This window comes from Zingiber officinale, chromosome 8B, assembly GCF_018446385.1.
Source record: "Zingiber officinale cultivar Zhangliang chromosome 8B, Zo_v1.1, whole genome shotgun sequence".
Taxonomy (NCBI): domain Eukaryota; kingdom Viridiplantae; phylum Streptophyta; class Magnoliopsida; order Zingiberales; family Zingiberaceae; genus Zingiber; species Zingiber officinale.
Window position 1 is genome coordinate 29,936,786 of NC_056001.1, and position 144,179 is coordinate 30,080,964.

General features: G+C 41.5%; 4 protein-coding genes and 1 long non-coding RNA gene across 8 annotated transcripts; 4 read left to right on the forward strand and 1 right to left on the reverse strand.

The window, feature by feature from the left end:
- The first annotated feature begins 25,167 nt into the window (after positions 1-25,167).
- On the forward strand, positions 25,168-26,859 carry LOC122016878. The gene is made up of 3 exons (XR_006121217.1): positions 25,168-25,589; positions 25,692-26,074; positions 26,464-26,859. It is a non-coding gene; the product is annotated as an uncharacterized LOC122016878 (long non-coding RNA).
- Positions 26,860-43,062: 16,203 nt separating this feature from the next.
- Positions 43,063-46,866, reverse strand: LOC122013360 (elongation factor 2-like). 4 transcript variants are annotated; one of them, XR_006120567.1, is made up of 4 exons: positions 46,583-46,866; positions 44,864-44,966; positions 43,526-43,656; positions 43,063-43,445 (listed from the first exon to the last, which is right to left on the reverse strand). XR_006120567.1 is itself a non-coding variant. In XM_042569619.1 (3 exons), exons 2-3 carry the CDS (start codon positions 43,614-43,616, stop codon positions 43,129-43,131), a joined length of 408 nt encoding a protein of 135 aa, XP_042425553.1. In that variant the 5' UTR covers positions 43,617-43,656; positions 46,583-46,866; the 3' UTR covers positions 43,063-43,128. The 4 variants fall into 4 exon arrangements, 1 of the variants encoding a protein (XP_042425553.1); XR_006120566.1 differs by having other exon boundaries at positions 44,864-44,970; XM_042569619.1 differs by lacking the exon at positions 44,864-44,966.
- An 8,044-nt stretch (positions 46,867-54,910) lies between these two features.
- On the forward strand, positions 54,911-56,947 carry LOC122014742 (L-type lectin-domain containing receptor kinase SIT2-like). The gene has a single exon (XM_042571138.1). It carries the CDS (start codon positions 54,917-54,919, stop codon positions 56,930-56,932), a length of 2,016 nt encoding a protein of 671 aa, XP_042427072.1. The 5' UTR covers positions 54,911-54,916; the 3' UTR covers positions 56,933-56,947.
- A 60-nt stretch (positions 56,948-57,007) lies between these two features.
- LOC122014741 (L-type lectin-domain containing receptor kinase SIT2-like) lies at positions 57,008-59,349 on the forward strand. Its single transcript, XM_042571137.1, has one exon. It carries the CDS (start codon positions 57,174-57,176, stop codon positions 59,208-59,210), a length of 2,037 nt encoding a protein of 678 aa, XP_042427071.1. The 5' UTR covers positions 57,008-57,173; the 3' UTR covers positions 59,211-59,349.
- Positions 59,350-88,819: 29,470 nt separating this feature from the next.
- On the forward strand, positions 88,820-90,856 carry LOC122013631 (L-type lectin-domain containing receptor kinase SIT2-like). Its single transcript, XM_042569881.1, has one exon. The coding sequence runs from the start codon at positions 88,820-88,822 to the stop codon at positions 90,824-90,826; it is 2,007 nt and encodes a 668-aa protein (XP_042425815.1). The 3' UTR covers positions 90,827-90,856.
- The last annotated feature ends 53,323 nt before the right edge of the window (positions 90,857-144,179 follow it).

The following is a 144,179-nucleotide window of genomic DNA, read 5'->3' on the forward strand; positions in this document are numbered from 1 at the left end:
GAGATGCTGCGAAAAAGTACGCGGGCGGACGAGAAGGGTGCGTGCAGTGTTTCCAAGGGACGAGAAGTCGGAGCGGAAAGTTGCTCAAGGAGACGAGCAAAAGACGTATCCAATGAGAAGGATGGCATGGGATAGAGCCAACGAACTCGGTGCGTTCGAGGGATAAAGCACTGCGAAAGAGTACGCTAGCGGACGAGAAGGAAGTACATGACGATTCCGAGGGACGAGAAGCCAAGAGCGGAAGGTTGCTCGAGAAGGCCGGAAGTTGGGTTCGGATGAGCCCTATTTCGGATGGCCGAGATCACCTAACCGAGCGGAGCCGGAGCGGAAGACCGGTACTGAAGTTAACAAAATGTTGACTTTTTGGTTTGAGGTGCCCCAACCTAGTCCGGGGCACCCTGAACCCTTCCGGCCACCCGAATCGTGATGTTTATTCAAAACACGCCAAACATGATCCGTTGCAACGGGGATAAAATTTTATCCCCCTCCAAGCGCTTTGAACCCTTCCAGGCGCCCCAACTAGAGCTATAAATACAACCCTGGTCCCAGAAGCTAGATAAAGACTTGAGAAACACTTGTAATTAATTCTACTTGATTCTGGCTTTGTTATTGTGAGTCATCAACGTTGTAAGAGACTTCTCCGCCTGAAAGAGACTTTGATAGTGAGCTTCAACTACTTTGGATTAACAACCTCCCAACCAAGTAAATCGTTTGCGCCTGTTCTTTCTTTTAGTCTCTTATTTATTATATGCAAGTGTTAGTTTAATTTATCTTGTAAAGTCGGAGAAAGGTTGTTTTAATATTGCAATGCTATTCACCCCCTCTAGTCAACCGCCCAAGCGATCCTAACAAGTGGTATCAGAGTCATGACGTCTCAAAAGGACTAACCGCCGACTCAAGCAAACAAGAAATGACTGGAGCTAGCATCTACCCACCAACGTTCAAGGTGGAGTTCGCGTTTTGGAAGCGACAAATGGAGGTATTTCTTAAAATAGTTTTTAATATTTTATTAATAATGAAATATAGTTATGAAGCACCGAAGAACATGAATGGAGAAGAAATCGAAAAATACCTTTGGACCAAAAAATATCACGATGATTTTACATCAAATGGTAAGGCTGAATTTCATCTTTTAAGCGTACTACTGGTTGAAGATCTCGACAAAATCGATGACTACCAAAGTGTAAAAGAACTTTGGGAAAAATTCTTAAAGCTCTATAAAGAACTAAAAGAAGCTGAATCTAACTCCTTGATGGGCACCAAGTCATCATCAGAAGAATCTGAAACCGAGAAAATCGCCGGAACAACTCTAATAGCCGAGTACCTACCAGAAGATGAAGCAAGCTCATCCTCAATGAACAATGAAAGCATCGATGAAGAGGGAGCATCATCAGAGGAAAGCATCACTACAAGGGGAGCATTAGAAATCGATATAGTAAGTCAGGTAAGTAAACTTTCTCCAGAGTAATTATATAAATTTGTGCAAATGCTAAGTATTGTATAAGAAGAGAATAAAGTATATCAAATCAAAGAAAGAATTTACATATCTAAAAGAATAATTTGAGAAATTAATAGATAAAAATTCAAAATTAAAAGATAAAATAGAAATATTAGAAAAGGATAACTCATGCATAAATATTTCTCTTGCTCTAGAAAGAAATTTCAAATATCATCGAAAGTTGAATTGGTATTATAAATTTCACAAGGGATAAATTATAAAATTGACTAGAAAACATGTTTCTAAAAAATTCTTGATAAATTCAATAGGAAGAAATCTATATTGGGTTACGAAATCATGGTTAAATTAAATATCTTTACATGATTTATGTTAGAAATTAATTAGAACTTAATTTTTTTTAGAAAGAAAACTTTTTAAAACTTTTTTTTGATGAATTTTCTATAAACTCTCGAAAAGTCAATTATTGAAATTTTATATTTGTGCAAAGTCACTTGCTATTATTATATATTCTCAAAAAATATCTCAAATTATTTTAACTATGCTTAAGCATTTTTTTAAATATGACTTTATGTAGAATAGAAGTTTTTTTTACTAAACATTATATTTTTTTCTGCTATACTGTTATAAAAATTTTCAAGATTTGTTTTTCAAGTCTAAAAATCCAGATTTTCAACTGCTTTAAACTTCTTGATTTTTTTTAAAAATTTTTTAAACCCTTAGACTTTTTAGACCTTCCAAATAATATATTTAACATACCCCACTTTTAATGTGATCAAAAGGTGGAGTAGTAAAGATTAAGTCTAGGGGGAGGGTAGTACAAAATTTTAATTTTTGTACTTGCAAAAAAAATTTTGTACTTGCAATTTTTTTTTTATAAACTGCTCTAACTTAACTTGAGTTTGATCACATCAAAAAGGAGGAGATTGTTGGTATACCAAGGTGGTTTTGATGTGATCGACCAAGTTAGGTTAGGTCTTGTTGGTTTTTAACCTTATGTCTAAATGTGCAGGAACTTAGGAGCACAGGAAGTCGAGCAAAAGACACAGCTAGCGAGAAGGACGACACGGGAGAGAGCCGACGAGCTCGGTACGTCCGAGGGATGAGATGCTGTGGAAGAGTATGTGGGCGGACAAGAAGGTAGCGTGTAGTGTTTTCAAGGGACGAGAAGCCAAAGCGGAAGGTTACTCGATGAGACGAGCAAAAAACGCAACAGTGAGAAGGATGGCACGGGAGAGAGCCAACAAGCTCGGTGTGTCCTACGGACGAGGCGCTGCGGAAGAGTACGCCAACGAACGAGAAGGAAGCATGTGGCGATTCTGAGGGACGCGAAGCCAGGAGTGGAAGATTGCTCGAGAAGGTCGGAAGTTGAGTTCGAGTGAGCCCTATTCCGGATGACCGAGATCACCCAAGCGAGCGGCGCCGGAGCGGAAGTCTCGGATCAAGACGAGCGGAACCAGAGTAAAAGACCAGGACCGAAAGTCAACAAAAATGTTAACTTTTCGGTCCAGGGCGCCTCAACCTAGTCCAGGGCGCCCTAAACTCCTCCGGGCGCCCGGACCATGATGTTTATCTGGAACGCGTCAAACGTGATCCATTACGAAGGGATAAAGTTTTATTCTCTTCTAGGCACCTAGAACCCTTCCAGGCGGCCCGACTAGGGCTATAAATACAGCTCTGGTCCTAGAAACTAGATAAGGACTTGAGAAACACTTGTAATTGATTCTACTTGATTCTAGCTTTGTTATTGTGAGCCATCATTCCATCAACTTTATAAGAGGTTTCTCTGTCTGAAGGAGACTTTGATAATGAGCTTCAACTGCTTTGGATTAGCAACCTTCCCGGTTGTAACCAAGTAAATCGTTTACGCTTCTTCTTTCTTTTAGTCTCTTATTTATTATATGCAAGTGTTAGTTTAATTTAGCTTGTAAAGTCCGAGAAAAGTTGTTTTAATTTTGCAGGCCTATTCATCCCCCTCTAGTCGGCCACCCAAACAATCCTAACAGAATATTCCACTATCTTGACATATGCACGCAATAGAATTTTCCTCTGAGGGTAGTCATGCCTCTTCATTTACTCGACATATTTTGACATAAGACATTTTCTGACGCCTCACATTATGGAGGTCATGAGGATCAGTACAAAAAGGGGTCCTCTCCATTCGCTCGGTATACGATATACTATGCGCGTGCACACATATCTATTTTACTATTTTACTATTCATTTTCTTCTCCATTCTTTTTGTCGCGGTTCTAAATTGAGCGTCGAAGTACCTGCATCATGGACCCCCTTCTCTAATTCTCGCTCTAATATTTCTGTTTACTCTTTTTGTAGTGTGCACAAAAAGGATCGCTCGGTGCTATCCCCCTCTGGCTCAGAGTCTTCTCACGATCAACAGCAGAGCCACCTACCCAATGCGATATTTTCTTCAATTTCAAATAAGATCATAAAGTTTAAGCTCAGTCCATATATAATTTCTAGATCCATCCTTGTACATAACCAAGATTATACGTAATAATCTCGAATCAAACGTACTCTTTTATTTGTCCCTTATCCAAATGCCATGAATCTTGATGTTTATGCTAGATGTGTCTTGATGTTTATTTTAGAGAAAATATTAATATTTTAAAATTATGTTAGAGATGAAATTGATGCACTAATTGAGTTTGATTTGTGTGTCATAAACATGAAAAATATTTCTAAACCAAGTTGGAGAGGGAGGTCGTGCTTCCGGTGGCACGACCCTTGATGGGGACGCCAACGGCTGCCGGAGAATAGTGGCTCAGTGATCGTATAAGAACACTCTATAAAGTGAAGTGTATCGAGCGATGTGGCTCATGTTCATCGCCAAATGGATCAAGTGACATGTTTTATCTTGATGGCCCAATGGACCTAATAGGCTCAATCAGCCCAATAATAGTCCCATCAAAAGGGCTGCTGCTAAAAATAGATTTATTAAAACACAATCCATCCTAAATTTTATTATGGACGAAAATAAAAAGGGAGTCCCAAATTAAGAGTAGCATCAAATGGACACTCCTGTTTCAATTGAAAAAAAACCAAACAAACAAACAAATGGCACTCCTTAGTGATTTTATTTCGAAAATACCTTTTGATCCAATGTTATTGTAGTAGCTATTGATAAAACTACCGAGTAGCTAATACAATATGTAAAAACTACCTAATATCTATTACGTGTTTAGGGAGAGTTAAGAGATTTAGGATTTATACTGTGTAAAAGTAATCAAGTAGCTACTATAATATATTTAAGATGAATTTAAAATTTATAGTTAGGGTTTAGAGTTGTAGAAGCTACCTAATAACTTCTACAATTATTTTAAAATGATTTTGTTATTTTAAAATGATTTTGATGAAACTTGGATAATTATGATCAAGTTGGTAAATAGAATTTTGATATTCAAAAATTCTAAACTCTAAACGCATCATAAACACATTATAGTAGTTATTGGGTATTTTTTTTACACATTGTAATAGCTATTGGCTAATTTCTACGTAGTGTAAATCCTAAATCTTAAACCATAAATTTATCATAAACACGTTATAGCAACTACTCGGTGACTTCTACATATTGTAGCACTTACTCAGTAATTTCTATATGATGTCAATCTTAAATCTTAATTTCTAATTTCTACACTATATGATAGTTATTAAGTAGTTTCTATGTATTATAGTAGCTATCAGTAGTTACTATAACAATACTGGATTAAGAGGTATTTTTGGAATAAAATTATTGAAGCAGTGCTTTTTGATATTTTTCTTTTTAAAAAAAAGGGTGCCTGGTGATTTATAAAATTTAAGGTGCCTTTTTTGATGTTTGCTCTTTTATTTTTAAAGTATCCTTTTTATCCTACCAGTCCAATATTATTAGAATAGTTTGAGTACAAACTACTACGAGTAATTTTAGTTAAAGTTCCTTATAGTTAAATTGCTCCATGTTGCAATTGTTTTAGACAAAATTAGTATACTATGGAGCGATTTAGGTCAAAATTGTTCTAAATAATTATCAAATTGCTCCAAATAATTAAAAATTACTCCGCTTTATGACAATTTGAGTCAGAAGGACTAATGAAAAAATATATATTTACACACATCCCATCCTATTTTTTAAAAAATTATCCAGTGCTAATTCAACATTATTATAACAGTTTTAACTTAAATTGCGCCAAGTAATTTTGATCAAAATTATCCCGAATAATTATGGTTAAGTTGCTCCATGTTATAATAATTTAGACAAAATTAATATAACATAGAGCAATTTAGAAAAAAAATATATTATAAAAGTTCAAGTAAAAATCATTTCATTTTAAACCAATCAATTATTTTGATGACTGAGTCAGTTTTATTAAAAAAAATTCACTGACAATTAAAATAAATTGAGAAATATCTATGGAGGTATATCTAGACGTCTAATATTTTAGATCCATTTTTTATTATAGTGATAAAAAGTGGAATTTATCATCCCAGTGATTTTATACATGATTTTATGACCATATATAAAAAGATAAATTAAAAAATTATAGTTGACCAGTGTGAAGAAAGACTTTTTTTTTTCCTAACTATATAGAAATTTAAATCCGTATCCTATAATATAATAATTCTGTTCCGTGCTAATTAACTCAAAAGTCCAAGTTTTTTATTAGAAGAGTACAGTGTAAGTGAGACTAAAATCTTTACCTACCCATTACCTCTCCCGCTTTATAACTGCATTTGAAGTAGTCAGGCCCGGCCCTGGAGGAGGGTCATCCTGGGTGATGGCCCTGGGCCTTGAGTTTTGGGGGGCCCAAATTTTTTTTTAAAACAATATTATGTTTAAATTTTAATAGGTGTAGTGCATCCGTGCAGGATTAGATTTAGGGCTTTTCTTCCACCGCCTACACCTGTGCTGTGCAATGAAAAACTCGCCGCGGTGCCCCTGCTGGTTGTTGCCTTCGGCTTCACCTGCGCCTACAAGAAAGAGGACTCAAAAGATAAGTCTTCTCCTCCTTTTCGATTTGAAATTTTCTATTCATATCGCATCTCTTCTTCTCCTTTCGCTCACGACTTTGTCTTCAACGACTATTTCTGTCACATCTCTTCTTCTCCAGTTCTCCTTTCAAATCTATGTCACTTCTCAAGATTTTTTTTACTGTTATTTTTGTATCCACAGAGATGATAAATACAACCCATTGAATTAGATTTTTCATTGTGAACTACTGAACTGTGAGCTCTGCTTTGGTTGTCTACTTGTTTGTTGTCGTTGTGAAAAAATTGAAGACTTGCTGTCTTGCTCTTGGTTAGTTGGTTGTATACTTGTATGCAACTAAGCTAATGATTTAATTGTAAGCTTCTTAAGGTGCTGTTTTTCTTTACTCAAGCTAATGATTTAATTGTCTTTCTTCAACTTTACATCTAAACTTTGTTTCTGGTTCAAATGATTTGCATTACTTGCTGCAGAAATAACATTAAAATCTGCAGAATTAAAATCTGCTTCAAATGATTTTTGCATTACTTGCTGGCTTGCTGCAGAAATAGCATTAAAATCTGCAACATTAAAATCTGCAGAATTAAAATATGCTTCAAACAATTTTTGCATTACTTGCTGGCTTGCTGCAGAAATGGTATTAAAATTTGCAGCATAGTGACTAGTGATTAGGAACTAGTTAATAAGGTCAAAGAGAAGTCTCACTATGATGTTGTCTAATGTACTTAACAAGCTAATTTTGAATTGCTAATTTATATTGTGTGTTTTATCTCCAGTATCCATTTTCTTGTGAGCTTCTTAAGGTACTGTTTTTCTTTACTCACTTGAAGAATTGCTCTTGGTTGTATGCAGCTAAGCTAGTGATTTAATTAGTCAACTCATATTGATCATGCATACATTGTATGCAATTACAGGAAAAACTGGTTGCATTTTGCATATTTGTTGTTTGTTAACTCAGATATCTATAGTGTAAATGACAATGTGCAATGGATATAGTTGGACTTATAGTTGAAAACCTAATATAAAAATTTAGCACAAACAGAGGTTGGACTTGATCTTAGGATGTTAGAATGATTACAAAATAACTCTCCTTTCAAATGGAAATGAAATGCTAAGTCTGTTGGTACAATGATACTCTTAAGTGGCCAAGTTTTATTTAACTGAATTACTTATTTTAATGTGTTTTACAAAGGGTGTTGTTTCTATGCGCTTGAACTTGTGTTGTTATAATTAGTATTGTTGTTTCTTTAAGTACCATAATTTTACTAATTAATTTTAATTTGATAATGATTTGATTTTCTTTTAACAGGTGTTGTCTGACGAGGTGCTTAACTTAACGACCTAGGACATTTCCATTAATATTGAAAACTATCATATTCCAGGTGCTATTATTCCTTTACTAGTGAAATAATTTGAATTATCTTTTTTTTTGTAATTGTTGTGGTTTTGTACATTATAATATGTTGCCTAAAAAACATCTTTCTGGATGTGAGAAAAGGAAAAAAAGAAAAAAATTAGAACAATTGACTGAATCACAAAGAGGTGCTATTAATAAATTCTTTATTAAAAGTTCTCATGATAATGTACAAAATTCAACTATGATTGTGAATGATGTAGATGAGTGTAATGAGATTCACGATGTTAATGAAGAAAGGGAAAATTTGAGTGAGCATGAAAATGTTATAAATAGGGTAGATAATGAGAATATTAACATTGATAAACAATTTATTTCTTCACTTGATATATATGATCCAAGAAATTGGGATAATCTTGATAACAATGCACGTGATATTTTAGTTGAAAAAAGGCCTATAAGAGAAATGAATATTATATATCCTTTGGACGATACTTCTAGGCATTTTTCTTGTGCTCATTATTCTAGACATTTAAGTAATGGAGAAATAAGAGACCGAAAGTGGTTGGTTTACAGTAAATATGTAGATAAAGTTTATTGCTTTTGTTGCAAGTTGTTTAAATCTGAAAACAATAGAAGTTCATTAGCAAAGGATGGATTTAGAGATTGGAAACATCTTAGTGAACGACTTAAAGAACATGAAAATACTATTGAACATATAACTAACATGAACACTTGGAATGAATTAAAAATGCGATTAGATAAAAATCTAACAATTGATAAAGACTTACAACGAGAAATTTCCAAAGAAAAAGAGTGTTGGAGACAAGTTATAACAAGAATAATAGCAACTGTAAAATGTCTTTCTAAACGTTGCTTGGCTTTTCGAGGATCTAATGAAAAACTTTATCAAGACAATAATGGAAATTTTTTGGGGTTGATTGAAATGATTGCTGAATTTGATTATGTGATGCAAGATCATATTAGACGTATTCAAAGTAATGAAATTCATTATCATTACCTAGGTCATAAAATTCAGAATGAGTTGATTTCTATTTTAGCTAATAATGTTAAAAGTGTTATCATTAATAAAATTAAAGAAGCAAAATATTTTTCAATAATTCTTGATTGTACCCCAGATATAAGTCATCAAGAACAAATAACTTTTATAGTACGATGTGTTAATATGTCAGGTAATAAAGTGAAAATAGAGGAGTACTTTTTAGAGTTTCTAAAAGTAGATGATACATCTGGTTTAGGACTTTTTAACGAATTACAAAATGTGTTAAAATCACTTGATCTTAGTATCGAAAATATTAGAGGTCAAAGTTATGATAATGGTTCCAATATGAAAGGAAAACACCAAGGAGTTCAAAAGAGGTTACTTGAAATAAATCCAAGAGCGTTGTATATGCCATGTGCTTGTCATAGTCTTAATCTAACTTTTAGTGATATGGCACATTCTTGTGTTAAAGCTGTTTATTTTTTTGGAGTAGTGCAACGCATATATACATTATTTTCAAGTTCTCCTAAGAGATGGAAAATTTTACTTAATAATGTGAAGGGATTAACCGTCAAATCTTTGTCGAATACTCGTTGGGAAAGTCGTATTAAAAGTGTTCAAGCTATTAGATTTCAAATTGTGGAAGTGAGAGCAGCTTTACTTGAATTACATAATATTTGTGATGATGCAAAGTCAATAAGTGAAGCTGAAAGTTTAGCTAATTCAATCGAAAAATTTGAATTTTTACTTGGTATGGTCATTTGGTATGATATCTTATTTGCTATAAACATGGTGAGTAAGAAATTACAATCAAAATCTATGTGCATGGACTCTGCCATGAAACAATTAGAAGGTGTAATCTTATTTTTTGAAAAGTATAGGAATGATGGTTATGCTGCAAGTTTGACTATTGCTAAGAGTCTTGCATTAGATATGAATATAGAGCCAATATTTACAACAAAGTGCCGTATTTTTAGGAAAAGACAATTTAATGAAAGAGAAGATGATGAAGTTTCACTATCATTAGAAGAGTCTTTTAGAATTGATTATTTTATTGTTGTTGTGGACATGACAATTGCTTCTTTAAAATGTAGATTCGAGCAAATGGAAACCTTTGAAAATATATTTGGCTTTTTATTTGATTCAAAAACATTAAGAACTTTGAATGATGATGAATTAAGAAAATATTGTGTCAATTTAAAATCTACTCTAACTCATGACAACTCATCAGATGTTGAGTTAGATGATTTATTTACTGAATTAAAAATATTACAAACGACTTTACCAAATATGATAATGTCTGCAATTGATATTCTTGAATTTGTTCAAAGTATAGATTGTTATCCAAATGTTGCAATTGCTTATAGAATTTTATTGACTATGCCTGTTACAGTAGCATCGGCTGAAAGAAGTTTTTCAAAATTAAAATTATTAAAAACATATATGAGATCGTCAATGTCTCAAGAAAGATTAAATGGATTGGTAATTTTATGTATTGAAAAAGACATCTTAGAAAATCTTGAAACTGATAATATTATAGAAGATTTTGTAAATAGAAATGCTAGAAGAAGTCATTATAAATAAATTATATATTATTAAAAATTTATTTAGGATCTCGTTTTATTATTTCGCCCAGGGCCTCCTGAGTCGAAGGACCGGGGCTGGAAGTAGTTTAATCAACTTGAGAGTAACTTTCATCAATATTAAAGCTCTACTTTCTAACAATTTTGATAAATAAAATTATTCTACGTTTAGCAATTTCAAGGTATAAAATACTATTGATGCGGTAATGATGAGGGATCCTATTTTACTGTCATAGTAGATATCAAAATCAGGACGATCAACGTATATAGGGCATCGGCCGGTCGAGTGAAGTATTTCCTGACAGGGAGAAAGAATCTGACCCGTCGTTGTCAACTTCGACACTGAGCATTCAAACACCCGATGCTCAAGGGAGAACGACGTGTAGAAGCCGAGCTGAGTGGCTACCCCGCTCGGCCAAGCAACAGACTCAGCATCAACCGAGCATGCGGACAGTGAGCTTCCGGTCGAGAGGATATCCCGCTCGGCCCAGCGACAGATCACGAGGATGGAGGATTCCCGACTGAGCGACCACCCCGCTCGGCCTAACAGCAGACAATACACGAGCAGTGTGTTGGTTGCTACTCGGAAAACCTAATGGTTCCACTGTACAAAAATTTTGTATAAAGGTCTGAACTTTTTCCTAGCTGCCATGTGTTCTTTTAAATTAAACTTGGATCGCCTGGGGAACTTAACACGTTTGATCCAAAGTTTAGTCTATTTGTTCTTTTAGGTTTAGACTTGGATCTCCTGCGAAACTTAACACGTTCGATCGAAATCACCTAGGTTATTAATTTCATTAAATAGTAGTTTCCAAAATTGGCTTCCAGGACTGCATGACGAGGCACATGGCCTTCTTGGATATGGGAACAACCACCACCGCCTAGACAAAGCCTTTTAAGGAAAGTTAATATTTAATTTCCTTAAATAACTTTAGGTCAACCGAAAAGAACAATCAAATCACAAGGAAAAGAAAAACAAAAAAAAACACAAATTCAAAAACTATTTCGAAATACTAGAATCGCAAACCTCTTGTATTTGGTATTATTTCCAAAAATAACTAGTATGATGCGGAAAGGAAAAATACTAGTTATACCTTTTAGAAAGACCTCTTGATCTTCTACAGTATTCCTCTTCTAACCTCGGACGTTGTGTGGGCAACGATCTTCCAAGATGAGGACCACCTAGCACCTTCTTCTTCTTCCTTCAAGTTTCGTCCAAGCACCAAAATCCAAGGATGAAGAACTTTTTCCACCAACTAAGCTCCAAGGGATGCAAACTTTCTCTCATTCTTCTTCTTCTTCTCCAAGTAGTATCCGGCCACCACAAAAGCTCCAAGCAAGGAAGAGTTTCGGCCACCACAAAGAGGAAGAGAAGGAGAGAGGATGGCCGGCCACAACACCAAGGAAAAAGAGGGAGAAAATAATAGAAGTTGTGTCTCATGAAGGCACCCCAACCCCCTCTTTTATAATCCTTAGCTTTGGTAATTTAGGAAATTTAATTACAATAAAATTTCCTTAACTTTCCTTGACATGAATTAATTAAGAAAAATAAAATAAAATTTCCCAATTAGACATATCATGGCCGGCCACATCAATAAGAGCAAACAAGGCAATTTCAATCAACAATTAAAATTCCTTATTTGTCTTCGGAAATTTTTAAAAAATAAAATTTCCCTTTAAAATCCCTTCATGGTTGATAAAAAGAAATTTCTATAATTTTAATTTTTCAACATGTGAATAATTTACAAAGAAGAAAAATAAAATATCTTTCCAATCTACAAATAAGGAAAGAGATCTAATCTCTTTCTTTAATCTTTTGTAGATCCTTTTAAGAGATATTTTAATTTTTAATCTCTCCAATAAATTATATCTTTCACATAAGAAAAATTTAAAATTAAAATCCTTTTTAATTTAATGGGGGCCGGCCACCTAAGCTTGGGTTCGAGCTAGGGCCGGCCACCCATGAGCCAAGGCTTGGCTGGCCCTAGCTTGATCCACAAGCTAGCTTGGCCAGCCCCTATATCATGGGTATGAAGGTGGGTATAACTGGGTATAGTACTCTATAAATAAGAGGCTACGATAGGGACCGAGAGGAGGAATTGGTTTTGGTCTCTCGATAAAATCAAGCATCCCGTGTTCGCCCCGAACACACAACTTAATTTTATCAATAATAATTCATTCCACTAGAGAACTATTATTGAACTACCGCACCAATCCCAAATTATATTTTTTGGCTCCTTCTTATTATGAGTGTGTTAGTCTCTCTGTGTTTAAGATGTCGAATGTCCACTAATTAAGTGAGTTACTGACAACTCATTTAATTAATATCTTAATCCAAGAATAGTACCACTCAACCTCATCGTCATGTCGGACTAAGTCCACCTGCAGGGTTTAACATGACAATCCTTATGAGCTCATCTTGGGGACATTATCAACCTAGATCACTATGACACAGTTTCCTTCTATAATCAACAACACACACTATAAGTGATATCATTTCCCAACTTATCGGGCTTATTGATTTATCGAACTAAATCTCACTCATTGATAAATTAAAGAAATAAATATCAAATATATGTGTTTGTTATTATATTAGGATTAAGAGCACACACTTCCATAATAACTGAGTTCTTTGTTCCTTTATAAAGTCAGTATAAAAGAAAACGACCTCTAATGGTCCTACTCAATACACTCTAAGTGTACTAGTGTAATTATATAGTTAAGATAAACTAATTCCTAATTACACTACGACTTTCCAATGGTTTGTTCCTTTTTATTTTGGTCGTGAGCTACTGTTTATAATTTATAAGGTACTGATAACATCATCTTCTATATGTGGCACCACATATTATGTTATCTACAATATAAATTAATTGAATAACTACAACTAAATATAGACAATTTGACCAAATGTGATTCTTTATTCAAAATAAATGTTTACAAAAGCTTAGACTTTCAGTATACACTCTAACAATCTCCCACTTATACTAATGACTAAGCTGCCATATCTTCTGCCATACATCTGATTCCCATTCCCTCCACATGCCGATCGAAACCTTTTGCTGGAAGGGCCTTAGTGAAAGGATTTGCCAGGTTATCTGCTGATGCAATCTTGGCGATGACAACTTCTCCTCGCTTCACAATATCTCGTATCAGGTGGTACTTGCGCTCTATATGTTTACTTGCCTTATGGGCTCGTGGTTCCTTCGAGTTTGCAACTGCACCGCTATTATCACAATAAATTGTGATGATTTTGGGCAAACCAGGAATCACATCTAAGTCCATTAGAAAGTTCCTAAGCCATACTGCTTCTTTAGCCGCCTCAGAGGCTGCTACATACTCAGCTTCCATGGTTGAGTCTGAAACGTATTTCTGCTTAACACTCCTCCATGCAATGGCTCCACCTCCCAAAGTAAAAACACATAGTCTGATGTAGACTTACTGTTGTCCCTATCTGATTGGAAATCTGAATCCGTGTAACCCACAGGGAGCAAATCATCTGCTTGGTAAACTAGCATATAATCTCTAGTCCTTCTCAGGTACTTTAATATATGCTTTACCGCAGTCCAATGTCCTTGTCCAGGGTTACTCTGATATCTGCTAACCATGCCCACGGCAAAACAGATATCAGGTCTCGTACATAGCATTGCATACATTAGGCTTCCTACAGCCGAAGCATAAGGAACTGCTCTATCTCTTTTGATGTCTTCGGAGACATCTCTTTAGATAGAGCTACTCCATGCCTAAAAGGTAAGAAACCTTTCTTGGAATCCTGCATGCTAAAACGAGCAAGGATTGTATCTATATATGAAGCTTGGGACAGACACAACATTCTTTTCTTGCGATCCCTTATAACTTTGATCCCAAGAATGTGTGCACAATCTCCTAAGTCCTTCATATCAAATTGTTTGGACAACCATACCCTTACATCCGATAATACCTTGACATTGTTGCCAATTAACAAAATATCATCTACGTATAATACAAGAAATACCACCACGTTTCCGTTACACTTCTTGTATACACAAGACTCATCCGGACACTGAATAAATCCATATGACTGGATTACTTCATTAAATCGGATGTTCCAAGACCTTAAAGCTTGCTTCAGTCCATAAATGGACCGATTTAGCTTGCACACTAGATGCTCTTTGCCTTTTTCCATGAACCCTTCTGGTTGCTTCATATGGATGTTCTCTTCAAGACTTCCATTAAGGAAAGTTGTCTTGACATCCATTTGCCAAATCTCATAATCCATATGAGCAGCAATGGATAAGAGTTATCCGGATAGACTTAAGCATGACTACCGGTGAAAAGGTCTCCTCATAGTCGATTCCCTCTTTCTGAGTGTACCCTTTCGCAACAAGCCTAGCTTTGAAGGTTTCTACCTTCCCATCTGTCCCTCTTTTCCTTTTGTAGATCCACTTGCATCCAACGACTTTTACACCATCAGGTGGTTCTACGAGCTCCCAGACCTTATTAGGTACATAGACTCTATTTCAGAATTCATTGCCTTTTGCCAAGATGCTGCATCTATATCTTGGAGTGCTTCGTCATATATTCGGGGATCAGGTTCATGTTTACCCGGGATCAAGTCCGAAGACTCTCCCAAAAACATGAATCTATCAGGCTGCCTAACAACCCTCCCACTACGACAAGGCACAGTCTGTGGTTGTGTATCATGTGTGACACGTGTTGCAGTCTCTTGTGGTACTTCATCTTGTACTGTTGGTACTAAGGTAGACATGTCCTCTCTTAGTTCTTCTAAAACAACTTTGCTACTGGGCTTGTGATTCATTATATAGTCCTCTTCTAAAAACTGGGCATTGGTGCTAACAATGACCTTCTGGTCTTTAGGACTATAAAATAAACCACCTTTCGTTCCTCTGGGATACCCCACAAACATGGGAACTTCTGTACGAGATTCTAGCTTATCAGCATCTGGTTTCAGCACATGTGCTGGACTACCCCAAATCCAAATATGTCTTAGACTGGGCTTTCGCCCATTCCATAATTCTGTGGGAGTAGAAGAAACTGATTTAGAAGGTACTAAGTTCAGAATGTACACTGCCGTTTCCAGAGCGTATCCCCAAAACGAATTTGGTAATTCTGAATAACTCATCATCGATCTAACCATCTCCATAAGAGTCCTATTTCTTCGTTCTGCCACACCATTCTGTTGGGGTGTACCAGGTGCGGACAGTTGGGATTGAATCCAGGCCTCTGATAAGTAATTCCTAAACTCTCCTAAGAGGTATTCGCCACCACGATCAGACCGTAGTGTCTTGATACTTTTACCTAGTCGTTTCTCCACATCAGCCTTGTATTCTTTGAACTTATCAAAGCACTCGGACTTGCGGCGTATTAGGTAAATGTATCCGTATCTTGAATAATCATCTATGAAAGAGACAAAATATTCAAAACTACCTCTTGCCTGGACAGACATAGGACCACACAAATCAGAATGAACCAATTCTAACACTTCTTTGGCTCTATATCCCTTGGCCTTGAAAGGCCTCTTGGTCATTTTACCTTCCAAGCAAGATTCACAAGTTGGAAAATTTTCCAACTCTAATGAACCCAAAAGTCCATCGGCTATAAGTCTCTGAATCCTACTTAAGTTAATATGGTCAAGCCTTAGATGCCAAAGATATGCTTGGTTCATTTCCGAAGGTTCTTTTCTCTTATTAGAGTTAGAAGATGAGTTATAAATTTCCATGTTTTGCTTTGTGGGAGAAATTGGATTTAAAGTATACAAATTGCCAACTAATGCACCAGAACAGATAATCACTTTATTTCTCTTAATAACTACATCGTTACTAAAGGAAACTGAATATCCATCCAAAAACAGTTTAGAAACTAAAATTAAATTCTTTCTAAAACTGGGTACATAAAGACAATTTCTTAAAACCAAATTTCTATTTCTATTAAAAGATAAGTAGACGTCTCCCACTGCAACAGTTGCCACCTTAGTAGCATTGCCCATGTAGATGGTAATCTCTCCTTCAGATAGTCGTCGGGTTTCCTGGAACCCCTGCAAGGAATTGCAGACATGATCAGTGGCTCCTGTATCTACACACCAGGTGCTGGTAGATAACACCGCTAAACATATTTCAACAACTAGAGCATGAGATATACCTTTGTTGCTTTGATTCCTACGAGGACAGTCCGCCTTCCAATGCCCTGACTGCTTGTAGATGAAGCACTTGCCCTTCGGCTTCTTCATTCCAGCTTTAGGTCCTGTACTCTGAGATTTATTCACTTTCTTTGCTGGACCAACTTGTTTCTTCTTCTTCTTTCCTTTCGGTTTAGAAGTAGAACTATTTTCAGTATAGTGAATATGAGAATTGTGACGAAACAAACCTTCTGCTGCCTGAAGTTCTGTCAGTAGTTCCGCCAATGAATATACCCTCTTGTTCATATTGTAATTCAGGCGAAATTGCTCAAAACTTCTAGGTAGTGTTTGGAGGATCATATCGATCTGGGTTTCCCCATCAATTTCTCCTCTAAGGATCTGTATTTCGTTCAGATAAGCCATCATCTTTAGGATATGATCCCTCACAGGAGTACCCTCTTGCATGGTAGCTGTCATTATCTTTCTCATGGCTTCTTGTCTAGAAGCCTGATCCTGATGACCAAAGAGTTCCTTGAGATTGTTCATAAAATCATAAGCTGTTGGTAAATCTTGATGCTGATGTTGCAATACATTTGACATTGAAGCCAAAATGTAGCACCGCGCCATCTCATCTGCCTTTACCCATTTCTTATGATATTCAATCTCCTCTTGGGTAGATTCACCAGTGGGTGCATCAGGACAAGGCTCAGTCAGTACAAACTTATAACTTTCAGCAGTAAGAACAATGTACAGGTTCCTTTTCCAATCTATGTAGTTAGGACCAGTAAGTCTATTCTGTTATAGTATGATGGACAGTGGGTTGAAAGTCATCCTAAGAATCACAAATAACTTTTGGTCAGAACTCTAAATTTAGAATAATATTGATTCCTCAAACAATACTATTTTAAATTAACCAACACCTTAAAACACCGTGAATTTTGTATGTCACGATAGTGTGGACGTATACAAATTCAACATTTGTAAAAGGAGGGTTAAACCCATTAATTTTATTATCTTGTCAACCTAACTTTTTGACAAATAAAATTAATAGTTGGTATCCTTTGGTCACACGAATAATAGCAGTGACTCCGATGGGGAGGATACTATTAGACGTGCCTAAGTGTATACCATTACTTGACACTAAGTCCATTAATAAGACTGTGCCCCTTCCGATGGGGAAGATCACACGCTCTTAATTAACTTCCTATAGTCATCCAAAATGGAAGTTTGTTCTAGTGATCCACAAACAAGCTCATCCGATATGGAGGAGGCACTCAGAGCCAACGCGCAAGCTTGTTTGCATCACTTACAAACAAGTAATGGAGACCGTGGAATTTATTTAAAATCTCTCTTCCACTTAGTTATTTAAAAATGAGGAATTTTGATTATGCTAGTCTACTTAACATGCATACTAACAAGCACACACAGTCACAGCATAAAAAAAGCAATAAATAGAAAAACTAATTTTCAACTATTATGACTTTTATCTATTGCTGTCCTCCGTGTGTCGTCAACCCTAGCTGCTGCCATCTTTGGCCACCGCCACCGGGTCTAGATGTCGCATCCATCTTGCTCCTTGTTCCGCTGCGTCTCTGGTCCTCAAAAGGTTCCACGCCTTGCAAGATTCGATCCGCGACATAAATAGAATTTTATATTTTTCGATCCTATATTCCTCGAAGGAATGTACATGTGAACTAGATCGAACATAAAATAAAATTTACATCTATCGATCCTATATTCCATAAAAGGAATGTACATGTAACTAGATCAAAAATAAAATCCTAATAAAACTAAATACAGCTCCTGCTGTATTTTATAATACAATCATGCACACACATATAAATGCCCTTGACATGTCCAAGGGTCTAATCACACACATAATAACTAAAAGCCATAATAGTTGGATCCTGCATCCACAAAGTTAGCACATCCTACTATTAACCTGCCTAAATTATGTATGACATGTGCATAATTAAACTAATACCAAATACACAGAGGCAAAACCCTAGCTCTGATACCAATTGTTGGTTGCTACTCGGAAAACCTAATGGTTCCACTGTACAAAAATTTTGTACAAAGGTCTGAACCTTTTCCTAGCTACCATGTGTTCTTTTAAATTAAACTTGGATCGCCTGTGGAACTTAACACATTTGATCCAAAGTTTAATCTATTTGTTCTTTTAGTTTAGACTTGGATCTCCTGTGAAACTTAACACGTTCGATCGAAATCACCTAGGTTATTAATTTCATTAAATATTAGTTTCCAAAATTGGCTTCCAGGACTGCATGGCGAGGCACATGGCCTTCTTGGATATGGGAACAACCACCACCGCCTAGACAAAGCCTTTTAAGGAAAGTTAATATTTAATTTCCTTAAATAACTTTAGGTTAACCGAAAAGAACAATCAAATCACAAGGAAAAGAAAAACAAAAAAAACACAAATTCAAAAACTATTTCGAAATACTAGAATCGCAAGCCTCTCGTATTTGGTATTATTTCCAAAAATAACTAGTATGATGCGGAAAGGAAAAATACTAGTTATACCTTTTAGAAAGACCTCTTGATCTTCTACCGTATTCCTCTTCTAACCTCGGACGTTGTGTGGGCAACGATCTTCCAAGATGAGGACCACCTAGCACCTTCTTCTTCTTCCTTCAAGTTTCGGCCAAGCACCAAAATCCAAGGATGAAGAACTTTTTCCACCAACTAAACTCCAAGGGATGCAAACTTTCTCTCCTTCTTCTTCTTCTTCTCCAAGTAGTATCCGGCCACCACAAAAGCTCCAAGCAAGGAAGAGTTTCGGCCACCACAAAGAGGAAGAGAAGGAGAGAGGATGGCCGGCCACAACACCAAGGAAAAAGAGGGAGAAAATAATAGAAGTTGTGTCTCATGAAGGCACCCCAACCCCCTCTTTTATAATCCTTAGCTTTGGTAATTTAGGAAATTTAATTACAATAAAATTTCCTTAACTTTCCTTGACATGAATTAATTAAGAAAAATAAAATAAAATTTCCCAATTAGACATATCATGGCCGGCCACATCAATAAGAGCAAACAAGGTAATTTCAATCAACAATTAAAATTCCTTATTTGTCTTCGGAAATTTTTAAAAAATAAAATTTCCCTTTAAAATCCCTTCATGGTTGATAAAAAGAAATTTCTATAATTTTAATTTTTCAACATGTGAATAATTTACAAAGAAGAAAAATAAAATATCTTTCCAATCTACAAATAAGGAAAGAGATCTAATCTCTTTCTTTAATCTTTTGTAGATCCTTTTAAGAGATATTTTAATTTTTAATCTCTCCAATAAATTATATCTTTCACATAAGAAAAATTTAAAATTAAAATCCTTTTTAATTTAATGGGGGCCGACCACCTAAGCTTGGGTTCAAGCTAGGGCCGGCCACCCATGAGCCAAGGCTTGGCCGGCCCTAGCTTGATCCACAAGCTAGCTTGGCCGGCCCCTATATCATGGGTATGAAGGTGGGTATAACTGGGTATAGTACTCTATAAATAAGAGGCTACGATAGGGACCGAGAGGAGGAATTGGTTTTGGTCTCTCGATAAAATTAACCATCCCGTGTTCGCCCCGAACACACAACTTAATTTTATCAATAATAATTCATTCCACTAGAGAACTATTATTGAACTACCGCACCAATCCCAAATTATATTTTTGGGCTCCTTCTTATTATGAGTGTGTTAGTCTCCCTGTGTTTAAGATGTCGAATGTCCACTAATTAAGTGAGTTACTGACAACTCATTTAATTAATATCTTAATCCAAGAATAGTACCACTCAACCTCATCGTCATGTCGGACTAAGTCCACCTGCAGGGTTTAACATAACAATCCTTATGAGCTCATCTTGGGGACATTATCAGCCTAGATCACTAGGACACAGTTTCCTTCTATAATCAACAACACACACTATAAGTGATATCATTTCCCAACTTATCGGGCTTATTGATTTATCGAACTAAATCTCACCCATTGATAATTAAATTAAAGAAATAAATATCAAATATATGTGCTTGTTATTATATTAGGATTAAGAGCACACACTTCCATAATAACTGAGGTCTTTGTTCCTTTATAAAGTCAGTATAAAAGAAACGACCTCTAATGGTCCTACTCAATACACTCTAAGTGTACTAGTGTAATTATACAGTTAAGATAAACTAATTCCTAATTACACTACGACTTTCCAATGGTTTGTTCCTTTCCATTTTGGTCGTGAGCTACTGTTTATAATTTATAAGGTATTGATAACATCATCTTCTGTATGTGACACCACATACTATGTTATCTATAATATAAATTAATTGAACAACTACAACTAAATGTAGTCAATTTGACCAAATATGATTCTTTATTCAAAATAAATGTTTACAAAAGCTTAGGCTTTCAGTATACACTCTAACACAGTAGACTTCCGATTGAGTGACCATCCCGCTCGGCCCAACAACAGACAATACACGGGCAGTGGACTTCCAATTGAGCGACCATCCCGCTCGGCCCAACAGCAGACAATACACAGGCAGTGGGCTTCCGGTCGAGTGACTATCTCGCTCGGCCCGATAGCAGACCACACATGGACAGTTGACTTCCAGCCGAGTGGCTATCCCACTCGGCCTGACAGTAGACAACACATGGACAGTGGATTTCCGGCCGAGCGGCTATTCCGCTCGGCCAAGCAACAAACACAGCATGATATCTTTCGACATCCTTTTGGGAGCTAGTGCCGCTGACAGGCGGCATGATTAGACAGAAGATCGTACGATGGAAACTTCCACTGTCACTTCAGAGATATGTTCGGCCCATTAAGGTACAGTGTCAGGGACACTTTACTGATAAGTTTTTTCAAGAAAAGCTTTGAGATGCATGCCCATCTTGGGAAGCATGCATGTGTGCTACAGGAGTTCTATATAAAGGAGTGTCTAAGCATCAGTGGAGGTACATGTTATATGCGATAGTTACTGTTGTACTACAGTCTTCTTGCTACTTCGCTTCTTCTTCACCGGAGACTGATTTGAGCGTCAGAGGGTCATCATCAAGGACCCCTTCCCTGTCTCGGCACGGACACTATTTGTGTTACAGGCGGGAGCGAAGTCTACAGGAGATCAGTAGGAGCGTCACGTCCCCAGCATCCATCTCATCGACTTTTGGATAGGATCATATTTGGCGCCGTCTGTGGGAACGTCACCTGCATCCGAGTCGAGGGGATGGAAGATGCTGGACGACTCACCACCGTGACGCTCACTCAGGAAGAGTTGGAGATGCTCGTGCAAGCCCGAATAGCAAAAATGATCGACCAACAATAGCAATAGGCGCTAGCCGATCGGCTGGCACCGCAGCCTGCGACATCAGCGGCCGACAAACGAGTGAGGTAAGAAGACCCAGGGGAGCAACTCTCCGTATGGAGACAGAACCGACGGTCGACCGTCACACAAGTGGAAGCACTGCCCGCGCCAATCCCCTTTCATTGAGCTCTGTTCCAGACCCCCTCGGAGATAGCCCAAGCGCATCAGGAGCAGGGATCTTCAGACTATGCTCCCGTTCGAGATGCAAGGAAAGGCAAAGCGCCCCGAGGCAACATTTCTCCCGAACGGATCAACAGGCAGTTCTCAGGAGAGATCTTGTAAGACACTCTGCCTCGACATTACACTCCGTTGGCGATCGGGACATACAACGGGTCGACCGACCCAGATAATCATCTAGATCAATTCGATAATGAAGTCATGCTGCACCAATACACGGACGGAGTGAAGTGTCGTGTCTTCCTCATGACTCTATCCGGATCGGTGCAGCGCTGGTTCAGAAGAATGCCGGACGACTCGATACGAAGCTTCAAAGACTTCTGAACCGCTTTCCAGCACCACTTCGCCAGCAGCCGACGCTACCAGAAGACGAGCGTCAGTCTCTTCGCCCTGAAGCAAGGGCCCAAGGAAGGACTCCGAGCGTACATTCAGCGCTTCAATCAAGTAATCATGGGCATCCCCTCAGTCTCGTCCGAGACCATGATGAATGCCTTCACCTAGGGGCTCGTCGAGGGAGATTTTTTTTAGTCACTCATCAAGAAGCCACCCAGGGATTTCACACATGCTTAAGAAGGCTAAAGAATACATCAACGTGGAAGAAGCCTAGGCGGCAAGAAGAAAGGAGGCGCCGACTGAGCATTCGGCTCGATCAAGCGCCGACCATCAAGCAGCCATTAGCCACCCAAAGGGACGAGGGTAGAAGGAGTACGACCACACCAAGAGACCAGGGCACTTGCCGTGCAGCATGTGGTGTTCGGTCGGCCGAAGGCGTCGAAGGGCAAGGTATGGACGCCTATGTTTTGTTCATTCCACCAATCGGCGACCCACAACACACGTGATTGTCGTGGCTTGACACCGATCGTCAGTCGACCGACTCCGTGAGGATATCGTCACCGATCTCCTTCTCCCGATCAGCGATAAAGGCATCGATCGACTGGGCGACAAGAGGAAGAAATAAGGAAGCCCGAACGTCATCACCAACATCAGCGAAGGGAGGACGCCAATCCCTCTCGAGTCCCAACCGAGCAAAACAGGCCATCCGCTCGGGAAGAAGAAAATAGAAACAATGCTTCCCGAGGAGAGATAGGCATGATTGCTAGAGGGCTAACCGGCGGCGACTCCAACCGAGCCAGGAAGTCAAAGGCTCGACGGTTGGAGATCCACGTCGTAGGATATAGCAAGGAGAAGGCCGAAGACCCCCATATCAGCTTCGGCCCTAGAGACTTGGAGGGATTAGAGATCCCTCGTGATGATGCTCTGATCATCCAAGCGGTGATCGCCAAATACACCATTCATCGGACCTTCGTTGACACGGGGAGTTCGGCGAACATCATTTTTAAGAAGGCGTTCGATCAGTTGCAGATCGATCGAAGCGAGCTGCTGCCCATGGCAACCCCGCTTTACGGATTCACAGACAACGAAGATTTGACGATCGACCAAGCAAGGTTGACCATCTCGCTGGGGGAAGAGACGTTGAGGAGAATTCGGACCACCAATTTCGTAGTGGTGGATGCACCGTCAGCCTATAACGTCATCTTGGGCCGACCAGCCCTCAACGAGTTTCGGACGGTGGTATCAAAGTACTGCCATAATATAAAGTTCCTAGTGGACGACCAGGTGGGCGAGGTCAGAGGCTACCAACTGGCCGCTCAGCGCTACTATGTGGAGATGATAAAGACTGAGGTAAAAGCCGCTCGGAAGGCCCTGCGACTGGAGGTAAACTCGATCACTGAAAAACTCCCTACCTTGGTATATTAAGAAAATGAGGAGGTCCAGATCCACTTCAACCGAGCGGAGGCAACAACCTTCATCGCCTACTATTTGGAGGACGAAGAGGGAAGGCAGCTCGAGAGGCCATGGATCGCGAACCATCTTTAACCCTACAGGGCTAGATGAGAGGTGCGCAAGTGAATACTATGTACTGTATTTCTTGTATGTCTCTCTTGCACAGGGCAAAATTTGAATAAAAAAATAGAAGCCTCTTGAAGTACATCTTTCTCAACGGTTAAACGCCGACCTTAAACTTGAGTATACATCAAACCGTCGAGCGATGACGTTAAACTCTTATCTCCATCAGAGGTCGAACGACGACCTTAAACTCGAGTATATATCATGTTGGTGCAATATTCCATAGGTCAAGGTTGACCTGGTTGACTGAGCTTGAATTGGTTCAAGCTCGAGTCTTGATGTTTGAGTTTCGATATTTGACAATACATATAGACAACACATGGAGATTGCAGGTGCGATTGTTCATTGGGGAAGATTGTGAAGGAGAGTCAAGTAGGTCAAGGTTGACTCGATACTTGACTGGAAAATCCTGGTGAGTGAAGCTATGTGAAAGTCCTAGTGAGTGAAGCTAGGCAAAAGGAAAGTTCCGGTGAGTGAAACCGGACAGTTGAAAATCCTGGTGAGTGAAGCTAGGTGAAAGTTCTGGTGAGTGAAGCCAGGCAGATGAGAAGTCCTAGTGAATGAAGCTAAGTAGAAGGAAAATCCTGGTGAGTGAAGCCAGGTGAAAGACCTAGTGAGTGAAGCTAGGAAGTTGGGAAATCCTAGTGAGTGAAGCTAGGTGAATGTCCTGGTGAGTGAAGCCAGGCAGATGAGAAGTCCTAGTGAGTGAAGTTAGGCAGAAGGGAAGTCCTGGTGAATGAAGCCAGACACAGGAAATCCAGATGGATCAAGGTTGATCAGACATCTGGTGTTGGATAAACCAAGTAGGTCAAAGGGATTGACCGGATACTTGGTACGAGGAGAAAAGTCCAAGTGGGTCAAAGGAATTGACTAGACACTTGGTGATGGAGTCCTGGCAGGTCAAGGGTGACCGGATGCTAGGCATGATGTCCCAACAGGTCATGGTTAACCGGATGTTGGTTTGAGGGACGTTTGGAATTGATTTGGCAAGTCTCACATGGGCTGGATCGATCAACCGATCGATTGGCTCATGCCCAATCGATCGGTTGATCGATTGGGTGTGTCCCGCGGAAGGAGAACCTCCCAATCGATCAGTGGATCGATTGGGGAGAATTCTCGATTGCACAGAAAGTCTCCCAATCGATCGGTCGATCGCCTTAGGAAATCTCGGAAAAATAAAATAAATAGGGTTATTTCGTAAATAGCCTTATAAAATTTTTCGGAATTTTTAGGAATTTTCTGGGGATTTTCGGAGCTCGTACGGAGGGTTTTGAGGGGTTGATCGGTGGGTACGGATAAAGCCTATTAGGGATACCCATTTAAGTGAGGAAAAGTGTTTAATATAAATTCTTTTCCTTTATTAATTCGTTCCCCAACCCATCGCCGATCCCGATCCTTTTTCCCTTCTTCCTCTCGTTCTCTCTCGCGGACGAACCGAAGCCGGCGAACCTTCGGCAATCGTGGTCGTCGCCTGAGGAGTACATCGCCGGAGATCGAACCAGGAGGCTTGGATCATCTAGATCTCTTCTAAACCCTTCCCGAGCCCTTCTCCCTGCGCGTGCCGACCCTTTTATTCTCCGATCGACGCCGCTGGATCAAGCCAGATCCACTGATTTGCCGGCAGGAAGAGGCGTTTAGGGCTCCGAGGGTAAGTGATCGATTCTTTCTCTATTCTGTTCTTCGGTTTGTGCCTAGCTTCGAGACTTCTTCCTTGATTCTTACCTTTCTCTTTGACTGTCGGCAATCTCAGGTAAGGTTAGGTGGTTGATTTGATCGGTGTTTGGATTGGTGATCTTTTTGCTTGATTCATTGATTGAGCCGATTGATCCAGTGAGATAGGTTCTGTGAAGGTGATCTTGGGTCTCCTCTTCCTTGTTGCTAATTTAGGTTTCGGTTGATGATGATGGGATCAATTGAGTTGTTGGGCAGAGGATTGAAGGGTTGATTGATGTCTTGGATTGCTTGATTTGAGATCAGTGATCTGCTTGTTGACCTCTTCTCTTGATCCGATCAGTGAGGTGAGTTCTGTTGCTGTGAGGCTGGGATTGTGATCTTTGAGGTATATCCAGCAGCTTTCCCTAACCGGCAGCAACCCTTTGGTTGTGATCTATTGGTGATCACCTTGGATTCGAGGTAAGGAATAGGATAATTGATCTTGTTGTAGATCATGTATTGAAATTGGATATTAGTTTGATGATCTTATTCTAGATGAATTTGATGCATGTATTGGATTAGAAATGCATTGGATTAATCCATGATTAGTTAATACATGTGTGTAGATTTAATTGTGTAGAAGAAATCTAATGAAATGGTTAGGGTTAGGGTAATTAACCCTAATCAACCGTTGGATTTCTAATCTAATTGGTGATTAGGGATTAGGTAACTAACCCTAATCGACCATTAGATTTAAATTGGTAAGTTGAGATTGTGGATTAGGGTTTTACCCTAATTTAGTGTTAGAGATTTTATTTAGCTATTCATGTGGATTTAGCTAAATAAAATATATATGTTGTTTGACGCAGGAGTCTGATTTGAGACAGGCGTCTCGACGTTGACTTCGGATTTGGATTGTACCTTCTATTTGAGGCGGGTACCCTTTGACTTATCTTGTTGATATTGTCTTGTGATATGTGCAGTTTATATATGTTTACTAGTAATTGGTAGATCTTTCTCTTCTCTGGTTATAGTTTATTCTATACCTGTAGGCGATTATTAGCGATTGGTAGTTAGCATATTCCCTGGTTTAGTTATTTGATACTTGATACATGTTGCTACGATTAGCATCTATACCTTAGTCTAGCATGTTTTTCTTTCTTGCTATGCTTATCTGTGTTCATAGAGATGCATATCTATAGTGCTCTACTCTACTGGATTAGTTGCTTTACATGTGTGATACATGCTCTTGGATTCATGATACTTACATCATTGTTATATGTGATGTCTTTGGATTTATGCTGTTTATTATCCTTGTTATATATGTGTTTATCTGTTTGGCATCTACACATATGGAGGAGGATATGTTCAGGTATGACATACTGTAGTCGCACCACCATGATTGCATGCGGGCGATTGACGACTCCATTATTGTTGAGCTCGTCGGCTAGCTACCTGCACACCACGTGACCATTGCATGGGTAGTGGCACGACACATGGTGTGTAGGTTGCTCGGTGGTGCTCCTTGGAGGCTCCACTCATGGGTAGTGTGATAGGCGTGGTAGCACACCGGGTCCCTCCCCGTCATTGTGTATCGGGAGATGAGAGCATGGCGCTCCCTCCCATAGTGAGGTTGGAGGATAGGTGTACTCCGGTGCATCCCGTCCACTCACTCTTCAGGGGTAGTGACGGCAGAGTGCACGTGTCACAACCCTACTCACGCGGTCTCACCATTGTGTGTGTGCTGACTGGCGTCGGGGTGACCATGTCATTTGCATCATATGCAGATTGCATTAATTATGATTGATGCATTTGGTGATTGCATATGATTGACATGCATCTGAGTTATATGCTTTTGCTCGACTATCTTTATCATGTATGTTTACGATCGGTTACAAGCCTCGCAGTGAGTCTGATTTATTACGATTATGCATTTTCTTATTATTCTTGCTATAGGATACTTTATGCCTATTGTTGGTTACTACAGTTTATTTCAGCTATGCATATCTGTTATTCTGTTAGGAGACTATACCATAGGTTGTATGGCTAGAGAACCGTACTCTTGATCCCATGGTTTAGGAGACTGTACCTTAGGCTATTACTGGTGGATATATATTGCTGTACATGTCTATTGGTTTACCTGCTGAGTTCTTTGAACTCAGGCCGTCAGGAGAGATTCCAGTCGCTAGGCCCTTTGTCGCGAAGATTTCTAGATATCGTTTTATGTATTCGCTTTTATACGTATACTTGTGATGTGGGTTTGTATTGTGGACTTTATGACGCACATTGGGTTTTCTACTTTTGTTTTCCGCTGCGAATATTTCATTACTTCGTGGATTTCGTTTCTTCGTTGTAGTGGAGTAGGATGTGTACGTATATCTTCGTTGATTTCTATATCATCTTTTCTTATATAACCGCGTGGATTGTTCATATTATATCTGTGTTGAAATGTTGAATATAACTGCGTGGATTGTTTACTATTTGTATGTATTGTTCCGGCCGAGTGTGGCCGAGGTATAGATATATGTATACTGAGTTTCATATTGTCCGCCGTACAGGGGAGATGCTACCGAAATTTCTTCGGACAGGGACTACCTGGGGGCGTGACAAAGGTTGATCAGACATCTGGTGTTGGATAAACCAAGTAGGTCAAAGGGATTGACCGGATACTTGGTACGAGGAGAAAAGTCCAAGTGAGTCAAAAGAATTGACCAGACACTTGGTGATGGAGTCCTGGCAGGTCAAGGGTGACCGGATGCTAGGCATGATGTCCCAACAGGTCATGGTTAACCGGATGTTGGTTTGAGGGACGTTTGGAATTGATTTGGCAAGTCTCACATGGGCTGAATCGATCAACCGATCGATTGGCTCATGCCCAATCGATCGGTTGATCGATTGGGTGTGTCCCGCGGAAGGAGAACCTCCCAATCGATTAGTGGATCGATTGGGGAGAATTCCCGATTGCACAGAAAGCCTCCCAATAGATCGGTCGATCGATTGGGAGCCTCCAATCGATCGGTTGATCAATTGGGAGTTGCGATTCTGCGCGATAAGCCCCGGATCGATTGGTCGATCGATCCAGGCAATTCCAGAGAGCACAGAAGCGCTCTGGATCGATCGGCCGATTGATCCAAAGTCTCCCCAATCGATTGGGAGCAATCCAATCGATTGGGATCCGACTGTTGGCGCAGGATATAGTCGTTGTCGAGCTTTTCCTTCAAAAGTACTTGCACTGTTCAGCTCCGATCCAGACAGCAGTTCTCCACGGCAATCTCCTTAACTCTCACGCCAGATTTTGAAGGTTTTTGGAGGCATTTCCAAGTCAAGAGGCGAATCTACAACAAGAAAAGAAGCTAGGGTTAGGGTTTCTTGTGTAAACCGTATAAGCTTTCCCTTGTATTTGCTTCTCTTTGTTTCTTGTTGTATTGAGAGTATTGTAGGGCTTCTCCGCCTTCGGTTGTTACCGTAAAGGAGTGTTTTCATAGTGGAGGGTGTGTGAGTGTGTGGATCCTTGGATTAGTCACCTCTTCTTGAGGTGGATACCAAGTAAATCCCTTGTGTTAGCGTTGTGTGTTTGTTTTCTTGTATTTCCGCTGCACATCATCGAAGAAGCAAGCAACGACGAGCATGAGATCGCGCCGAGCTATTCACCCCCTCCCCCCTCTAGCTACATTTCGGTCCTAACAAGTTGTATCAGAGCGAGACCACTCTTCACCGGAATCATCACCGGAAGGGGTAACAAGCTAGAGGGTGAAGAAGTTGAAGCAAATTCATCAAGTCAAAGACTTCATCATCAAGCTCAACTTCAAATGGAATTCAGAGATGGATTCGGATTCGACACGAGGGTGCCTCCACCATATGTATCCACGAGTTTCGATTCTTGGAAATCAAGAATCGAAAACTTTCTATGATGGAGATAGAGCAATAGTTTGCTCTAATGGAAGGCTTCGAAGCTCCAAAGAATTCAAAAGGCAAGATCTTAAAGAAGAGCAAATGGAGCCAAAAACAAACTCAAAGGTGCAAGGCGAATGACAAGGTAACCAAATTATTGGTTAATTTATTGCCAAGCACCATTCTTTGCAAAATTGGAGAATTTGAAGATGCAAAGGAGATATGGAGCAAAGTAGCAAAAATACATGAGATCCCCTCCACTGTACAAAACAATGAAGAATCCAAAGAGGACGACTCATTGGAGCAAGACCAAGAGCAAGTGGACTCTGAAGTTGAGAGATGCTCAACTTCCGAAGAAGAAGTCCAAGAAGCCTCATCTTCAAAGGAATGCAATGAAAAGAGCAAAGAGGGAGCATACTCTTTGTTCCATGTACAAGATGAAGATGATGAAGCCTCCACCTCTAGGATTGAGGGGGAGCGATTTTTGTTGACACCGGTTCAAGAATAAAAAAAAGTCTCTACATCCGGGTCAAGAGAAGAAGAGGATGAAGAAGCTTCCACCTCCACAAGTCAAGTCAAATCTATTGGAGGAGCATCATTGTCGGAACAAGAGGAAGTTTCTACCTCCGGATCAAAAGGAGAAGATGTCATCCCTACACATGAAGGTATAAATATTTCATTTAAAAATAAAAATCACATTATATGCTTTGAGTGTAGGGAACATGGGCACTACAAGAGCAAATGCCCTAAATTGGCCAAGAAGAAGGGTCAAGTGGCACCAAAGGGAAAGGAGAAGCCCAAAGAGATCGCTCCCGGGAGAAAGAAGAGCAAGGAGCACATTGTGTGCTTTTCTTGCAATCAAAGGGGACACTATCGGAGTCAATGTCCCAAGGGGAAGAAAGCAGTCAAGGCTCAAGGAGGAAACATGAGTCAAGGGGGAGCCTCCAAGGTAAAATGAAAGGTATCATTTATTGAGCCTACCCCTTTAAATAATGGCAAAAAGCATGCAAATTCAAATTTTTATCATTTTAATGCTATTTACCATAAAAATAGGGAGCATGATAGCATAAAAGAAAAACATATGACTCTCCATGCTAAGACTACCATACCTAGGGTTAGGAAGGTAGGTAAAAGCTTAGGCAATAACACTAAGGACCATAGTTATAAGCCTATAAATAAAAATGCTCAAGGATTAAATGAAAAATCAAAAACTAAAGATTTAATGAGAGAAAATCAAGTCTTGAGGTCAAGACTTGATAAATTAGAAAAGACCCTAAAAAGAATGGAAAATATCTTAAAAGGGAAAAATGAGCAAAGTCTAGGTTTAGGACAACAAGGGTCATCCAAGGGCCATAGAGGTTTGGGATACAAACCTAAAACTAAAAAGGATGTGCCTTCTTACCATATGGTTCCATATAATTATGGAACCAACCCTAAGTCAAATGGTCAAGTCAAAAATACTAGGGAAGTTATCCCTAGAAGTATTTTTGCAATACCAAACGTGACTAAGACTTCTAAGAAGTCTAAGAAAGTCACTAAGAAGGTCACAAGGGAAGCAATCCTTAGGGTTGACCTAGAAAATGTGACTAAGGCCGACCCCTAAGAAGCCTAACAAGGTCATTAGGAAGGTATCTAGGGAGGCTATTCCTAGTGAGTACCTAGAGCATTCAAGGAGCACCAATAGGTATTTGGTTCCTAGGAGTATTTTCTCTACCCCTTAGATGGGTTAGAGAGTGTCAACTCTAATTGAAAGGGTAGTTAACCCAATCATGATGAAGTTGGCACTCTAAGAGCATTTTCAAGGTTATTGTTAACCTTTGAAAATGATATGGATAGATGGTTTACTCTTGAAAAGAGTAAGATGTGCCATAGGTTGAGAAATTTGATATAATCTTGATTGGCACAAGAAATTAAGTGTAAAGAAATGCCAAGTTGGGTTTTTGGCATTTTATTGGGAAGTTAAAGGCAAATCTAAGCCTTGATTTATGTTTGTTACTCTTTAATAGAGTAATTTGTGCCAAAATTTGAGGAATATACTTAATTTAAATTGACAAAAATTAGGAAAAGTAAAAGAAATGTCAAAATTAGGTTTTGGCATTTTCTTGGGACATTTTGGGCAATGTAGGGGTTTAAACTTTAAGTTAGCTAAGGTTTAAGGATACTTAGATAGTTATTATATGTATTTTATTTATGCTAATTTGTCATGCTTTGTTTGCCCATCATATGTCATAACATCATATTTATTCTTGCACTCATGCCTTATTATGAAAAACATAAAAATACCATGTCATGTCATACATACATCATGTAGTCATAGAGATTTTTTTTTTTGTTGAAAGTTATTTATCTTTGATGTATATCATATCGCATCATGCATAATTTTTAAATTCCTTAAAATTAAGGACAAATGTCATTTATTAACAAGTAACATCCTTGGTGGATGTTCATAACCTCAAAATACCTAGATAGATATGTATGATCCCTAGATTAGGGCAAAACCAAAGTTTACATCTCACTAAGAACTATAAGGTGACTTGTATGTGATTTCATACACATTGAATACAAGTGAGATGCTAGGATGATGAACAAAACTCAAGATGTTGATTTAGTGCATTCTTTTGAGTTTTAAGTTCATCAAAACACATAGTTATGTGTTTTCCAATCATTGAGAAAGCTAATGTACAAGTCATGTGCATTGAACCCAAAGAATATGGTTGGATATTGGTTTTCAAAATGATTTTAAATATACTTTGGAAAACTTTGGTGAAGACTATCTTTTGATAGTAATCATCATTGAAAAGTTAGACACAAACTAGAAGAAAACACTAAAGTTTTTACAAGTTTTCAAGTTTGTATCAATCTTGGAAAATAAAAAATTATTTTTCCTTGATAATATATACCCTAAATAATGTCTACATGAATTCTCATGATTTTTTGGAATTTTGTAGAATTTTAGGGGAGTTTCTGAAAGTCACTGAAATAAGTTTTCAGTTTTTCAGAGCTCCAATCGATCAGTCGATCGATTGGAGTGCCTCGATCGATCGGGCGATCGATTGAGAGGAGTTTTCCGCGAGCAGAAGCTCGCTGGATCGATCAGCCGATCGATCCACCACCCTTGAATCGATCAGTGGATCGATTCACGCAGGTTCAATCGATTGGGACCTAACTCCAATCGATTGGGAATGCTGATTTTGGCTGGGAAAGCTTGATTTCAGCATTTTGAATCACCTTTAGTCTAGGTAACCATTCCTTACCCCTCAAAACACATTTGTATACATTTAGGGGAAGTTTTCATAATGAAAACAAGGACGGATTGGTTAAGGGAGACTAAGTAAAGGTTTAGGTTGAGGTTTGAGTTCAATATTGAATTTGTGAACCTCAAAACTTCAAAATTTGGGTTTCCTAAAGGTTTAGGGATTCCAAGTCATTGTTGGTGCAATGACAGAAGTTACGTGCATGTCTTTAGGGGGAGTTACTCTTTAAGGACATGAAAATCTATTTTTCTTACACCTTGGAAGGTGGTTAACCTTCTTTAGTAAAAATGCTCAAGGTTGGGCATTTGAATATAATGGAGAGTGGATATCTTCATTTTTCATGTGATGTATGCTCACGGATGAGCATTTGATGGCAATGAAGGGTATGGGACCTTCATTTGAATTGTGTGTGAATATACCAAGTGGTATATGCTCAAGGATGAGCGCTGAGAATGATGAAGGGTATGAGACCTTCGTTATTGTATTGTGAACAACGAGTGAAGGCATAAACAACGTTGGATAACTCTTCAGGGGGAGAGTTTTTGATGTGTGCCAATAGGGGGAGAATGTGTAGTTAAGTTAGACCTTCATTTCCTAAAGAGGGAGTTTGTCATCTAGGAAAGGGGAAGAATGAAGGAAACCCTCATTCATACATTGGCATGAAGGAAGTTGAGGCTATGAGATTAGCCTAACTTAAAGGTATTATTAAACATCAAAAAGGGGGAGATTGTTGGTGCAATATTCCCTAGGTCAAGGTTGACCTGGTTGACTGAGCTTGAATTGGTTCGAGCTCGAGTCTTGATGTTTGAGTTTCAATGTTTGACAATACATGTAGACAACACATGGAGATTGCAGGTGCGATTGTTCATGTGGGTGTTGGTGCAATATCCCTTAGGTCAAGGTTGACCTGGTTGACCAAGCTTGAGTCTTGGTTTGGATTTCGATGTTTGACAATGAAAGGTTGATTGCAGAAGAGTCAAGTAGGTCAAGGTTGACTGGATACTTGATTGTGAAAGTCCTAGTGAGTGAAGCTAGGCAGTATGGAAATCTTGGTGAGTGAAGCCAGGTGAAAGTCCTAGTGAGTGAAGCTAGGCAGATTGAAAACCCTAGTGAGTGAAGCCAGGTGAAAGTCCTAGTGAGTGAAGCTAGGCAGATTGAAAACCCTAGTGAGTGAAGCTAGGTGAAAGTTCAAGTAGGTCAAGCGAGTGACCGGATACTTGGCATGAAAGAAAAGTCCAAGTGGGTCAAAGGGATTGACCGGACACTTGGTGAGGGAGTCCTAGCAGGTCAAGGGAGTGACTAGATGCTAGGCATGACGTACCAACAGGTTAAGGTTGACCGGATGTTGGTTTGGGAGGTTTGGGACTTGGTTTTGGGCAAAAACCAAGTGTTGGATCGATCAGTGGATCGATCCAGGCTCTGGATCGATCAGTGGATCGATCCAGACCTTTCCCAGCGAACAAAAAGCCTCTGGATCGATCAGTGGATCGATCCAGAGGTCTCAATCGATCAGTGGATCGATTGGGACGCTGCTGCTTCGCGCGATAAGCGCTGGATCGATCCGTGGATCGATCCAGGCGTTTTTCCAGAGCACAGAGGCGCTCTGGATCGATCCGTGGATCGATCCAAAGCCTCCCCGATCGATTGGGAATAATCGAATCGATTGGGATCCGACCGTTGAGTCGTATTTGAGCCGCAGGCGAGCGTTGTCTTCGGCACTTCTTAACCGATTCATTTCAGATCTTCACCAGCTCCTCCACAGCTCTTCTCAAGCTCGAGATTGCCAATTCTTGAAGGTTCTTGGAGGCTCTTCCAAGTCAAGAGGCGGATCAAAGCAAGAAGAAGAAACTAGGGTTAGGGTTTGTGCACTCATTGTAAGCTTGTAAGCTTGTATTTCTTTACTACCCTTTCTTCTTCTTGTATTGAGTCTTGTAGGGCTTCTCCGCCCTTGGTAGTTACCATAAAGAAGAGTTTCATTAGTGGAGGGTGCGTGCGTTGTGTGGATCCTTGGATTAGTCACCTCTCTTGGAGGTGGATACCAAGTAAAATCCAAGTGTTAGCGTGTTTGTGTTTGTGTTTGTTTCTTTGTATTTCCGCTGTGCATCCTTGAAGAAACAAGCAACGCCAGGCACCGAGCACGCGACGAGCTATTCACCCCCCCCCCCCCCCTAGCTACTTTTCGGTCCCAACAAGTGGTATCAGAGCGAGGCCGCTCTTCATCGGAATCATCGCCGGAAGGGGCAAACAAAACAAGCAAAGCTAGAGGGTGAAGAAGTTGGAGCAAATTCATCAAAGTCAAAGGATTCAAGAAGCTCAACTTCAAGATGCAATTCCAAGATGGATTTGGATTTGATACAAGGGTGGCTCCACCATACACATCCACAAGCTTCGATTCTTGGAGATCAAGAATTGAAAATTTCTTGATGATGGAGATAGAGCAATGGTTTGCTCTAATGGAAGGCTTCAAGGCTCCAACAAACTCCAAGGGCAAGCTTCTCAAGAAAAGCAAATGGAGCTCGGAGCAAGTCCAAAGGTGCGAGGCCATTGACAAAGTGACCAAGCTTTTGGTAAATTTATTGCCAAGCACCATCCTTTGCAAAATTGGAGAATTTGAAGATGCAAAGGAATTATGGAGTAAATTGGCCAAGCTTCATGAAGAGATCCCCTCCACTGTACAAGAGCAAGAAGAATCCAGAGAGGGTGACTCTTTGGAGCAAGACCAAGAGGAGGACTCCGAAGTTGAGAGATGCTCAACTTCCGAAGAAGAGGAAGTCCAAGAAGAAGCTTCATCCTCAAGGGAATGCATCGAAGGGAACAAGGAGGGAGCATACTCCTTGTTTCATATTCACGATGATGAAGCCTCCACCTCTAGGATTGAGGGGGAGCGATCCTTGGTGACGCCGGATCAAGAAGAAGGAGAAGCCTCCACGTCCGAGTCAAGAGACGAAGAGGAGGAAGAAGATTCTACCTCCACAAGTCAAGAAAAATCAAATGGAGGGGAATCAAGGTCCGATCAAGAGGAAGTTTCCACCTCCGGATCCAAAGGAAAAGATGCCACCCCTACAAGCAAAGGTATAAATATTTTAATTAATAATAAAAATCATATTATATGCTTTGAATGTAGGGAACATGGGCACTACAAAAGTAAGTGCCCTAAATTAGCCAAGAAGAAGGGCCAAGTGGCACCTAAGGGCAAGGAGAAGCCAAAGGAGACCATCCCCGGAACAAAGAAGAGCAAGGAGCACATTGTGTGTTTCTCTTGCAATAAAAAGGGGCATTACCGGAGTCAATGCCCTAAGGGGAAGAAGATGGTCAAGGCTCAAGGAGGAAGCTCAAGTCAAGGGGGAGCCTCTAAGGTAAAAAGGAAGGTAACTTTTATTGAGCCTACCCCTTTACATTATGGTAAAAAGCATGGTAGTTCTAATTTTTATCATTTTAATGCAATTTACCATAAGAATAGAAAGCATGAGGGCTTTAAGGAAAAGCATGTGGCCCTACATGCCAAAACTACCCAACCTAAGGTTAGGAAGGTAGATAGACACTTGGGCGGGAACACTAAGGATAATAGATACATGCCCAAGAACAAAAATGCTCATGGACCAAAACCTAAGGATTTAATGATAGAAAATCAAGTCTTGAGGTCAAGACTTGATAAAATGGAAAAGACCCTAAAAAGGATGGAAAATATCCTACAATGGCAAAATGAGCAATACCTAGGGCTAGGAAAATCAAAGCCATCAAATGGCCATAGAGGGTTGGGATACAAACCAAAGGCTAAAAAGGATGTGCCCTCGTACCATAGAGTTCCATATAGTTATGGAACAAAACCTAGGTCCAGTGGTCAAGCCAAGAATACTAGGGAAGTCATCCCTAAGAGTATTTTTGCGACAAATGTGATTAAGACTTCTAAGAAGTCTAAGAAAGCCACTAACAAGGTCACAAGGGAGGCTATCCCTAGAGTTGACCTAGAAAATGTGACCAAGGCTTCTAGGAAGCCCAACAAGGTCACTAGGAAGGTATCTAGGGAAGTAATCCCTAGTGAGTACCTAGAGCATCCAAGGAGCACCAATAGGTGCTGGGTTCCTAGGAGCATCTTCTCTACCCCATAGATGGGTTAGAGAGTGTCAACTCCGATTAGAAGGGTAGTTAACCCAACTTTGAGGAAATTGACACTCAAAGAGCATTTTCAAGGTTTTTGCTAACCTTTGAAAATGAAATGAAATGTTTATTTACTCTTGGAAAGAGTAAAATGTGCTATAAAGGAAGAAATTTGAGATGACTTTAAATGGCACAAGAAATCAAGTGTTAAGAAATACCAAATTGAGACTTTGGTATTGTCTTAGGAATTTAAGGCAAATCTAAGCCTTAATTTAAAGTGATTACTCTTATGGGAAAATGAAATATGCCAACATTTGAGGAATGTTTTAAATTTTTAATTGGCATAATTAATTCAAGAGATTAAAGAAATGTCAAGTTGGGTTTTGGCATTTTCTTAAGGAAATTGGGCAATCTAGGGTTTATGCTTAAGGATTAGCTAAGGGTTAAGGATACTTAGATAGATAATCTAGGTATATTTTAATTATGCTAAATCTTGTCATATTTGGTTGCCCATTATATGCCATGACATCATGTTTTTATTTATGCATTCATGACTTATTATGAAAAATTCAAAAAATACCATGTCATGACATTCATACATCATGTAGTTATAGGATATTTTCTTTTGAAAAATTAGTTCCTTTTGATGTATGTCATAACATAATCATGCATTAAGTTTAATTCCTTGTAATTAAGGACAAATGGCATTTAACAACACTTATTAACAAGTGACATCCTAGGTGGATGTCTAATATCTCTAAAATGCCTAGATAGATATGCATGATCCCTAGAATAAGGCAAAACCAAAATCTCACATCTCACAAGGACTATAAGGTGACTTGTATGTGTTTTAGTGCACATTAGATACAAGTGAGATGTTAGGAAGATGAATAAAACTCAAGATGCTGATTTAGTGCATTCTTTTGAGTTTTAGAGTCATCAAAACACATAGTTATGTGTTTTCCCATCATTGGGAAAGCTAATGCACAAGTCATGTGCATTAAGCCCAAGGAACATGGTGGGATATTGGTTTAAAAATATTTTCAAAATGATTTTGGAAAACCTTGGTGAAGGCTATCTTTTGATAGTAATCACCATTGAATAGTTAGACACAAACTTGAAGAAAACACTAAAATTTTTACAAGTTTTCAAGTTTGTGTCAATCTTTGAAAATATGAAGTATTTTCATAGAAAACTATTTTTCCTTGATAGTATATGCCCTAAATAATGCCTACACGAAATTTCATGATTTTTGGATTTTTGTAGAATTTTCTAGGGGTTTCTGAAGTTGGCTGATTTTAAAATTCAGCAACTATCAGAGCTCCGATCGATCCATGGATCGATTGGAGTGCCTGAATCGATCCATGGATCGATTCAGAAGGCAAGTCTCCCGCGAGCAGAAGCTCGCTGGATCGATCAGCCGATCGATCCAGGAAGTCTAAATCGATCAGTGGATCGATTCAGAAAGGTTCAATCGATTGTAACCCAACTCCAATCGATCCAAGCTGCTGATTTTGGCTGGGAAAGCCTGATTTCAGCATCTTTAAACCTATTTTAGTCTAGGTAACCATTCCAAATCCCTCAAAATACATTTGTATACATAAAAAGGGTGTTTTCGTATTGAAAACAAGGATGGATTGGTTAAGGAAGACTATATTGAAGTCTAGGGTGAGGTTTGTTTCAAATTTTGAATATTTGAATCTCAAAGCTTCTAAATTTGGGTTTCCTAAAGGATTAGGGATTCCAAGTCATTGTTGGTGCAATGACAGAAGTTACCACCATGTCTTTAGGGGGAGGGACTCTTTAAAGGCATGAAAATTATTTTTCATGAACCTTGGAAGGTGGTTAACCTTCCGTTAAGTGGATAAGGCTCAAGGATGGGCATTTGCCTACATTGAGGAAGAATGTAGGGTTAAGGATAAATGAAGGGTATGGGACCTTCATTTGGGTCATTAGACCATGTTAATGCTCCAGAGCGAGCATTATTTGAAAATGAAGGGTCCTTCATTATCGTGTTGGTCACAACGAGTGAAGTTGTGAACAACGATGAGCAACTCTTCAGGGGGAGAGTTTTCAACAATGAGGCATTTGTTGAAGTGTGCCCAAAATTGAGGCACGGGTTGATGTGTGCTCAAAGATGGGTTGATGTGTGCCAATAGGGGGAGAATGAAAGGACTTATGAAAGGGGGTAAGTTAGGCTTTCATTACCTAGAGGGAGTTTGCCCTCTTAGGGGGAGAATGAAGAGCTTAACTTATGTGTTCATTACCTAGTGGCATGAAGAAGGAGGCTATGGGATTAACCTAACTTACATGTGGTATTGTAAATGTTATTGTTGTATTGTCAAACATCAAAAAGGGGGAGATTGTTGGTGCAATATCCCTTAGGTCAAGGTTGACCTGGTTGACCAAGCTTGAGTCTTGGTTTGGATTTCGATGTTTGACAATGAAAGGTTGATTGCAGAAGAGTCAAGTAGGTCAAGGTTAACCGGATACTTGATTGTGAAAGTCCTAGTGAGTGAAGCTAGGCAGTATGGAAATCCTGGTGAGTGAAGCCAGGTGGAAGTCCTGGTGAGTGAAGCCAGGTGAAAGTCCTAGTGAGTGAAGCTAGGCAGTATGGAAATCCTGGTGAGTGAAGCCAGGTGAAAGTCCTAGTGAGTGAAGCTAGGTGAAAGTTCAAGTAGGTCAAGCGAGTGACCGGATACTTGGCATGAAAGAAAAGTCCAAGTGGGTCAAAGGGATTGACCGGACACTTGGTGAGGGAGTCCTAGCAGGTCAAGGGAGTGACTAGATGCTAGGCATGACGTACCAACAGGTTAAGGTTGACCGGATGTTGGTTTGGGAGGTTTGGGACTTGGTTTTGGGCAAAAACCAAGTGCTGGATCGATCAGTGGATCGATCCAGACCTTTCCCAGCGAACAGAAAGCCTCTGGATCGATCAGTGGATCGATCCAGAGGTCTCAATCGATCAGTGGATCGATTGGGACGCTGTTGCTTCGCGTGATAAGCGCTGGATCGATCCGTGGATCGATCTAGGCATTTTTCCAGAGCACAGAGGCGCTCTAGATCGATCCATGGATCGATCCAAAGCCTCCCCGATCGATTGGGAATAATCGAATCGATTGGGATCCGACCGTTGAGTCGTATTTGAGCCGCAGGCGAGCGTTGTCTTCGGCACTTCTTCACCGATTCATTTCAGATATTCACCAGCTCCTCCACAGCTCTTCTCAAGCTCGAGATCGCCAGTTCTTGAAGGTTCTTGGAGGCTCTTCCAAGTCAAGAGGCGGATCAAAGCAAGAAGAAGAAACTAGGGTTAGGGTTTGTGCACTCATTGTAAGCTTGTAAGCTTGTATTTCTTTACTACCCTTTCTTCTTCTTGTATTGAGTCTTGTAGGGCTTCTCCGCCCTTGGTAGTTACCATAAAGGAGAGTTTCATTAGTGGAGGGTGTGTGCGTTGTGTGGATCCTTGGATTAGTCACCTCCCTTGAAGGTGGATACCAAGTAAAATCCAAGTGTTAGCGTGTTTGTGTTTGTTTCTTTGTATTTCCGCTGTGCATCCTTGAAGAAACAAGCAACGCCAAGCACCGAGCACGCGACGAGCTATTCACCCCCCCCCCCCCTCTAGCTACTTTTCGGTCCCAACAGTGGGAAGATTGTGAAGGAGAATCAAGTAGGTCAAGGTTGACTGGATACTTGACTGGAAAATCCTGGTGAGTGAAGCCAGGTGAAAGTCCTAGTGAGTGAAGCTAGGCAGAAGGAAAGTTCCGGTGAGTGAAGTCGGACAGTTGAAAATCCTGGTGAGTGAAGCTAGGTGAAAGTCCTGGTGAGTGAAGCCAGGCAGATGAGAAGTCCTAGTGAGTGAAGCTAGGCAGAAGGAAAATCCTGGTGAGTGAAGCCAGGTGAAAGACCTAGTGAGTGAAGCTAGGCAGTTGGGAAATCCTAGTGAGTGAAGCTAGGTAAAAGTCCTGGTGAGTGAAGTCAGGCAGGTGAGAAGTCCTAGTGAGTGAAGTTAGGCAGAAGGGAAGTCCTGGTGAGTGAAGCCAGGCACAGGAAATCCGGATGGATCAAGGTTTATGGGACATCTGGTGTTGGATAGACCAAGTAGGTCAAAGGGATTGACCGGATACTTGGTACGAGGAGAAAAGTCCAAGTGGGTCAAAGGAATTGACCAGACACTTGGTGATGGAGTCCTGGCAGGTCAAGGGTGACCGGATGCTAGGCACGATGTTCCAACAGGTCATGGTTGACCGGATGTTGGTTTGAGGGACGTTTAGACTTGATTTGGCAAGTCTCACATGGGCTAGATCGATCAATCGATTGATTGGCTCATGCCCAATCGATCGGTTGATCGATTGGGTGTGCCCCGCGAAAGGAGAACCTCCCAATCGATCAGTGGATCGATTGGGGAGAATTCTCGATCGTACAGAAAGCCTCCCAATCGATCGATCGATCGATTGGGAGCCTCCAATCGATCGGTTGATCGATTGGGAGTTGCGATTCTACGCGATAAGCCCCAGATCGATCGATCGATCCAGGCAATTCCAGAGAGCACAGAGGCATTTTGGATCGATCGGACGATCGATCCAAAGCCTCCCCAATCAATTGGGAGCAATTCAATCGATTGGGATCCGACCGTTGGCGCAGGATATAGTCGTTGTCGAGCTTTTCCTTCAAAAGGACTTGCACAGTTCAGCTCCGATCCAAACAACAGTTCTCCACAGCGATCTCCTTAACTCTCACGCTAGATCTTGAAGGTTCTTGGAGGCATTTCCAAGTCAAGAGGTGAATCTACAGCAAGAAGAAGAAGCTAGTGTTAGGGTTTCTTGTGTAAACCGTGTAAGCTTTCCCTTGTATTTGCTTCTCTTTGTTTCTTGTTGTATTGAGAGTATTGTAGGGCTTCTCCGCCTTCGGTAGTTACCGTAAAGGAGTGTTTTCATAGTGGAGGGTGTGTGGATCCTTGGATTAGTCACCTCTTCTTGAGGTGGTACCAAGTAAATCCCTTAAGTTAGCGTTGTGTGTTTGTTTTCTTGTATTTCCGCTGCACATCATCGAAGAAGCAAGCAACGATGAGCACGAGATCGCGCCGAGCTATTCACCCCCCCCCTCTAGCTACATTTCGGTCTTAACACATCAAACCATCGAGCGATGACGTTAAACTCTTGTCTCCATCAGCGGTTGAGCAACGACCTTAAACTCGACTATACATTAAACCGTCGAGCGGCGACGTTAAACTCTTGTCTCCATCAGCAGTCGAGCAGCGACCTTAAACTCGAGTATACATCAAACCATCGAGCGGCAACGTTAAACTTTTGTCTCCATCAGCGGTCGAGCAACGACCTTAAACTCGAGTATACGTCAAACCGTCGAGCGACGACATTAAACTCTTGTCTCCATCAGCGGTCGAGCGACGACCTTAAACTCTTTTTTTTTTTTGATGAAAGGTAAATTATCATATATAGAGTGAAAGAAATGTACAACAACCTATGGCTCAAAGGTCCTCGCCCGTCATGTCCGGACCAATTCCAGATCGGAACGAGAAATCCATAAGGCCGCCTAAGGATACAATGCCGCACAAGGCTAGGCATTCGTATCACAACAGTAGGTTGGCATACACAGATACCAACCATCATCATAAGGACACAAGATCTCGGGTACAAGCCCAACTAGACAACCATACTAACAAACATTAATCTCACTAGTGACTGTATTAGCATGGCCTCCGCTGTGCCCTCCTTGGAGCTCCATCTCCGTACACTAAAAGAAAAAAGCCTAACAACAACAGTTTTTCACCTTTGTCGTAGCCCATTTTGAACTGTTGTTAAAGGCCGTGTTGTTAAAAGGGGTGCCCAAAGACAACAGTTTTTAACCGTTGTCTTTGAAGGCAAAGACAACATTTTTTGCAACGGTGAAAAATTGTTGTCTTTTCCTTCAAAGACAACAGTTTTTCACCATTGTCTTTGAGCGTCTACCTTTAATAACAGGGTCTTCAACAATAGTTTTAAACTATCTACGACAACGGTGAAAAACCGTTGTCTTTTTTAGATAAAAAATAAAAAAAAATTAATACACAATTTTCTAATATTATAAATCATTCAAAATACTAAATTTTAAAATAATATTTAATATACAATGTTTTTAACATTCAAAAATAATATCTATAACATTCTGAAGAAATTTCATAAGCAACCAACAAAATTTCATAAGCAACCAACAAAATGATAACACTATTAAAACAAAGGTGATATGCAAACACAAGCAATGGGATTGGTAGTGTAAAACATACAAGTACATACTTTAACTTGTTGTCAATTTGAGTGTAAGCTTCCAAACAAGAGTTGTCAATTTGAGTGACTTTTCTTCCAAATAAGAAAAGTCAACGTGCCCAGGTGAATCTATGAGGTTGATTAGATATTCATTTCCGCTCCTTTCGCCCTTGTAGTTTTTTAGGGATTCCTCTGTCATTTCATAGTACAGGGAAATCCCAGTGGATTTGATTGTAATACCACGTTCAGCCTCGTCTTGGCGAGTATCAGTCATCCTAACATCTCCAGCGACTTCTTGTGCGATGATTCCGGCAGCAGCAACAAGAGAATCAATGAGGGTTGATTTACCTGCAAATATAAGAAACAACACTTGATGTATTTGTTACTTCACATGGTATCAAGAAAGTATGAGCTAGGGAATAACTAACCATGATCGGCATGTGCAATGACAGACATGTTGCGGATGTTATGCTTCATGTCCATGATGCGACAGAGTTCTTCGGCTGTGAACTTCACCATCTCGACCGGTTTTAGAAATTAGACAATCCTCCAAATGACCCTGTGAATGCACAAATGACAGAACAGGTTCCTGGTCACAATGAATCGTATAACAATAGAGAAAAGAAAATTGAATAATGAAAAAGATAACTTATTATATAGTTAACGAAAGATAATAATGTGTTAATAAATTATAATAATTGAACACCAAGCAACAAATGAAACTATGAATTCATGGTGATTGAGAATAGATGCAACATATATAGGTGCAATCTCAAAATCTCAACAGAGGCCATAATTTCAACATCAAGAAGTAACTCAAACTATCTCAATTGACACAATAAACGTCAATCAATACCACAGACAAGGAAGCTGCACGATTTGTCAACAAAGCATGGATTTCTGCACAAACAAAAAATATTAAGCTAAGATGTAACAAATTTAAAAGGATTCTTGTTATAGGGCCATCGTCCACAGTAAATATTGATTAGTAGAAAAATATAAATTAAGAAATAAAAGTATGAAAAACAACACCGATAGAAATTTAAGAACAAGAAAAAGAAATATGTAGGAACCATGAAAATAAGTAAACATATGAAGCTAGAATATATCGATTCATCACTCAATAGAGTAAAGAAATAGTAAGAGAAGATGATAAAAACATTCAGAAATAAAAGGGTCATGCATCTAAATTAATATATAATACTAAATATATAGACCAACAGACAGATTCATTCATATTGTTGTATATCTTATGTTTCTTCAAACATATTTATACATCGTTAGGTTGAAAACATGATCCAAACCAAATTTACTTGAAACATTATACAGGAAATTGCATATTCAGTATAATTGTAAATAGCACAAGTCATAAAAAGGATGGAGAAAGAAAAATAACAAGAAGCGCGCAATTGTAAAGTTTTCCTAACCTATAAGGTGAACAATCTATCATTGATCTAGACTTCTTTGGTCAAAAAGTAGGCTACAATCCCAAATTAAGCATCATAGATGTATAATTCTATCAAAAGAACTAACTCGCTGTCCAAAAGTAAGTTAAAAAATGCATAAAATGATTTAGAGACCTAACAAAACCTAATCTTAATCTAATTAGAAAACTCTAATTAGCTCCACCCAACCTATTCAATACTTGAAAGTTAATCAACATATCCTTACCATCTGACTCTAATTAACATAATCAATCACACATAGATTACATCTTCAAATATGAGAGAATAGGTCAATAGTATAAGAGTAAGGAAATTCATTACCTAACTCTTCCTCTTTGACAATGCGATGACGTCCAAAGGTCCCTAGCAGTGGCACAGTGGCCAGGGGTTGACTTTGATTGCTCGGTCTTAGGTGGTGTCCCCACTGGCTGGTAGCAATTGGTCATCCAACAAACAACAAAGTATAGGTGGAACAAGAAATTGCAATATCATATGGATTTTGTGAAGAAACTAATTTGCTATATTCAATAAGTCAGAGGATATTATGCCCTGATCCTTAAATTAAAGATTTAACAAACATCAAGTAAAGTTGTTCTGGTAAATAGTGAGCGTACACTTTCAAACACTCTATTTACCACCCTTGGCATGAAGAATAACGGATGCTCAGATGTGTTTTACAGATAATTAGCAATTCCTGGTCATACTAATCTGGAACACAGCTAGCACCTTGCTACAAGTTTAAATACCTTTCGTTCAATCTTCAATTTTGTTTTTCCCTTAACCCCACCAGTTAACCTATTTCAACAGCAACAAGTTATCCACTAATGCCCCAAATACTGCTTCCACTATATACGATTAATTGATCGAATCCTCCCATATGCCCTTAAATCAGAACTTAATCAGAATTCTTGAATGAAGCTCCATGCAAAAACTACACGTCACGAGTTCACTTGCAATCCAGAACTCATCTAACAGCCTCAAGCAAGTGGTTTAAAGGAATCAATTCACTAGAATCATGTGATCAAGCATCAACGTCATACATTCCTTACATCCTGAATCAAGAATAGAATTAACCAAAGCAATGCATTGACATCCGTGATGGCCAAGAAACAGTATCAATTCCCCAAAAGAATATGATAGAGAGAACAAGACTCTTTCATTCCTTTCATCTAAAAAATGAGATGAAATAGATGAAACAGAGCACCAATTAGATGCTTTACTATAACTTAAGGCAAACTCATCTCAAAAACATGAATAGATTTTTCTGAACTAAAATTCCACTTCCATCAATTTCAGGAAATGGTTGGTCCTTCATTAATAGAATGAAACTAATGTGAAACGGGAAACATATAAGAACTCCCACAACCTATTAATTCTCAATGATTGAGCGTTCAGTGTCACTTTCTGTCAAAGAACTCTTCCCCATGTTTAAATCACATGGGATCTGGTGCACTTAGTTGCACAAGTTTCTACCACACAAGATGATGCTATAAGTTTTTCAAACACAACGATAATGTTAAGAGTGCCTATCTTCTTCAATAATTTTGCTACACAGTTCAATCTTTACCATGCTCCACATGTTGAAGGAAACTATTTCCTTACATATGCAAACAACAAAATCAAAGAAACAGAATATCCATATGACTTCGACAACTTTATAAAAAAATACACTGTCAAGTCACGCATATTCCTGGAGCAAAGATTGTATAAAGTTTATCAAAGGCAAACACATTGCTCCACTCATGCCAGAAATGATGACGACCTTCATCCTAACTAGTCAACAGCCTCATCTGTTGCTCAAATCAGTCAATTAGTTCAGATCATCAAGCAAAAAGGGCATAAACACGTCCAATCAAACAATTTGAACGCTTCCCTGTTAATAGTACAAACATCCAGGATCAAATAGACAACTCCTTGTAAGAATCACCCAGCACCTCATAGATCCAATGGAAAGAGGGAAAAGGAGCAAAACTGGAGGGGAAACCCTAAAGAAGAATTTAAGAAAAGAATACATAAAGCGGAAGCAGCGAAGGGACCAACCTTGATAGTGTCGAAGGGATGGCCGGCGATCGGATGGCTCTAGCTTGATCCCACGGCACCAGAACAAAAATTAGGGCACGACTATACCTCAGACGCTGACGACGATCCAGGGTAAATCGGAGCACAGGGAACCTACGCACTCCCTCGATCAACGGCGTTGTCGATCTGTCCTCAAGCCAAGGCGATGACGGCTTTGCGAAGGAAGGGAGAGCTCGGCAGTGTCGGCGTCGCGTGAGAGAGGAGAGGGAGGACTCGGCGACGTTAAAAACCTAGGGCTCGGGTGGAAAGAGTTGAGAAGTGGGTTTTAGGTTTTTTTTCATAAAGTTAAAAAAATTGTTGTGTTTTTAAGATTCAACAGCATTCAATAGACAACAGTTTAATAAAACTGTTGTATATTATCACATAAGCAACACTAAAAGACAATAGTTTTTTAAAAATGTTGTCTTTGACACACATTAGACAACAGTTTTTTGAAAAACTGTTGTTATTTAAAAAACATTATGGTGAACAATAAAAGTTTTCAATAAAACTGTTGTTAAATGGAAAAAAGACAACAATTTCTTGAAAAACTGTTGTCTATTAGGTGTGGTTAAATCTAGAAATTCTTGTAGTGGTAAGTTGACTCCGGCCAACCTCCACGCCGAGGACACAAAACTGACCCAGCAGCTCCTCAAGTGACAACTCCGTGATGAAGAGGGTCGTAATCAATCCCTTGCTTGCACTGGTATACGACAATCGACTCCATGTAGTGAAGCTGACTCGCACACGATAATTGATTCATAGCAAATAATCCCTCACGTGCGCTGACATACGACATGGAATATGCCATCGACTCCATGCAATAAAGTTGACTTGCACACGGTAATTGATTTCAAGCAACCGGTAGATCCCAAGCAACCAATTCCTTGTATGCAGGTATATGACAATCAACTCCATGCATTGTAATTGACTCGCACTCGGTAATACATCAAACCGTCGAGCGGCGACGTTAAACTCTTGTCTCCATCAGCAGTCGAGCGACGACCTAAACTCGAGTATACATCAAACCATCGAGCGGCGACGTTAAACTCTTGTCTTCATCAGCGGTCGAGTGGCGACCTTAAACTCGAGTATACACCAAATCGTCGAGTGGCAACGTTAAACCCTCATCTTCACCGACGGTCGAGCGGCGACCTTAAACCCTTATTTCCATCGATGGTCTAGCGGCGGCCTTAAACGCGTGTCTACGGTTGATGTCCACATCAAATCGTCTAGCGGTGACATTAAATGCGAGTCTACATCAAATCGTCGAGCGACGACATTAAACCCGAGTATTCATCAAATCGTCGAGTAACGACGTTAAACTCTTGTCCCCAACAACGGTCGAGTGGTGACCTTAACCCCAAGTCTACAACAAACCGTCGAGTGACGACGTTAAACACGAGCCAACAATAAATTATCGAGCGACGACGTTAAACACAAGTCCACAACAAATTGTCGAGTAGCGACGTTAAACCCCTGCCTCCGCCAATGGTCGATCGGCAACCTTAAACACTTGGCTCAGTGAAAGGATAAGCAACGGCTACTCAAAGGCCTAAGTCTACAAAATACAGTGACCGTTTGGCACTACTCTTCAAAGCTTCCCCAGGATGGATAGGCGGTGCGTAGAACTAGTGCGCTACATAACTCAAAGTGGACCGGTCGTTTAGGTGGACCAACTGTGGACGAGTGGAGTCACAGGGCTGCGAGTTCGTTTCAAACTCAAAGGAGACGAAAAAAAATGCAAGGAAATAAAAGTCGTCCGAACGGGCGAGCATGCATTAAAACGTTGGGATTAAAGATTATAGGGCTCTACCTCACTCAAGATAATCCAGGGCGTCGTTGGGCAGCGCGGCTATAAGCTTGTCCCGACTTATGACCTTGCTGGTCAGATAGGCCGGTAGGTGGCCTCCCTTGCGAAGCTGATCGATCGTCCCGTTGATCGCCAAGTCGAATAATCAGAGGGCCCAGTCGGCAACTTTGTCGCAGAATTTGTCTGAGCGGATTTAGGTTTGCTTCCTGACCTCAAACCTACTCGACTCGGCCTACTGATAGGTCTTTAGGGCCGCTCGGGAGGCCTTCAACTCATCCTTGGTGGTGGCCAGTGTTGTATCTCTGGAGGCGATTTGGCCATGAAGGGTTGTTTTTTCGGCCAAGCGGCTATTCCGCTCGGCGATCAGGAAATCTTCGGCTTCCTTCAGTTTCTAGGCAAGAGCGCAAGCCTCTTTATTCTTCTCATGGAGGTTGACGATGGCTCTGTTCTTCCTTGCATTCGCCGACTCGATCTTATTATCGAAAGTGGTGGCCTGCTTATTCAGCCGCTCCAGCATGGTGGCCTGCCCAGTGCTCTTGGCTCATTCGGCCTTGAGCAGCTTGTCGCTCTTCTCCAGAGCGGCTTGGAGTCTGGCCACCTCGGCGTCTGTCTTTTCTTGAGCGGCAGAGGATTGGCCGCTCGACGCCTTCAGTTATTTTACTTCCTCCTCCAAAAATGCGAGTCTGTGGCGCATGGCCAGACTCTCCACCCAGTACCGTGGACAAATGAAAAAGAGTTCGTGAGTGCCGATCGGAGGTAAATTATGAATTTACATTAAAGTACTTACTCCAGTGGACATTTGGGTGTGACTGTTCGCGAGGGCGCCCGGAGGCATCATCGTCGCACGGGCTCGTGCATCCTCCCAGATCTTAGCGAGCGATCCCTGGATAATGATCTGATGCTCAGGGCCTCGATACCTCGCACTCGGCTCTCTGTACTCTTTGGTGGGCAAATGGAGGATCGCAGTGATATGATGTTGGCCTCTCGGGGTCGACTGTGCCGAGGTTGCCCGACCCGAGGGGCGAGACACCGTCGTCGGACGAATGCGGGACTTCTGAACCTTCGAGGGCTTCGAAGTCGGTGGCAGGAAGGCCACCGGCGGCGCGGCGAGAGTCCCTTGTGGCAGATCGACAAGGGACGGCATCCGATCAGACGACATGGAGGCTGTCATTTGTTGAACCGGAGTTGGGTTCAAAGTTTTGACCACCCGCTCGGCCGACTGCGCCCCTGAAGTGGCGGAACACGATGAAGGTTCGGCTCGGCGCCTCTTGCGCCTGTTCAGCGGCACATCGGAGGAGAACGAGCCCGATGGCTCCTCGACGGGAATGATGGGGTGTCGCTCGGTTGGAGGCTGTGAGCCCGAGGCGGCTCCTTCGCTCGGCGCATAGCTAGCCTCACCTTCGCCCACCACCACGGGTGTCTCCTCGCTCAGGCCGAGCGGATCTTCGTGGGAGCCGACCGGCTGTAGGTCGCAGCTCGCCAATTCTTCAACGACCACCACATCGATCGCGACGTCCTTAAGCTTCGCCCTACCGACTAGACGTGCTCGCATTATAACTTCGGCTACAAAAGAGAAAGAAAAATCAATTAGCATCAAAGGAGAAATTAAAGAAGCTTCATTCCTAGGCTGGTTGGCAATCGGGTGCGGATCGAACTCAGGCCGAAGATATACAAGACGCCCTCCAGTAGCAGCTTATGGATGTCATATTTCTGACCGACTAGAAAGGAGTAGGGCTGCAAATGAGCCGAGCCGAGCTCGAGCCTGGGTCGGCTCGAGCTCGAGCTCGAGAAAATTGAAGAGGCTCGGCTCGAGCTCGAGCTCGAGCGAGTTTCAGAATTTAAGCTCGAGCTCGGCTCGACCATTTAATGATCGGCTCGAGCTCGGCTCGAGCTCGACTCGAAAATGGATTGTAATGTAAAAATAAGTTGTGGAAGCTGGGATTTGAACCTTCAACCTCTAACAACCCAATAAAACACTCTAACCACCAGCACCCCTCAACTTATTAGATTATTTGAAAGTAATAATTGTTTTAAACATTAGAATATTGAATTTTAGCCTGGCTCGAATAGGCTCGACGAGCCCTCGAGCCTATGTTAAATAAGCTCAAGCTCGGCTCGAACGTTAAACGAGCCGGCTCGAGCTCAGTCAAATTCGAGCTCGAGTCGAGCTTTGACCGAGCCGCTCGCGAGCGGCTCACGAGCGGCTCGGCTCATTTGCACCCCTAGAAAGGAGGCTACGTTCAAGTAGTCCGATCGGCTCTTGTAGCTTTTTAGAGGAGGCTGAGGCGCCACTTCGAGCTGCCAGCTGGTAGGGAAGTCTGACTGCTCGGGAATGTGCACGAAGAAAAAGTATATTTTTTCTAGTGCTTGCTGGAGGTCGACATCTTGTCGAAGAAGACTAGACCAACTCGAGACTGGAAGAGGAAAGTCCCCGGATCGGACAGTTTGGGATAATAAAAATAATGAAAGATCTGGGGGTAAGAGGGATGCCGTGCAGACAGAATAGAACGATGACTCCGCACAGCAGCCGAAAGGAGTTCGACACAAGTTGAGGAAGGGAAATGCGAAAATATTTACAAATCGTAAAAATGAAGGGGTGTATAGGGAACCGTAGACTAGCGACAAATTGGTCTCGGAAGAAACAAAGGCAGCTGGTCGGCAGAGAATTGGGCCGATCCGACGAAGAAGGCAGAATGATCTGATGATCGGAAGGAATTTTAAAAGCATCGCGCAGGCTCTCAGTGTTGCCCCCATCAAACCTAGACTCCATGGATGTGTACCAGAGTCCAGGAACAAAGGCTAACGGCTGCAAAGAACTTGCCATTACGAAAGCAAAAAATAAAAATAAGGCAGAGGGGAAGAAATACGATCTAATGAAGAGAAAGGTCGCTGGAATGTCGCCGGAGCAAAGAGAAATACCAAAAAAGATCGAAAGTAGACGTGATGGGGAGAAGGCTTACGAGAGAAAGGTCACCGGGACAACCGAGATCACTGAAGAAGAAGCACGGAGCATCGCCGGAGAGCGAAGAAAATAGAAGCAGACTGCTGCTGAGGAACTCGAACGCGAAGTGTGCGAATGAAGCGACGCAGTGGACTTATAAGGATCGGGCTCGGTCAACCTGAGCCGTCCGATCTAGGTCGCGGAAAGCCAAGCCAAGATCTCACCGTCGAATTCAAATCATCAAACGTCACATCACGCCTGTCACGTCAGGCGTGCTGCGGCATTGGGCGTGACATGTGGCGCCTCGCCACAGGTCAGCAATTAAGGCAGGCGTGGGAGCATGCTTAGCCTTAATGAGCGGGGATTTGCAGGAGTTCCAAGAAATCTGGATGACGACAACCTACCTCGCGCTCGCCCGAGGTAGCTGTTTTTACAAGTGCAAACCTTCAACAGGCCGATCAGCAAGGATCGATCCTATCTCGATCAAAGACCACACAGTGACAAAGGCCGATTGGGAGGCAATCAGCTCACACAATTGTCCAGTCAGTCGGACTACAACCTTCTTCGACTAGACTTGAGGAGGAGACTTGTGATGGTAATGATGAGGGGTCCTACCCTGCTGCCACGGTGGAGGTCAAAGTTAGGGCAGTCAACGCATATAGGGCATCAGCCGGTCGGGCGAAGCATTCCTCGACCGGGAGAAAGGATCCGACCCGTCGTCGTCAACTTCGACACGGAGCATTCAAACACCCGATGCTCAAGGGAGAATGACGTGCAGAAGCCGAGCCGAGTGGCTACCCCGCTCGACCAAGCAGCAGACTCAACATCAGCCGAGCATGCGGACAGTGAGCTTCCGACCGAGCGGATATCCCGCTTGACACAGCGACATATCACGAGGATGGAGGATTCTCGACTGAGTGGCCACCTCGCTTGGACCAACAACAGACAATACACGGGTAGTGGACTTCCGGTCGAGCGGTCATTCCGCTCGGCCCAACAACAGACAATACACGGGCAGTGGACTTCCAGTCGAGCAGTTATCTCGCTCAACCCGACAGCAGACCACACATGAATAGTGGACTTCCGTCCAAGCGACTATCCCGCTCGGCCCAATAGTAGACAACACATGGACAGTGGATTTCCGACCGAGCGACTATTTCGCTCGGCCAAGCAACAGACATAGCAGGATATCTTTCAACATCCTTGGGGGAGCTAGTGCCACTGACAAGCGGTATGGTCAGATAGAAAATCGTACGACGGAAGCTTCCATTGTCACTTCAGAGATATGTTCGGCCCGTTAAGGTACTTTGTCAGGGATACTTTATTGATAAGTCTTTTCAGGGAAAATTTTGAGATGTGTGCCCACCTTGGGAAGTGTGCGCACGCGCTATAGGAGCTCTATATAAAAGGGGGGAGTCCAAGCATCAGCGGAGGTACGCGTTATATGCGATAGTTATTGTTGCGCTACAATCTTTTTGCTATTGCGCTTCTTTGTTTCTCTTTCGTCGGAGACTGACTTGAGCATCGCAGGGTCATCGCTCAGACCCCTTGTTGGAGCAATTGACCTAGGTTTTGATGTGTGTGTCAAAGAGTTTAAGTTAGGCTTTCATATGTATTTGATATGTGTTTGAGTCTAGCAGGATTTGGAGAAATACATGTGGAACTTGGTGCGGCCAAGTGTGGGAAGCTCATCCAAAGGCTCAGATCGTTGAGTCGGTGAAGGGTGGTGTGAAAGACATCCGAGGGACCGCAGGACGAGGAGCAATGAAGTGGAGCCGAGGGAAGTGGACTTCAAGGCAACGTGAAGGATGACACGGAGAGGAGCCGCGGGCTCGGGTGCATCTGAGGGACGAAGGCCGAGGAAGAGGACTTCAAAGGCGACTCCGGAAAGGATGAGAGGAGTGAATGTACTAGGACCAGTCGACTGGTCATGGGACCAGTCGACTGATCCAAATTCACAAAATGCACAGAATGGTTCTGTGCTTATCGGCTACGGGACCAGTCAACTGGTACATAGCCGTTGGCAAAATTTGGCTTTCTGCAAAGAGTCGTTGGCTGGGTCCAATGGCACACCAGTCGACTGGTACTTGGACCAGTCGACTGGTGTCGGGGTTTGAGTTGATTTGTGATCAACTCTCTCCTCTTATTTAAGGAATGCTTTGGGGGCTTGAAGAGGGGTACTGGTGTTAATTGTAAACCTTCTTAGTCTTGCCCAAAGCTTCCAAGTTTAATTCTCTTCCTCCCAATCTAAACTTCATCTTGTAAAGAGGAAGAGATCATTTTGTGAGAGGTTTGCTCCACCGAGAAGGAGAAGCTTTAGCCGGAGATTGCCGGGGACTGATCCACCGAAGGATCAAGGGCTCGTCCACCTCAAGGACACGTCGTGGAGTAGGAGCATCATCTCCGAACTACGTTACATTGAGCGTGTTAGCGTTTGTATTCTTATTTGTTTTTCATTGCTTTAGCTTTAGCATATTCCGCTGTGCACTAACCCTCTTGTAGAGAAGAGATCGATTCGAGGGTGACCTAGCTATCCAACCCCCTTCAAGCCGGCCACTGATCCTCCAGCACCCCTTTCTTGGCTTGGCACTGACGCTGCTTGTGTTACAAGTGAGAGCGAAGTCCACAGGTGGTCAACATCCACGTTATCAGCATCCATCTCATCGACTTTTGGACAAATCAACTATAAATACTTTTTAAATAATTTTCAATATAAAATATTTTTAAATATTAATAAAAATAAAAAATGTTCTGTTTTAATTTTGATTTGTGCCCAAATAAATGAATACAACTCATCTTGAAATAGGTGGTCGAACAATAAAATAGAAGTGGTAGGATTAGAATTAAATTAATTATGATAAAATTAAAGCTAAGATTAATAATCACTCCTCATATTTACGTATTATGATTCTTACTTATAATTAACCTTATCAAATGACATATTAATAATTATTTTTTTAAATATAATCCTAATTTGTATCATCCATGTCAAACGGAACCTGATAGTATTGTCGCCGGGACAGGTGTCCTAATAGTATTGTCCCCGAGACAGGTGTCATGTTCGCCCAGTTTCGTTAATTTATTTTTAAACAATAATAGTATTTTTTTAAGGAGTAATTAAAATGGCTAAAGAACAGCCAAACTTTCGTTATCGGAGACAAGACTTGCCTCATCAAAATTATCACTCATTTAAATTGATGCGAGTTTGATCGAAAGAGGCAACACGCCTTTTGACTTTTGTTGTTTGAATAATTGTGGCTCCCATGATTCCATGGTTAAGTTGGTCTATCTTATAATATATTTATAGAAATATGCCAAATTTTGATGAAGTCAACAAAAATATCTTTTCATGTTGTGGCACGGATTATTACAGTTAAATTTTACCTAAGTAATTATATTAATTTTCTGCGATGTTTATTTGACTTCGCTCAGGCATATCACTTTGCTAGGACAAATACCCTATAATTTACCCAAAGAAAATATGGGCCACCCTGGAGGGCTGCTAAGGTGCTACAATAAAAGGGACGACACTGATCGACGCCTGTTTCTTACCGTCGTCGCCATGTCGCACAAGAATTTGCTGTGCCTCTTCCTCTTTCTCTCCCTCCGCCGATCTGAACTTGCAGCCTCGAGCAGTGCTGGCAGGGAAGAGTTCGCCTTCAATGGATTCCTGGCGGCGAATCTCACCGTAGACGGGACTGCGGCCATCGTCTCCGGCGGTCTGCTTCAGTTGACCAACAACACGAAGCAGGCGAGGGGCCACGCTTTCCTTCCTCGGCCAATTCACTTCAGAGCCACCTCCAATACCACAGTCTTCTCCTTCTCCACCACCTTCGTCTTCGGCACCACGCTCGAGGACCCCAACCTCGGCGGCCATGGCCTCACCTTCTTAGTCTCCCGCACCAGGGACTTCGCCGGAGCCCTGGGGAGCCAGTACTTCGGCCTCTTCAACCAGAGCAACAATGGAAATTCCAGCAACCATGTCTTCGCCATCGAGCTCGACACGCTCTTCAACCCTGAGCTTGGAGATATCGATAACAACCACGTCGGGATCGACATCAACAGTGTGATATCGAACAGCTCGAGCTCTGCCGGTTATTTCTCCGACGGCACTGGTTCCTTCAACAGCATGAGCCTCATCGCTGACCGGGCCATGCAAGTTTGGGTGGAGTATGACGGCCGAGGCATGCGGCTGAACGTCACCATGGCTCCGACTCCGATGTCAAAGCCAAGTACACCTCTCTTGTCGACGGCGGTGGATCTGGCAACGGTGTTCTTGGATGCTATGTACGTCGGCTTCTCCGCCTCCACTGGATCTTTCCGAACGTCGCACTATATTCTCGGCTGGAGTTTCAAACTCGACGGCGCAGCTGAAGCTCTGGACTATTCCCTGCTGCCGTCCATCCCTCGCACCAGAGGCCATGGCCGGTCGAGATTTTTGGAAATCGGACTGCCCTTAATTTCGGCAGCGCTCGTTCTAATAGCCGCCGGCGCCGTCGTGTTCGCCGTGAGGCGAAGGAACAAGTACGCGGAGCTACAGGAGGACTGGGAGAAGGAGTTCGACCCGCATCGGTTTTCCTACAAGGATTTGTTCCATGCCACCCATGGTTTCAGGGAGAAGGATCTGCTTGGCGCTGGCGGATTCGGAAGGGTCTACAAAGGCTTGCTGCCGAAGTCGAAGCTGGAGATCGCCGTCAAAAGAGTGTCCCATGAATCGAGGCAGGGGATGAAGGAATTCATAGCAGAGGTCGTCAGCATGGGCCGCCTCCGCCACCGGAACCTCGTCCAGTTGCTCGGCTACTGCCGGCGCAAGGGGGAGCTGCTCTTGGTCTACGACTACATGCCCAACGGCAGCCTCGACAAGTTCCTTCACGACAAAACCCGGCCTGCTCTCCCATGGCCGGAGCGATTTCAGATAATCAAAGGCGTCGCGTCGGGACTGCTCTACCTGCACGAGGACTGGGAGCAAATCGTAGTCCACAGAGACATCAAGGCCAGCAACGTGCTGCTCGACGGCGAGATGAACGGAAGATTAGGCGACTTTGGCTTGGCGAGGCTGTACGACCACGGAACCGATCCGCTGACCACTCACGTCATGGGAACGATGGGATACCTCGCGCCGGAGCTCGCTCGAACCCGGAAGGCCTCCACCACGGCCGACGTATTCGCTTTCGGGGCCTTCCTCTTGGAGGTCGCATGCGGAAGGAGGCCTGTGGATTTAGCGGCCGATTCCGAGCACCCTGTTTTGCTGGACTGGGTGTCGGAGAGTTGGCGAAAGGGACTGGTGCTGACGACGGCAGACCCGAGGTTGGGGGATGAATTTCCGGCGGAGGAGGTGGAGCTGGTGCTGAAGCTCGGACTGCTGTGCTCGCACCCGCTGCCCGCCGCGCGGCCGAGCATGCGCCGAGTTGTGCAGTACCTGGAGGGGGATCTGACGCCGCCGGAGCTTGAGCCAACTCACCTGAGCTTCACCGGCTTCGTGCCACATAGCAGGAAGAGTTCTAACGGGCATGTCTCCTCGTTTCCATCGTCTTCTCCGGCGGTCACTACAGATAGTATCGTGTCTTCCTCTCTATAGATTATTCTACTGCTTCAACAGGATCGCTTTTTCTCTGGAATCAACTAGCTGAATCAGAATTCAAGTCAAACTTGTTATCTGAGTTGTCAAGAGGTTCGAAAGATAAGTCAAACTTGTCGCCATCTTTCGCTATCAGACAAAGAAACTAAGTGCGGTGTCTGGAAAATTAGGAAAGAAATCACTAACCTTGGCCTTGAAGTAATTGATCGATGATTAGTTTCTTCAGGCAATTGCTAAGATCATGTTCCTCAAGGATTTGTTCTTCCTTCTCCTCTTCTTCCACCTCAACCTCGCAGCCTTCGCCGCCGGCGCATCTGATGATCAGTTTACCTTCAACGGATTCGTCGGCGCGAACTTGACTCTCGCCGGCGTCGCGTCGGTAACGCCCGGCGGCCTCCTGGTGCTCACCAACGCAACAAAGGATATCATGGGCCACGCGTTCCGCCCTTCCAAGCTCGACTTCAGAAACCATTCTAATGGTATCTCGGTCCTCTCCTTCTCCACCACTTTTGCTTTCGGCATCGTCTCCGAGGACCCCAATCTCAGCGGCCATGGGATCGCCTTCGTCGTCTCTCCCACGGAGGATTTCTCCCTAGCTACAGGAGGCCAGTACCTGGGCATCCTAAACTTGAGCCACAATGGCAATTCCACCAATCGCGTCTTCGCGATCGAGCTCGACACCATCCTCAACCCTGAATTCAGCGACATCAACGACAACCACGTCGGAATCGACATCAACAGCTTGATGTCCAATTCGTCGTCGCCTGCCGGTTACTACGCCGACGGCAGCGGACTGCACACCAATTTAACGCTCATCAGCGGCCAAAGTCTGCAAGTTTGGGTTGACTATGACGGCGGAGAGATGCAGCTGAATGTCACCTTAGCTCCGATCCCCATGGCCAAACCACAGAAACCTCTCTTGACGGAGCACATTAATCTCTCTTCGATTTTCTCAGACTCCATGTTCGTCGGCTTCTCATCGTCCACCGGCCCTTTCCTAACCCACCACTGCATTCGCGGTTGGAGTTTCAGCACGAACGGCGCAGCTCCAGCTCTGGACTACTCCCTGCTTCCTCCACTCCCTCGTTTACCGTCGACCGGCAGATCAAGAGTCTTGGAGATCGTGCTGCCTCTGGCTTCGGCCGCAGTGGTCCTGATCTTCCTTTGCATCGTTGTGCTCGCCGTGAGACGGAGGATGAAGTATGCAGAGGACCTCGAAGACTGGGAGCTCGAGTACAGTCCTCGCAGGTTCTCGTACAAAGATCTGTACGACGCCACCAATGGCTTCAGGGACAGGGAGCTGCTCGGCGTCGGCGGATTCGGGAGGGTCTACAAGGGGCTGCTGCCGAGCTCCAAATCGGAGGTCGCCGTGAAAAAAGTGTCGTACGAGTCGAAACAGGGCATAAGGGAATTCATAGCAGAGATTGTGAGCTTAGGCCGTCTCCGTCACCGGAATATCGTGCAGCTGCTCGGCTACTGCCGTCGCCGGGGAGAACTCATGCTGGTCTACGATTACATGCCCAATGGAAGTCTGGACAAGCTCCTGCACGGCCAAGCCAAGCCTGGTTTGGACTGGGCGACTCGGTTTCGGATCATCAGAGGCGTGGCGGCGGGCCTCCTCTATCTGCACGAGGACTGGGAGCAAGTCGTCGTCCACAGAGACATCAAGGCCAGCAACGTGCTACTCGACGACGAGATGAACGGGAGGTTGGGCGACTTCGGCCTCGCGAGACTCTACGATCACGGAACCGATCTGCAAACCACCAGCATCGTCGGAACGATGGGGTACCTCGCGCCTGAGCTTGCTCGGACCGGCAGGGCTTCCGCCAGGACCGACGTGTTTGCGTTTGGGATCTTCGCGCTGGAAGTTTCGTGCGGGAGGAGACCGGTGGACTCGGGCGGCACCGGCGACGGCGACCAGGAGCTGGTGCTGGCGGATTGGGTGCTGGAGCACTGGCGGAAGGGATCGATAGCTGCGGCGAGGGATCCGAGGCTCGAGGAGGAGTTCGCAGAGGAGGAGGTGGAGCTGGTGCTGAAGCTCGGGCTGCTGTGCGCGCACCCGCTGCCCACGCGCAGGCCGAGCATGCGCCAGGCAGTGCGGTACTTGGAGGGCGGCGCGGCGGCGCTCCCTGAGCTGCTGCTGCCGGCGGACATGGACGAGAGTTTCAGCGCTGGTCTTGCTCTGCTCCACAGCGACGGCTTTGATGACTACGTCATGTCGTATCCGACCATGTCGTCTCTGGCCACTGCCTCTACTGTTTCTGTATCAGTGCCATAGATGATTCAAGCTCACTCCGTCAATGGCGTCAAACCACCAAAAATTGATTAAATAGTTTGAATTAAAACAAATAAACATATATGAGATGCCTTTTTTTCTTCATATTTTGAAAGGACGGTATTTCATTGGTTTACTTTTAGACTCTGACAGATTTTTTTTCCTACCCTAAAATAAAAAAGGAAATAATAAGATCGAATCAATCTTACATTTATTTCTAGCTATAGTATAATTATCTAACAATTGAAGTATCTGTTTGTCGATGTTGAAAGACAGTCCAAATTTGATTTTGGGATGAGATATGTGGCACCAGGCCATAAGATTTTGATTTTCATAATTTCTTTCCTAGTTGAATGAATGTGGGAGATTGTCTTTCGATTTAATAGAAATAAAATAAGCATTAGTAGTAGGTTATCAAATGAAATATTTAAGTATGAGATTTTGTTTATTTTATTTTGCTTGGTACTTAAATCTATTAATTTCTTCATTATTTGTAATGATTCTTTATTTAGTGGAAATTATCTATTCTAAAGTTTTTGGAATAAAAAAATAGAGTTTTTAATATAACAATTGGTATCCTTATTATATTAGTTAAACCTTATTAATTTATATTCATTTCTATCAAGTTATAAGGTACATTGTTAAATTTACATAATTATCTTATCTTACATAAATCGTTTACCTATAACTATTCAATATCCTTATAAAAAATAAATTAAGTCAAAACGTTTACGCAATTCACTTTGAATTTGATAAGCGTATTACTTGCAAAATATGTGTTAGTGTATGTGACGGGGCTTGGAATATTTCTCGAAAGAGATTTTTATAGGATCCCTAGCTATCTACAATAATTTTAAAACGAATAATCATTTAAGTCCTCTTTCCTGACAATACATACAAAGAAACTCATCAATCATAGGAGATAATAATAATAATTAATCCAATTCGAGATCTAGAAACAAATTGACAAGGACAGATTAACAATTGCTGGAAGTGTACCTTGATGGACTAGGCTTCTATTTGGTCGGCTTCTGACGAGGTCATTTTCGAGTGAATCAATTTCTAGTGAGGTCAGCCTTTGGCGAGGTCGGTGTTTAGCGAGGATGAGTTGTCTTCTTGGAGAGCTAGATCAGTTGTTGATGAGGTCGACTCCTAGGGAGTTCTGAAGAGTTATCTTCCTAGAGAGGTCAACTCTTGATGAGGTCGACTCTTGATGAGTTGTTTGCCCGAAGAGATCGGCTCTTGATGAGGTCGACTCCTGAAGAGGTCGGCTTCTGATGAGTTGTCTTCTTGGAGAGATAGGTTTTTAATGATGTAGACTTCTTGGGAGGTCTGATGAATTATGAGTATTAAACCTCAGTCTCTACCTCCTCTTGGCCTCTACCCCTACTAGAAACACCTGCTTTGATCTTTAAATTGGTCTTTGATTGCAATAGATATTTTGATTGTTCTTGCTTTTCATGGTTCATCTTGTTGGTGTTGGAAACACAACATTAAACCTAAAATTTTGATATATAGAGTTTGGTTTGTTGAGATCTAATAAATTTGTGTCAAGTGTACAGAGTAAGTTACTTGACAAATAGTGAAGTCTTGATTGGAAACTAGATAATAGCTAAGTCCTAGTAGAGCTAGACAACTAAAGTCTTTATTAGGAACTAGGCAGTAACTAAGTCTTAATTGAGCTAGACAACTGAAGTCTTAGTTGGGAATCAAACAATGACTAAGTCCTAAAATAACTCTGGAAAATAAAATATGCAATCCTTGTTAACAAGGAAAACAAATTAAATCAACTCATAAAGTAACTAATCAAAATAGAACTAATAAAATACTTGAATTATTACACTTTGATTTATTCGATTCTTATGGAGTAAAATCACTAAATGGAAGTCTTTACTGTTTAGTTATAATAGATGATTACTCCAAATATAGTTGGATTAAATTCTTAACTCATAAATATGAAACTTTTGAAATATTTAGTAACTTATGCAAATAAATAGAGAATGAAAAAAAAATTCAAAATTAAGAAATTTAGAAGTGATAATGGAGGTGAGTTTAAAAATCAAAAATTTATAAACTTTTGTCTAGAAAATGGTTGTCATCATGAATTTTCATGCCCCAAGACTTCACAACAAAACGGAGTAGTAGAACGTAAAAATAGAACTTTACAAAAAGCTGCAAGAACAATGCTAAATGAATATGATTTACCTAAATATTTTTGGACAGAAGCTGTTAATACAACCAGTTTGTCTAAAATAGAATTATAATAAATAAATTTCTAAATAAAACATCATATGAAATTTATTTTAACAAAATTCCAAACATAAAATACTTTGAAGTATTTAGATGTAATGTGCATATTTTAAACATTAAAAATTACTAAGGAAAATTCACCTAAAAAATTCATCAAAAATTTTCCTTGGATATTCATCTACAAGTAGAGTATATAGAGTTTATAATAAATCAACTTTAAAAATCAAAGAAACAACGAATGTCACTTTTGATGAAAATATTAATAATAATATAATTAACCTTGAGAAAACTAATAATCAACATAATTCTTCAAATTAAGAAGAAGAAGAAGAATTAAAACAAAACAAACAAATTGAAAAAACTAATCCAAGAACAATACGACTAAACCCTGATCATCCAATTAAACAAATAATAGGAAATCCTGAGTTAAGAGTTCAAACCCGATCAACTTTTAGGAACTTAAGCCAAATAACACTAATATTTAAAATTGAACCCAAAACCATTAACGATGCATTGTCTGAACCTGACTGGGTAATTGCAATGCAAGAAGAATTGGGTCAATTCGATAGGAATCAGGTTTGGGATAGTACCTCCACCAAAAGGTAAGTCAGTTATTGACACTAAGTGAGTCTTTAGGAATAAGTTAGATGACCAAGGTGAAATCATAAGGAACAAAGACCAACTAATTGCCAAAGGGTTTAGTCAAGTCGAGAAACTTAACTACGATGAGACTTATACCCCGGTAGCTAGGCTTGGATCAATTAGGATGTTGCTAGCGTATGCAGTATACAAAAAATTTAAGTTATTTCAAATGGATGTTAAATCTGCATTCCTAAATGGACAAATTAAGGAGGAGGTTTATGTAAGTCAACCACTAAGTTTTGAAAGCTTAGAATACCCAAACCATGTTTTCAAGCTAAAAAAGGCACTATACGGATTAAAACAAGCACCTAGGGCTTGTTATGAAAGACTATCTAACTTTCTAAATTCAAAAGGATTTAAAGAAGGTCAAATTGACCATACCCCTTTCATAAAAATCCTTAATTCAGACATATTTATAGCCCAGGTATACATAGATGACATAGTATTTGGATCAACAACTCAAAATTTTTAAAAGAATTTATAACTCTAATGGAAAATAAATTTTAAATGAGTCTAGTTGGAGAGTTAAACTACTTTCTAGGACTACAAATTAAACAAACTAAAGAAGAAAATTTCATACATCGAACTAAATATACAAAATAACTAATTAGGAAATTTGGCATGGAACACTCTAAAGAACTAAAAACACCTACGACAAGTAACATTAATCTAAATAATGACCAAAATGGTAAATTAGTTGACTTAAAATACTATAGAAGCATGATAGGTAGCTTACTATACTTAACTGTAAGTAGACCTGACATATTATTTGCAGTAAGTATGTGCGCTCGATATCAAACATACGCTAAAGAGTCCCACCTATCTTATGTTAAAAGAATAATTAAATATCTAAAATGAACCATTAATGTAAGCATATGGTACCCAAGAACATCACATTTTAAATTAGTTGGCAATTCTGATTCAAATTATGTCGGCTGTAAGTTAGATAGAAAGAGTATAAGTGGAGGATGTTAACTACTAGAAAAATCTTTAGTTAGCTGGTTTAGTAGAAGCAACATTGTGTTGCCTTATCTACTATTGAAGTAAAATACATAGCGATGGGTGAATGCGTAGCTCAATTGCTATGAATGTCTCACACTTTAAAAGATTTTAATCTAGATTATAAAAATGTGAAAACATATATTGATAATATAAGTTCTATAAATCTAACTAAAAACCTAGTACATTACTCTAGAACTAAACACATAGAAATTAAAAATCACTTCGTTTGAGATCATGTCACTAAAGGCAATATCGAACTTAACTATATTGAAACTAAATCTAACCTAGTTGATATATTTACCAAACCTTTACCTAAAACTAAATTTAGTAATTTAAGAAGACAATTATGCATGTGTTTTATAGAATAGATTTCTTTGACATGTTTTTGAAAATTATTAATTAGTTTTTCAAAATTCCCGTTTCAAAATTCCCATTTCAAAATTTGTTTTCAAAATAGTGTTCAAAATATTTTATCTTTTTGGAGTAGCCTGGGACTTACCGTAGAATTACATGTTCCTATAGTCTTACAAGGCAGCATATCACAAGCACAATAGGATACCTTGCTTGTGTATATTGAAACATAGAATGATGTGAGATGCTTAGGACTTAACCTCATATTTCAAATGCTTATGTTAGTGCATCACTATAAATCTGGGCTTTAACAAAACACATTGAATAATTTGAGTACTCTAGCTAATAACAAACTAGTTAGACCAAACGCTCAAATTGATCATCCTAAATCAGCAGCTGCTATCTTATGGTAGTTAGCTAAGTATGAAGGTTGGACATTTTATCATAAGGATATTTTTTAATTTTTAAAATCATGCTTGGACTTTTAGGTACTCTTCAATTTTGGGGGAGCTTCAATATCATTTTTGAATATTTCAAGAATAAGGAAATTCAAACTTAAGTTTTCAAAAAAAATTCAAATGTCTCTTTATCAAATTTTCAAAATTATTTTTAACCTTTATCTTTACAAAACTTTTTCAAAATTATTTTCAAAATTTTTCTTTAACATAATTTCAAAATTATTTTAACATATTTTTGCAATTATTTTCAACCTTTATCTTTACCAAACTTCTTCAAATCATTTTCAAATTCCTCTTTATCAAATTTTCAAAATTATTTTAAAATTTTTAAGTTAACAAATTTTTATTTTTTTAAAAAATACTTATTTTCAAAATTTTAAATTTAACAAATGTTCAAACTTACTTTCTAATCTTTAAAAAATTTTAAAAATATTTTTAAAATTTATCTTCATAATGTATCTGTTCGTGCAATATCCCCTGGGTCAAGGTTGACCAGGTTGACTAGGCTTGAGTTGGCTCAAGCCTGAGGCTTGATGTTTAGGTTTCGATGTTTGACAATACGTGGAAATTGCAAGTGCAATCGTTTGATTGGAGAGATTGCTGGTGCAATTCCCCTCTAGTCAGGGTTTGACCAAATTGGTGTGAAGAAGAGTCAAGTAGGTCAAGGCTGACCGGATACTTGACTGGGAAAGTCCTAATTGAAGGTTAGACAATTGAAAGTCCTGGTGAGTGAAGCCAGACAGAGGAAAATCCTGATGAGTGAAGCTAGGTGAAAGTCTTAGTAAGTGAAGTCATGCAAATGGAAAGTCTTGGTGAGTGAAACCAGTTAAAGGAAAATCCTGGTGAGTGAAGCCAGGTGAAAATCCTAGTGAGTGAAGCTAGGTGAAAGTCCTGGTGAGTGAAGCCAAGCACGTGGAAATCCAGGCGGGTCAAGGTTGACCGGACACCTAGCGTTAGGAAGTCTAAGTAGGTTAAAAGATTGATCGAATACTTTGTATGAGGAAATCCAAATGGGTCAAAAGTGACCAGACATCTGGTGGAAGTCCAAGTGGGTCATGGAGGACTGGACACTTAGCACGAGACAGTAAGTCCAAGTGGGTCAAGGTTGACCGGACACTTGGCACGAGGAGAAAAATCTAAGTAGGTCAAAGGGATTGATCATGCACTTGATGAAGGAGTCCTAGTAGGTTAAAGTTGATCGAATGCTAGGCATGAGATTCCAATAGGTCACGGTTGACCGGATGTTGGATTTGGGGACCCTAGACTTGGTTTAAGCAAGTCAAGGGGAGACCAATCTATCAACCGATCGATTGAATAGTGGTTCAATCGATCAACCGATCGATTGGCACTGTGCTACGATAGGCAGCGGCCTAATCGATCAGTCGATCGCTTGGGAGCCTTTGTCACAAGTACAGAACATTTCCCAATCGATCAATCGATCGATTGGGCACCTCCAATCGATCAGTCGATCGATTAGGGACTGGTTTTTCTCGCGCAATCACAAAAAAGCCTGAATCGATTGGTTGATTGATTCAGGTGTTTTTCAGAGAGTACAGAAAAAGGCTGAATTGATCAGCTGATCGATTCAGCCTCCCCAATCAATCAATCGATCGATTGGGAGGCGACTGTTGCGCAGAATAAAGTCGTTGGCGAGAGTCTTTCTCCATCTCCACTTCTCACGATCACTCTCAGTTGTCCACGCCAGTTCTTGAAGCTTTCTTGGAGCAAAGTGTTGCTGCACTTCTAAGGTCAAGAGGCATTCCAAAAGCAGAAGAAGCAAGCTAGGGTTTTGTAAATCTTGTAAGATTTGTAATGTATAAGCTTGTTTTTCTTTTCTTATTGTATTGAGAGTCTGTGTAAGGCTTCTCCGCCTTCGGTAGTTATCATAAAGAAGTGTTTTCATTAATGAAGTGTGTGTTGTGTGTGGATCCTTGGATTAGTCACCTCTTCTTGATGTGGATACCAAGTAAATCCTATTGTTAGCATTGTTAGCTTGTTGTGAAGACTATCTGCTGCAAATCATCATCAAAGAAGTAAGCAACGAGCGTGCGATGAGCTATTCACCTCCCCCCCTCTAGCACCAAACGACCCTAATAGTATCTTTATAATATTTAGATAAGTTTTCAAAAGTCTACTTTTTAAATCTAAATATCTTGGAATCTTAAATTTTTTAACCAATCCTTATTTTCAAAATAATATTTTTAACATCTTCTTTGGTTCGAACTTGTTATTTATATTTCTCCTATTTTTGATATGTGTCAAAAGAGGAGAGATAGTAAATTTAGGGAGAGTTATTAAACTCATGGGGAATGTTAAGAAAAAAAATTACTTGTTTACATAAAAAAAAAGAGAGATTGTTGGTACAAAATACACCAGAATCGAGCATGAGTTTTGATATTTCAAAGGTTCAAGTTAAGTTATATTGTGATCTAATAAGTTAACTAAGTGTACAGAATGCTTTCTCAACTGGAAAGTCTTAACAGATCGTGGAAGCCAAGTAGGAAACCCAAGTGGGTCGAGAAGACCCGACACTTGGCAAGGAAGCTCGATAGGTTTAGAGGACCGAAGATCGAGGGAAAGTCTTGGTGAGCCAATCAGATGTTAAGCGGTAAAGTCCAAATATATCTAGAGGACAAATGTTTGGCAGGTAGATTGAGGTAAGCAAATTGGAGAGGAGTGACAGTGAGGTCGTGTTCCAGGAAGGATCAAACTCTAGGTCACTGATCCAACTAAAGAAATCAAGAAGGTTTCTAAATTGAGATCAAGACAGTGTTACTGTCAATTACTACTCATGCATCATACTATACTATGCTAACCTTTGTTTTACAGGGATATATTGTGTTTAACTATGTTTTGTAGGAACCAGCCTGATCGGTCAACCGAATCCAGGGATCGCTCGACCAAACCAGATCGACTCATACTAGAATTCAGACCAGAGCAGAATAGAGTTCGATTAAAGGCTGATCGATCAACCGAACCAACGATCAATTGACCGAACCATGATGACAAGGCAAAGATCAGATCGAGCCAAAGCAAAGAAGGAAGCTAGGTTGATCGGTCGACCGAACATAGAGATTGATCGACCGAACGATCACTTCATTAATACAGAAAGTGTGAATCTTGGCAAACAGGGAAGTTCACTATTTGGTCAACCGAACCATTAAAGCTCATAAATGTGCGAAGATAAGATCTCGATGAAGAAGGAAGGGAGCGCATTTAGTTGACCAATAGGAGGTTCGGTCGACCGAATGAATTATTCGACCGATGTGTTTATCAGTCGACGGAACCATGCTTATAAAAAGGGAGCTCGAGGTTCGAGGCAGATCATCAGTTTTCGGTTCACCTCTATACTGAATCTCTATTCGTGCTACTACTCTGTGTATCATCTTTAAGCAAGCTACTGCACCATCCAGAAGTACCGACAGAGCTCAATCTACTACATATTGTCGGTATATTTTTTAGGCTATTATTGTTTTATTTCCAAAAGATAGTAGTGTGTTACCATCTTACATTCATCATTTTGTACGCGTTACTTCTTTTTGAAGATTTCGGAAAGAAGAATTCTAGTGGATTGCCCAACGGTGCGATCAAGAGATCACGAATCTTGGAGTAAGAGTCAACTTAGGCTCCGAACCTAGTAACCAACTTATGTCATCTGTATTGCTTTCGTTTTGATTTCCACTACTTATTCTGATTTGTTTTACAAACAAAAGAAAAGTATTTAACGTGCAATATTCACCCCCTCTATCGTATCTTTCGATCCTTCAATTTGTACCTTATGTGTGGTTTACAAGCCACTTATTGGATCTTTGCATACCTATAGTTTTAAGTGATAGATAGATAGTGTATTAATGTACCTATGGTGATAGAGTTATTACATTGATGATAACTATATTTGCATCATGATTATTTATATTATGTTCATCATTGCACTATATGCATGCTGACAATCAAAGTCTCCCTTATAGTTGAGAGAATTGTCAGTCATACTCACTGCCCATTTGGTCACTCAGGGGGAGTGGTGGCTAGAGTTGGGTTCAACTCGTCCTGTCATGCCCACTCGACCACATTGATATAGTGGTAGCTGGAGTCATGCAAATAGTGACCCTCTTGATACATAGCTAGATAGCTACTCTGCACCCTGCTCGTCTCAGCCACATTGATGTAGTGGTAGCTAGAGACGCGAGTAGTCGTCACAGTCCTGCCCGCTCAACCACATTAATTTAGTAGAAGTTAGAGTGGAGTATAGGAGTGATACATACATGTTCATATGCATATGATGTGTGGTGCTTCTTTTTGAAAAATATATGCATATGCTTGTGATATATTGCATTTGATTGAGCTATGATTGTTGCATATGGTTGTCATAATTCATACATGTTCATTTATCATATATGTATATGCTCTCATATATATATTGCTCGGGTGTTATGATCAAATCTGTTGTTGGTCCCTAGTAATTTACTGATCATCATATCGTATGTGTTAGATTGGTGATGGTATGTGCATTCATTATGTCATATATAATCATGTTATTATTTCCCTACTAAGACTATATGCTTTGATCTCCATGTTCTATGTTGACCATGCACTATTATGTCTATTACCCACTGAGTCACCCGGACTCACCACTCGACCCCTTTGTATGTTTTATGTTCCTCAAGTAACATGTAGATGTTGTGGAGTTGCTTAGAGTACCCTGTCTGTCGGTTCCACGTCATATCTGAGGACAACTTTTATTGTGTCATTTTGCTTTACTTGCATTTCCTTGGATTTCTTATGGATTCGGTATTGTAATAATTTTGACTTAGACTTAATGTTTATCTTTGTGGCTATCTTTATTGTTTTTAGTGCTTGTTGTGTTTAAGCAGAGTCAATTCGTAGTCTGTCATTTTGGTTTGGGTGTCCTACCTTATATCTTCCACTAGTTGTGTTTTTGTTTCAGCCATGTAGGCTGCTTATTATCCTGCATGGTTATGTATGTTTCCAGCCGTGTGTGTTGTAGTTATTATACTTGTGCAGCAGTGTGACTATGCATCCAAGTTCCATACATTGTTATAAGAGGGGAGATATTGTCTATTTATTAGGCAGGGACTCTTTCGAGGTGTGACATATCATCTTAATTCATGTACATAAAACATTTATTATCAGTGTCGTAACCAGGATTTTAGATCAAGATGGGCAATTTTTAAAAATTTAAAAAGATTAGTGTAGATTAATTTTCACTATCCAAAAGTTTAAATTTCGAATTTAAGAAGCTAAATATGAACTTAAAATTTAAAATTTTGATTTTAGCCTTAGTTCTAGTTGAAATAATGATATGTTAATCTCCAGAGCTTATTTATGATTTAAAGTCAAAAAATCATTTGTAATTTCACTTTCTGATAATGTTTAACATTCCTATGTATAATAACCTGATCTAAATAATCATTCTAACTAATAATCTAATAAAATAAAGTTTATAATAATCTCCTTTTCATTTACATTATACTGAAGAATATTTTTTTCTTAGCCCAGAATTACAAGGATACTCATATGAGTCGACATTAAAAAATAGTGGAGTAAAGGAGGTGGTGGAGGAGGAGATACCCTATTTGAAGTAGGTTAATCTCGTATTTTCTTAAAATACTTTAACATTGGCATTTCACCTAATTGATTATTAACATAATATTTTAGAAACATAATTAACTAATTTAATGACTATCCTTTCCACCAATTTAAAAAATAACAAACAAAATTATAGCAAATAAATAATATACTTGACTAGCAAATAAAAATATAAATATATTTATGTGGTGATACAGGCATACCTACTAAGTACGGGTCAAAGGACGGAGATAGAGGCCAACATGGAGGTCAAAGTCAAGGAGGTCAACGTTAGAGAACCGGCAAGCACACCGTGAAGGGGCCCGAGTCGGTCTCTACTGTAATGGCCGATCAAGAATGAGGCTCCCGACCTACAATGATCTAGCCAGAGCGGGTCTCTACTGCAATGGTCGATCAGGAACAAGGTGCCCGACCGGCCATGATATGGTCCGAGCAAAGGGCCCATGTAGCCAAGATCATTGGACACTAATCATGGAGTAGAGGAGAGTTAGGGCGACCGGGGCATTAGCCCGGTCGGGCGAACACAAGCTGTCAGGTTGCATTACCCCATGGAAAAGCTGCCCAGTCAGGCCGAGCGGGGGAGTACTCGGCCGAGCGGCTATCTTGCTCGGCCGAGCAAAGGGATCACTTACATATCCCTCAATATCCTTTTGGGAGATAGTGTCATTGAAACCAAGTATGGTCAATAGGCAAATCATACGGCAGAAGCTTTCACTGTCACATCAGAGGTTGACACGCCATGTTAAGGTAATGTGTCAGAAACGCTTTGCTGACACGTCCTTTCATAGGACAAGTATGGAAACGTGCAGGCGCCTTGTGTGCCCGTACATTTCTACTACTCCATACTCCTAGGGGCATGTGCTCTCATGTCACCACAGCTCTATATAAGGGGGGTCCAACTACCGGAGGAGGTTAGAGATGACAATTTTCCCCGCGAGTTTGAGGCTCCGCAGGGAAAATCCGAAATGGGGACGGGGATCCCCGATTTATTCGGGGATGGGGACGGGTTCAGAGATTTATTTTGGGGATGGAGCGGGTTCGGGGCAGATATGAGGATATTGTCCATATCCCCGAACCCGCCCCGAAAATAATAATATTATTAATATTAATATAATAATATCATTTTTAAAAATATTAATAATAATATTGATAATGATATTAATATTAAAATATTAAAATATTAATAGTAAAATTATTATTAATACTGATATTAATATTAATATTAATAATAAAATAATAATAATATAAAATTAATTTGGGGATGAAAACGGGGATGGGGATTTGATCCCCGATGGTTTGAGTTCGGGGATTCCTCGAACCCGAAAAAGTGGGGATGGGGGCGGGGATGGAGATGACAAACTCGTCCGTGCCTCGCTCCATTGCCATCCTTAGAGGAGGTACGCACACACTTATTCTACTATTTAGAGCTCTCGTATAATGTTCATGTTCCTCTTTGCTACTGCCGATGACTAACTTGAGCATCAAAGGGCTAACGCCGAGGACCCCTTCCCCAACCTGGCACTGACATTTTTGTCCTTGCAGATCAAGCGTAGTCTTCGCACAGTCCACTAAGGAGCAACATCCCCAGCCAGCTATCTTCACCGAGTTTGGACAGGATCATATTTGGCACCGTCTGTGGGAACTATAAACCCTTGCGAAGAAAATCAGCAATTGAGCGACGACTATAAGCCCATGTTTATGCCAATCAAAAGTCGAGCGACAACTATAAACTCTTACCCAAGTCAAGCGGTGACTATAACTCTTACCTAAGTCGAGCGGCGACTATAAACTCTTTCCCAAGTCAAGCAGCGATTATATAAAAAATGTAGATCCGCTAACATTAACGACCCCCTAGTGTCGGCCCCATGAATATGGAGGGAGGTACATGCAGGTACATAGGCGTCAGATGAATGGTGAGGTAAACCCTAGGTCGTCAGTTCCTGAAAATCGACCCCTGGCCATTACGCTAGAGATGTCATGCGCCCACCGTTTGTGCTACACCCTAGGAGCGAGCGACGACTATAAACTTTTACCTATGTCAAGAGGCGACCATAAACTCTTGCGATTTAAGTCAAGTGGAGGCTATAAACCCAGGTGACCTTAAGCCGGTAATAATGACAATCTCCAGCCAAGCGGTGATTACAAATATTGGATGTCAAAATATACGGCTGCAAGAGACAAGTATTGAAGGAACGCACCCGAGTGGGCCGTTCCCCTGACTTGGCGAGATCCGTATGGTTAAGGCCCCAAAGCATCTAGGTAAGGGGCCGCTCAGGTGTTGTTCGAAAATAGCAAAGATAGGTCGGCTCCTTAGGACTGAGTCCGGGGCAGGTGTTTTAACTAGTCCCCGGTCGATTACTTACTGCTCATGTTATCTAAGCTCAAGCAGCTCAATCTCTACGTATGGCTCTGGCGCTTGCCCCCCGTATAATTCCTAGTCAGGCAAAGATAGGTCGGGTCCTCAGGGTTCAGTCCAGGGCAGTTGTTTTAACTAGTTCCCGATCGACAACTAGACCACAAAGAGTGCCCGATAGGCAAAAGTTCACCCAAGGCACTACTCGTCCAATCAGTCGGACCTGCAGCCTCCTTCGACTAAACTTGAGGGGAAGACTTATGATACAGTGATAAAGGGGGCCTACTAAGTCTGGGTCAAAGGATGGATATAGAGGTCAACATGGAGGTTAAAATCAAGGAGGTCAACACTAGTGATCCTGTCCGAGTGCTGAGTCGATAGATGCAGGGGACGTGGCGCTCCTGTTGACTGGTCAAAACTCCAAAGACATAGATCCCTTGCTGCCATGGACCTGCAAACACAGTGCCGAGCCGGGGAGGGGTTCCCCAGTGATGGCCCTCCGACGCTCAAGTCAAATCTCCGGCAGAAAGAAAAAAAGAAAGAAGTAGAGCAGAAGCGAGAACTGTAGCTACAGTAGAGATGTAAGCATACCTCCGTCGAAGTCTGGGGGTCCTTATATAGGGCTCCCCAGAGGCGTGTACAGGCTCCTCGAGACATGCGCACTCCTCCAAGCATACTTGGAATGGATGTGTCAGGAAAGCACGCCCAACACCCTACCTTAATAGCATGAGCATATCTCTGACGTGACAGTGGAAGTTTCCACCGTACGATTCTCTGTCCGACCAGGCCGCTGGTCATGCTTCTTGTCGGTGACACTAGTTTCTAGGAAGATCTCACCACCTGCTCCCTCTGTCTTTTACTAGGCCGAGCGGAGGAATCGCTCGGCTAGCGACTTTCCCGGGCCGAGCGGAGGAACCGCTCGGCTAGTACCTTTCCCAGGCCAAGCGGAGGAACCGCTCGGCTAGTACCTTTCCCGTGCCGAGGGGGGCCCGTTGGATGAATGTCGTGTCTACTGTTAGCCGAGCGGGATGACTGCTCGGCTTCCATTTCCCCTCGCTTTACCTTGTAAGCATCGGAAACTCGGCGTCAGGCTGAGCTGTCGAAATGCCGGGTTGGCCATTCCTCCTGCTGATCAGGAAGGTAATCCGCCCGGTCGAACTGCTGCCGAGTGTTGACCACTTTGACCTCCTGTCGGGCGGGCCCCCCTTACCACCAGATCACATGCCCTCTCTTCAAGTCTAGTCGAAGGAGGCTGAAAATCCAACTGACTGGACGAATAGCCTAGCGAGTAGTTGGTCGGTCGGCTGATAGATGGGTTGGATCCCGCTCGGTCCCCGTAGGATTAATCTTTCTTCCCCGGTCAGTGCTTCGTGTCTTCATACTAAGTATCTTGGGTGCTTTTCCCCACCGATTTCGAAGGGATGCGAGCCGGTCAGCTAATGCTAACGTCGTCCGCATCTCCTCGTGATACATACAAATCCTTTCCATTAAGGCCGAGCACACGCCCATTAAATGTCATCCTGTGAGACGACGCCACGTGTCATTGACCAGTCATCGCACGTCCGAGGTTACAACCACTGATGTGACGTTTGGTTGTTCGAATTCAATGGTCGGATGTGTGCCCAAATTCCTACACCCTAGATAGGATGGTTCCGCTCGGCCAAGCCAGGTCTTTATAAAGTCTCCACACCGACTTTTGTTTCATTGCTACCGCTCTCGTGTTTGCGTGCTCCGTCGACTTTGCGTTTGGCGCTCCAACGATCCATCGTTTAGTGCTCCGATCTCAAACTTCTCCTCTCCCTCAGCGCTTCCCTGTCCAGTAAGCTTCTTGACCTATCGTCTCCGCATTTGCTGTGGTTTCTTATCCTCTGTTTCTTTTCAACATTTCGCTTGGTTAGCTTTTCCCTTTTCCTCTTGCTTTCTTGCTTTTCTCGGCAATTTTCTTTAGAGACCCCTCGGGCTCTCTGTTTCCCCACCATGGCTAGTTCCTCGCAGTCAGCCGACCCTGCTCCCGGCCTATGTACAACACCATGGAGACTCAGTTCGACGCACATGATGCGACGAGTCTGGTTAATGCCTTTGACATCACTTCTGATTATGAAATAATTTTGGCCTCGCCTTCCGACCGGCCACATAACCCGCCGCGCGGCATGATCTGCTTTTTTCGTGACCAATTCGTGGTCGGTCTGCGATTTCCCGTCCATCCGTTTATTATCGAAGTCTGCAACTTTTTTCGTCTTCCGCTCGGCCAACTTGTCCCCAACTCTTTCCACCTTCTGTGCGGGGGCGTGGTACTGTTCACCGTCCACAACATTCCTCTTAGGCCCCATATATTCCATTATTTCTATTATCCCAAGAAATTCGAACTGGGCACCTATCTCTTCCAGTCTCGGGCCGGCTTAGTCTTCTTTACTAAGATGTCCATCTCCAATAAACATTGGAAATACTACTTCTTTTACATAAGACTTCCCGAGCTGTCGTCTTTCCGAACCAAGTGGAAGGTTGGGCTTCCCCCTCCTCCCGAGCTGAAGAGATACAAGACCCAACCAGAGTACCTTCATGCGGCCAATATGCTAGCCGGTTTGTAGCTGGATATCAACAAATTGTTACCGGAGGGCGTGCTATACATGTTCGGATTGAGTCCGATATGAACGTATCTCAGGTTGAGTGATATCAACAAGTCTTAGGTGAGAAATTTCCTTTGACTTTTTTCTTTGGATTTAACTGATTTCCTTTCTTTTTCTTGCAGCTAACACCATGATGAAGTCGGTGGTGCTCGGCCTGCTGAAACTTAAAGCTACCGAGGCTGAGGCAACTGATGTGAAGGAGATGGAGAGGCTCGGGCTGACGCCGGTCGGCTCCCATGAGGGTGAGAGCGAGGAAGCTCCGACTACTGGTGGTGGGTCCGCCACCCGGACTTCACATATTGAGGTTGCTGGGGAGGTTGCCCCCTCCGGCGTGCGGCCGGCCGCTCGGCCTGAAGAAACTGAGTCTGCCGGCGATGAAGAGCCACTGAACAGATGCAAACGACGTCGAATGGGCACGCCCACCCGTTCGGCTTCCTCGGCGGTGAGAGCGTCTGAGGAGACGGGTGCCCCCCCTTGGCCACGGAGCCCGTGGAAGCTATCTCCTCCGATAGGACACCCTCGCAGTGCGACCTCCCGTCTGATCCAGTCGCAGCTCAGCCGCTCAGCGTCTTGCCCCCAGTCGCCAGAGGATTCTTCGGTTAGGAATCCATTCCACTCCGACCGACCCCTCCTTCGGCCCGGCGGTATCTGCTCCGTCCACCCAAAGCGATCGTCGGTCGATAAAGGTGACCTTGCATCTCCCGACTGAGGAGCTTCTGTTGGCTGTCGATCAGCCAACCTCCCCCGAACATCAAATAGTTATTCGGGGGCAGCTGGCCAAGGTTTGGGAGGAGGCTTGAGCTCGGGTTGCAACCATGCCGCTGGGGCTGCTCGGCAATAGCCCTATGCAGATGGCAACCGGGGTAAGTTGTCTATTTTATGATTTATTTTCAACTTAGTATTAACCTTCCGCTGATCGGCTGCAGTACTGGGTGGAAAGCATGGCAGTATGCAACCGCCTGGCGCTGTTAGAGGAGGAGCTCAAGAGGCTTAAAATTTCTGGGGCGGGTCCCTCCCAGGGTCCTACACATGCCGAGCTGCAGGCGAACCTGGCTAAGACTCAGAAGTTATTGGAGGAGGAGCGGAGGAACTCCTTCGGCCTGCAGACCATGGTGGGTCAGCTCGAGACCCGTGTCAAGTCGTATGACCAGAAGATCGATCTGGCTACCACCAGGAAGAATTGGGCTGTCGCCGACCTGGAGGCGAAGAACGTGGAGGCCCGAGCTTTGGAGCAAAAGGTTAAGGAGTTGATGAGTATGCTGGACGCCGAGCAAAAGGGTCGCTCAGCGGAGGCGTCTGCTCTTCGAGAGGACTTGAAGACCTTCCAGGACGCGCTCGAGGCCTCTCATCTCGCCTTTAAGGAATACCAGGATGCTAAGCTGAGCCATTTTGCTGTAATGAGGCAAAACTACATCCGTTCGAAACAATTTGTCAAGAAGACGTGCGAACGACTTGTCAGTGCCTTTGAGCTGGCCATCGATGCCACGGTTACCTACTTGAAGGTAAAGGGTCACCTTCCCGAAGCATCAGTCATTCCGGTTTTGGACCGTGCCAAGCTCCTCACCACCATTCCTGACGAGATCTTATTACTTGGAGTGAGGAGTGATATTGTAAAAAAAATTTTTGATGTCTCGTATGTATGCCTGCCGCTCGACAGGGATTTAGACTAGTTAATGGAGTTCCTTTTTGATTTTTCGTATGTCCCTTGCCCTTAGCTGACTCTATAAGCCTAGGCAGATCGCCTACTCGGATCTCGTTCCCTGTCATATTCGTTATCTCCTGTCCTTTGGACGACCGTTCTACCTTCGATTTTACACACACTCTCCTTTTGTACCTGAGCCCAGAGTTGTCGTTTTGCTCAGGTTTATAGTTATGAACGACCCATGGTCTTAACGTCGCTACTCGACGGGTTTCCAGGCGGGGTATTTATAGTCGTCGTTCCGACTCTAGGGTTTAACGTCGCCGCTCGATCATCTTCGGGGCGGGGTTTTTATGGTCGTCGCTCCGACCCTAGGATTTAACGTCGCCACTCGACGGTCTTCAGTGCGGGGTATTTATGGTCGCCACTCTGACCCAGGGGTTTAACGTTGTCGCTCGACGGTCTTCAGTGCGGGGTATTTATAGTCGCCGCTCCGATCCTGGGGTTTAACGTCGTCGCTCAACGGTCTTCAGCGCGGGGTATTTATGGTCGCCGCTCCGACCCTAGGGTTTAATGTCGCCGCTTAATGGTCTTCAGTGCGGGGTATTTATGGTCGCCGCTCCAACCCTGGGGTTTAACGTCGCCGCTAGACGGTCTTCAGCGCAGGGTATTTATGGTCGTCGCTCCGACCCAGGGGGTTTAACTTCGCCGCTCGACGGACTTCAACGCAGGGTATTTATGGTCGCCGCTCTGACCCTGGGGTTTAACGTCGCCGCTCGACGGTCTTCAGTGCGGGGTATTTATGGTCGCCGCTCCGACCCTGCGGTTTAACGTCGCCACTCGACGGTCTTCAGTGCGGGGTATTTATGGTCGCCGCTCTAACCCTGGGGTTTAACGTTGTCGCTCGACGGTCTTCAGCGCGGGGTATTTATGGTCTCTGCTCCGACTCTAGGGTTTAACGTCGCCACTCGACGGTCTTCAATGCGGGGTATTTATGGTCGCCGCTCTGACCCTAGGGTTTAACGTCGCCGCTCGACGGTCTTCAATGCGGTGTATTTATGGTCTTCAGTACGGGGTATTTATGATCGCCGCTCCGACCCTGGGTTTTAATATCACCGCTCGATGGTCTTCAGTGCGGGGTATTTATGGTCGCTGCTCCGACTCTGAGGTTTAACGTCGCCGCTTGACGGTCTTCGACTTTAAGCTTACCGTTTAGCAGTAATTTTGATAACCTTTGTCTTTGATTCAATCATGCAATTTGAAAGGGACAGGAACATAGGAGACACAGCATTAATTACATCAGTGCACCTTCAGCCAGCTCGGTACGACTGGAGATGGTTCGCGCTCCAAGGGCGTTCGAGCCGCCGTCCGTCCTCGTCCTCCAGGTAATAAGCGTCCGAGCGGAGCTTCTCCATGACTTTGAAAGGTCCGGCCCAGGGAGCCTCCAGCTTGGTGACGTCGCCGGCAGGCTTCACCATTTTCCATACGAGATCGCCTACCAGAAAGGATTTAGGTATCACTCGTCGATTGTAGTTCTGATGCATCCTTTGTCGGTAGGATGTCAGCCGTACGACAGCCCTGGCGCGTGCTTCGTCCACCAAGTCCAACTCTAGCTGTCTCTGCTCGGCATTGTCCTCATTGTATCGCTGTACCCAATCGGACTCTACCCCCACCTCAACTGGGACGACTGCTTCTCCTCCATACACCAAGTGGAACGGGGTTACTCCTATTCCCTCCTTTGGAGTCGTGTGAATCGCCCATAGGACTCCCGGGAGCTCGTCCACCTAACTGCCTCCTATATGGTCGAGTCGAACTAGAAGGATCCGTAAGATCTCCCAATTGGCGACTTCCGCTTGTCCGTTGCTCTAGGGGTATGCTACGGAGGTGAAGGCCTGATGGATACCGTACCCTTTGCACCATTCTTTGAGTTGTTGGCCAACGTACTGCCTTTCGTTGTCCGAGACGAGCTGATGCGGGATGTTGAACCGATAGATGATGTGCTGCCAAATGAACTTTTTAATCATCTGCTCGGTTATCCTTGTCAACGGCTCGACCTCGACCCACTTGGAGAAGTAGTCGACTGCCACAAGCATGAATTTCCATTGTCCGATCGCCATTAGGAACGGTCCTACGATGTCCATTCCCCACTGGTCGAACAGGCAGGACACCATGGACGACTTCATCTCTTCCGTAGGCCGGTGAGAAGAGTTATGGTATCTTTGGTAGGATAGACAGGTTGCCACTGTCCGAGCGGCATCTTCCTGGAGAGTCAGCCAAAAGTATCCCGCCAACAGAATCTTTCGTGCCAGTGAGCAGCCACCCGGATGCCCTCCACATGACCCTTGGTACACTTCTTGCAGTATGTAGTCGCTGTCCTCCGGTCCGACACACTTAAGCAGCGGTCGAGAGAAAGCTTTCTTGTATAGCTGATCTCTGATCAACGTGAACTGACTCACCCTTCTTCTCAGCCGATGGGCCTCTTCCCGGTCAGGAGGCGTCGCTCCGAATTGCAGAAACTCTATCAACGAAGTCCTCCAGTCACTCGAGAAGGTGAGCCCCTCCATTCGGTCATGTGTGCCACCAGGGAGACCTGCTTGATCGGCTGTTAGACGACAACTGGCGATATGGAGCTGGCCAGCTTTGCCAGCTCATCTGCCGCTTGGTTTTCCGTCCGGGGTATCTTCTGTATAACCACCTCCCGAAAGTCAGCCTTCAGTTTCTCAAAGGCCTCGGCGTAAAGTCTGAGCCTCAAGTTATTGATCTCGAATGCCCTAGTAAGTTGTTGTGCGGCCAGCTGGGAATCTGAGTGAATCAAAACCTTGATAGCTCCGACGTGCCGAGAGGCCTGCAGGCCAGCTATGAGAGCCTCGTACTCGACTTCGTTGATGGTTGCCCGGTACTCCAGCCGAACGGACAAATGCATTCATTCTTCTTGGGGGGAGATTAGAAGCACCCCAACTCCACTTCCTTGCCGAGTGGATGATCTATCCATGTATATCTTCCAAGCGGCCTCTGGTTCGGGAGTCTGCACCTCAGTGACGAAGGCTGCCAAGGACTGCGCCTTAATGGTCGTTCGGGGCTGATATTGGATGTCGAATTCGTTGAGCTCCGTCGTCCACTTAATCAGCCACCCTGACGCTTCTGGATTGAGGAGGACTCTCCCAAGGGGGTTGTCGGTCATTACAATGATCGTGTGCGCGAGGAAGTACGGGCGAAGCCTCCTAGCAGCGAGTACCAGTGCGAAAGCAAGTTTCTCGAGACCAGTATAACGGGATTCGACATCTTTTAAAATATGGCTCAAGAACACCGACTGCTCCTCATCGTTCGGCCTTACAAGGGTCGAGCCGATTGCGTGCTTGGTCGAAGATAGATAGATCCTGAGGGGCTCTCCGATGACTGGCTTGGCTAGTACTGGTAGTGAATTGAGATAGGCTTTGAGCTCTTCGAACGCTCGATTGCACTCCTCGTCCCACTGGAACTTGGTGGCTCGGCACAAGATCTTGAAGAAAGGTAGACTCCGGTCGACCGTCTTGGAGATGAATCGGGATAAGGCCATTATCTGACCGGTGAGGCACTGAACTTCCTTCAAATTTCTTGGAGGTGGCATATCTTGTAGTGCTTTTATTTTGCTAGAGTTCGCCTCGATACCCTGCTCGGTAACTATATAGCCCAAAAATTTCCCCCTCTTTGCGCCGAACAGACACTTGCCCGGGTTCAGCTTGATCTCATACGCTCGGAGTGTTCAACAGGTTTCTTTGATGTCTGCGTAGAGGTCAGTAGCTCGGAGGGATTTAATAAGTATGTCATCAACGTATACCTCCATATTCCGTCCAATATACTTCCAGAAGACTTTGTTCATGAGCCGTTGGTACATGGCCTCGACGTTCTTTAAGCCAAACGGCATTACGTTGTAGCAATAGGTGTTGTCCGCCATGATGAAGCTCACCTTCTCCTGATCTTCCCGAGCGAGCGGCACCTGATGGTATCCTTGGTATGCATCCAGCATGCATATCAGCTCGCACCCAACGATCGAGTCCACCATCTGATCGATTTTGAGTAAGGGATAGAAGTTCTTCGAGCATGCTTTGTTTAGGTCCCGAAAGTTGATGCAGACCCTCCACTTGTTGTTCGGCTTGGAGATAAGTACTACATTCGCTAGCCAGCTCGGGAACTGGACCTCTCGTATGTGGTCGGCTTCCAACAGCTTCTCGACCTCCGCCCGGATAATCTGATTCTACTCGGCGCTTAAATCTCTCTTTCTTTGCTTTACTGGCCGGGCATCTGATCGGACATGAAGCTCATGCTGCGCGACGCTAGGGGAGATGCGGGGTAGCTCATGTGTTGACCACGCGAAGACATCATGGTTCTGCTGGAGGCAGTTGATCGGCTCGACTTTTTGATCGGCTCCCAGATCAGATGCTATGAAAGTTGTCGCCTCTGGTCGGCAAGGATGTATCTGCACTTCCTCCTTTTCTTCATAAACTAAGGTAGGAGGTTTCTCGGTTATAGTGTTTACTTCGATCCAAGGGGTCTTTCGGGTGGACTTAGCCTCCGCCTTTACCATCTTGACGTTGCAGCGTCGAGTAGCCAGTTGATCCCCTTTGACTTCTTCGACCCGGTCTTCAATTGGGAATTTAATTTTCTGGCAAAATGCTGAGACAACTGCTCATAACTAATTAAGGGTTGGTCGACCCAATATGACGTTGTAAGCGGACGGGGCATCTACAACGATGAAGGTAGTCATCCTTGTTCTTCGGAGCGGCTCTTCTCCGAGGGATATGACCAGCTTTATCTGGCCGATCGGTTGGACCTCATTACCGGTAAACCCGTACAGCGGAGTTGTCATTGGCAGCAGCTCGGTCCGGTCTATCTGGAGTTGGTCGAATGCCTCCTTGAAGATGATGCTGACTGAACTCCCTGTATCAATAAATATGCGGTGGATTGTGTAGTTAGCAATTACTGCTCGGATAATGAGGGCGTCGTCATGCGGCACTTCGATTCCCTCTAAATCTCTGGGACCAAAGCTGATCTATGGTCCGCTCGCCCTTTCTTGGCTGCAGCCTACCGCGTGGATTTCCAGACGTCGCGCGTACGTCTTGCGAGCTCGGTTGGAGTCATTGCTGGTCGCCCCACCAGCGATGATGTTGGTCTCTCCCCGAGCGACATTGTTTCAGTTCTCCTCCTCCTGAGCGGAGTGCCCGACTTGTCCACGCGAAGCTGGGGCTCGGTCGTCTTGACGCTGATGCCGCCGCTCGGATGACCGCCTTATCTCCCCTCGTCGTTTGGTGCTCGACCGCCTATATCGCAGTTCGGGGGAAGGTGATCGGCGGTGGAACTCCTGGGAGTCGACTGAGCAACTGTGGGGACTCCGTGACAGTCTCGTGTGTTGTGGGTGGCAGATTGATGGAAGGTACAAAACATAGGAGTCCATACCTTTCCCTTGGGCCTTGGTCGTTCGGCCTCCACGTGTTGGACGACATGTGACCTTGCTTCCTGCTGTGGGCGTGCCATACCGGCTCGGGGCCCTCTTGGAGGCTGATGGCTGATTGGTGGCCTTCGTTCGACGTGCACAGCCGGTTCTGATGGCGCTTCTTTCCTTTGGGCCGCCTGAGCTTCCTCCACGTTGATATACTCGCTGGCCTTCTTTAGCATATGGTCGTAGTCGTGGGACAGCTTCCTGATGAGTGAGCGGAAGAAGTCCCCGTTAATGAGCCCTTGGGTGAAGGCGTGCATCATTGTTTCGAACAAGACTATAGGGATGTCCTGGTTAAAGCGTTGAATGTATGTCGGAAGAGTCTCTCTCGACCCTTGCTTCATAGAGAACAAACTGACGCTGGTCTTCTGATAGCGCCTGCTGCTCGCAAAGTGGTGGAGGAAGGCCGTCCTGAAGTCCTTGAAGCTCTGAATCGACCCATCCGGCAACCTTCGAAACCAACGTTGTGCGGAGCCGGACAAGGTAGTGAGGAAGACTCGACACTTAACTCCATCCGTGTATTGATGAAGGGTTGCCGCGTTGTCGAACTTGCCGAGGTGGTCGTCTGGGTATGTCGATTCGTTGTGCTCGCTGATCTCCAAGGGTGCGTAGTGCCTTGGCAGAGGGTCCTGCAGAATTGCTTCGGAGAATTGATGGTTGATCCGCTCGGGTGATGAGTCAGCTCGGGGCGCTTTGCCCTTTCTTGCATCCCGAGTGGGAGCTTCGTCTGAGGAAGACCGGTCTTGATTCGTTTGCGCGATCTCAGAGGGCGTCTGGAACAAGGCCCGATGGAATGAGATCGGTGCGGGTGGCGCCTCTACTTGTGTACCGGTCGGACCTTTGTTTTGACCCCATATAGAGAGTTGTTTCGGACAGTCCTCGTGCGTCGCTCGGCCTCCAGATGCTGAAGTTGCTTGTTGCGCCAGCCGCTCGGCTAGCGCCTTCTGTTGCTGCTCTATCATCTTGGTCGCTCGCGCCTTCACGAGCGCGCCAAGTTCCTCTTGAGAGAGCGTCACAGTGTATTGGCGTCCAGCTTCTTCCATCTTCTTGACTCGGATTCAGGTGCGTTCCCACATACGGTGCCAATTTGATCCTGTCCGAGTGTTGAGTCGATGGACGCTGGGGACGTGACACTCCTGTTAACTGGTCAAAGACTCCAAAGACATAGATCCCTTGCCGCCGTGGACTTGCAAACACAGTGCCAAGCCGGGGAGGGGTTCCCCGGCGATGACCCTCCGACGCTCAAGTCAAATCTCCGGCAGAAAGAAAGAAAGAAGTAGAGCAGAAGCGAGAACTGTAGCTACAGTAGAGATCGTATACCTTCGTCGAAGTCTGGGGGTCCTTATATAGGGCTCCCCAGAGGCGTGTGCACGCTCCCCGAGATGTGTGCGCTCCTCCAATCATACCTAGAATGGATGTGTCAGGAAAGCACGTTCGACACCCTACCTTAATAGCACAAGCATATCTTTGACGTGACAGTGGAAGTTTCCACCGTATGATTCTCTGTCCGACCAGGCCGCTGGCCATGTTTCTTGTCGGCGACATTGGTTTCTAGGAAGATCTCGCCACCTGCTCTCTCTATCTTTTACCAGGCCGAGCGAAGGAACCGCATGGCTAGCGACTTTCCCGGGCTGAACGGAGGAACCGCTCGGCTAGTACCTTTCCCGAGCTGAGCAGAGGAACCGCTCGGCTAGTACCTTTCCCGGGCCGAGCGGGGGGCCCGTCGACTGAATGTCGTGTCTACTGTTAGCCGAGCGGGATGGCCGCTCGGATTTCGTTTCCCGTCGCTTTGCCTTGTGAGCGTCGGAAACTCGGCGTCAGGCCGAGCTATCGAAATGTCGGGTCGGCCATTCCTCCTCTTGATCAGGAAGGTAATCCGCCCGGTCGAACGGTTGTCGGGTATTGACCACTTTGACCTCCTGTCAGGCGGGTCCCCCCTTACCACCGGATCAGCCAGAAAACTGGCAAGCACACCCTGAAGAGGCCTGAGTCTCTACTAAAATGGCCGATTGGGAATGAGGCTCTCGATCGACAATGATCTAGCCAGAGCGGTCTCTACTGCAATGGCCGATCGGGAATGAGGCGCCCGACTAGCCATGAACTGGTCCGAGCAGATGGCTCGTGCAACCAAGATCATAGGACGCTCATCATGGAGTAGAGGAGCGTTAGGGCGACCGGGGCGTTAGCCCGGTTGGGGGAACACAAACTATCAGGTCGTGTTACCTCATGGAAAAGCGGTCCAGTCAGGCCGAGCAGGGGAGTATATATCGAGGGGCTATCCCGCTCAGCTGAGCAAAGGGATCACTGACGTATCCCTCAATATCCTTTTGAGAGATAGTGTCGATGACACCAAGCATGGTCCACAGGTAGATTGTATGACAGAAGCTTCCACTGTCTCATTTGCGGTTGGCACGCCTCGTTAAGGTAAGATGTCAAAGACGCTTTGTTGATATGTCCTTGTTGAATAAGTGTGAATAGAGAAGAGGTGGAAGAGAAAAAAGCTCCATTGTGAATGGGACTTTAGTCTCACATTGGAAGTTTTAAGGCAAGTTTGTTAATTTATATTGATTCACATGCATTGAGGATGTGAACAAATACATGGGGAGAGGCTCTCTCTCTCACATGTGAGTGCGCAGGGGGGTGCAAATCCAGGACCCGGATTGCACTGAACCAAGTTGATTCGTGCGCGAGCGCGACCTGCGCACACGAATGCCGGACCGGTCGGGGCAAAATTTGCCCAAGCAGAACAACCAATATTTTACCACATATATCTTTTTGCTGTTTGTGTAACGGATGCATTAAAGAAAGATTATTGCATAATCAAAACGGCCAAGTGAAAAGCTGGCGTTGAGTAATGATCATTAATGTTGTCCTTTGGCCTTGAGCTTCTATATAAGGAGGCTGCGATCACAGGCAAAAGGTTACGCAGATAACATAGCGAAAGCAAGCAGAAGCTCTCCTCCTCATTCCCCTTCTCTGTCGTGCAACTCCTACTCGGCAGATTGCCCACGGTAGCATTCGGATACCACTCAGTTCGCCGTGGCCACCGGTACTTGGTGGAGTTCACGGTCAAACCGTTGTATCATGGGAAACAGACCGCCCAAATAAGCCTCGAAGCACAGCCGGAGGTGGGGGCAAATCTGTTTCAAGGAAACTACTACTTGCAGGCCTCGGTCAGCTTGCCCGGTCGGGATTTTGCCCGACCTTACTGCTCTGTCAAGACCTGTTGCTCTGTCGAGACTGCTCTGCAGACCTGGTCTTCTGTTCTGCATATTTGCTCTAAACAGACCTGGTCATCCTTTCTGTCAAGACCTGCTCTGCTGCCCGACCGACCGATCGACCCGGCTGACCGACTGACCGACCGACCCGGCCGACCGACCGACCCGACCGACCCGACTGACCGACCCGACCTCATCTCGGCCGATTTGCTTGGCCGATCTGCCCTCTACTCGGCCGATCCGCCCGCTTGGCAACACAGACTAGTGGCTCAGCCAATCTTCTTGCTCGGTAATTCTTCGGCTCGGAGCAGAAACCAGCCCCTGTTGGCAGCTTGAGATTATCCGCTCAGGTCATCTCTACTGTAAGTTGAATTTAATTCAGTGCAATTTAAATTCAGCTAATATCCCGTAAAATCTCCGACAACATATTATTTGTTTCTAACATTCCTTTCATAAGATAAGACAAGTATGGAAACGTGCAGATGCCTTGGGACGTGTACCTGCACGTTTCTACGGCTCCGTATGCCTGGAGACACGTGCTCGCATGTCATCACTGCTCTATATAAAGGGGGGGATCCAACCACCAGAGGAGGTACGCACTCGCACCTATTCAACTATTTAGAGCTCTCGTCTACTATTCGTGTTCCTCTTTGTTGTTGCCGATAACTGACTTGAGTGTCAGAGGGCCAATGCTGAGGACCTCTTCCCCGACTTGGCATTGACGTTTTTATCCTTACAGATTGAGCGTAGTCTTCTTACAGTCCACCAAGGAGCCACTTTCTCAGCCAAACTGTCTTCTCTGAGTTTTGACAGGATCATATATGAAAAATTAAAACTATATATTTTTCAATACTTAAATTCATAATCGAAAGAGATCAAGTAAGAAAATTTTACCTCAATCAAAAGTGTTTATAATGGAGCGTCGATGACGCGACGATGATAACGTTTACGACAATCGACAATAGTACTATGAGCAATAGCATGCGTTGACAATGATGTGGGTGAAAACTATATATATATCAATGATGTGGGTGAAAACTAGATATATATATATATATATATATATATATATATATATATATATATATATATATATATATATATATATATATATATATATATATATATATATATATATATATATATATATATATATATATATGATCCTGTCCGAACGCTGAATTGATGGACGCTAGGCACGTGGCGCTCTCCGGACCGATGACGTGGATCTCTAACCGGCAGTATGGAGCTCCAGTGAACCTGCAAAGAAGTCGGGCCGGGAAGGGGTTCCCGGTGACGACCCTCCGACGCTCAAGTCAAGCAAGAGGAAAATGCAGAGGTGGCTTCGAATATCAGAGAATGCGTACCTCCGGCGAAGTGTGAGGACCCTTGTATAGAGCTGTGAAGAGGCTTGTACACACATACCGAGGCGAATACGTGTCCTCTTACCATACCTCAGTATGGACTTGTCAGAGGAGCTTGCCTGACACCATACCGCTATAGTCCGAGCATCTCTCTGATGGGACGGCAGAACCTTCTGTCGTAAGGTTCAGCGTATGACTTGGTCGCTGGACATGCCTGTTGTCAGAAGATGTTTCCCGATATTGTCAGAAGGTGATTCCCGATGTTTCTTTTGTCCTTTTGTCTCTTCTGTTCCCGCGCCGAGCGTCCGGCCGCTCGGCAGTCCCATCACGTCCGACCGGACGTAGGTACGGATCCGCTCGGGAGATTCCAAGTCGTGTGCTCGGATGAAACTATTCACAGCATTACTGCTTTATGCCTCGGCCGAGCGGGCAACCCGCTCGGCCCGGCGACCCTGTTCACCATGAGCGTCGGAGACCCGACTCCCCGTCGGGTTGTCTTCGCTTCTGCTTATACCCCGTTCGGCCAGTCGGTCCCCTCTTTTCCTGTCGGCCTTTTGACCTCCACGTGGCGTTGACTTCCCTCAAAGGGGGTCCCCCGTCCTTACTGCCGGATCAATATATATATATAGAGAAATGTTATGCTACGGATCATTATTTACGGATTACTACGGACTAAATGCCATGTCATTATTTTATTATTTTTTTTATAAAAACTTTTCTCTTTCTTCTGTTGTTTTTTTCTTCTGCTTCGTTCGTTCTCGTTTCGCCGAGAAGCAGTTCACCGCGCCACCCGCCACCCGCCCTACCGCCGGCCATCTGGCCACCGCCGGCGGCCTCCGGCCGCCTGGACCCACCCACACTATAGGCCAAGGGGTGAACCTGTCGGGGATCGCGGCTGCTACCGCCTGCCCACCGCCGAGTTGAGAGGGGATCTAGTCGCGCCAGATTCCGGCGAGATCGCGGCCGGATTCCGGCGCGATCATGGCCGGAATTTGGCGCGATCGCGTCCAGTCGTGAGCGCGTCCAGAATCCGGCCGCGATCGCGACCGGAATCCGGCGGGATCGCGGCCGGATTCCGGACGCGCTCGCGACTAGACGCGATCGCGCCAAATTCCGACCACGATCGCGCCGGAATCCGGCCACGATCTCGCCGGAATCTGGCACGATCGCGTCCAGTCGCGAGCGTCCAGTGGTGAGCGTCCAGTCGCGATAGCGTACGGAGTCCGGCCGCAATCACCCCAGATTTCGGTGGGATCGCGGCCGGATTCCGGCGGGATCGCGGCCGGATTCTGGAGCGTCTAGAGGCAGTGGGTCAAGCGGCCGGCAGACATGCGGGTGGCAGCGGCGACGAGGCGCGGTTGCTTCGTTACAGCGAGAAGAAGAAGAAAAAAATTAAGAAAGAGAAAATATTGTATTAAAAAAATAATATAATATGACATGGCATTTGGTCCGTAGCAATCTGCAGGATAGAGTCCGTAGTATAACAATTATATATATATATATATATATATACAGAACTGCTATGCTGCGGACAAAGTCCGTGCGGACCGCTGCGGACATGCTTCCTGATCGGTCTGGTGACCGATCAGGGAACCTCCTGATTGATCTCTGGACCGATCAGGGAACCTCTTGATCGGTCTGTAGACCGATCAGGGACCCTGATCGGTCTACAGACCGATCAAGACGTTCCCTGATCGGTCCAGAGACCGATCAGGAGGTCCCCTGATCGGACTGGTGATCGATCAGGAAGCATGTCCGCAGCGGTCCGTACTGATTTTGTCCGCAGCATAGCAGTGCTGTATATGTATATATATATATATATATATATATATATATATATATATAATGTGTGACAAAGGATCTTGAGAGTAAAATTAGGTTGGAGAAGGGATTAAAAAAAACTTTAGAAAAAACTATGAGAAAGAGAGAGAGAGGAAAAGCAAAATGGGAATGAGGGGAAAAATAAAACAGACTGAGTAGAAAACAGAGGTTTTTAATTGGACAAGTCTAGAAGGTTTTAAAATTTATAATTAGGTTTGATCATGTATGTATTTTATTTCCTAAATTTCACATACCGCAGTTGCACCCCCAATCTCAAATAGCTCTACCTCTATTTACTATACTCCATGTATTCAAATTTAATTTAACTTTTAAAACTCTCCTTAAATTGGAATCTTCCTTATTCCAAGCATTTCCTTATTCCAAACATGAATCTCAATTTTTAAAAATCTTCAAATTTAAATGACTTTATTATCACCAACTTAATCTATAACATTCACATACATAACTTCAACTTCTTTCTTTACCCATATATTCTTGAATAAAATAATATCTTCTCGAATAAAATATCAGCAACTAAATAGGAGACTTTGAAGCATTCTACTTTGTTTTTTCTTTCTTTCTTTATTAAAAGTAAATGAACAGGACTTTGTTCCTATAATCCAACCACCAATATGTGTGAATTTCAAGTAATTATTTCATAATCTAATAGTCAAAGATAATTATATTTATAACAACTAGATCAATCGACTGTGACCAACCGATACGGTTTGAACAGATATCAAAGCTACTTGATAAAACTGGTTAGATTTGGGTTCAAAGACTAGTAACTATGCCAAGCAAATTGCAATGCTCCTCAAGACTTGTCTCTTCCTTCTCTTACTCTTCTGCTTCTTTCTCCACCAAAACCTTGCTTCCTCTCATGGTTTCCTCTTCAATGGCTTCCTCGGCACGAACCTCACCCTTCAAGGCCTCGCCACGATAACCCCCACCGGCCTTTTGATGCTCACTAACGCCACCAAGCAGGTCACCGGCCGCGCCTTCCATCCCTCCAAGTTCAGCTTCAGAAACCCTTCCAACGGCCACATCTTCTCCTTCTCCACCACCTTCGCCTTCGGCGTCGTCTCCGTCGATCCCCAACTCAGCGGCCATGGCATCTTCTTCGTGATCTCCCCCACCGAGGACTTCTCCTGTGCAACCGGAAGCCAGTACTTGGGCCTCTTCAATCTCAGCAACAACGGCAGTCCATCCAACCACCTCTTCGCCGTCGAGCTCGACACAATCCTTAACCCGGAGTTCCTCGACGTCAACGACAACCATGTGGGGATTGATATCGACGGTCTGAGGTCCTTCAACTCCAGCCCCGCCGGGTACTACTCCGACGACGACCAATTATCTTTCAGGAACTTAACCCTCCGGAGCGGCCGAATGATGCAAGTTTGGGTGGATTACGACGGCGAGGAGACGCGACTGGACGTCACGTTAGCTCCGGTGCCGATGGTGAAGCCGAGGAAGCCTCTGCTGTCTTCGAAGATCGATCTCGCTGGAGTTTTGATGGACTCCATGTTCGTTGGCTTCACCTCCACCAATGGTCCGTTCTTGACGTCTCACTACGTCCTAGGCTGGAGCTTCAATGTCAACGGCACGGCTAAAGCTCTGGACTACTCCTTGCTGCCTCCTCTCCCGGCCGCGAGATCGAGCTCCGGACGGTGGAAGCTTTTCTACATCCTGCTGCCTTTAGCTTCCGCTATGTTTGCTGTGATGGCCATCGCCGGCGCTCTGTTGATCAATTGGAGGAAGGCGAAGTATGCAGAGGAACTCGAGGAATGGGAGATAGATTACAGTCCTCATCGGTTCTCCTACAAGGAGTTGCACAGAGCGACGGGAGGTTTCCGGGAGGCGGAGCTGCTGGGGATAGGCGGATTCGGGAGGGTCTACAAGGGCGTTCTTCCCAGCTCCAAGTCGGAGATCGCCGTGAAAAGAGTGTTGTCCTCCCCTGAGTCGAGACAGGGGATGAGGGAGTTTGTCGCCGAGGTAGTGAGCCTCGGCCGGCTCTGCCACCGAAATTTGGTGCCGCTGCTCGGGTACTGCCGCCGGAAAGGCGAGCTCCTCCTCGTCTACCGGTACATGCGCAACAGTAGCCTCGACAGGCTCCTGCATGATTCCGGCAAACCGGTGCTGGGTTGGGCGGCGCGGATGAAGATCATCAAAGGCGTAGCGGCGGCGCTTCTCTACCTCCACCAGGACTGGGATCAGGTGGTTGTTCACCGGGACGTCAAGGCTAGCAACGTGCTGCTCGACGAGGAGTTCAACGCGAGGTTGGGAGATTTCGGGCTCGCGAGATTGTACGATCATGGAAGTGATCTGAAATCGAGCAGAGTGGTCGGAACCATGGGCTACCTCGCGCCGGAGCTCGCCCGGACCGGGAAGTCGTCGACGGCGACCGACGTGTTCGCGTTCGGGACGTTTGTGTTGGAGGTTGTGTGCGGGCGGCGGCCGGTGATCTCCGGCGAGGAGGAGCAGGTTGTGCTGGTGGACTGGGTGGTGGAGAACTGGCGAAAGGGGGCGATCGCGGAGACGAGGGACACGAGGATGGGGGAGGAAGACGAGCTGGAGGAGGTGGAACTGGTGTTGAAGATCGGGTTGCTCTGCTCCCACCCGCTGCCGGCGGCGAGGCCAAGCATGCGGCAGACGGTAAGGTACTTGGAAAAGGAGGAGCCGATGCCGGAGCTTTCGCCTGCGAACATGAGCTTCAGTGTTTTTGCTCTGCTGCATAATGATGGCTTTGATGATTATCTCATGCCGTTTCCATCGCCGGCGACGGCGTCGTCGGTGACGTCATCGTCGATTGAATAAATTGGGAATAAATTTGACCCTTTAATAATTTTTCCTTTAAAAAGAAAATTTGACTCCTTATTGTCCAACTTTTTTTTTTTCAGAATTAGACATTTAGTCAACGACGGCTAAGTTTCTTAATTAGACTTCATTTGAATATACTTTTATTACGTTAGATCTAGTCTAATTGACGTGTATATATAATAATAATGTGGTTGATTATGATAATATTTGACTATGATTTTTTTTTTCATTTTTTTCAAAATTCTGATTATTTTTTCAACAAAGGAAATTGACCTTTCCTTAGGTATGATAATTTTATCCAAACCTGATGAAAAATTTGACATTCGATCCGAATGGAGGAGGATATGGAGGGACTATTAATACCCGATACCTGATACCCGACCCGAATACCCGATTAAATAATATATATACATATATTAAAGAAAATTTCTTTTTTCTAAAATCAACTTATTATTTTTTTTTTGATATTAGTAGGTCTATATAGATGTTTAATCTATTTTTTTTAATTATATATATATATTTTAATAAGATGTTAATTTTAATATATTTTTGTTGAATGATAATAACTCGATAGAAAGAAGAAAAATTACAAGTATAGAATATATTCGGTCCTTTAATGAGTATGGGTATACGCATTGGATATCCTATATCCGATGAGTATGAATACGGAGGATATAAAATCTGACACAAACCTGACCCATTACACCTATCAAATTAGTCCTATCCTTCATATAATTAAATTAGTTGATTTAAAATTTTATCAATTTATTGAAAAACTGATCGGACTAGCTTGTACCCAAAAGAGCTAGGGAAGGTTCGGGTTAACTCCCAAGTCGAGAAAAAAAAAATACAAAATACAAAATAAAAATAGGCCTTTGAATCAAAATTTATTTATTGAATAATCAAATTCAATGAATGAATTATATTTTTTTATTTTTTATTTTTCGATGGAATAGACGATTTAATTCTCAACCTATTTTAAATTGGACTGAATTAGAGATTTCTTAATTTGTTAAAATAGCGGGTCAATCCAGCTCACCCTATTAGACCATAGATTTTTGATGGATTACCTGTGTCGTGAATTGATCCATTGGACCGCTCTAATATTGCTCATATATGTACTTTCACATTCTTAATTTCAAATTAGATTTAATCCCACTACAGTAGGAAAAAAATGTCCTTCATTATTATTTCCATAAAAAAAAACAACATCGTAGTATATTTTTTATCCCAAATATTATTATTTTAACGTATAAATGTATAAAGTGCTAAAGTAGTTGTTATAATATAAAGTACAATTACTTTAATTTTAATTTGATCAAAATTATTATAGTAAGACTGTTATATTAAAATATTTTTAATAATTTGATTATTATATTTCAATTTGATAAAAAATTATCAATACTGCTATAATAACTACAGCTCATAGTGGTTACAATTATACTACCTATATTTAAGGGTATAAATGAATCAAGTCGCTCATGAGTTATTTGGAATTTAATTCAATAAAAGTTCGTTTGAATTCGTTTAATGAAGCTCATTAAAATAAATAAACCAAACTCAAATTTTATAATATTCCGCTCATTAATTCATGAACATATTCGTTAGTAAATTCATAAATGAAAAAAATAATAATTTTGATATTAAATTTATAGATTTTACACTGAAATAGATAAATATATTAAATTTATTTATTAAAATAAAATTATAAATTTTAATAAAAATATTATATATTTCTCTAAATATATAATTTAATTTTTAATAAATATTTAAAATTTTAATTTATATTTATTAAACTGGTTTAGGTTTAATAAAAGCTCGAATAAATTTGTGAGTTATGAATATATTCATTAAATAAAGTTCGAGTCTAAATTTCAAATAAGATTTAATCCCACTACAGTAGAGAAAAAAATGTCCTTCATTATTATTTCCATAAAAAAAACAACATCCTAGTATATTTTTTATCCCAAATATTATTATTTTAACGTATAAATGTATAAAGTGCTAAAGTAATTGTTATAATATAAAGTACAATTACTTTAATTTTAATTTGACAAAATTATTATAGTAAGACTGTTATATTAAAATATTTTTAATAATTTGATTATTGTATTTCAATTTGATAAAAAATTATCCATACTGCTATAATAACTACAGCTCATAGTGGTTACAATTATACTACTATGTTTAAGGGTATAAATGAATCAAGTCGCTCATGAGTTATTCAAAATTTAATTCAATAGAAGTTCGTTTGAGCTCGTTTAATGAGGCTCATTAAAATAAACAAACCTGTTGGTGCAACCTTAGGTCAAGGTTGACCTGACTCGAGTTGACCTAACTCGAGTTGTATTTTGATGTTTGACTTAGGAAGATTGTCGGTGCAACCTTAGGTCAAGGTTGACCTAGTTGAGTTGCATGTTGATATTTGACACTCGTGGAAGAGTTGTATTCTTGATATGGGACAAGAATAGATGTTTGGGAGATTATTGGTGCAACCGTAGGTCAAGGTTGACCTGGTTGACCTGATTCGGGAAAAAGTCCAAGTATGGAGACTTGGCACTGGAAAAGTCCAAGCAGGGAGCTTGGCACGCGAAAAGTCCAAGTATGGAGACTTGACACGGGAAAAGTCCAAGTATGGAGATTTGGCACTGGAAAAGTCCAAGTATGGAGACTTGGCACGGAAAAGTCCTAACTGGGATGTTAGGCAGTGTGGAAAGTCCTGGTGAGTGAAGCCAGGCAGTCGGGAAATCCTGGTGAGTGAATCCAGGTGAAAATCCTAGTGAGTGAAGCTAGGTGAAGGTGAAAGTCGTGAGTGAAGCCAGGTGAAAAGTCCGGGTGGGTGAAGCCGGGTGAAAAACCTAGTGAGTGAAGCTAGGTGAATGGGAAAGTCCTAACTGGGATGTTAGGCAGTTGGAAAGTCCTGGTGAGTGAAGCCAGGCAGTTGTGGAAATCCTGGTGAGTGAAGCCAGGTGAAAACCCTAGTGAGTGAAGCTAGGTGAAAGTCCCTGTAAGTGAAGGCAAGGGAAAATCCGGATGGATCAAAGGTGATCGGACATCCGGTGATGGGAAGTCCAAGTAGGTCATAGGGTGACCGGATACTTGATACGGAGAGAAAAGTCTAAGTGGGTCTAAGGGATTAACCGGACACTTGGCGGGGAGTCTGGCGGTCAAGGGTGGCCGGATGCTAGGCGCAATGTACCAACAGTCAAGATTGCCGGATGTTGGTTTGGACTTGGTTTGGGCAAAACCAAGCTCGGTGACCGATCGATAACGATCGCTGGCTTATCGAGGCTCTTGATCGGTCGAGACCGATCGAGGCGAGCCAACTCTCACAGAGGTTGGCGATCGGTCTGGGACCGATCGCCTAGAGCTGATCGGTCCGGACCGATCGAGCACGATCGTGGCTCTGTGAAGATATGGCTGATCGGTGCGGGACCGATCGACTAGACTGATCGGTCCCATGACCGATCGAGGCTCTGGACCGATCGGTGGAGCTGATCGGTCCAGTCTAAACTGTTGCGACAAGCTGGTTTCGTGTCTTCTTCTTCGCAGGTTATAAAAGGAGATCGAGCCTCTGCTTCTACTTCTTCTTCTTCCTGATTACGGCGATTAGAGCTTTGCTGAGCTCTCGTTGTGCTGAAGCTCTGCGTGAGTTTCCTGCTGGTTTTCTAGCTGAGTTTGGATCCTAGAAGCTGTTGTTTCATCTGGGTTCCAATCGACAACAAGAGGCAAGCAAGTGTTTTTACATTCCTGTTGTTCTTGTGTTCTTGTTCTTCTTGTACTCCTTATTGCTGTTGCAAAGATTGTGGTGAGGTTTCTCCACCCCGAAGGAGTTTATACTAGCCAGTTCTCCGGGGACTCATCCACCGACGGATTGATAGGGCTCGTCCACCTTACGGACACGCCGAGGAGTAGGAGTATCATCTCCGAACCTCGTACATCGCTGTGTTAAGGTTTGATATTCTTCCTTTCGTTTCTAGTTTAGTTTTCCGCTGCGCTAACCTGATTTGTAGAAAGAAACGAGCGATTTGGGGCGGCTATTCACACCCCCCCTCTCTAGCCGAGTACGAACGATCCCAACAAGTGGTATCAGAGCAAGACCGCTCTTCATTGGATCAACACCCGGGGGAGCACAAGCGCTAGAGAATGGATCGGTTCGGAGAAGATGTCACAATTCCACCTTTCTACGATCGCGACGACTTCGCGTTTTGGAAGGTAAGAATGAAATATTTTCTTATGACTAATCTAGAAAATTGGAGTTGTGTTCAATTAGGGTTCAAGCCTTCGATGGACAAGAAAGGAGAAACCCTAGAGAAGAAGAAGTGGACCAAGGAACAAGTCCACCAATCCCTAGTCAACGATGAGGTATTGAAAATTTTTGAATTTTCATTACCTAATGATATATTGTGTAAGATAGGTGGTTACAACAATGCCAAAGAATTGTGGAACAATTTAGCCAAGCTCCATGAAGAAAGCTCCATTTCAAGTCATGAAGAGGAGTCAAGTGAGCTAAGTAGCTCACACCATGGGGATGTGGATTTAGAAGTTGAGGGTCACTCAACATCTAAAGAAGAAGAGGAGGAGATTTCTTCTTCAAGTTCGGAGCAAGAAGAAGAAGTTTCTACCTCCGGAAGGGATGAAGGAGAGAGCGTTCATCCATCCTCAAACCTAGGTAACTCAAGCCATTTAATTTCTAGCAAATTACACATAATGTGCTTTGAGTGTAGGGAGTATGGACATTACAAGAGTAAGTGTCCAAGGAGGATTAGGAAGACTCCACCGGCACCAAAAGTATAGGAAGCCGGAATCCCGATACGCAAAGGCAAGGAGCACGTGGTGTGCTTTCAATGCAAGCGAAGGGGACATTATCGGAGCCAATGTCCAAGGGGGAGGCAACCTCACAAGGACAAGAGATCGAGCACATGTATAGGGGGAGCTAGGGCAAACCCTAAGGTAATCTCTAAGGCACATTCTTGCAATTCTAGTAGGATGCATGCTAGTAGCCTTATTGCTACTGTCAAGAATGATAAGCATGTTAATTCTAGGAACCAATATATGTGCTTAGGTGCCAAAGATGTTAGTCTAGATAAGGATAACACTAGGAAAGCCAACCCTAGGATTAACTCATCTAAGGTTAAGGGAAACCTAGATAGAAATCCCAAATTATCTAGACATATGCCTAGGAATACCTCAAAGAAAAATGAAAAATTAAAAATTGAGGTATTAGAGAAGGAGAATCAAGTCTTGAGGTCAAGACTTGATACTTTGGAAAAGGCTCTTAAGAACTTGGAGAAGTCATCTCTAGGGTTTAAGAGTCAAAAACCCAAGTCCAAGGACAAGAAAGGTTTGGGTTACAAACCTAAGTCCCAAATGGTCAAGCCCACTTATCATAATGTTCCATTCGATTATGGAACAAAACCGAGGGCTAGGAAGACCATTACCAAGGTCACAAGGGAAGTCACCCCTATAGTTGACCTTGATGAGACCCAAATGACCAAGGCTTTTAAGCCTAAGAGGGTCATTAGGAGGGTTGCTAGGGAAGTCATCCCTAGTGAATATTTAGTGAACCCAATGAGCTCACATAGGTATTGGGTTCCTAGGAGCATCTTCTCTACCCCATAAAAGGGTTAGAGAGTGTCAACTCCAATTAGAAGGGTAGTTAACCCAACTTTGAGGAAATTGACACCCAAGGAAAGAATTATTATTTACTCCTTGAGGAGTAAATTGTGTCATATTTGAAAAATATCGATGTTAATCTTATTTGGCACAATTTAAGAAAACCTAGAGAAATACCATAATTGGGATTTTGGTTTTCTCTTAGGGATATATGGGCAATCTAGGGTTAGATTTTAAGTTAGCTAAGGCTAAGGATACTTAGATAGGGAATTTAGGTATTTTATTTGTGCTAACTTGCCATGATTGGTTGTCATATGCCATGCCATGACATCATATTCATTTTATTATCATTTGAAATGTCATGATAATGCTTAGGCTAGTTTATATGTCATGCCTTATTTAAGTTTTCAAACTTTATGCCATGACATCATGACATTGGCACATGTTTTTACTTATGATATCAATATATGCCATGTCATCATCTCTTGCATTATAATCAATGAAATTGATTTGAGAACAAACATATAATTTGATATTGGGATCAAATTGGTGTTTAGAAAATGCATGAGAACTTAGCCTAAGTTGACCTTAACCCATATCTCACATCAAATTGACTTGAATGTGGTTTGATACACCTTAGATGTGTGTGAGATATTAGGATCATGAGTTAGGATCAAGGTGCATTGTCCTTGTACCTAGATGACTCTAATTCAAGAAATGAAGGATCATAGGGAAAGCTTGTGTACAAGTCATGTACATCTAGCCCTAAGATTATGGTCCTAAATTCAAATGGTTTTAAAAGCATTTTAAAATTGATTTGAAAAACCTTGATGAAGCTTTCCTAGTGATAGTATTCATCATTGAACATTGTGATACAAAGTTAAGTTAAACTTGAACTATTTCAAAGTTTTTGAACTTTGTATCAAGATTGAAAAATGGAAACTATTTTCATAGAAAACTATTTTTCCATGATAGTATATGTTATGAGGAATGTATCCTCAAAATTTCACAATTTTTCGAATTTTCTGGAATTTTCTAGGAGTTTCTGAATTTCGGGAAGGAAATTTCAGAAATCTGCCTATCAGAGTCTGGATCGGTCTGGGGACCGATCCAGGTAAGTCCTGATCGGTCTGTGGACCGATCCAGAGAAGCATGGATCGGTCTGCAGACCGATCCAGTGAGTTCCAGTAGCACGAGTGCGATCTGGTGAAGGGATGATCGGTCTGGGGACCGATCAGGGCGTGCCGAATTTCTGATTCTTCAGCTGTTGTCTGAAATTTCAGTTATGGAAATGGTGTTTTTGGATTTCTAAAGGTTTGGAACTCACAAAGACATTGTTGGTGCAATGGTCAAGGGGGAGTTGACCTTTAGGGGGAGTTTTACCTAATTGTCAAGGGGGAGTTGACTTTTAGGGGGAGTTTTTACTCCTTAAGACTTTTGAGGATTAGTGATATGGGATTATCGCTAAGTTGATTGTTGAGTTTAGTATCAAGGGGGAAATTAAGAGTTTCAATGAAAGGTATGGGACTTTCATTAGGAAGAAACTCTTGACCTTGATACCCTCTTTTTCTTTTTGATGTGTGTCAAAAAGGGGAGAGTGTTCATTGGAGAATTATTGGAGAACCCAAGTTAGGTTATCGGGTTAACCTAAGCTAGGGGAAGAATGTCAAGGAATGTTCAAGGAAGAACATTGGAATTCTTTTTGATGTGTGTCAAAAAGGGGAGAATTATTGGAGAACCCAAGTTAGGTTATCGGGTTAACCTAAGGGGAGAATGTCCAGAGAATGTTCAAGGAAAGAACATTGGACATTGGAAGATGATTGGAAAACCTAAGTTAGGTTATCGGGTTAACCTAACTTGATTATGGGTTTTGTCAAACATCAAAAAGGGGGAGATTGTTGGTGCAACCTTAGGTCAAGGTTGACCTGGTTGACCTGACTCGAGTTGACCTGACTCGAGTTGTATTTTGATGTTTGACTTAGGAAGATTGTCGGTGCAACCTTAGGTCAAGGTTGACCTAGTTGAGTTGCATGTTGATGTTTGACACTCGTGGAAGAGTTGTATTTTTGATATGGGACAAGAATAGATGTTTGGGAGATTATTGGTGCAACCGTAGGGGTTGACCTGGTTGACCTGATTCGGGAAAAAGTCCAAGTATGGAGACTTGGCACTGGAAAAGTCCAAGCAGGGAGCTTGGCACGCGAAAAGTCCAAGTATGGAGACTTGGCACGGGAAAAGTCCAAGTATGGAGACTTGGCACTGGAAAAGTCTAAGTATGGAGACTTGGCACGGAAAAGTCCTAACTGGGATGTTAGGCAGTGTGGAAAGTCCTGGTGAGTGAAGCCAGGCAGTCGGGAAATCCTGGTGAGTGAATCCAGGTGAAAATCCTAGTGAGTGAAGCTAGGTGAAGGTGAAAGTCCTGGTGAGTGAAGCCAGGCATTCGGGAAAAATCCTGGTGAGTGAAGCCAGGTGAAAATCCTAGTGAGTGAAGCTAGGTGAATGGGAAAGTCCTAACTGGGATGTTAGGCAGTTGGAAAGTCCTGGTGAGTGAAGCCAGGCAGTTGTGGAAATCCTGGTGAGTGAAGCCAGGTGAAAACCCTAGTGAGTGAAGCTAGGTGAAAGTCCTGGTAAGTGAAGCCGGGCAAGGGAAAATCCAGATGGATCAAGGGTGATCGGACATCTGGTGATGGGAAGTCCAAGTAGGTCATAGGAGTGACCGGATACTTGGTACGGAGAGAAAAGTCTAAGTGGGTCTAAGGGATTGACCGGACACTTAGCGGGGAGTCCTAGCAGGTCAAGGGAGTGACCGGATGCTAGGCGCAATGTACCAACAGGTCAAGATTGACCGGATGTTGGTTTGGACTTGGTTTGGGCAAAAACCAAGCACTAGATCGATCAGTGGATCGATCTGGTGACCGATCAGATAACGATCAGTGGCTTACTGACGCTCTTCTGATCGGTCTGGAGACCGATCAGAGACGAGCCAACTCTCAGAGTTGGCTGATCGGTCTGGGACCGATCAGCCTCCCGATCGGTCCACGACCGATCGAACCACGATCGATGGCTCTGTGAAGATATGGCTGATCGGTCCGGGACCGATCAGGATAGCCCGATCGGTCCCATGACCGATCGGACTGATCAGGTCCTGTCGGTCCCGAGGTGATTTTGCGACACAACGGCTAGTTTTCGCTGTCTTCTTCGCAGTTATAAAAGGAGATCGAGCCTCGCTTCTACTTCTTCTTCTTCCCGATTCGACGATTAGAGCTTTGCTGAGCTCTCGTTGTCTGAAGCTCTGCGTGAGTTTTTGGTTTTCTAGCCGAGTTTGGATCCTAGAAGCTTTGTTTCATCTGGGTTCCAATCGACAACAAGAGGCAAGCAAGTGTTTTTACATTCCTGTTGTTCTTGTGTTCTTGTTCTTCTTGTACTCCTTATTGCTGTTGCAAAGATTGTGGTGAGGTTTCTCCACCCCGAAGGAGTTTATACTAGCCGGTTCTCCGGGGACTCATCCACCGACGGATTGATAGGGCTCGTCCACCTTACGGACACGCCGAGGAGTAGGAGTATCATCTCCGAACCTCGTACATCGCTGTGTTAAGGTTTGATATTCTTCCTTTCGTTTCTAGTTTAGTTTTCCGCTGCGCTAACCTGATTTGTAGAAAGAAACGAGCGATTTGGGATGGCTATTCACACCCCCCCTCTCTAGCCGAGTACGAACGATCCCAACAAGTGGTATCAGAGCAAGACCGCTCTTCATTGGATCAACACCCGGGGGAGCACAAGCGCTAGAGAATGGATCGGTTCGGAGAAGATGTCACAATTCCACCTTTCTACGATCGCGACGACTTCGCGTTTTGGAAGGTAAGAATGAAATATTTTCTTATGACTAATCTTGAAAATTGGAGTTGTGTTCAATTAGGGTTCAAGCCTCCGATGGACAAGAAAGGAGAAACCCTAGAGAAGAAGAAGTGGACCAAGGAACAAGTCCACCAATCCCTAGTCAACGATGAGGTATTGAAAATTTTTGAATTTTCATTACCTAATGATATATTGTGTAAGATAGGTGGTTACAACAATGCCAAAGAATTGTGGAACAATTTAGCCAAGCTCCATGAAGAAAGCTCCATTTCAAGTCATGAAGAGGAGTCAAGTGAGCTAAGTAGCTCACACCATGGGGATGTGGATTTAGAAGTTGAGGGTCACTTAACATCTAAAGAAGAAGAGGAGGAGATTTCTTCTTCAAGTTCGGAGCAAGAAGAAGAAGTTTCTACCTCCGGAAGGGATGAAGGAGAGAGCGTTCATCCATCCTCAAACCTAGGTAACTCAAGCCATTTAATTTCTAGCAAATTACACATAATGTGCTTTGAGTGTAGGGAGTATGGACATTACAAGAGTAAGTGTCCAAGGAGGATTAGGAAGACTCCACCGGCACCAAAAGTCAAGGAAGCCGGAGTCCCGATACGCAAAGGCAAGGAGCACGTGGTGTGCTTTCAATGCAAGCGAAGGGGACATTATCGGAGCCAATGTCCAAGGGGGAGGCAACCTCACAAGGACAAGAGATCGAGCACATGTATAGGGGGAGCTAGGGCAAACCCTAAGGTAATCTCTAAGGCACATTCTTGCAATTCTAGTAGGATGCATGCTAGTAGCCTTATTGCTACTGTCAAGAATGATAAGCATGTTAATTCTAGGAACCAATATATGTGCTTAGGTGCCAAAGATGTTAGTCTAGATAAGGATAACACTAGGAAAGCCAACCCTAGGATTAACTCATCTAAGGTTAAGGGAAACCTAGATAGAAATCCCAAATTATCTAGACATATGCCTAGGAATACCTCAAAGAAAAATGAAAAATTAAAAATTGAGGTATTAGAGAAGGAGAATCAAGTCTTGAGGTCAAGACTTGATACTTTGGAAAAGGCTCTTAAGAACTTGGAGAAGTCATCTCTAGGGTTTAAGAGTCAAAAACCCAAGTCCAAGGACAAGAAAGGTTTGGGTTACAAACCTAAGTCCCAAATGGTCAAGCCCACTTATCATAATGTTCCATTCGATTATGGAACAAAACCGAGGGCTAGGAAGACCATTACCAAGGTCACAAGGGAAGTCACCCCTATAGTTGACCTTGATGAGACCCAAATGACCAAGGCTTTTAAGCCTAAGAGGGTCATTAGGAGGGTTGCTAGGGAAGTCATCCCTAGTGAATATTTAGTGAACCCAATGAGCTCACATAGGTATTGGGTTCCTAGGAGCATCTTCTCTACCCCATAAAAGGGTTAGAGAGTGTCAACTCCAATTAGAAGGGTAGTTAACCCAACTTTGAGGAAATTGACACCCAAGGAAAGAATTATTATTTACTCCTTGCGGAGTAAATTGTGTCATATTTGAAAAATATCGATGTTAATCTTATTTGGCACAATTTAAGAAAACCTAGAGAAATACCATAATTGGGATTTTGGTTTTCTCTTAGGGATATATGGGCAATCTAGGGTTAGATTTTAAGTTAGCTAAGGCTAAGGATACTTAGATAGGGAATTTAGGTATTTTATTTGTGCTAACTTGCCATGATTGGTTGTCATATGCCATGCCATGACATCATATTCATTTTATTATCATTTGAAATGTCATGATAATGCTTAGGCTAGTTTATATGTCATGCCTTATTTAAGTTTTCAAACTTTATGCCATGACATCATGACATTGGCACATGTTTTTACTTATGATATCAATATATGCCATGTCATCATCTCTTGCATTATAATCAATGAAATTGATTTGAGAACAAACATATAATTTGATATTGGGATCAAATTGGTGTTTAGAAAATGCATGAGAACTTAGCCTAAGTTGACCTTAACCCATATCTCACATTAAATTGACTTGAATGTGGTTTGATACACCTTAGATGTGTGTGAGATATTAGGATCATGAGTTAGGATCAAGGTGCATTGTCCTTGTACCTAGATGACTCTAATTCAAGAAATGAAGGATCATAGGGAAAGCTTGTGTACAAGTCATGTACATCTAGCCCTAAGATTATGGTCCTAAATTCAAATGGTTTTAAAAGCATTTTAAAATTGATTTGAAAAACCTTGATGAAGCTTTCCTAGTGATAGTATTCATCATTGAACATTGTGATACAAAGTTAAGTTAAACTTGAACTATTTCAAAGTTTTTGAACTTTGTATCAAGATTGAAAAATGGAAACTATTTTCATAGAAAACTATTTTTCCATGATAGTATATGTTATGAGGAATGTATCCTCAAAATTTCACAATTTTTCGAATTTTCTGGAATTTTCTAGGAGTTTCTGAATTTCGGGAAGGAAATTCCGAAATCTGATATCAGGATTGTGGACCGATCCGGAGGTTCCTGATCGGTCTGGTGACCGATCAGGGCGTGGATCGGTCTGCAGACCGATCCATGGGGTTTCTGATCGGTCTGGGGACCGATCAGAGCGTGCCAATTTCTGATTCTTCACTGTTGTCTGAAATTTCAGTTATGGAAATGGTGTTTTGGATTTCTAAAGGTTTGGAACTCACAAAGACATTGTTGGTGCAATGGTCAAGGGGAGTTGACCTTTAGGGGAGTTTTACCTAATTGTCAAGGGGAGTTGACTTTTAGGGGGAGTTTTTACTCCTTAAGACTTTTGAGGATTAGTGATATGGGATTATCGCTAAGTTGATTGTTGAGTTTAGTATCAAGGGGGAAATTAAGAGTTTCAATGAAAGGTATGGGACTTTCATTAGGAAGAAACTCTTGACCTTGATACCCTCCTTTTTCTTTTTGATGTATGTCAAAAAGGGGAGAGTGTTCATTGGAGAATTATTGGAGAAACCCAAGTTAGGTTATCGGGTTAACCTAAGCTAGGGGAAGAATGTCAAGGAATGTTCAAGGAAGAACATTGGAATTCTTTTTGATGTGTGTCAAAAAGGGGGAGAATTATTGGAGAACCCAAGTTAGGTTATCGGGTTAACCTAAGGGGAGAATGTCCAGAGAATGTTCAAGGAAAGAACATTGGACATTGGAAGATGATTGGAAAACCTAAGTTAGGTTATCGGGTTAACCTAACTTGATTATGGGTTTTGTCAAACATCAAAAAGGGGGAGATTGTTGGTGCAACCTTAGGTCAAGGTTGACCTGGTTAACCTGACTCGAGTTGTATTTTGATGTTTGACTTAGGAAGATTGTCGGTGCAACCTTAGGTCAAGGTTGACCTAGTTGAGTTGCATGTTGATGTTTGACACTCGTGGAAGAGTTGTATTCTTGATATGGGACAAGAATAGATGTTTGGGAGATTATTGGTGCAACCGTAGGTCAAGGTTGACCTGGTTGACCTGATTCGGGAAAAAGTCCAAGTATGGAGACTTGGCACTGGAAAAGTCCAAGCAGGGAGCTTGGCACGCGAAAAGTCCAAGTATGGAGACTTGGCACGGGAAAAGTCCAAGTATGGAGACTTGGCACTGGAAAAGTCTAAGTATGGAGACTTGGCACGGAAAAGTCCTAACTGGGATGTTAGGCAGTGTGGAAAGTCCTGGTGAGTGAAGCCAGGCAGTCGGGAAATCCTGGTGAGTGAATCCAGGTGAAAATCCTAGTGAGTGAAGCTAGGTGAAGGTGAAAGTCCTGGTGAGTGAAGCCAGGCATTCGGGAAAATCCTGGTGAGTGAAGCCAGGTGAAAATCCTAGTGAGTGAAGCTAGGTGAATGGGAAAGTCCTAACTGGGATGTTAGGCAGTGTGGAAAGTCCTGGTGAGTGAAGCCAAGCAGTGGGAAAGTCCTGGTGAGTGAAGCCAGGTGAAAACCCTAATGAGTGAAGCTAGGTGAAAGTCCAGTAAGTGAAGCCGGGCAAGGGAAAATCCAGATGGATCAAGGGTGATCGGACATCTGGTGATGGGAAGTCCAAGTAGGTCATAGGAGTGACCGGATACTTGGTACGGAGAGAAAAGTCTAAGTGGGTCTAAGGGATTGACCGGACACTTAGCGGGGAGTCCTAGCAGGTCAAGGGAGTGACCGGATGCTAGGCGCAATGTACCAACAGGTCAAGATTGACCGGATGTTGGTTTGGACTTGGTTTGGGCAAAAACCAAGCTCCGGATCGATCGGTGGATCGATCCAATGATCTGTTGGTATCGATCGGTCGGTGACCGATCGATAACGATCGATGGCTTATCGAGGCTCTTCGATCGGTCCGGAGACCGATCGGAGACGAGCCAACTCTCACAGAGTTGGCTGATCGGTCTGGGACCGATCAGCCTAGAGCCCGATCGGTCCACAGACCGATCGAGCACCATCGTGGCTCTGTGAAGATATGGCTGATCGGTCAGGGACCGATCAGACTAGGCCCTGATCGGTCCCATGACCGATCGGACTGGGACCGATCAGGGTGGAGCCTGATCGGTCCAGGTCCTAGCCGTTGCGACACAACGGCTAGTTTCTGTGTCTTCTTCTTCGCAGGTTATAAAAGGAGATCGAGCCTCTGCTTCTACTTCTTCTTCTTCTTGATTACGACGATTAGAGCTTTGCTGAGCTCTCGTTGTGCTGAAGCTCTGCGTGAGTTTCCTGCTGGTTTTCTAGCTGAGTTTGGATCCTAGAAGCTGCTGTTTCATCTGGGTTCCAATCGACAACAAGAGGCAAGCAAGTGTTTTTACATTCCTGTTGTTCTTGTGTTCTTGTTCTTCTTGTACTCCTTATTGCTGTTGCAAAGATTGTGGTGAGGTTTCTCCACCCCGAAGGAGTTTATACTAGCCGGTTCTCCGGGGACTCATCCACCGACGGATTGATAGGGCTCGTCCACCTTACGGACACGCCGAGGAGTAGGAGTATCATCTCCGAACCTCGTACATCGCTGTGTTAAGGTTTGATATTCTTCCTTTCGTTTCTAGTTTAGTTTTCCGCTGCGCTAACCTGATTTGTAGAAAGAAACGAGCGATTTGGGATGGCTATTCACACCCCCCCTCTCTAGCCGAGTACGAACGATCCCAACAAGTGGTATCAGAGCAAGACCGCTCTTCATTGGATCAACACCCGGGGGAGCACAAGCGCTAGAGAATGGATCGGTTCGGAGAAGATGTCACAATTCCACCTTTCTACGATCGCGACGACTTCGCGTTTTGGAAGGTAAGAATGAAATATTTTCTTATGACTAATCTTGAAAATTGGAGTTGTGTTCAATTAGGATTCAAGCCTCCGATGGACAAGAAAGGAGAAACCCTAGAGAAGAAGAAGTGGACCAAGGAACAAGCCCACCAATCCCTAGTCAACGATGAGGTATTGAAAATTTTTGAATTTTCATTACCTAATGATATATTGTGTAAGATAGGTGGTTACAACAATGCCAAAGAATTGTGGAACAATTTAGCCAAGCTCCATGAAGAAAGCTCCATTTCAAGTCATGAAGAGGAGTCAAGTGAGCTAAGTAGCTCACACCATGGGGATGTGGATTTAGAAGTTGAGGGTCACTCAACATCTAAAGAAGAAGAGGAGGAGATTTCTTCTTCAAGTTCGGAGCAAGAAGAAGAAGTTTCTACCTCCGGAAGGGATGAAGGAGAGAGCGTTCATCCATCCTCAAACCTAGGTAACTCAAGCCATTTAATTTCTAGCAAATTACACATAATGTGCTTTGAGTGTAGGGAGTATGGACATTACAAGAGTAAGTGTCCAAGGAGGATTAGGAAGACTCCACCGGCACCAAAAGTCAAGGAAGCCGGAATCCCGATACGCAAAGGCAAGGAGCACGTGGTGTGCTTTCAATGCAAGCGAAGGGGACATTATCGGAGCCAATGTCCAAGGGGGAGGCAACCTCACAAGGACAAGAGATCGAGCACATGTATAGGGGGAGCTAGGGCAAACCCTAAGGTAATCTCTAAGGCACATTCTTGCAATTCTAGTAGGATGCATGCTAGTAGCCTTATTGCTACTGTCAAGAATGATAAGCATGTTAATTCTAGGAACCAATATATGTGCTTAGGTGCCAAAGATGTTAGTCTAGATAAGGATAACACTAGGAAAGCCAACCCTAGGATTAACTCATCTAAGGTTAAGGGAAACCTAGATAGAAATCCCAAATTATCTAGACATATGCCTAGGAATACCTCAAAGAAAAATGAAAAATTAAAAATTGAGGTATTAGAGAAGGAGAATCAAGTCTTGAGGTCAAGACTTGATACTTTGGAAAAGGCTCTTAAGAACTTGGAGAAGTCATCTCTAGGGTTTAAGAGTCAAAAACCCAAGTCCAAGGACAAGAAAGGTTTGGGTTACAAACCTAAGTCCCAAATGGTCAAGCCCACTTATCATAATGTTCCATTCGATTATGGAACAAAACCTAGGGCTAGGAAGACCATTACCAAGGTCACAAGGGAAGTCACCCCTATAGTTGACCTTGATGAGACCCAAATGACCAAGGCTTTTAAGCCTAAGAGGGTCATTAGGAGGGTTGCTAGGGAAGTCATCCCTAGTGAATATTTAGTGAACCCAATGAGCTCACATAGGTATTGGGTTCCTAGGAGCATCTTCTCTACCCCATAAAAGGGTTAGAGAGTGTCAACTCCAATTAGAAGGGTAGTTAACCCAACTTTGAGGAAATTGACACCCAAGGAAAGAATTATTATTTACTCCTTGAGGAGTAAATTGTGTCATATTTGAAAAATATCGATGTTAATCTTATTTGGCACAATTTAAGAAAACCTAGAGAAATACCATAATTGGGATTTTGGTTTTCTCTTAGGGATATATGGGCAATCTAGGGTTAGATTTTAAGTTAGCTAAGGCTAAGGATACTTAGATAGGGAATTTAGGTATTTTATTTGTGCTAACTTGCCATGATTGGTTGTCATATGTCATGCCATGACATCATATTCATTTTATTATCATTTGAAATGTCATGATAATGCTTAGGCTAGTTTATATGTCATGCCTTATTTAAGTTTTCAAACTTTATGCCATGACATCATGACATTGGCACATGTTTTTACTTATGATATCAATATATGCCATGTCATCATCTCTTGCATTATAATCAATGAAATTGATTTGAGAACAAACATATAATTTGATATTGGGATCAAATTGGTGTTTAGAAAATGCATGAGAACTTAGCCTAAGTTGACCTTAACCCATATCTCACATCAAATTGACTTGAATGTGGTTTGATACACCTTAGATGTGTGTGAGATATTAGGATCATGAGTTAGGATCAAGGTGCATTGTCCTTGTACCTAGATGACTCTAATTCAAGAAATGAAGGATCATAGGGAAAGCTTGTGTACAAGTCATGTACATCTAGCCCTAAGATTATGGTCCTAAATTCAAATGGTTTTAAAAGCATTTTAAAATTGATTTGAAAAACCTTGATGAAGCTTTCCTAGTGATAGTATTCATCATTGAACATTGTGATACAAAGTTAAGTTAAACTTGAACTATTTCAAAGTTTTTGAACTTTGTATCAAGATTGAAAAATGGAAACTATTTTCATAGAAAACTATTTTTCCATGATAGTATATGTTATGAGGAATGTATCCTCAAAATTTCACAATTTTTCGAATTTTCTGGAATTTTCTAGGAGTTTCTGAATTTCGGGAAGGAAATTTAGAAATCAGGATCGGTTGGGGACCGATCAGGAGGTCCCTGATCGGTCCAGGTCAGTGTGGATCGGTCACTGTGACCGATCCAGGGAAGAGTGCGATCTGGTGAAGGGATGATCGGTCTGGGGACCGATCAGGGCGTGCCGAATTTCTGATTCTTCAGCTGTTGTCTGAAATTTCAGTTATGGAAATGGTGTTTTTGGATTTCTAAAGGTTTGGAACTCACAAAGACATTGTTGGTGCAATGGTCAAGGGGGAGTTGACCTTTAGGGGGAGTTTTTACTCCTTAAGACTTTTGAGGATTAGTGATATGGGATTATCGCTAAGTTAATTGTTGAGTTTAGTATCAAGGGGGAAATTAAGAGTTTCAATGAAAGGTATGGGACTTTCATTAGGAAGAAACTCTTAACCTTGATACCCTCTTTTTCTTTTTGATGTGTGTCAAAAAGGGGAGAGTGTTCATTGGAGAATTATTGGAGAAACCCAAGTTAGGTTATCGGGTTAACCTAAGCTAGGGGAAGAATGTCAAGGAATGTTCAAGGAAGAACATTGGAATTCTTTTTGATGTGTGTCAAAAAGGGGGAGAATTATTGGAGAACCCAAGTTAGGTTATCGGGTTAACCTAAGGGGAGAATGTCCAGAGAATGTTCAAGGAAAGAACATTGGACATTGGAAGATGATTGGAAAACCTAAGTTAGGTTATCGGGTTAACCTAACTTGATTATGGGTTTTGTCAAACATCAAAAAGGGGGAGATTGTTGGTGCAACCTTAGGTCAAGGTTGACCTGGTTGACCTGACTCGAGTTGTATTTTGATGTTTGACTTAGGAAGATTGTCGGTGCAACCTTAGGTCAAGGTTGACCTAGTTGAGTTGCATGTTGATGTTTGACACTCGTGGAAGAGTTGTATTTTTGATATGGGACAAGAATAGATGTTTGGGAGATTATTGGTGCAACCGTAGGTCAAGGTTGACCTGGTTGACCTGATTCGGGAAAAAGTCCAAGTATGGAGACTTGGCACTGGAAAAGTCCAAGCAGGGAGCTTGGCACGCGAAAAGTCCAAGTATGGAGACTTGGCACGGGAAAAGTCCAAGTATGGAGACTTGGCACTGGAAAAGTCTAAGTATGGAGACTTGGCACGGAAAAGTCCTAACTGGGATGTTAGGCAGTGTGGAAAGTCCTGGTGAGTGAAGCCAGGCAGTCGGGAAATCCTGGTGAGTGAATCCAGGTGAAAATCCTAGTGAGTGAAGCTAGGTGAAGGTGAAAGTCCTGGTGAGTGAAGCCAGGCATTCGGGAAAATCCTGGTGAGTGAAGCCAGGTGAAAATCCTAGTGAGTGAAGCTAGGTGAATGGGAAAGTCCTAACTGGGATGTTAGGCAGTTGGAAAGTCCTGGTGAGTGAAGCCAGGCAGTTGTGGAAATCCTGGTGAGTGAAGCCAGGTGAAAACCCTAGTGAGTGAAGCTAGGTGAAAGTCCTGGTAAGTGAAGCCGGGCAAGGGAAAATCCAGATGGATCAAGGGTGATCGGACATCTGGTGATGGGAAGTCCAAGTAGGTCATAGGAGTGACCGGATACTTGGTACGGAGAGAAAAGTCTAAGTGGGTCTAAGGGATTGACCGGACACTTAGCGGGGAGTCCTAGCAGGTCAAGGGAGTGACCGGATGCTAGGCGCAATGTACCAACAGGTCAAGATTGACCGGATGTTGGTTTGGACTTGGTTTGGGCAAAAACCAAGCTCTGGATCGATCAGTGGATCGATCCAGCGATACGCTGGGTATCTGATCGGTCTGGTGACCGATCAGATAACGATCAGTGGCTTACTGAGGCTCTTCTGATCGGTCTGGAGACCGATCAGAGACGAGCCAACTCTCACAGAGAGTTGGCTGATCGGTCTGGGGACCGATCAGCCTAGAGCCTGATCGGTCCACAGACCGATCAGAGCACGATCAGTGGCTCTGTGAAGATATGGCTGATCGGTCTGGGGACCGATCAGACTAGAGCCTGATCGGTCCCATGACCGATCAGAGAGGCTCTGGACCGATCAGGGTGGAGCCTGATCGGTCCAGGTCCTAGCCGTTGCGACACAACGGCTAGTTTCTGTGTCTTCTTCTTCGCAGGTTATAAAAGGAGATCGAGCCTCTGCTTCTACTTCTTCTTCTTCCTGATTACGGCGATTAGAGCTTTGCTGAGCTCTCGTTGTGCTGAAGCTCTGCGTGAGTTTCCTGCTGGTTTTCTAGCTGAGTTTGGATCCTAGAAGCTGCTGTTTCATCTGGGTTCCAATCGACAACAAGAGGCAAGCAAGTGTTTTTACATTCCTGTTGTTCTTGTGTTCTTGTTCTTCTTGTACTCCTTATTGCTGTTGCAAAGATTGTGGTGAGGTTTCTCCACCCCGAAGGAGTTTATACTAGCCGGTTCTCCGGGGACTCATCCACCGACGGATTGATAGGGCTCGTCCACCTTACGGACACGCCGAGGAGTAGGAGTATCATCTCCGAACCTCGTACATCGCTGTGTTAAGGTTTGATATTCTTCCTTTCGTTTCTAGTTTAGTTTTTCGCTGCGCTAACCTGATTTGTAGAAAGAAACGAGCGATTTGGGGCGGCTATTCACACCCCCCCTCTCTAGCCGAGTACGAACGATCCCAACAAGTGGTATCAGAGCAAAATCGCTCTTCATTGGATCAACACCCGGGGGAGCACAAGCGCTAGAGAATGGATCGGTTCGGAGAAGATGTCACAATTCCACCTTTCTACGATCGCGACGACTTCGCGTTTTGGAAGGTAAGAATGAAATATTTTCTTATGACTAATCTTGAAAATTGGAGTTGTGTTCAATTAGGGTTCAAGCCTCCGATGGACAAGAAAGGAGAAACCCTAGAGAAGAAGAAGTGGACCAAGGAACAAGTCCACCAATCCCTAGTCAACGATGAGGTATTGAAAATTTTTGAATTTTCATTACCTAATGATATATTGTGTAAGATAGGTGGTTACAACAATGCCAAAGAATTGTGGAACAATTTAGCCAAGCTCCATGAAGAAAGCTCCATTTCAAGTCATGAAGAGGAGTCAAGTGAGCTAAGTAGCTCACACCATGGGGATGTGGATTTAGAAGTTGAGGGTCACTCAACATCTAAAGAAGAAGAGGAGGAGATTTCTTCTTCAAGTTCGGAGCAAGAAGAAGAAGTTTCTACCTCCGGAAGGGATGAAGGAGAGAGCGTTCATCCATCCTCAAACCTAGGTAACTCAAGCCATTTAATTTCTAGCAAATTACACATAATGTGCTTTGAGTGTAGGGAGTATGGACATTACAAGAGTAAGTGTCCAAGGAGGATTAGGAAGACTCCACCGGCACCAAAAGTCAAGGAAGCCGGAATCCCGATACGCAAAGGCAAGGAGCACGTGGTGTGCTTTCAATGCAAGCGAAGGGGACATTATCGGAGCCAATGTCCAAGGGGGAGGCAACCTCACAAGGACAAGAGATCGAGCACATGTATAGGGGAGCTAGGGCAAACCCTAAGGTAATCTCTAAGGCACATTCTTGCAATTCTAGTAGGATGCATGCTAGTAGCCTTATTGCTACTGTCAAGAATGATAAGCATGTTAATTCTAGGAACCAATATATGTGCTTAGGTGCCAAAGATGTTAGTCTAGATAAGGATAACACTAGGAAAGCCAACCCTAGGATTAACTCATCTAAGGTTAAGGGAAACCTAGATAGAAATCCCAAATTATCTAGACATATGCCTAGGAATACCTCAAAGAAAAATGAAAAATTAAAAATTGAGGTATTAGAGAAGGAGAATCAAGTCTTGAGGTCAAGACTTGATACTTTGGAAAAGGCTCTTAAGAACTTGGAGAAGTCATCTCTAGGGTTTAAGAGTCAAAAACCCAAGTCCAAGGACAAGAAAGGTTTGGGTTACAAACCTAAGTCCCAAATGGTCAAGCCCACTTATCATAATGTTCCATTCGATTATGGAACAAAACCGAGGGCTAGGAAGACCATTACCAAGGTCACAAGGGAAGTCACCCCTATAGTTGACCTTGATGAGACCCAAATGACCAAGGCTTTTAAGCCTAAGAGGGTCATTAGGAGGGTTGCTAGGGAAGTCATCCCTAGTGAATATTTAGTGAACCCAATGAGCTCACATAAGTATTGGGTTCCTAGGAGCATCTTCTCTACCCCATAAAAGGGTTAGAGAGTGTCAACTCCAATTAGAAGGGTAGTTAACCCAACTTTGAGGAAATTGACACCCAAGGAAAGAATTATTATTTACTCCTTGAGGAGTAAATTGTGTCATATTTGAAAAATATCGATGTTAATCTTATTTGGCACAATTTAAGAAAACCTAGAGAAATACCATAATTGGGATTTTGGTTTTCTCTTAGGGATATATGGGCAATCTAGGGTTAGATTTTAAGTTAGCTAAGGCTAAGGATACTTAGATAGGGAATTTAGGTATTTTATTTGTGCTAACTTGCCATGATTGGTTGTCATATGCCATGCCATGACATCATATTCATTTTATTATCATTTGAAATGTCATGATAATGCTTAGGCTAGTTTATATGTCATGCCTTATTTAAGTTTTCAAACTTTATGCCATGACATCATGACATTGGCACATGTTTTTACTTATGATATCAATATATGCCATGTCATCATCTCTTGCATTATAATCAATGAAATTGATTTGAGAACAAACATATAATTTGATATTGGGATCAAATTGGTGTTTAGAAAATGCATGAGAACTTAGCCTAAGTTGACCTTAACCCATATCTCACATCAAATTGACTTGAATGTGGTTTGATACACCTTAGATGTGTGTGAGATATTAGGATCATGAGTTAGGATCAAGGTGCATTGTCCTTGTACCTAGATGACCCTAATTCAAGAAATGAAGGATCATAGGGAAAGCTTGTGTACAAGTCATGTACATCTAGCCCTAAGATTATGGTCCTAAATTCAAATGGTTTTAAAAGCATTTTAAAATTGATTTGAAAAACCTTGATGAAGCTTTCCTAGTGATAGTATTCATCATTGAACATTGTGATACAAAGTTAAGTTAAACTTGAACTATTTCAAAGTTTTTGAACTTTATATCAAGATTGAAAAATGGAAACTATTTTCATAGAAAACTATTTTTCCATGATAGTATATGTTATGAGGAATGTATCCTCAAAATTTCACAATTTTTCGAATTTTCTGGAATTTTCTAGGAGTTTCTGAATTTCGGGAAGGAAATTTCAGAAATCTGCCTATCAGAATCTGGATCGGTCTGGGGACCGATCCAGGTAAGTCCTGATCGGTCTGTGGACCGATCCAGAGAAGCATGGATCGGTCTGCAGACCGATCCAGTGAGTTCCAGTAGCACGAGTGCGATCTGGTGAAGGGCTGATCGGTCTGGGGACCGATCAGGGCGTGCCGAATTTCTGATTCTTCAGCTGTTGTCTGAAATTTCAGTTATGGAAATGGTGTTTTTGGATTTCTAAAGGTTTGGAACTCACAAAGACATTGTTGGTGCAATGGTCAAGGGGGAGTTGACCTTTAGGGGGAGTTTTACCTAATTGTCAAGGGGGAGTTGACTTTTAGGGGGAGTTTTTACTCCTTAAGACTTTTGAGGATTAGTGATATGGGATTATCGCTAAGTTGATTGTTGAGTTTAGTATCAAGGGGGAAATTAAGAGTTTCAATGAAAGGTATGGGACTTTCATTAGGAAGAAACTCTTGACCTTGATACCCTCTTTTTCTTTTTGATGTGTGTCAAAAAGGGGAGAGTGTTCATTGGAGAATTATTGGAGAAACCCAAGTTAGGTTATCGGGTTAACCTAAGCTAGGGGAAGAATGTCAAGGAATGTTCAAGGAAGAACATTGGAATTCTTTTTGATGTGTGTCAAAAAGGGGGAGAATTATTGGAGAACCCAAGTTAGGTTATCGGGTTAACCTAAGGGGAGAATGTCCAGAGAATGTTCAAGGAAAGAACATTGGACATTGGAAGATGATTGGAAAACCTAAGTTAGGTTATCGGGTTAACCTAACTTGATTATGGGTTTTGTCAAACATCAAAAAGGGGGAGATTGTTGGTGCAACCTTAGGTCAAGGTTGACCTGGTTGACCTGACTCGAGTTGACCTGACTCGAGTTGTATTTTGATGTTTGACTTAGGAAGATTGTCGGTGCAACCTTAGGTCAAGGTTGACCTAGTTGAGTTGCATGTTGATGTTTGACACTCGTGGAAGAGTTGTATTCTTGATATGGGACAAGAATAGATGTTTGGGAGATTATTGGTGCAACCGTAGGTCAAGGTTGACCTGGTTGACCTGATTCGGGAAAAAGTCCAAGTATGGAGACTTGGCACTGGAAAAGTCCAAGCAGGGAGCTTGGCACGCGAAAAGTCCAAGTATGGAGACTTGGCACGGGAAAAGTCCAAGTATGGAGACTTGGCACTGGAAAAGTCCAAGTATGGAGACTTGGCACGGAAAAGTCCTAACTGGGATGTTAGGCAGTTGAAAAGTCCTGGTGAGTGAAGCCAGGCAGTCGGGAAATCCTGGTGAGTGAATCCAGGTGAAAATCCTAGTGAGTGAAGCTAGGTGAAGGTGAAAGTCCTGGTGAGTGAAGCCAGGCATTCGGGAAAATCCTGGTGAGTGAAGCCAGGTGAAAATCCTAGTGAGTGAAGCTAGGTGAATGAGAAAGTCCTAACTGGGATGTTAGGCAGTTGGAAAGTCCTGGTGAGTGAAGCCAGGCAGTTGTGGAAATCCTGGTGAGTGAAGCCAGGTGAAAACCCTAGTGAGTGAAGCTAGGTGAAAGTCCTGGTGAGTGAAGCCGGGCAAGGGAAAATCCAGATGGATCAAGGGTGATCGGACATCTGGTGATGGGAAGTCCAAGTAGGTCATAGGAGTGACCGGATACTTGGTACGGAGAGAAAAGTCTAAGTGGGTCAAAGGGATTGACCGGACACTTAGCAGGGAGTCCTAGCAGGTCAAGGGAGTGACCGGATGCTAGGCGCAATGTACCAACAGGTCAAGATTGACCGGATGTTGGTTTGGACTTGGTTTGGGCAAAACCCAAGCTCTGGATCGATCAGTGGATCGATCCAGCGATACGCTGGGTATCTGATCGGTCTGGTGACCGATCAGATAACGATCAGTGGCTTACTGAGGCTCTTCTGATCGGTCTGGAGACCGATCAGAGACGAGCCAACTCTCACAGAGAGTTGGCTGATCGGTCTGGGGACCGATCAGCCTAGAGCCTGATCGGTCCACAGACCGATCAGAGCACGATCAGTGGCTCTGTGAAGATATGGCTGATCGGTCTGGGGACCGATCAGACTAGAGCCTGATCGGTCCCATGACCGATCAGAGAGGCTCTGGACCGATCAGGGTGGAGCCTGATCGGTCCAGGTCCTAGCCGTTGCGACACAACGGCTAGTTTCTGTGTCTTCTTCTTCGCAGGTTATAAAAGGAGATCGAGCCTCTGCTTCTACTTCTTCTTCTTCCTGATTACGGCGATTAGAGCTTTGCTGAGCTCTCATTGTGCTGAAGCTCTGCGTGAGTTTCCTGCTGGTTTTCTAGCTGAGTTTGGATCCTAGAAGCTGCTGTTTCATCTGGGTTCCAATCGACAACAAGAGGCAAGCAAGTGTTTTTACATTCCTGTTGTTCTTGTGTTCTTGTTCTTCTTGTACTCCTTATTGCTGTTGCAAAGATTGTGGTGAGGTTTCTCCACCCCGAAGGAGTTTATACTAGCCGATTCTCCGGGGACTCATCCACCGACGGATTGATAGGGCTCGTCCACCTTACGGACACGCCGAGGAGTAGGAGTATCATCTCCGAACCTCGTACATCGCTGTGTTAAGGTTTGATATTCTTCCTTTCGTTTCTAGTTTAGTTTTCCGCTGCGCTAACCTGATTTGTAGAAAGAAATGAGCGATTTGGGGCGGCTATTCACACCCTCCCTCTCTAGCCGAGTACGAACGATCCCAACAAAACCAAACTCAAGTTTCATAATATTCGGCTCGTTAGTTCATGAACATATTCGTTAGTAAATTCATAAATGAAAAAATAATAGTTTTGATATTAAATTTATAGATTTTACACTGAAATAGATAAATATATTAAATTTATTTATTAAAATAAAATTATAAATTTTAATAAGAATTCTATATTTTTCTCTAAATATATAATTTAATTTTTAATAAATATTTAAATTTCTAATTTATATTTATTAAACTGGTTTAGGTTTAATAAAAGCTCGAATAAATTTGTGAGTTATGAATATATTCATTAAATAAAGTTCAAGCTCGGCTCGATTATAAATAAATCAAACTTAAATATTCAAGAGTTCAGCTCGACTCGATTACACCCTTTTCTACGTTATGTTATAGTTGTCCAAATATATAGCAAGTATTCATATTAGTTTTTAGTCAAAATTATAAAGAGTTTTTGATTAAATTTAAGTAATTTTGATAAAGTTTATAAAAAAATATTTTTGATGTATACTATTGTATGTACAAGAATTTTGATTAAATTGAATGTTGAAATGTTATAATTTTATTTTAAAAATAAATATTAAAATGTGTTGCGGTGGAAATTTAGGTGGCACCGTGGAGCTTGGCAGAAATTCATGATGCGATGATTAAAATATGAGATATTATTATATTTATACGGAGTCTTGAGATCAAAATTTAGTGTATCTAAATATATCTTGGCCACTTACATTAATAACTAATAGTTACTTATAATTTATATCCTCCGTATTAATCAAAGGACGAATTGACAGAAGTACTTGAGACGAGCAAATCGTCTTTGCTACATGTGGTAGAAACCCACCTCACACCATAGAGTAATGACATCGAAATTTTTTTCTCGAAACTAGTCTACTCTGTGAACCATTATACTTCTATTTTATATAAAATATGTCTCAATTCTTCTATTATTTTATAAAAATGATCATAAATACTTAAAACTCTCGGTTATAGATAATTTGTCATCTTCTATTTTAATAATTATCTCATTATGTTCAATATTAACAAACTTAAATTTTATGTATTATTTCTTTACTCTACTAGGCCTAAAACTTTTACTTGAAATGTTTCTCGGCAAGATTCGAGTTTTCTATTTACTCTTTCATATGTCTCATTTACCAAAATAATATAATTTAAAACAACATGTATTGCAGTACCATATTTAATGTGTCCAATGAGTTTGTCTGTAATTAATGTAAAAAGATATGGACTTAGAGTTGATCATAATTGATGTAATTTTATCTTTATAGAAAACACTTTAGTTAATCCACTTGAAGGATTCACTTGTTATTATATCCTCGTATATATCTTTAATTAGTTCAATATAAGCTATGCTAACACATTTGTTTTCTAGAATTCTCATATAATTTTCCTTTGGACTATATCGTAAACTTTTTATGTAAATCTTTCTTTTATTTTCGATACTTTCAACTAATTGTCTAAGAAGATGTATAATTTCTATTATCGACTGATGCGGTGATAAGAGACCCACCAAGTGCGGGTCAAGGACGGAGGTAACAGATGGCGTGGAGGTTAAAGTCTAGGTCAACATGAAAGTCAAAGTCAAGGTGGTCAACGCTAGAGAACCAATGTAAGTCCCTTGCGGCCGGCCAGAGGAGGGTGAATAGCCTGCACAATAAATTCAAACAAAACACCTTCCTCAAAACTTATAGCTTGATTAAAATAAACACTTGCATAAAAGAATTAAGAATCTAATTAAAAGAAAGAGGTACAGAAAGAGTTACTTGGTTTACAATTAGCGGATTACTAATCTAAGGAAATTAAAGCTCACTAAAAATCTCCTTTGGGTGGAGTAGCCTCTTACAGTAGTCAAAGCTCACAATTACAAAGCTAAATTCAAATGGAATTGTTTTCAAGTGTTGTCTTTAACTTCTGGGATCAGGGCTGTATTTAAAGCCCTGATCGGGATGCTTGGAAGAGTTCCAGGCGCTGGAGGGGGATATAATTTTATCTCTATCATAATGGATCACGACAACTGACTTTGCGATAAACTTTTTGGTCCCAACGCCTAGACCCGCTACAGGTGCCCGAACCCGCTTAAACCCGATTCGCATTCGAGGGCATCTTCGGGGGTGCCCTCGGCACCCAAGGTGGTTCGAGCGCCTGGACCAGATCTAGGCACCCGGACCACAGTCAACATCCAGTTAACTTTTCATCCGGGTCTTCCACTCCAGCTCCACTTGCTTGGGTGATTTCAGCGATCCGGAATAAGGTTCACCCGAACTTATTTTTTTAGCCTTCTCCAGCAATCTTCCGCTCTAGCTTCTCGTCCCTCGGAACTACTGTGCGCTTCATTGTCATCCGCCAACGTACTCTTCCGCAGCATCTCGTCCCTCGGAGGCACTGTCACGCCTCAAGGGTATACTTGTTCGCCAAATCGGACGATACCCCCTAGTGACAATATAGGAAATACGATATCAAACCAATTTAAGCCAACATAAAAATACTGATGTAATATAACAACACCAAGTCACAAAATGATAATGCGTGTATATATGCATGTACATGTGAACATACTCAAAATTCAATACAGAAAGAAGCTGTAACCATAAACAATAGGAATAATAATATAAAGCAACTCAACGGAAACCCAACTCTAACGAGATTGGCAACCAAAACCTCTGAGCAACACAATACCTCCTCTATCAGCTAACCTGAAAGTCAAAGAAAAATCAAAGGGTAGTGAGTACAACCACTCAGTGGGTAGAAGAAGATAGTGCATGCATAATATATTGACAAAAAATCAAATGATGTAGTCTTAGGTAAAATACTTACTAACCAACATAGGTGTCCCAACATAATCATCAGCTAGTCAAAAGTATAATCAATAATATAGCACTTTACTAACATGCTCAACCAAGTATAACCAACAAATCGGGAGTACATACAGTACATCCACACCTTCACGCACAAATATATGGCCGACATATAGCAAGTATATAAAAAACACTGATTGCGGAAGAACACTCTACCACGGATGGTCACGTGGGCAGTCAGGGTAAATGATAGCTATCACTGTCTACAGGCGAACTCGCTACCACGAATGGTCTCATGGGCAGATAGGGTATATACATAGCTATCTAGCTACGGACTGCACGCGAACTCGCTACCACGAATGATCTTATGGGCAGTTTTATATATATATATATATATATATATATATATATATATATATATATATATATATATATATATATGATCGCTGACGACTCTCTCAACCACAAATGGAAGATAATTTTCGACAGGATATAGCAACCAAGGGTCTAGTAGGATCCTCGAAAATACTATACTATAGTATAATTCTACTAATGTATAGACATACGCCTATATAACAAGTAAGAGTCTACTAGGATACTCAGTACCCTATATTACGATATAATCCTACGAGTATATAGGTAGAAAATAAACAATCACGTCCGAAGTTACTAGTTACCTAGCATTAATATATCGACTAATTCCATGAAATCATCTCAAATATAATAAACAACGAGATCAAGATCAAATGATCTTAGGGGCTGATTCAAAGGAGAATACCTAGTGGAATATGTTGGTTAGTCCTAGGAAAACATACCGGTTCCACTGTACAAAAAATTTTGTACAAGTGTTGAACCTTTCCTTAAATAAATTATTGTGTTCTTTAGAAGTTAAATTAGGAATCGCAGACGGAACTTAACATCATTGATTCCAAATTTAACTTATGTGTTCTTAATGGTTAAAATTTGAATCGCAAGCGGAACTTAACACTATTGATTCAAATCCACCTATGTTATTAATTTCATTAAATATTAATTTCTAAAATTGGCTTCCAGGACTGCATGGTGAGGCACATGACCTTCTTGGATATGGGAGCAACCACCACCGCCTAGACAAATCCTTTTAAGGAAAGCTAATATTTAATTTCCTTAAATAACTCTAGGTTAACAAAAAAAAACAATCGAATCACAAATTTGAAAAAGAAGAAAATGTTGGTGCAATCGACCTAGGTTTTGATGTGTGTGTCAAAGAGTTTAAGTTATACTTTCATATGTATTTGATATGTGTTTGAGTTTTGCAGGACTTGGTGGAACACATGAGAACTTGGTGTGGCCAAGTATAGGAAACTCATCCAAGGGCTCGGATCCTTGAGTCGGTGAAGGATGGTGTGGAAGACATTTGAGGCACCGCCGGACGAGGAGCAATGGAGTGGAGCCAAGGGAAGTGGACTTCAAGGCAGCGTGAAGGATGGCACGGAGAGGAGCCGCGGGCTCGGGTGCATCTGAGGGACGAAGGCCAAGGAAGAGGACTTCAAAGGCGACTCCGGAAAGGATGAGAGGAGTGAATGTACTGGGACCAGTCGACTAGTAATGGGACCAGTTGACTGATCCAGCTTCATAGAATGCACAGAAGCATTCTGTGCTTATCGGCTACGGGGACCAGTCAGCTAGTCCTGAGACCAGTCGACTGGTACATAGCCGTTGGCAGAATTTGGCTTTCTGCAGAGAGCCGTTGGCTGGGTCCAACGGCACACCAGTCGACTGGTGCTTGGACCAGTCGACTGGTGTCGAGGTTTGAGTTGATTTGTGATCAACTCTCTCCTCTTATTTAAGGAATGCTTTGGGGCTTGAAGAGGGTTACTGGTGCTAATTGTAAACCTTCTCAGTCTTGCCCAAAGCTTCCAAGTTCAATTCTCTTCCTCCCAATCTAAACTCCATCTTGTAAAGAGGAAGAGATCATTTTGTGGGAGGTTTGCTCCGGCGAGAAGGAGAAGCTTTAGACGGAGATTGTCGTGGACTGATCTACCAAAGGATCAAGGGCTCGTCCACCTCAAGGACACGTCGTGGAGTAGGAGCATCATCTCCGAACCACGTTACATCGAGCGTGTTAGCGTTTGTATTCTTATTTATTTCTAATTACTTTAGTTTTTGTATTTCTGCTACGCACTAACCTTTTGTAGAGAAGAAATCGATTTGGGGGTGACCTAGCTATCCAACCCCCCTTCAAGCCGGCCACCGATCTCCTAACATTTGGTATCAGAGCGAGGACGCCCTTCAACGGACTAATTGCCGAGAAGAGCACTTCATCAAAATGGCTGGCTCAAACATTCATCCACCAAAATTCGAAGGGGACTTCTCATGGTGGAAGAAGAAAATGGAGGTATTTTTCAATACCGATTTTGACATTATGCTAATCATGAGAAGTGGTTTTGAAGAGCCCAAGGATGAACGCAATGAGACAATTGACATAACAAGATGGACCAAAAGGTAAAAAGAAGAGCATCTAGCAAATTCCAAGGCAATGCATCACCTACTACATGTTCTTCCACAACAAGAAGTAACAATAATTGGAAACTATACAAGTGCCAAAGACTTGTGGGAAAAGCTAGTGGAGCTTCACGAAGGGACATCGGAAGCAAAATTGGCAAAAAGAGACCTCCTTCGAACTCAACTCAATAATATCAAGCTTGAGAAAGGAGAAAAGGTATCAATTTTACATTCTAGAATTAAGGAAATTATTAATGGGCTAACAAGTGTAGGTGAGACACTTTCAAATCGAGACATGATGATGAAAGCCCTAAATGCTTTCCCAATAACCACAACTTGGAGCTCCATTGTAGACTCATACTACATATCAAAGGTCTAGAGAAATCCTCTCTAGATGAACTCTTCTCAACAATGGAGTTTCATGAAACAAGAGTTAAAGATTAGATGGAGAAGCTCATAGATCAAGAGAAGTAGCCCTTGTGGCAAACAAGGGAAAGGGAAAGAAGAAGAAATCTTCATCACCACCATCTTTCGACTCCAAAGAATCAAGTGCCTCAATGGATAGCGATCAAGAGGCATATATGGTAAGGAAGATGAGAAAGGCATTTAAATCTTTTTCTTCTAACAAATCTCATGCTAGGAAAAGTTCTAGAAGCAAAAGTAGGACAAGGAAGATCATTTGCTATAATTGTCAAGGAGAAGGACACATAAGAGATGATTGTCCTCTCTTGAAGAAGAAGGAAGGGAAGAAGAGGGAGGAGAAGAAGACAAAAGAAAAGGGGAAGAAGGCTCAAAACCTAAAAGCAACGTGGGATGATCCTTCATCATCATCGGAGGAAGAAGAGCACCATGTAGTCAATTTTGCGCTAATGGGAATTGATGATATAGCCTCCACCTCATCCGAAAATGAAGAGGGAAAGAGCTCAAGTGAAGATGAAGAAGGAAGCTCAAGTGAAGGGGGAGGTCAAACTTCGGATTCGGACTTCTCGGTAAGTGAGGTACATAATCTTCCTCCTCATATTTTAATTAAAATTATTTCAAGCACAAATGATGACTTGTTTAAGGCAAAAAGGAAAAATAAATCCTTGAAACATGATATTATGTGTCTTGAAGAAAAATTAGAATCTATGTGCTCTAAGGACAACAATATGCATGTTTTTTCTAATTCTTCAAATGATTCATGTTTAGAAGAAGAAAATAGGAAATTAAGGGAAAAGATAGAATACTTTACCAATGCCCTTAGGAAATTTGAAATTGGCTCTAAAACCCTAAACATGATCATTGGGAGTCAAAGGGCAAGTTTTAAGAAAAATAGGATAGGATACAATGAACCAAATAATGAAAAGGCCTATCATTGTTTACTTGCTAGGGGGCAATCAAAAACCAAGACCATAGATAGAAAATGGATCCCCAAGGAATATTTGGTTAACCCAATTAGAAAGAATTTCTATTGGGTACCAAAATCAATCCTCAAGGGTTAGTGGATTTTGAGTTTAGTCGACCAATGAAATCATAACTCAAAATTTTTGAAAAATGGTTGACTTGGAACCTTAAGGGGGAGGGCTTAGCTTTGATAGAGATTCATGATCAAGAGGGCTAAGTAGAGGTTACCTTTATCTCATAATGACTTGTCTTCTTTTCTAACCATAAATGTGAGATACTAGGATGATACAAATAATCCACTTATGCTTATGGCATTTTGATGAGTTATGATATGTATCAAATTTTTAGTTAATGGGAGGTTTGCTCCGGCGAGAAGGAGAAGCTTTAGACGGAGATTGTTGTGGACTGATCTACCAAAGGATCAAGGGCTCGTCCACCTCAAGGACACGTCGTGGAGTAGGAGCATCATCTCCGAACCACGTTACATCGAGCGTGTTAGCGTTTGTATTCTTATTTATTTCTAATTACTTTAGTTTTTGTATTTCTGCTACGCACTAACCTTTTGTAGAGAAGAAATCGATTTGGGGGTGACCTAGCTATCCAACCCCCCTTCAAGCCGGCCACCGATCTCCTAACATTTGGTATCAGAGCGAGGACGCCCTTCAACGGACTAATTGCCGAGAAGAGCACTTCATCAAAATGGCTGGCTCAAACATTCATCCACCAAAATTCGAAGGGGACTTCTCATGGTGGAAGAAGAAAATGGAGGTATTTTTCAATACCGATTTTGACATTATGCTAATCATGAGAAGTGGTTTTGAAGAGCCCAAGGATGAACGCAATGAGACAATTGACATAACAAGATGGACCAAAAGGTAAAAAGAAGAGCATGATTTTCAAATGTTTAATTAATGGACATCTTGCCCATAGATCATAGTTGGATATTTCAAATGTTTTTGAAAACAATTATATGTTGTATTTACTATGGAATAGCTATGTTGAAACTTATGCCTGCAAAACTAAGGTTTAATTTGATACAAACTTGTATGATTTTGAGATTTTTGAGATTTGGTCAACATTTCAAAAATATTTTGACTTTTCATGAAAATATATTTTTCCTTGTTAAAGGACATTTCAAGAAATATGTGTTCAAAATTTCATGATTTTTTGAATTTTCTGAAATTTTTTATGCATTTCTGAAGTTGGCCTCAGAAGGTTGAAATTTGGGTTCAGCATGTACCAGTCGACTGTGACAGGTACCAGTCGACTGGTACCAGCCTTTCAGCACACTAAGGTTTCTGAAATCAAGTTTTGGGTCCAAAATTGGTTGGAATTAATATCATAGTATGTGTACATGTCTGGTACAATATTTTTGATGGTGTCAAAGGGGGAGAAAAAGGGAAGGTTAAGTTAGTAACCTACTTGGTAATTAATCTTTGAAAATTAAGGTTGAGAGCATGTGTTAAGGAGGAGCTTGGGTTTATGCTTCATGTTTACATCTTGCTTCTAATTTTCAAAGTTGTTATTTATGTTTAACTTAAACATATTGCCACACATCCAAAGGGGGGAGATTGTTGGTGCAATCGACCTAGGTTTTGATGTGTGTGTCAAAGAGTTTAAGTTAGACTTTCATATGTATTTGATATGTGTTTGAGTCTTGCAGGACTTGGTGGAACACATGAGAACTTGGTGTGGCCAAGTATAGGAAACTCATCCAAGGGCTCGGATCCTTGAGTCGGTGAAGGATGGTGTGGAAGACATCTGAGGGACCACCGGACGAGGAGTAATGGAGTGGAGCCAAGGGAAGTGGACTTCAAGGCAGCGTGAAGGATGGCACGGAGAGGAGCCGCGAGCTCGGGTGCATCTGAGGGACGAAGGCTGAGGAAGAGGACTTCAAAGGCGACTCCGGAAAGGATGAGAGGAGTGAATGTACTGGGACCAGTCGACTGGTAATGGGACCAGTTGACTGATCCAGCTTCACAGAATGCACAGAAGCATTCTGTGCTTGTCGGCTACGGGGACCAGTCAACTAGTCCTGAGACCAGTCGACTGGTACATAGCCGTTGGCAGAATTTGGCTTTCTGCAGAGAGCCGTTGGCTGGGTCCAATGGCACACCGGTCGACTGGTGCTTGGACCTGTCGACTGGTGTCGGGGTTTGAGTTGATTTGTGATCAACTCTCTCCTCTTATTTAAGGAATGCTTTGAGGCTTGAAGAGGGTTACTGGTGCTAATTGTAAACCTTCTCAGTCTTGCCCAAAGCTTCCAAGTTCAATTCTCTTCCTCCCAATCTAAACTCCATCTTGTAAAGAGGGAGAGATCATTTTGTGGGAGGTTTGCTCCAGCGAGAAGGAGAAGCTTTAGCCGGAGATTGTCGGGGACTGATCCACCAAAGGATCAAGGGCTCGTCCACCTCAAGGACACGTCGTGGAGTAGGAGCATAATCTCCGAACCATGTTACATCGAGCGTGTTAGTAACAATAATGTCAGATTTTCTTTTCTACTTCTGTTTCTGTGGTGTATTGCAGGTACAATGCAGCAGAAAACTCTCCATAACTGAACATTTCAGCTCCTATCAGATCTCCAATAATAATGATAAGATTTCAGAAGTTTGAACAAAGAAATCAGCTTCACAAAATTCTGCCGTGCCATTTCTGAAACAAAACTGAAGTGCAGCTGGAAAATTCCAGATTTTGCATATTTGCATTCTGATCTTTGGACTTAAGTTTCAGGATTCCAGAATTGAATCAATTTCAGCATGAAGTAAGAAAATTCCAGCCACTTGCATATCCAAATTAAACCTTGCCGAATCAGAATTTGCAGAAACATTCAGTTTGGATTCTGAATTCTGGAAATCAGCAAAATTTGATTAAGCTGCAGTGTGCAGATTTCAGAATTTACTCAAGTTGAAATTGATTCCTAATCCTTGTTACTACAATTTCAGTTCCAAAACTGGAATGCAAATGTTGTACTACCTACATCCTGATCTCTTCAAATTCTGCAACTTCGGAATCTTTGAATTTCAATTTTCTGAACACTTCCTAGGCTTGATGTCACAGCAGCAGCAATTTTCAGAAATCAAATCTATCTATGGTTGTTGTTACTGCCCTTTCTTCTTATGAACGACCTCAAGCTTTACAAAAACAATGGAAATAATGCAAAAGTCAAAGGTAAAGTAATAGCAACAAGCCTGGAGACAAAAGAACCAGCAGTGTGAGCTCGATACTAAATTGGCACACCACTTCAGAATGCTACAGAGAACTTGTACTTAGGCTTAAGACAATTGTTCCTGCTGCAACCTAGCTTCAGAAATTTGAATCTAAGAGAATCCTTTCTTACACTATAAAGAGCTAAACTTGGAAAAGGATTAATGTAGCCTGGAATAGAATTTTTTTCTCAATTCTGCATCTAACTTGCTAAGTAAAGCTACCTCTGGTTTCAGAAATTTCATCCATTGAAATTGCATGCTTTAAACCATACAAGAGTTAAACTTTAATCCTTCAATTTCAGAAATCACACCAAGCATTCAATAGATAAAGGACCAACTGTATTCTGCAATAATCCAGCTAATCCACTTCAAAACTGACTCGAATTATGATTTCAGATTTCAGTCTCATAGCTCAAATTCAAGGGGCTGTTGAAGGTTCTTAGATCTTCAAAGAAAATCCGAATTCAGAAAACCTGCTAGAGAAGTTCAGAATTAAATCTGATAACTGAATTCTAGTTTCCAACCTCCAATGGAACCTTACTAAAGCAATAATTGTTCCATTACTAAATGCATCTGAATTTCAATTCCAATATCATGGAATTCACTTCATTCCTTGCTTCAGATCAGAACTGGAATGAAAAATTGGCACAAGAACAGGGCTGATCTCCAAATTGGCACATAGGTTCAGTTTCTGAAAATTTCAGAAATCGTACACTCAGTTTCCAACTCCAGAATACAGGTTAAGCATTCACAGATCAATTTCAGATCCTTTAATGTATTTAGTTCTTGTAAATTTCTCTGCAGTAAATAAAAGATTTCACAGCCCTTGTAGAGTTAACTTTAGCAATCTACAATTTTCTGCAGTTATCAACTGACTTCAGAGATCCAAAATATGTCTGATACACTTTCATCCAGCTTCCTACTTCTGATAATAGTATTGATTCCCAGTTTAAGAAACCAAATCTCTTTTTTTTTCTCTTGAACATTTCAAACAGCTTCAGGAATTTGAATCTAAGGACAACAAGGAATTTAGGTTTTCAAATTCCAGAATCAGATTTTTAATCACATGAGACTTGAGAAGAATGAATTGCCACTTATCCTTGAGTAAGCAAGAACTTCACTTGGACTTTCCACTTATCAGAAACTTGCCACAAAAACTTGGCACGCCACATATCAAAGTTGATACATCATTTACAGTTTTTAAAAATCTGTTGTTGCTGATAATTAGAATTGGATTGAGCTTCAAAGCTACAGATATTCAGCGAAGCAATCAAATTCAAGGTAGTCTCTGCATTCAAATCTGAATGATGGAATAAAAATTTAATTCGAATTTGCACTCCCACTAGCTGTAAATTCAGTAACTAGACAAACTAGGTTCAATTTTTGATATTCTGCACACTTTCTGAATTTGTATCAACTCATCATCATCTAGCCTCCAAAAATTCTAATTTCTGTACATCTGGCCTCTTAAGATCCCTATCAAATCATCCTCTAAAGATTTCCGGATTTAAACAACTTAAGCTTGCTACAACTCATTTTCCAAAATGCAGAAATGCTTCATTCAGTTTCCAGCCAGCACACTGTTTGAGTATCAAGTACTGTCCTTCCCTTCCTTTTTTTCAGATTAAATGATTCTATATTCAAGTACTTCATGAGTGTAAAGGTTTTTATCAGTCAAATTTCAAATTTTTATCCATTAAGTCAGATTACCAGCAGATGCATTCACCTTGCTCTCCACAACTATATCAGCAAAATCTGATCTTAAAGATTCAGATTCTATGCTTCCAAGTTGTTTTCTTTCTAAGCTTAAAGAAAGTTATCCTTTAGCACTGAAACATTTTGGAACTCAAAACAATGCAAATCTGAATCAGCATCAGATTTAAACACCAAATATGCAGTTATTGATACATTAATTCCAGAATTCAGATTTCTGCAAATTCTATAGAATTTCATATTTCAATCTCTATTTGCAGCTGCATACTTTCCTCTTAAAATTTCTATATCCTCTTACACTTGGTTTGCAGCAATATTTAACCACCATTTGTAAAGCACCATTTTATTCATGAAGAATTTGAAGATGGTATCATTTAATCATATTCAAGTTTCCTCAAATTTTCTGCACTGTCCTTTATATTGTATCGAGTGGTTGTTCTTTTCCTTACTTCTTCAGGATTTATGTTCCAATATGAAATGCTTCCTGAATGAAATGACACTCACCATTTGAATTTCATACACTGATTCATGGTGGATAAATTCTGGCAGCCACAAAAGCCCACTATTTCTGCATTCTACTAGTTCTAGCAAGCATCTTCTGAAATTCCACACTGGTTCGGCTGTGACTTCTGTATTCTACTCACTGTTTTGAAAATTTCCAACATTCCATAGATTTAGTTATTTAGTAGCATTTAATTGTAGCACATGCAGATTTCCAGCAGATTTTATTGGAAGCTGCTAAACTGCAATCAGTTGCTGGGATTTTGGAGCAAGAGTAACAGGACAGTATCAAGACAGCATATAAAGAATAAGTATCAAGACAAAATTGAGCTATTGAACTCTTCTTCTCCATGTTGTTGCAGCTGTTGAGGAAACTTGGAAATGAAAGTTGAATCCCTGATATCTGTGTGCAGAATTTAAGATCTTCAAGTTACAAATTGCTTCTATTGTATGCTTACTAATAAATCTGAAGTCAAGCTTCTCAACTTCTGCATCTTAGAATTGACTGTTCAGGTTTTCCACTTTAAAAGTAACTTCTCTTCCTCAAAGATCTTGAGACCAATAAAAGTAAGCTTCATGGAAAAGAGAATGCATCACAAGTTAAGAACTAAACTGGCTTAACAGCTGTCCCGATTTTTATATTGAAAGTTGGCACAAAACAGTACTTTTTATCCTTCTTAGTCCTTATACTTGTTTGCCTTTGTTTGTTGCTGATAACTCATTTAACAGCTTCCCAATTTGCAATGACACTGTAGAATTATGGCTCTGAATAATAATCCCTAAGCTTGGAATCTTGTCAAAGCATTTGAATATGTAAATGTAAGAGGCTCACTGGTTTTCCTTGCTATTTTGAAAGCTGGACATAAAAGGTTGATACAACTTGATACATCGTTAATGCTGAATTCTATTTTCCAGCTATTGCCTTTACTGCATTATTACAGATAACTCCCAACTTTAGCTTCTAAAATTTATTTCTTTGTTTGTATTTAACTCCTGCTTCTTTGTAATTTGAATCCCCACAAAACTGCAGATTTCTTGCTTCAATTTCATCAATTCACAGCTTCTGATTTTGTTATCTTTTCTCTTGTTCCTTATTCATCCATTCAAATTCTTTGCTAGCAAAATATTAAGCTTGTAGAAATCATGGAAGAGCTCGGATACCATTTGTTTCTGCACCCAAAAGAGCTTAACTTGGCCCATTCTCTGATTAAACTGCTACTCTTGAATCTTGATACAAACTTGATACACAATTTGCAGAAATGACTGAACATACTCTTGCAACTTATACTTGGCACAAAATAGCTCAATCTAATGCATTTTCAACAGCTCTTCTCAGATTTCAATTTAGCTGCAATAAAAATTTAGAATTCTGCTCCAAAAATTGTTAAGCATCCTTAACTTCCTTAACTGCAAGCAATGCAACCATCAACTTAACTTCACAAGTTCAAGAACTTCCAAACAATTAAATTCCTCCATGAATATCAGGCATAGGCAATTCTCCCCCACACTTGACCTTTGTCCATCTAGTCGATTCAACTCACCAAGAATTCAACCAAATCTCCCAATGAAAGAATGACAAGCAAAGCAGATCAAGAATTAAAATGCTAGATAAAAATATGAAGATGTTTAAAGAAAATTGTAGGGAAAGAAATGGGAAATAATGAGTAAACAAGAATGACAAATATCCTTCTTTTCCATGCATACATATGCTATTGTGACTTTGAAAAGAAGTAAAGCAAGTTCTAGAGTTTCAATTATTGTAAGTGCATGCCACACAAAGAAAATAATAGAGTATAGGCTTAAAGTGGTCCTCACTAGGTATTTTCATGCAATCAAGCTCAATTAATCAAACTGGAATCCACCACCAAATTAACCAATATCATGCAAGAAAAACATCCAATCATGTCACATGACCTAAAATTGATGATCAAATTTAAGAAGCTTTTACCATCTTAAAAATTTTACTAGAAAATTCCATGGAGGATTTATTCAAAATAAAATGCTATGTACTAAACAAAAGTGCAAAGTATGGAAGCAAAGTGTGGAAGTAGAATGCAAATATAGGAAAATGAAACTAAAGAAATGTATAAAAAGAATTTATTAACAAAGCATGAATTAAAATATAAAAGAAAACGAAATTGGAACCAACTCCCCTTTAATTCCGGTGGTCGAAGAAGATTTAGTAAAAGAATCCACGCCGGAAATGGAGTAATCGTTGTTCTACTAAAATTCTTTTTATTCTTCATTTTTCCATTGCAAATTCTTTCTGGAGGTTTAAGGCGGTTCAGTGTAAGCATCCACTCCGGAAGCTTATGTTCTCCTTTTCATGTTGAAAGGTACCTGGAGTGGTGATTGTTATCCCCTTTTCATCATGATATGGCTCAAGCTCTTGCTCTAGTGAATGTTCATCCTCATGTAGTGATTCTTGGGTGCTTGGCTCTATAGCACAAGTCCCTACACTTACATCTTCAACTCTTGGTGATTCTTGAGGTAATGCTTCCAGTAAGCATTCCCCTACACTTAAATCATCTTCAAAAATATGTTCAGAACCTGATTCACTAACAACATCTTCAACAACAATATCAGTAGGATCAGAAATTTGCATAATCACATAATCATCACAAAAAATATTATAAAAATCATGTGAATTAATGGAAGTAGGGTCAGGCCTGACAGAATCGCTACTTTCCATCTCTCCACTGGTGTTTTGTGCTTGCGGCTGATTAGTAGATGATGTAATCTGATCTAATTGAATCTGTATGTTCTGTATCCTTGAAAATTGTTGCTCTTGATGTTCGATCATTTGTTGCATCATCTCTCTGAGTTTCCATGTTGATTCATCCATCTGAGGTTCGTTTTGTTGAAAAGGTTGTGGGATAAAATTTGTTGAAACTTCTTGAAATCCATATGAACTCTGGTAGGTAGGATATGGCTCAACAAATGGGTCTTGTGCACTTTCATACCTGAAACATGAATTATCCACCCAATTAGCATTAAAACCATTAGAAAATGACTCATACCTATTTTGTTGATCCAAATTTGGGTAAATTTGATACTCAGGTTGAAAACACTGATAACTCTCCATTCCACCTTCAAAATTCTGAAAATATGGATCCATGCTAAAGAAATCTCCTGTTCTTTCAAAACAACACTACAAATCAATGTTAGAAGATTCTAGAGCATAAAGTTTCAATCTCATGAAAACATGAACAGTAAAAGCAATTAATAATTCAAGAACAACCCAACATGAAAATACAAAAGAGAAATAAGCAATCAAATCAATCAACATGCCAACAAATAAAATCAATCAATACACAATCTAAAATTATACACACTACTAGTTAGTTGTTCCCCGGCAACGGCGTCAAAATTTGATAAAGCCTAAAATCTATATTAAATGTCACAAATAGGCTTATCAAATTAACAATTGTATATATTCACTGAACCCCTTAATTAAACAATAATGTCGTAGTAACGAGCCCAGGATCGATCCGAGGAACCAACGGTAGAATGTAATTTTGGATTGTCTTTTATTCCTATTTTTCGGGGTTTTCGATATAAAAATGGAGTTGGGGGTTTAAGCTTTAAATCTAAATCTAACAGAGGAAAAACACAGCAATTAAGAAATTAATCTAAAGCAAGACTGAAACATAACTATGTGCCAATAAACAAATCATTACGCATTGTCACACTACGTTGTGATAAATCCATCAACACACATCAAACTAAGGATGAAATTACGAGACTCAAATAAATCTGATCTAAAGCAAGATATAAACCTAATTTAGCCCTTAAACACTAAATAATTAACCAAGCACAAATAAAACTTAAACTAAGCTTCAACAAGGAAAGAAATGCAAACTACTTGCATAAAAATATAACGAACATAAAAATAAATCTGTCTAAGCTATAAAACAGTAAGAAAATGAAATAAAATGATAAACCAATCCATTCTCACAATCATCTAACAATCCTCACACTCTTGCCGTCACACAAGAGTGCCAAAGTCGAGACCACCCAACTCTGGACCTCAATGGAGCATCTCTACAACGTATCAGTTCCAAAATTGCTCAGCTTAGTCGACGGACCACCCCCGACGAGCTAGAAACAACCCGGAACCAATCAAATGCCGAAAATGCTGGAAATCTGCCATCCTTGACCTCTGAATCTGGAATGAAGATGTGGACTGCGGATGGGCATTGGAAGAAGCTCAGTAACGCCGGAGGACCACCGCCGAGCGTTTCTGATAGGAATCGGAGCTCAGATTTGGAAGAACACCTCCAAATCTGAGGTGAACAGAGGTATCGCAGAAGTGGAGATTGCGCCGGAGAGAACACCCGCCTACGACACCAGATGATCGGGAAGAGCTTATGTAGAGACTATCCACCAAGGTTGAAGCTTGAGAGGATGATCGGAGAAAGGAAAGGGGCCGAAACTCGTTGAAGAAGAACGCGCGACGCAGCTGTGCGGAGGAGGAGATCGACCAAGGCACTGTAGCTACTGTAGCTTGTATTTAAATCAGATCTGGATCTGATCGGACGGCTGGGAGCAATTTGGAGCTAAATCAACGGTGAAAGCTTGCCCAAAATCTGATCCAAAAGTACTGATGTTGATCTAGGATCTGGATCTACCCTCCCGTAGGTTGGATCGATCAGATCATCACTGGATGGCCCGGATCTGCCCAGTCTTCAATGAACGGCCCATATTGTTTCGGGCTGGATCAATGGCTAGATGAACTCAGATCTGGATCAAAACTTCTGGATCTTCATCAATGGCTAATATCTGCTCCCCATTAGGTTGGATCGGCCAGATCTTCAACGGATGGTCCAGATCTGTCCTATTCTTGATAAACGGCCCAAATCGACCCAAAGCTTGATCTTGTTTTTTGAACTCCGATTCGAGCCCAATTCTGGTCCAAATAGATCCAAATCTAAGATCCTTTGATGCCTACAAAATAAGAATCAAATATTAGCATCAAATAACACCAAAAATAATATAATTTACAATTAAGTCCAAAAATACACACAATGCACAAAATGTAATGTAACCATGATTTAAACTAGGAAACCAACATCAAAACCATGCATAAATGAATCATAATAATGCCGTAAAATCATGGTTATCAATCCACCAAAGGATCAAGGGCTCGTCCACCTCAAGGACACGTCGTGGAGTAGGAGCATCATCTCCGAACCATGTTACATCGAGCGTGTTAGCGTTTGTATTCTTATTTGCTTCTAATTGCTTTAGTTTTTGTATTTCCGCTACGCACTAACCTTTTGTAGAGAAGAAATCGATTTCGGGGTGGCCTAGCTATCCAACCCCCTTCAAGCCGGCCACCGATCTCCTAACAGAAGACACAAACTCGAAAATTAATTCGAAAAACTAGATCTAATGCCTCTTATGTTTAGAATTCTTACAAAAAGAAATAACTAGCATGATACGGAAAATAATTGCTAATTATACCTTCTCTTTGTATGCAAATGACCTCGAGATCTTCTGCCGTATTCCTCGCCTCGCCTTGGACGTCGTGTGGGCGATGATCCTCCAAGATGAACACCACCCAAAAGCTTTCCTCCTCTTCCTCTAAAATCCGGCCACCACCACCACCAAGGAGAAGAGAGCAAAGGGAAAGGGAGAAGAGAGAGGGTCGGCCACCAAGAGATCCTCCAAGCAAGAGAATAAGAGTTGTGTCTCATGAAGCCTCCCCACCCCCTTCTTTTATAATACTTGCCCAAGGCAAATAAGGGAAGAATTTTTACAAAAATTAAAATCTTCCTCTAATTTTCCTTTTCCCTTTTATTTTTTCCTTTTCTTTCCTCTTGATTGAATCAATCACCAAAAATTAATTTGATGATTTTATTTTTCAATATGGTCGGCCACCTTGCTTGGGCACCAAGCAAGGGTGGTCGGCCCCTATAAGAGGAAAGGAATATTATTTTTTTATAAAATTTTACAAGGAGAAAAACTCTTCTAAAATTTTACAAGCTCTCTTTCCTAAAGTAGAAGTTAAAAAAGGAAAGTTCTAAAAATTAAAACCATATTTTAAAATTTAAAACTTCTCTTATAAAATTTCCTTTTTTAACATGGTGATAGAAAATTTAAATTTTAAAACTTATCTTCCTTTTTTTCCTTAAACCATGAGGATGGTTAAAAAAGGAAAGTTTTAAAACTTTTAAAATTCTCTATTAAAACATGTGGCCTAATTCAAATAAGGAAAGTTTTGAAAAAAATTAAAATCTCTCTTTTAAAACTTATAGTTTTCTACAAAGAGAAGATTTTAAAAATTCAAAACAACCCTCCTTATTTGAATTATTGTGGCCGGCCCCTACTAGCTTGGTCACCAAGCAATAGGGTCGGCCCTTATTGGAAGAGGATGTGGTCGGCCCTTGCTTGGTCACCAAGCATTTGACCGACCCCCTTCTTGGACAAAGATGGGCTTATATTTGGATGAACTTGAGGCTTTAATGAGGCTATGACAGGGACCTAGAGGAGAAATTGGTTTTGGCCTTCCGATGAGCTTGAGTATCCCGTGCTTGCCCCGAATACACAACTCAAGTTCATTAATAATAACTCATTCCACTAGAGAGTTATTATCGCACTACCGCACCAATCCCAAATTATATTATGGGCTCCTTCTTATCATGAGTGTGTTAGTCTCCCTGTGTTTAAGATAACGAATGTCCACTAATTAAGTAAGTTACTGACAACTCACTTAATTAATATCTAGCTCCAAGAGTAGTACCACTCAACCTCATTGTCATGTCGGACTAAGTCTACCTGCAGGGTTTAACATGACAATCCTTATGAGCTCCTCTTGGGGACATTCTCAACCTAGATAACTAGGACACAGATTCCTTCTATAATCAACAACACACACTATAAGTAATATCATTTTCCAACTAATCGGGCATATTGATTTATCGAGCTAAACCTCACCCTTTGATAAGTCAAAGAAATAAATATTAAATATATGTGCTTGTTATTATATTAGGATTAAGAGCACACACTTCCATAATAACTAAGGTCTAGTTCTTTTATTAAGTCAGTACAAAAAGAACTTACCTAAAATGGTCCTACTCAATACACCTAGAGTGTACCAGTGTAATTTATTAATCAAGATAAACTAATACTTAATTACACTACGACTATTCCGATGGTTTGTTCCTTTCCATCTTAGTCGTGAGCAACTGTTTATAATTTATAAAGAACCGTCAACATGATCTTTTGTGTGTGACACCACATACCATGTTGTCTACTATATAAATTAATTGAACAATTACATTTAACAAATAAATGTAGATATTGACCAATGTGATTCTTTTATTTCAACAAATAAATGTTTACGAAAGCTAAACTTTTAGTATACACTCTAACAGAATACACTACCCTTTTGCTAAGAAGTGATTTCCAACAAGTATAGGTGAGTATAATCTCACTAATATACATGCCCTCGCACCAGTATACAACTATACTACTTATAATATCAGTGATCTATAGGAACGAGCCTAAGTATGTAACCATACTATAACATAAATTCACTAACATAAGCTATTGGCCTAAATAACAACAAGAGTCTATTAGGATACTCAATATCCTACACTACAACATGAAATAATAAACGAAGGTTTAGCAAAATGCTCGAAATTTTATACTATGGTATGATCATCCTACCAATAAACACAGAGTTAAATCATTTACTAAGGGGAGGTCTAGCAGAATATCCAATGTCCTACACTACGGTATGGTAGTATCATGCATATCTATAAACACAATTATGGATATTAAACATAATTACATAGTTATCAACAATAGATCAACATATAAGGAGAAACAATAATGTATCAAATTCAGGAGTGACATAGGACAGACTTAAGATAAACAAGTAACTGCAATCTTATCAAAATATGACAGTAACAATCATGCATTATAATCAAAGCTATCAAGAAGATAAGCAGGATCTACCCACCTCGATGTAGCGTGTCTAAATGGTCTTCAAGTCTGTGAGATCGCATCGAGCTCAAATTCTATAAATATAGGATAAAAGGAACCTATGAGTCTATTAATCAATAATCAAGCCCTATTGATTAATTTAGTCAACTTATTAATTCATTCATCTATCTATTGATTAATTAAATCAACGTATTAATCATTGTTTGGAAGTAGATCATGGAATGTTATTGAAATTAGTCTATACATAAACACGTGGCAATCATGACTCTTCATTCAAACATTTTTAACTTGTTCGTATCAACACAACGTGACATATTCGAGGCATATCCATCAGGAAAGTTGATTGCTTTCAACTAGGTACATAATGCTTGCTTACCTTATTTGTCTATTGTATAATATGCTTTCAGATATTTACCAGTTTCATTCTAATGCAACCCAGGTCTATTCACTAATTGTTTTAATTCATCGCATGATTTTGTTGTATCTTTAGTTTTCCCATGAACATTCATCACAGTATTGAAGATGTTATCGAAGAAATGTTTTTTCAACATGTATCATATCTAAATTATGTCGAACGAGTAAATACTTCCAATATGACAACTCTCAAAATATAGTTCTTTTCCTCCAACCGCACTTGTTCACTCTTACAATGTATTTATTGATATCATTAGAGTCATCCTGATATACTGAAAGAAATCCATAACTGTCAATTTTATCAAGAACTTCTTCACTTGATTTTGATACTGGAGGAAGTTTCCTAACCATTTCATTCCTTTTGAAAATTTTCTTATTTCTTTTGAATCGGTGATCAATTGGTAAAATTTTTTGATGATTATCAAACTAAGATATCTTTCCATTGCAAGACAATGAAAATGCATCAGACTCACTCATGCAATGTGGACATATTAACTTGCTAGCTATGCTCCATCTTGACAACATTGAGTATGCTAGAAAATCAATAATCATCCATAACAAAGAAGCATGCATTGTAAAATTTGATTTACATTCAATGTCATAAGTCTCAGTCCCTACATTTCATAAATGGTCTAGCTCAACAATCAAAGGTTGTAAGAAAATATATATTTGCCCTTTTGGATTTTAAGGACCTGGTATAAGCATAATAAGAAACAAGAATTCATCTTTCATGCACATTCATGGAGGTAAGTTATATAATGTTAATATAACTGGCCAAGATGAATATTGTTGTCCATAACTTCCAAATGGCTAAAATCTATCAGCCGAAAGTCCAAGTCTCACATTACGTGGTTCCATTGCAAAGGAGAAAAATATGGTATCAAGATGTTTCCACGTTGGTGAGTCACAAGGATGACACATTATATCTCTTTCATATACATGGTTTTGATGCCATTTCATGTGACTTGCTATTGCGGCAAATGCATACAAGCGTTGGAGCCTAGCAGTTAATAGGAAGTAATACATAACTTTCAAGGGAATGTTTTCTTCTTCTTTTCAAACATGCGACTACTCTGCTTATAACGAGGGTGATTACACATTCTGCATTTCATTAGTTCGTTATCTTCATTCCAAAAAAATTATGCAATTATTGACACAACAATGAATCTTCTCTACTGGCAAACCCAAATCTCTAATCAATTTATTTATAGTGTAGAAACTATCAGTCATGTAGTTATCAGCGGGAAACAACTCTGACATCAATTGACACATTTCATCATAACATCATTCAGAGAAATGATGTTCTGTCTTCATGTTCAATAATCTTACAATAGCTGATAGTTGAGAATGGTCAGAAGGAATGTCTTCCCACAATTCTCTCTCACTAGCTTTCAACATATCATACATTTTCTGAACTCGAATGTAGGTGTTTCCTCTATATTCGATTGATCATATGCATTCATTGTGTCGTAAACCATTGATTACATTGCATTCACATGCATTGATGATTCCTCTAGAGCAATCAGGCAGGATGACGAAGTAACAGAAGGTCTAATTTCTTCAAATACATACGACTCCCCATGACAATACCAGTTATAATAATTTGGAACAAATTCATACCTACATATATGTGTTTTCACTATATCCTCATCACAGAAAGCCGTATTTCTACATCTGCGCTGATTACATGAACACTTTAACTCGGCACCATTCAAACATTCTGGATGAGACTTAACGAAATTCATAAACTTTTCAACCCCATCAAAAAATTCTTGACTGATAAATCCATTGTTTAACTAATTGTACATCTAAGACTTGTTCATATACGTTGTATCCTAATGGGAATAACATTTACAATATGGTTAATCATGTCAAACTAAGCATATTTATATTTACTAAATAAACAACATACTATTTAAATAAGTAGCATACACATACACACAAAAATAAATTAGTAAAGCAAGAGTATGAACTAGTATAGGATTGTACAAGAGAAAAATAATTAGCAAGAGTCTAAACTTGATATAAAACCACAAAGTGCATCACTAAAGATAAGCAAAGTCCTTCAAATTCTAGAACCACTTGGCAGGGTCTGCTGGTCGTGCCCGCGCCTAGGCCTGGTAGTGGCTGTCGGCCACGACCGCGGTCTGGCAGAGGCTGCCGGTCGTGGTAGATATTGTTGGCCACGGCAGATGTTGCTAGTCGCGACCTAACAGAGGTTGTCCGCCATGGCCACTCACAGGCAGAGCATGCTGGCCACACATAGGCAAAGCTTACTGGCCACGACCGTCAACCACAACGTGGCAGAGGCTGCCGGTCATGGCCGCGCCCAGGCAGAGCCTACCGGACGTGGCCTAGCAGTGCCTACCGACCACGGACGCGGCGTGGCAGCGCTCGGCCAGAGGATGCAAGAAGAGGAAAAGGCCAAAGGAGAATGTACCTTAAGTCAGAGGAGGAAGAAATCGCCGGAGCAATAAAATCGTCGGAGAATCGAAAGGAGGAGAAGACTGTGCGTAGGGAAGAGCGGCGACAGTCGTACCCTAATATCCCAAGTATAGCGATGAAATATTAATTCATCGCTATCTAAGACAGATATTTAAATATCCGTCGCTAATAGCAACGAATATTTAAATATCCGTCGCTATTAGCGATGGATCATTTATTTATCGGATCCAAAGGGAAAAGTAGTTCCACATACACAACATAAAGCGACGACCATTTAATTAACTGTCACTATTAGCGATGAATCATTTAAATGATCCATCGCTATTAAATATCCGTCGCTAATAGCAACAATGTAAAATCAGTCACTATCTCGTGTGGAAAAATTAGATTTTTAACTACAGCCAAGTTCTGTTAGTGACGGGTATTTTAAGTCTGTCTCTAATAGCGACGGAATTTAATGAAGTTTGTCATTATATAGAGACAAAAATTAATGTCTGTCGCTAATCCCTATTTTCCTTGTAGTGGGTAAACCACAAATAAGTAACAGTTAAAAAATTACAAGTACAATATTTTTAAAAAGAAATGTACCCTCCTCTAGACTTAATATTTAATTTCCCCCCTTTGATTACATTAAAAATGGTATTTCATGAAAATAATTTTAAAATAAAATTTAAATTAGAGTCTAAGGATAAAAATAAGGTGATTGTTATTCAAAAAAATTATGAACATTTAAATTTCAAAAATCTAGATTTTTATAATTTAAAAATTTACATTTAGATAAATAATTCATAAAAAATTTACCAACGGTCAAAAAATTTTAGAAAAATTTTCATAGTAGAGAAAATGATATAGTTTCACAAGAAAGTCAAATTAGCAAGGATAACCTTGTGAAATAATTTTATATTGAGAATTTTGTATTTTGTTAAAAAATTCATAGAAAAATAATACAATGGTCAAAAAAAAAAATATATGAAAATTTTTCTATAGATGAGTATTGAATTCCTCTTTCTTGAAAAAATTAGGATCAAATTTATTTCAAATAGAAATTATTTGAAAAAATTATTTAGCCAATTCTAAACAATAAAAATATTAAATCAATTCAAATGTATGACATGCATAAAAATTAAATCCAAGCATGTTTTGAAATTCAAAATAAATTCCTTTCTACCATATTGATAAGAAATTTTTTTGAAATATTTTTTGGTGATAGTTTTCTAATTGAATTCTTATGATATCTATAATACCTATTAAGTCCTGAATAATTTCGAGTCGGTTGAACATGTGAGCATGCAAAATTTTCAATTTTTATCTTATCGGAATCTTCTAATCAATAGGATATTGCTAAAGTTAATTTAATTCATCATTTTCCTTTTTATATTTTCTATTTTTAATTTCTAATTTACACATATTTTTTGACAATATTTTTATGAATTTAATTAGTTACTCAGGAGGTAGAGACTGTACCTAACTTACCTTGTTGATTTTTTATGCTCCTCTTGTAGAACTGCTTTCTTCTGATATTGCTCTCCCTTCATCGATGCTCTCGATGCTCATTGCAGAAGAGCTTGCTTCGTCCTCTTCTTAGTGACTTGCCATCAATGCAAGTCTGTCTTGAGCTTCAATCTCTAACTCTAACCACGTTTCGTCCCACATCGCTTTTAGATTTTTATATTTTGACTAGATCGTCTTCTTGTTCTTTAATTTGGGACAGTTGTCTTTGACGTTCTCTTCTTCATCGCAGTAGTAACATCATATCTTTCTTCTCCTTCTATTATCCTGCACTTGACTAAACTTATTAGTTTTAAACAACTTTTTGAATTTTCTTACCATGAATGCCCTTCTTCATCATTGAGGGACGTTTCTGATGGTTGCTACTCGGAAAACCTATAGGTTCCACTGTACAAAAATTTTGTACAAAGATCTGAACCTTTTCCTAGCTACCATGTGTTCTTTTAAATTAAATTTTGGATCGCCTGCGGAACTTAACACGTTTGATCCAAAACTTAATCTATTTGTTCTTTTAGGTTTTGACTTGGATCTCCTGCGGAACTTAACACGTTCGACCCAAGTCTCCTTAAGTTATTAATTCCATTAAATATTAATTTCCATAAAAGGTTCCCAGTACTGACGTGGCGAGGCACATGACCTTCTTGGATATGGGAGCAACCACCACCGACTAGACAAAACCTTTAATAGAAAGCTAATATTTAATTTCCTAAAATAACTTTAGGTTAACCAAAGAGAACAATCAAATCACAAGGAAAAGAAAGAAACAAAAGAACACAACTTCGAAAAAACATATTCGAAATTCTAGAACGTAAGCCTCTTGTATTTGGTATTATTTCCATAAATAACTAGCATGATGCGGAAATAAAATTTACTAGTTATACCTTGTAGAAAAACCTCTTGATCTTCTACCGTATTCCTCTTCTAACCTCGGACGTTATGTGGGCAACGATCTTCCGAGATGAGAAACCACCAAGCACCTTCTTCTTCTCCTAGCTAGGTTCGGCCAATCACAAAGAAGCTTCACCAAGGACGAAGAACAAAACACCAACCAAACTCCAAGGGATACAAGCTTTCTCTCCTTCTTCTTCTTCTTCTCCAAGTAGTATCCGGCCACCACAAGAACTTCAAGCAAGAGATAAGTTTCGGCCACCACAAAAGAGGAAGAAAGGTAGAGGATGGCCGGCCACCACACCAAGGAAAAGAGGGAGGAAAAATAATAGAGGTTGTTTCCATGAAGGCACCCTCACCTCTTCTTTTATATTCCTTGGCCTAGGCAAATTAGGAAATTTAATTACAAAATTTCCTTAATTCTTTTGCCATGTAAAGAAAAATTATTTTAATTAAAACAATTTTCTTCTTTTAAACACAATGGCCGGCCACTTTAAAAAACAAAACAAGGAGAGTTTTAATTAATTAAAACTTCCTAATTTGTCTCCGAAATTTTATAAAAATTTCTCCAATAATTTTTATCCCTTTTATGATTGGTTTATAAAAGAAATTTCTATAATTTTAATTTTTCAACATGTGAATAATTTATAAAGAAGAGAAATAAAATATCCTTTCTAATCTACAAATAAGGAAAGAGATTTAATCTCTTTCTTTAATCTTTTGTAGAGACTTATAAAAGAGATATTTTAATTTTTAATCTCTTCAATAAATTATATCTTTCACATAAGAAAATTTTAAAATTAAAATTCTTTTAAATTAAATGGGTCGGCCACCTAAGCTTGGGTTCAAGCTAGGGCAATGGTTTGGCCGGCCCTAGCTTGATCCTCAAGCTAGCTTGGCCGGCCCCTATAACATGGGTATGAAGGTGGGTATAGGTGGGTATAGTACTCTATAAATAAGAGGCTACGATAGGGACCGAGAGGAGGAATTGGTTTTGGTCTCCTGATAAAATTAAGCATCCCGTGTTCGCCCCGAACACACAACTTAATTTTATCAATAATAATTCATTCCACTAGAGAACTATTATTGAACTACCGCACCAATCCCAAATTACATTTTTGGGCTCCTTCTTATTATGAGCATGTTAGTCTCCCTGTGTTTAAGATATCGAATGTCCACTAATTAAGTGAGTTACTGACAACTCATTTAATTAATGTCTAAGTCCAAGAGTAGTACCACTCATCCTTATTATCATGTCGGACTAAGTCCACCTGCAGGGTTTAACATGACAATCTTTATGAGCTCCTCTTGAGGACATTATCAACCTAGTATCTCTAGGACACAGTTTCCTTCTATAATCAACAACACACACTATAAGTGATATCATTTCCCAACTTATCGGGCTTATTGATTTATCGAACTAAATCTCACCCATTGATAAATTAAAGAAATAAATATCAAATATATGTGCTTGTTATTATATTAGGATTAAGAGTACACACTTCCATAATAACCGAGGTCTTTGTTTCTTTATAAAGCCAGTATAAAAGAAACGACCTCAAATGGTCCTACTCAATACACTCTAAGTGTACTAGTGTAATTATATAGTTAAGATAAACTAATACCTAATTACACTACGACCTTCCAATGGTTTGTTCCTTTCCATTATGGTCGTGAGTTACTGTTTATAATTTATAAGGTACTGATAACATGATCCTCTGTGTGTGACACCACACACCATGTTATCTACAATATAAATTAATTGAACAACTACATTTATCATAAATATAGATATTTGACCAATGTGATTCTTATTTCTAGATAAATGTTTATACCAAAAGCTAGGCTTTTAGTATACACTCTAACAATCTCTCACTTATACTAAAAGACTAAGCTGCCATATCTGCTGCCATACATCTGATTCCCAACCCTTCAACATGTCCATCAAAAGCTCTCGCCTTAAGGACCTTAGTGAAAAGATCTATAGGTCATCATCTGATGCATTCTAGGTAGCAACAATTTCTCCTCGTTTATACGATTTCTCGTATTGGGTGGTACTTGCGCTCTATTTTGTTTACTTGCCTTTATAGACTTATGGTTTCTTCGAGTTTGCTACTGCACCAATATTATTACAATAAATTGTAATAATCTTTGGACAAACCAGAAATCATATCTAAGTCTATCTTGAGGTTATTGAGTCATTCACTTTTATGGCTACCTTAGAGGCTTGCCATATACTAAACTTCTATGGTGGAGTCCGAAAAACACCTATGCTTATCACTCTTCCATAGTTATGACTTTACCTCCTAAAGTAAACACAAAACCCCGAGGTCGACTTATTATTGTCCTATCCGATGGAAGTCAAAATCCATGCAACCCACAAGGACCAAATTAATCGCCTTGTAAGCTAGCATATAATCTCTAGTGCATCTAAGGTACTTCAATATATGCTTTATCGCAGTCCAATGTGTCCAGAGTTACTTTGATATTCGCCAACTATGCCCTTGGCAAACAGATTTCTTATCTCGTGCATAGTATTCATTAGGCTTCCGACAGCCAAGCATAAAGAATCGCCTTTATTTCCTTTATCTTCTTTAATGTCTACAGAGACATATCTTTAGATAAAGTTACTCCATCCCGAAAAGGTAAGAAAACTTTCTTGGAGTTTTATGCTTTAAAACGAGCAAGGATTTTTCCGATGTATGAAGCTGGATAAGTAAAATATTCTTTTCTTGCGATCCCTTATTGCTTGATCTCAAGAATATATACATTCTCCCAAGTCCTTTATATCTAATTGTTTGGACAACCATACCCTTCCGACAACATTTTGATATTGTTTCCAACTACCAAAAATGTTATCTACGATAGTACAAG

Bases quoted from the DNA above. Each gene is read 5' to 3' on its own strand.
- LOC122013360 (XM_042569619.1), bottom strand. From the start codon at position 43,616: ATGGTGAAGTTCACAGCCGAAGAACTCTGTCGCATCATGGACATGAAG. The intron at 43,446-43,525 runs GTTAGTTATTCC...TTATATTTGCAG, and splicing joins CATTGCACATGCCGATCATG to GTAAATCAACCCTCATTGAT.
- LOC122014742 (XM_042571138.1), top strand. From the start codon at position 54,917: ATGTCGCACAAGAATTTGCTGTGCCTCTTCCTCTTTCTCTCCCTCCGC.
- LOC122014741 (XM_042571137.1), top strand. From the start codon at position 57,174: ATGTTCCTCAAGGATTTGTTCTTCCTTCTCCTCTTCTTCCACCTCAAC.
- LOC122013631 (XM_042569881.1), top strand. From the start codon at position 88,820: ATGCTCCTCAAGACTTGTCTCTTCCTTCTCTTACTCTTCTGCTTCTTT.